This window comes from Sarcophilus harrisii, chromosome 3 (genome assembly GCF_902635505.1).
Source record: "Sarcophilus harrisii chromosome 3, mSarHar1.11, whole genome shotgun sequence".
Classification (NCBI taxonomy): Eukaryota; Metazoa; Chordata; class Mammalia; order Dasyuromorphia; family Dasyuridae; genus Sarcophilus; species Sarcophilus harrisii.
Window position 1 is genome coordinate 333,213,332 of NC_045428.1, and position 130,307 is coordinate 333,343,638.

General features: G+C 34.6%; 1 pseudogene; it reads left to right on the forward strand.

Moving 5' to 3' along the window:
* The first annotated feature begins 58,075 nt into the window (after positions 1–58,075).
* Positions 58,076–107,997, forward strand: LOC105750271 (annotated as a pseudogene).
* The last annotated feature ends 22,310 nt before the right edge of the window (positions 107,998–130,307 follow it).

The window sequence follows — 130,307 nt, forward strand, 5'->3', positions numbered from 1 at the left end:
AAACTGAAATATCTAGAAGACTTCACCATTTACTGGAAAACTCTCTTTGATTTGGACTTTGTTAAACAAAGCCTTCATGAATAAAGAAAACAATTTTAATGAAAAGATGTCTTTCCATTTTACACTTTGGTTAATGTAAATTTTCCAACATTGATAGAATAAAGTTATATTTGTTGCCAAATATTTTAAGGATTCTTAGATAATTCTAACACATACAAGGGATATAATGTGGAGGAGAGTTTCAAAGGCATCATTTAGTTTAACACAATAACAATTGTTTTATACTCAATAAAAGGAATACCAATAAAATCTTTTATTCTCTATACCTTTCAGTGAATGGGTGATTGTAGGAATATTTGATATAAAATATTATTTTAAAAGCCTTCCTGACCCTTTTATACATCTTCCTCATGGTTGTTTTTTATTAGTATGTAAATAGCTCTCTTATATATCTATTTTCAAATATACATATTTGTATAATGATTTTTCATGTCATGCAAATGATTTTTTATCATCATAAAATATCTAGAGTAAATTAACACTTACCATTCTTAACTTAAAAAAAAAAAAACTCTCAACACATCTTTTGATGTTGCACAGCAAATAAGTTGATGCTCAACTGGGAATACACAAATTGCCAACACTGTTGGTTATTCATGCTTGCAAATCAACAGAAAATAAAATATGTGTAAGAGTGGGTGTGAGAGGTTGGACTTAGGAACTGAAAGAAGTATATATTAAGAAGTGAGACTGATTTGATGAAAAACCTGAAATGAACTCTGAAGAAAATTGGCATGTAAAGATATACAAGCCAAGTTATTCACATTAAGAAAGCAGCTCATAACAGATTTATAGCAGTTTAAAAAAAAAAAAGATCTTCAAAGTAAGAACATTTCAAAGCAATCTGCTTAGTGTATTTTATAGCTAAGGGGCTTGACATCTGTAGACAGCCAAATGCCTGTAGGAAGCTAAGAAAAATATGTGAATTAGCAATACACAATCTACACTGATAAAATTTCTTGGAACAAATAATAATCATTATCAAAAGCAAAAGTTGCATGATGAAACCAAAGGTCAGTGAAGATTATTCACATATCATTTGCTCTGTTTATTTTATATATTTTCTTGCATTAATGAAGAAGTTATGTCCTTTATATTTTCTCCTTTTAGAATGTTGAAGACAAAAATGACAGATTTCAGCTTTTAAAATTATTGGGGACGATTTAGGCATCTGGAATTGATTAAGATATGTTCTTTTAAGAATAACAACTTATTGGTTAATGAAGTAAGAAAAGAACCTATGTGTTTTAAAATGTTTCTAGCAGCTCTTTTTGTGATGGCAAAGAACTGGAAATTGCAAGAATGCTCATTGATTGGGAATTGACTAAAGAAGCGGAGATCTATGTTTGCATTGGAATACTACTATGCTATAAGAAATAATGAGCCCACTTTTTTTTAGGGGAAAAAACATGGAAAGACTTGCACAAAATAATAAAAAATAAAATAACCATAAGAATATTGTATACAAGTAACAGCAATATTGTTTTAAGAAGAATTTTGAATGAATAAATTATTTTCCCCATTTTAAATACCAAATGAACTCTAAAGGACATATGAAGAAAGATACTATCTGAATGAAGAGAAATAACTGATAGTATGTATAGACTAATGTTATATACATGCATATACATACATATATATAAACATATATGCACATACATATACACATATCCATACATATATACATACACATAAACTTATTTATGTCTAATGGTAATCATCTCTAGGGCAGGGTATGAGAGGAAAGAAAAAAGGAATTTATATAATAATTGTGCTGTATATTTGAAAGGAATAATAGCAAGTTGTAATAGTAGATTTGCATGTACAACCATTTTTTATTTTAATATATTATGGTAATCCTTATTTTATAGTATCAATTATAAGTAAAATTTTAAAAAAATTGTTGAAGCATATCCTCAATTTTTTGAGATTTCTACTACCTGATAAACCAAAGATTGTTTCCCTTAAAGGAAAAAAAAAAGTAAGAAAAGTTGCCTTTTTTTAAAAAATCATTACTGACTTTGTAATCAGAAAACATGTGTTCCAGTTTTACCTTTGTGACTTATTATCTGTTTGATTGTGGACAAGTCAATGCTCTTTGTGCTTCTGCTTTATCATCTATAATATGAGGGTCTCAGCCTAGATTGTGTTTGATAACTCTTTCTGTTCTAAATCTACAGATCTGTCATTCTGTTTTCTCACATATTCTGAAAAAGACAGATCTATCACCAGTAGCAGAACTATTGATGCTTTGATACTCCTCTTGTCCCTCACAAATAACAATAAAGAAAAACAAATAAGGAAAACATAAATCTTTCTTTATTGTCTAGTCCAGGACTTAAACTTTTTCTACTTGTGACCCCTTTTTGTCCAAGAAATTTTTATGCCACTCTAGGCGTATGGGTATATAAAATAGGTATACAAATCAAACATTTACTGAAAATAAATCATATCTTCACATTCAATTATACAACTTCAAGTGGGGTCGTGACTCACAGTTTAAGCAACTAGTCTAATATCTTTCAGGACTTTAACAAAAATAGATATCATGTATATTATGTTGTAAAATTTGCAAAGCACTTTATATACATTATCCCATTTAAGTTGACATCAACCCTATGAGATCTATTGGGTAGGTATTATAATTATTTTCATGCCCCATTTTGCAGATACAGAAAATCAGGAATGGTTTGCCAGAGTCGCAGAGATAGTAAGATATCAGTAGCAATATCTGAACTCTAGTCTTCCTTAGTCCATGTTCTGTTATATTCATTATATCAGATAGCCTCTCAGAACTATGCTGCACCTTAAAAAAATTCCTTATTTCTGTCTTCGATACATTAAAAAAAAAGAATGTGTTCAGTGATTATTTTGCTATTCATTTAAATGGGCTTCTTTAGGTGGGGCCACCTTTCTTTTCCATTGGAAATCATTTCTGCCTTATTTTTTTATTATTCAGAATTTACTTGAGAGCCAAGTGTATATTCTAGTCCAATATCAACATCTATAAAATATAAAGCCATCGATTTGATACTATCCTTTCTCTGAACAATTTTTCATCTCTTTTACAAAATTTAATCTACAATCAGATTATCCTGGTTTTCTTTGTTTCTCTAAAAGGAAACATGAAAAATTATCACTTATCACTCATCCCCAATATTATTATTTATGCTACAGCAACCAATTCTTCCTAATTGATCATAATCAGGTCTAGGACAACTTTTCCTTTTGTTGCTTTTTCTAACTTCTGTAGAATGAAATTATCGTTCATATTCTGATGTGCTTCTCTGTGTGTGTGTGTGTGTGTGTGTGTGTGTGTGTTAAGTAAGAGAGAAGTTAATAGAAAGACATAGAGAGAGAGAGAGAGAAAGAAAGAGAGAGACAAATAGACAGACAGAGAGAATACAGATATTTTGCTAGTTGAACTCTAAAATATAGAGCTCTAAAATATAATTCTTTTTATTTTTCCATGATGTATTTTCCTAATTCTTCTATAGTTTACCAATATAATAAAACTGATCTTTTTTCCCCCTCTAGTGATCTCTGTTCAAACCATTTTTCTCTCTTTATGCCTCTGAATTCTTTACTCAATTATATATTATTAATATTTTACTCCACCTCAACCTATCCCTTTTATCTACTCTTTATCTAGGTCCTTCCAGAGCCAAATTTTAGTTAAGTTCTATCTTTCTGAATCTCAGTGTTATTTATGAGATCAAATTTGCATTCTTGAATTATGGTCTAGATGACATCTGAGAGTCCTCTCAACATTATGATTCTAATGTTACAATTTGTCACTAATCTCAAAGTGGTTCCCTCTATTTTTCTTCTTTCACTCCTTCTGAAACTTATTTTACCATTTTCTTTCCATAAATATATGCACATATAAAATTTGTATATGCATTAATATGTGCATAAATACATGCATAAAATATGCATGGCAGGCAGCAAACCAGTTAAACATGTTATTAATCTTATTTTTTAACTTTATAGTTATAAGGAAGATGTACTTTTGTATTCAACCTCCAAAAAAGTTCAACATTTGCCAAATATTTCTTATGAGAAAGATAAAGATAAAGAAAAATATGATTCATATAAACAAAAAAAGAATCAAAACAATTCAGTAAATTATGATCAATTATATAGACAGATCCCTCTGCAAGATACAAATTAGCTATTAGTTTCAAATGTAGGAAAATGAAAGAAAGAGAAGGAAGAAAGTAGTTACCCGGCTTTAAACAACTTTACTTCTGGCTTAAACATACAGAAAGCCCCACTTGTCAGAATGATGAGTACCCCCTTTTCTACTAGACTACTTCAGCAGTATCCACACTAACCATGAAATATTGGATTGATTGCATTTGCGGAAAATTCTGGGAAGATGGGCTAGAAGTAATGTTAATAAAGGCTGATGTTTACATAATCCTTTAGAGTTTACATAGAATTTTACATACCTTATTTCATTTTAACCCATAAATATTATATCCTCATTTTACAGATAGTGAAGTTTAGACTCAGTGAAATTCAGTGATTCACCTAAACTGATACTACTAGTAAGGAGCAAATATGAGGCTCAAATTGAGTTCTTCTGATTTCAAATCTAATGCTTTTCACACTATAATATAGCTAAAAATAGTTATTTATATGTTATTTTATGATTTTCTAAGTACTTTTCTTACAATCTCATGAAGTAGGGAATAGGAATACCACAGTATTTATTTGATAATGTTTGATGATGACTTTCTGAAAAGTGAAGTGATTTGGTGATGGTCATTCAGCTGGTGATCTATGACACGCACTCCTAGACCTTGTTTCTTTGAAGAACCAGGGTTGATCACTCTAGTTGTTATTTTAAAGACTAAAGTGCAAGTTTAGCACAGGACTGAGGGGAGAGACTTAGATTTTAGGCACCATAGGTACTTCTGACTCTACTTGTCATACTTCCAGATCTATGATTGATGAGGTGCTATAGTTCTGATTTATTACACTCTGATATATTATATTATGAATTATTGATCCCATGAAACTTTGGATTTTAAAAAAAAACTGATTGTGGAATTGTGAAAAACATGGTTTCAGATTCCAGTTCCTCTATTTTTTACCTGTGTGCAATAAGTAACTTTACCTATTCAGTTAGCACTGAACTTTTCAAAGACAAGTAATGAGTTGGGATTAGAAAATCTCTAATGTTCCTTTCAGTTTAAAGTTGAATAATCATTTATGGATTTAATTCTGTGAAATCTTTGTAGCTATATGTAATGAATTAGACAGCATTCTGTCAATCAGGAAAAAAACACTCTCTACAAATAGACATTTCTATTATCCTTAGTTAGAACCTATTATGAAAAAAAAAAAAGGTACTAGTGCCACTACCACAAAGAAGTAGCGTTGTTCTATTTGAGTGCCAGAATTCTAACAAAATCCAGCCTGTACACTATTTTGTGTCCTGTATAAGGTCTCATCACAGCAAAATTTCTACATGAATGCTTCATTATCCACTCATGTAGTGTGTGACTTGAAAGACATTGCAAAGACCCACTTCTTATACATACATATTCCTCAGGTACACTGCCTAAATTTCCAACCATTAGAACCAATCATTTCCAACCTCATTTTTTGAGGTTAAGGCACTATATTTAACTGTAGGAACTCATCTCTTAAACAAGGGAAGCATTTGTCCCCAAACTAGGGCAAAACACCCCACTTTGAAAATGAGATGAATGGAGAAAGAAAGGATATAACCAGAGATATCTCTAAAAGTTCTCACGAGTCACTTGGGTTGTCACTTTTAGTTGCCAAATTCAGTGAACTTTTCTCATTCTTTATTCCCTTTCATTGCAATTTTTGGCTCTTTTGATGACTCATTCCTGAGGCTCTTTTCTTTCTAGATTTTAGGGATACTGCTCTCTCCTGGTTCTCTTCCTATTTGTTTGACTGTTCCTTCATGGTCTGCTTGGCTGGGTGCTCCTACAGATCACTTCCTCTAATTGCATATGTCCTTCAGGGTCTTGTGTTTGGCCTTCTTCTCTTCTCTCTATATTCTACTTCACTTGGTAATTTCATCAACTCTTCTAGATTTAAATACATTCTCTATATTGATGATTCTCAAATCTACTTTTTCTGCCCCAATCTCTTTCTTTAAATTTAATCTTATATCTCTAACTTCCTTTCAGAAATCTCAAACTGGATATGTAGTAGGCATCTTAAAATTAATATGTCTAAAACGGAATTCATTATCTTTCTTCCTAAATCTTTCCCTACCCCTTAACTATTACTATAGAAAACAACATCATCCTCCCAGTCCATTTATCTTACAAACTAGGACTCATCCTGTTTCCTCACTATTTCTTACCCTCTTTCCTCTCTTTTATATACAAGGTATTGCTAAAGCTGGTCAATTTCATATTTGAAAAGTGTTTCCAAAATGAGTCCTTCTGCCCCTCAAAATTGTCATCATTCTAGGGCAGGCCCTCATCATTTTATCCCTTGATTACTGAAATATCCTGCTTCTGAGTCTGTCAGTCTCAAGTCTCTCTCTATTCCAATTCATATTCCATTAAATCACTTAAGTGATTTTCTTTAAATATAGGTTTGATCATGTCACTCTACCCACTCACTAAAATCTATTGACTCCTAGAGCAAATACAAAATACTCTTTGGCCTTCAAGGCCCTAATTAGATCTCTCCTATGTTTCCAGTTTTCTTACACCTTACTTTTCAAGATGTACACTTGATCTAGTGACACTGGCCTTCTGACTGGTCTATGAATAAAACACCTCATCCCTTGGCTCTGGGCATTATCTCTGGCTTTCCAGAATTTCCAGAAATACTATATCTCCTCTGTTCTTACTATTAACCTTATGGACTTCTTTAATTCGCAACACAGATCTCACTTTCTATAGGAAGTCTTTCTTAAGCCCTGTAAGTTCTAGTGCTTTTTCCTTTTTATTTATTTTCTATATAGCATGCTTTATATATTTATGTTTGAATCTTGTCTCTTCCATTCGATTGTAATATCTTAGAGGATGAGGGCTAGTTTTATTTATTGATGTGTTTGTTTATTTATTTTTGCCTTTTTGTGTATCCTTAGTCTTTAATCTAATATGTATTTAATAAAGGCTTATTGTTCGACTGACTGATCATTATATTAATCCCCACATCTCCTTGTTCCATGGGATGGGCCTCTGGACATATGTAAAACTAAATTGCAAATGTTGAAAAAATGAAGTGTTTCATATTGTGTAGATCATTTGACTTAAAGTGAAAAAGAATTAGATTTGAATTTATGGATCAATAGTATGATTTATAAAAGCATCATTTAATCTGCACTGCATATGATCTGGACTAAAAGAGCTGGTTCTCTGTTGTGCCACAGTTCTCTTTTAATGACCTGACCCAGTTTCCCTAATTGTTCTATTCAGTTACTCTGCCTCAGGTTACAACCATTCCCTCTTAATGTTTGGTAGGATAAAGGTCTTATATCTTAGAGCTTAGGCTATAATCATTCCCTCTTAATGTTTGATGGGATAAAGGTCTTTATCCATTTTAGATATTATTAGAATATCAGGAGCCTCTCTAGTACCTCCCATTATGTCATCCTTGGTGCCTCCCCCCTTAGATCATACCCATCCAGGTACCTGCCCCATTATGTCATTGTTTTTGTTAATCTTTAAAAAAAATCTTGTATCTGACATTCCCTGCTGGATTCTTGGAGACAATAGTCTCATTCAGCCCTGGGACCAAACCATGGATCCATTTGGTCCCAGTAAATCTCTTCCATTTAATAAATTATTAAATACTCTCTAATCTCTATCTTGCTCAGTTTCTCTGGCATTATATTTCATCAATGTGTTTCCCTAAAATAAGAGTTTAAAACCTCATGACGAAACCATGTATGATATATGCTAGCATTGGAGTCAGAACCTGAATTTAAATCTTGAGTCTTACATTTATTTATTATATGACTTGTGTAGAGTACTTAACATTTCTGGGGTATGTTTTTCTAACACTTTATAAAATGAGGGTTTGGATTTGACAACTTCTGAAGAAGTTCTTTCCAGGTTGATGTGATTGTTGTTCAGTTCTTTAGTCATATCTGGTTCTTCATGACCTCATGGATTATAATGTTCATAAGGTTTTCTTGGCAAAGATACTGAAGTGGTTTACCATTTCTTTCTTCAGTGGACTAAGACAAACAGAAATTGTGAATTGCCTGGTTTCACACACTTAGTAAATGCCTGAGACCAGATTTTAACTCAAGTCTTCCTGACTCTAGATCCACTGAGGCACTAAGGTGCATGTCTATGATGCTCTTTTGTGAACCATTTTTCGAACCCCAAAGTTTTTATACATGTTAGTTACTATTAGTATTATTTATATAATGCTAATGAGACAGTTTCAGAAAATGTGGGAAGAATTATATGAAGTGATAGAAAATAAATGACCCAAACTAGGTAAACATTGTATGTGGTAACAACAATATTATAAGGATGATTAATTGTGAAAAACTTACCTCCTTTGATTAAAACAATGATCCAAGACAATTAGTTTCAAAGGACTCATGAAGAAAAATGCTATGAGCTACCGGAGGGAGAAAACTGATGAATTCTGCAAGCAAATAGAAGCACATTTGTTTTTATCATTTTTATGTTTCTTGTTTTATATCCTTTCTAACATGACATTCCAATATGAAGCATATATTTTTATGACTTCAGGTGTATAATATATATAATATTGTTTGCCTTTTTAATGGGTAAGTGTAGGAAGGAAAAATAAATTGGAACTTTAAATAAATAAATAAAATCTATTATGTTTAAAATCATCTATGTTTAATATTGATATTATTTCATAGTCTCTGGTGCCTTTTAGTAAAATGTAGTTGCCCTAGAAACTAGGCATTGATCCATACTTAACGCCGTACACCAAGATAAGGTCAAAATGGGTTCATGACCTAGGCATAAAGAATGAAATTATTAATAAATTAGAGGAACACAGGATAGTTTACCTCTCAGACCTGTGGAAGGGGAAGGTCTTTATGACCAAAGCAGAACTAGAGATCATTACTGATCACAAAATAGAAAATTTCGATTATACCAAACTGAAAAGTTTTTGTACAAACAAAACTAATGCAGACAAGATTAGAAGGGAAGCAATAAACTGGGAAAATATTTTTACAGTCAAAGGTTCTGATAAAGGCCTCATTTCCAAAATATATAGAGAATTAACTCTAATTTATAAAAAATCAAGCCATTCTCCAATTGAAAAATGGTCAAAGGATATAAACAGACAATTCTCAGATGAAGAAATTGAAACTATTTCTAGTCATATGAAAAGATGCTCCAAGTCATTATTAATCAGAGAAATGCAAATTAAGACAACTCTAAGATACCACTACACACCTGTCAGATTGGCTAAGATGACAGGAAAAATAATGATGATTGTTGGAGGGGATGCGGGAAAACTGGGACATTGATGCATTGTTGGTGGAGTTGTGAACAGGTCCAACCATTTTGGAGAGTAGTTTGGAACTATGCTCAAAAAGTTATCAAACTGTGCATACCCTTTGATCCAGCAGTGTTACTACTGGGATTATATCCCAAAGAGATTATAAAGAAGGGAAAGGGACCTGTATGTGCACGAATGTTTGTAGCAGCCCTTTTTGTAGTGGCTAGAAACTGGAAACTGAATGGATGTCCATCAGTTGGAGAATGGCTGAATAAATTGTGGTATATGAAAATTATGGAATATTACTGTTCTGTAAGAAATGACCAACAGGATGATTTCAGAAAGGCCTGGAGAGACTTACACGAACTGATGCTGAGTGAAATGAGCAGGACCAGGAGATCATTATATACTTCAACAACAATACTAGATGATGACCAGTTCTGATGGATCAGGCCATCCTCAGCAACGAGATCAACCAAATCATTTCTAATGGAGCAGTAATGAACTGAGCTAGCTATGCCCAGAGAAAAATAACTCTGGGAGATGACTAAAACCATTACATTAAATTCCCAATCCCTATATTTATGCACACATGCATTTTTGATTTCCTTCACAAGCTAATTGTACAATAATTCAGAGTCTGATTCTTTTTGTACAGCAAAATAATGTTTTGGTCATGTATACTTATTGTGTATCTAAGTTATATTTTAATATATTTAACATCTACTGGTCATCCTGCCATCTAGGGGAGGGGGTGGGGGGGGGTAAGAGGTGAAAAATTGGAACAAGAGGTTTGGCAATTGTTAATGCTGTAAAGTTACCCATGTATAAATCCTGTAAATAAAAGGCTATTAAATAAAAAAAAAAAAAAAAAAAAAAAAAATGTAGTTGCCTTCCTTCTCTTTTTAAATTAGGTCTTTTTATGTTGTTGCTTTGTCTAAGACAAAACAAAAGCAGATTGCAGAATGTGTTAGAAACAGAACACAATGTTTTTGTTTGTTTACACTAAACACAGTTGAAATAGAGACACAGAGTTAAAATGTCATGGTGGAACAAAATTTATTATGCATTTGCTAAAGTAGCAAAGTCATATGATTTGTATGACTTCTCTTTCATGTTTATATTTTTGTAATTCTCTTGGGTCTTATATTTCAAAGTTAAATTTTACATTCATTTTGTGTCTTTTCATAAAAAAAAAAGTTTGAAAATCTTCTGTTTACTTAGATCCCTCTTCCCATCCCTAATGCATATACTCAGTTTTACTTACTTTACCTACTTACTAATACCTTATCAATTCAGTCTTGAATTTTAGCTGAAAGCCTATTCAAAATGCTGGAGTTCCAGGACTGGATTCCATGACTGTAGGATACAACCTGAAAAGGACAAAATGAAACTTTCTACAACCTTATAATACTCACATTCTTGTTTTTATGTTTTCTTTTTGGCTACAAGACTAAATAGGAAGATAGACCTTCTCAACTGGATTACTGCAATAATTGACCTTTGCGAATGAAGGACCTTCACTTGACATCACACTAAGAGAATGTTACTTATCATTTATAGATACAAAGGCCTGCTATACACTCAAATGATGAGGAAATTTAAAACCTATGTCCCAGAAGCAAGTCCCTGTCATATCTCAACTGGGTTACAATATTACAATTTAATATGAATGTAGAAGGCCTATTACAAAATCAACCCTAAAGATTAGGTAAAATCACTGATCATCTAAGGAATAAATGGTGATATATCTTTTTCTGATAAGAAAACCTTAGATTAATGTACTTGGATTTTAATGTTTTCCTTTTTCCTACCACTAGCCTTGCCTATTATTATCATGCAACTCATATTTATCTTACTGAAGGTCTGCAGAATATAAAATAACCTAGTTTAAACAGAGAGCTCTGAGCATAAAGTCTCACTATAGGAAATTGTCCATTAAAATAGACATCTAAATTCTAAACTTTAGGAGCTACAGGTTTTAATAGATCATTGAAAGTGAGAAGATGTACTCTAAAGTTGTAGTGAAATAACATTTTTAATTTAGGTTATTTGTTGATATATAAATATTGTGTTTGTGTAAATTTCTAAAGACATAAATGTAAATAAGCTCACCTAAGTATACAACTTCATGTTTAATTTAACTGAGCTGAGATTGTAACAATAAATTTAAACAGAACTTGATGAGAGTACTGTTTGCATTTGCCATGAAGCAGTTAGAATGAAATTAGAGATAAGGATCTTTCAGAAATATATTTGATAATGATGAATTGTGTATCAGAATTAGTATAGAATCCAGAACAAAATTACTTCAAGTTGTTGGTCATTATGTTTAGTGATTTTTGTTTCTTCCCTAAACAGGATTGAAAAAGCAACACATTTATGACTTTGAAAAATAAGTCATAAGTTCAAATCTAGGAGTCCTGTTTCTATTTATGGATTTAGTTTATTTTCTTTCTTTAGTTATTTCTTTTACATAATTTCTTTTCAGAGACAAAGTATAAGTCTTGCATGATTCATAGTTAGTAAGGTTTTACTTTTTATGAAATTTTATTTCTTTATTATATTTTGAGAATAGCCAACTAGATTTTTATGCTGTCTAATTAAATAGATATTAAATTGAAGAACTTGTTTGATTTTGAATTTATTTTATTTTTCTTATGCTTTTTACTTTTTATTTTTTTTGAAATACATTAGTTTATGATTCATATTTGAAAAAAATTTGAAAATGGAAAAACTTGTGGGATCGATTAAAAAAACAGTGAAGATAGCATGTCTTGCTTTCATTCAGTCTCTTAATTGTTTGGGATGCAGATGGAATTTTCTATCAAAATATGGGTTATTTGATACTGAATAAGAATAGTTTCAATGATCAGCACATTTGTTTATGTAAAAGTTGCTTAGTTCTGGTTTCCTGGTTTCTATAATCAGCTTGTTCAGCATTTTAATAGAACAATAATGTTTTATTACCTTTATATACCACAATTTGTTCAGCCATTTCCCCAATTGATTGGAATCCATTCCTTTTCCAATTCTTTGCTACTGCCCTCCTTCCCCCAAAAAAAAAAAAAAAGCTGCTACTAACATTTTTGCACATTTGGGTCCCTTTTTCCTTTATGATTTCTTGGGAAACAGACCCAACACTGGCATTAACTAACTCAAAGGGTATACAAGTTTGATAGCCCTTTGGGCATAATTCTAAATTGCTCTCAGAATCATTTCCCAACTCCAACAACAATGCATCAGTGTCCCAGTTATCTTTTCTTGTCATCTTAGTCAATATGAGAGGTGTGAGGTGGTACCTTATAGCTTATCAAATACTAGATTGCTATAGGCCTTCATTATTGTGTTGCCACTTATTTCAGAGTCAGTTCTAATGGTTTTGATGCCTGCTACTTTAGATAGAATTGCCATTTTTCTTTTTATTAGCTTGGCTACCCATTTTAAAATTCTTATTTTCCCAAATGCTTAGATCTGAGTTTATTAGTGTGAGAAATATTTTGTAATTGTGTCCATATAGTTCTTGGATTTATCCTGGAAGGTAGATCCCCAAGTATTTATTTTGTTTATGTTAATTTAATTTTATTCTATTTGTTGACACACATTGATTGTTGAATGGTGTTGGGAGAAAAAAATAGAGGAAAAGGGAAAACTCATGGAAGAAATAAAAAAATAAAACAGAAAAAAAGAAGTTAACATAGCAAGTATAGATTTACATTCAGTTAATTGTTTAAATATGTGGTAAAATTGTCTTCAGAATCCATCTGGCCATGGAGATGGGGAGTTCACTAATGACTTGTTTAATTTCCTTTTCTACAATGGGACTATTTAAGTTATTTATTTCTTCTTCTGTTAACTGGGGCAATTTATATTTTTGTGAATATTCAGCCATTTCCATTAAATTGCAAAACTTACTGCCATACATTTAAGCAAAATAATGCCTAATCATTGCTTTTGATTCTTTCTCGTTGGTAGTAATTTCACGCTTTCCATTTTTGATGCTGGTGATTTTGTTTCCTTCTTTTTTTTTTTCTGATCAAATTAACCAAATTTTTATCTATTTTGTTAGTGTTTTCATAAAACCAACTCTTAGTTTTCTTTATTAGTTGAATAGTTTTCTTACTTTCTTTTTTAATAATCTCTCCTCTGAGTTTCAGAATTTCTAATTTAATATTTAATTGAGGGTTTTTAATTTGTTCATTTTCTAGCTTTTTTAGCTGCATGTTTAATTCATTGATCTCCCCTTTCTCCATTTTATTCATGTAGCTGTTTAAATATATAATTTTTTTCCTAAGAACTTATTTAGCTACATCCCATAGGTTTCTGTATATTGTCTCATTATTATCATTCTTTCAAATGAAATTATTAATTGTTTCTGAGATTTGTTGCTTCACCCACTCATGCTTTACAATTTGATTATTTAATTTCTATTTGGTTATTTAGTCTATCTTTCCCTGTCCCTTTATTGAATATTTTTATTGCATTGTCTTCTGAAAAGGAAATATTTACTTTTTCTGCCTTTCTGCATTTGACTGAGATTTTTATGCCATATTATGTGGCCAATTTTTGTGTATGAGTTTTGTACTGCTAAGAAAAAAAGCACATTATTTTCTGTCCCTATTCAATTTTTCCAGAGGTCTAGCTTAGGTTTTCTAGGATCTTATTAACTTCTTTAGTTTATTTTTGCCTTATTTTGTGGTTGGATTTGACTGATTCTGACAAAGAAAGATTAAGGTTCCCAACTAGAATAGTTTTCTATTCCCAACTAGAAATAGTTTATTTCTTCCTGTAAGTGGCTTAAAAACTTTTCTAGAAATTTGCCTGTTCTACAACTTGGTACATACACTTTTAGTATCATTACTATTTTCTTATGTACAGTACCCTTTATCAAGCTGTACTTCCCTCCCTTATCTCTTCTAATAAGATTTATTTTTACTTTTTCTTTAACTGAGATAAGAACTACTACCCTAGCTTTTTTATTATATTTGAAGCATAATAAATTCTGCTCTAGCCTTTTATCTTTACTCTATATGTGTCTCTCTGTGTTAAATGTGTTTTTTATAAACAACATAGTGTAGAATTCAATTTCTAATCCATTCTTCTATCAATTTCCATTTTATGGGAGAGTTCATTCAACTCACATTCACAGTTATGATTACCAAATCTATATTTCCTTCTATCCTATTTTCTCTCCTGTATATAGTTTCATTCTGTTTCCTTACTTGTGTTATTTTAAACTGTCCTGCCCTCTACCTGTGCTTCTATCATCCTTCCCTTTCTCTTACCTTTTTTCTTGGTGTTTCTGCCTGTCCTCTATCCAGCTCCTTCCTTTTCTTTACTTATTCTTCTTCTACTTCTTTATAGGTTTAGATAAATCTCTGTACATAACAGAATGATTAACTTATTCCTTCTTAGAGCAAAAATGGATGAGATCAAGCTTCAGATTATGCTCATCCCCCTTCCTTTTTTCCCCTTGAGTGTAATAGGTCTTTTGTGTCTTTTCATATGATCTAATTTGTCCCATTATAACTCTATTCTTTCCTCTTCTTCCAAAACAAACCTTTTCCCACTCATTAATGTCTTTTTTTTTTTGATGTCATCATCTCAGATTCCATTCACAACCAGATACTTTGTCCATGAGGTGCCCTGATCTATCTACCACCTCAGTGACACATATAGTTCATGTTCCATAACATAGAAAAAAAAAAAAGATAATTGCATACAAAACATCAAATCTACTATGTTCAGCTTGCTATTTATTTATTTTTATTCTATTCAGTATATTGAGTGTTTAATTATCAAAATCCAACACCCATTCCTGTTAAAACCACAGGAATAAATAAAGTTTCCTTAAAATTATCAGCAGCATCTATTTAAAACCATAAACAAACACCCTATGTAATGGGGATAAACTAGAACCATTCTCAGTAAAACCAGAGGTGAAATAAGGTTACCCACAATCCCCATTACTATTCAATATTATATTAGATATGTTAGCTTTAGCAATAAGAAAAAAAATAAAGTAATTAGAATAGAAAATGAAGGAACCAAATTAGCACTTTTTGCAGATGACATGATTATATACTTAGAGAATCCTAGAGTATCAACTAAAAAACTTTTGGTAATAATTCACAGCTCTAACAAAATTGCAGGTTACAAAATAAATCCACACATATCATCAGCATTTCTATATGTTACCAACAAAGTCCAGCAGCAAAGGAAACAAAAATAAATTCCACTTAAAATAACTATAAATATTATCAAGTATTCAGAAGTCTACATGCCAAGACTAAGTAAGGAATTATGTGAACACAGTCACAAAACGCTTTCCACATGAATAAAATCAATCTAATAAATTGGAAGAATAATAAGTGCTAAATGGATAGTTCAAGCTAATATAACAATGACAATTCTACCTAAATTAATCTACTTCTTCAGTGTCATACCAATAAAACTGCCAAAAAATTATTTTACAGATATAGAAAAAATAATAACAAAGTTCATTTGGAAGAAAAAAAGATAAAAAATGTCAAAGGAATTAATGGAAAAATGCAGATGAAGGTGGTTTAGCTGTACCAGACCTAAAACGATATTCTAAAGCAGGGGTCATCAAAACCAAGAAATAGAATAGTCTATCAGTGGAATGTGTTATGTACACAAGACACAATAGTCAATAACAATAGTAATATAGTTTTGATAAACATAAAAACCCCAGCTTCTGGGATAAGAAATCACTATTTGACAAAAATTGCAGGGAAAATTGGAAATAGGTATGGCAGAACTAAGCATTGACCCATACCTAATACCCTATATGAAGATAAGTTCAAAATGAATTTATGATGTAGATATAAAGAGTCATACTATAAGCAAATTAGAACAAAGAATAGTTTACCTCTCAGATCTGTGGAGAAGGAAAAAATCTATGGCCATAGAAGAACTAGAGTACATTATAGAATGCAAAATGAATAATTTTAAGTATATTATGTTAAAAAGTTTTTGTTCAAGTAAAATCAGTGCAGGCCAGATGAGAAACAGGAAAGTGGGAATTTTTTTTTTTTTTAAATCCAAAGGTTCTGATAAAGGCCTAACTTCTAAAATATATGTATAGAATTAACTCAAATTCTTAAGAATACAAGATATTTTCCAATTGATAAATGATCAAAAATACGAACAGATAATTTTCATTTTCAGTCATATGAAAAAATGCTCTGAATCCCTATTGATTGGAGAGATGCAAATTGGAACTACTCTTAGGTAACACTACACATTTTTCAGATTGGTTAAGATGACAGGAAAGAATAATGATGAATGCTGAAAATGATGTGGGAAAACTGGGACACTAATATATTGTTGATTGAGTTGTGAATGAATTCAACCATTCTGGAGAGCAATATAGAACTATACCCAAAGGATATTCAAATTGTGCATACCCTTTAACCCAACAGTGTTTCTAATGGACCTGCATTCAATAGAAGACCATAAAAATATCATAAAAAAGGGAAAAGTACCCACATGGGCAAAAATGTTTATAGCATTCCTTTTTGTGGTGGCAAGGAACCAGAAACTGAATGACTGCCTATCAAGTGGAGAATGGCTGAATAAGTTATGTTATATAACTATTATGGAATATTATATTTCTATAAGAAATGATAAGCAGGATGATTTCAAAAAGGCCTGGAGAAACCTACATGAACTGATGTTAAGTAAAATGAGTAGGATCAAGAGAACCTTGCACACAGTAATAATTGTATGATTATATGATAATCAATTTTGATGGGTGTGGCACTCATCATCAGCAAGGTGATTCAAGCTAATTCCAATGGACTTGTGATGGAGAGAGCCATTCACACTTAGAGAAAGGACTGTGAAGATTGAGTACGGAACACAACATAGTATTTTCACAATTTTTTCGTTGTTTGCTTACTTTTTTTGTTTTTTTTTTTCTCATTTTCTTTCCTTTTGATCTGATTTTTCTTGTGGAGCATGATATCTGTGGAAATATGTATAGAAGAATTGTTGTTTAACATATTGTTTAACATGTATTGTATAACTTGCCATTTCAGGTTGGTTTGGGAGAAATAAAGGAGTAAAAAATTTGAAACATAAGGTTTTGCAAGAGTGAATGTTGAAAACTATGCATATATTTTGAAAATAAAAATGTTTAGAAATATTCAACATGGGAGAACAAAGAAAGTTTAATTATACTAAAAGGTATATACTTTAAATGTTGCTTTGTCATTGATTTTTTTAAACAAATCATTGATATATTTTGTTAATGGCATTTTATTTAATATTTGGCATCTATAATTGGTAGGGAAATTAGATCATAATTTTATTTTTAGGGTTATCTTTGTCACATTTTAAAATTAACAACAAATTTAAATGTATTATGTACAATTCAGTCTTTTCCCAAATTTATAAATAATCTATGCAATATAGCACTTAGTTCTCCTTGGAAGACTTGAAAGAGTTCTGCTCTAAACCCACTTAGGACATAAATTATTTTTACATAATGGTTATATGAAGATTCTTCTTATTCATTCCTACAAAATGAAGTCAATCAAAATTATGAATTTATTACTATATCACTTTGATTCATTTATATTTTGTAAATAATCACAACTTGACCCTAAATTACCTACTTTTTTGTACTTCTTATGTTATCTGTCTTCAATTCTGATCTTACTAATAAATGATTGTTATGGACCAGAACTGTGTACTTAAAACAAGGTTTCTTATAAGGTGCTAATTAATGGAAATGATGAGACAGTCGTTATCTAGTTTAGTCTGGTGATTAATAGTTCTCTAAGTTCAGTATGATTGATTTAATCTTACAACAAATAATGGTTTCCTAGTGATATAATGATTAGTTTATACTCAGTGTAGAGCATATAAGCTGGGACTCAGATACAGAGCCAGAGATGACAAGCAGACTGGAAGCAGGAGCTCAAGCTCTTGGAGCCAAGGAGAGGCAGATTCATTCCATCTTCATCAGCCTCATGGTGGCTGGCATGGTCTTTTGCACTTCTCCACTGAAACCAAGAGTCTGGAAGGCCACTAAGAAAGCTAGCTGGGCCCCAGGCAAGGAGGCAATAAAGAATTTGGACTTTGGACTTTGACACCTGGCTATTCTTGTGGTGATTACTTGGCTGAAATGAAGGCTGCTCCAGAGATCTCCAGAAAACCAAAGGAGAACACTGCATTTTTTGCGCTAGAACATTACAAATGTTTTGTTTCCTTCTTTTGATTAAATTGGTTAATTTCCTCTCAATTTTAATAGTCTTATTGTACTTTTAAAGTTAAATGGGAGCTATGTTTTTCTCACAAAAATTATGTTTTTGTTAAATATTTTTATTCTTGAATGCTATTTTTACCAGAGGTATTAGTAAATTAAATACATTTTAAAAGTCATTATTTCCAAGGGTATTTGTTAGTACAGTGGAAGAGACCCAGTTTTAAAAAAATTCAAGTTGAATGGATTTCCTTTGGTTGAAGATATCATGCCTCTTTAGATTGTATTATATTGTTTATATCAGGTCCAAGAACACCATATAGTATCCCAAAAGAAATATAAAGGCACTCCAAAGAATAACGAACCAACTATCCCACTAGGAATTTCTAAATGGATGGAAAATATCCATCTCCATGTTATGGCATGAAGTTGGATGATCCAACTATCGAATTTATCCATCAGAATGTATTTCTGGGACAGACAGTACAAATAAATTAAAAGGTGGGACAAAAATTAAGGGACGAGAGCATAGAAAACTGTTTTATCTTTGAGAAATTACAGAAATCTCTCTTGATCTTGAATTCTAAATTAAAGGTCTTTCTTTTTAATATCAATGTTGTTATAGGACTATAAGCAAAGATCACAATAGTCTCTAAAGAACTCTGGGAGATGACTAAAAACTATTACTTGAATTCCCAATCCCTATATTTATGCCCACCTGCATTTTTGATTTCCTTCACAAGCTAATTGTACAATATTCCAGAGTCTGATTCTTTTTGTACAGCAAAATAACGGTTTGGTCATGTATACTTATTGTGTATCTAATTTATATTTTAATATATTTAACATCTACTGGTTATCCTGCTATCTGGGGGAGGGGATGGGGGGTAAGAGGTGAAAAATTGGAACAAGAGGTTTGGCAATTGTTAATGCTGTAAAGTTACCCATGCATATAACCTGTAGATAAAAGGCTATTAAATAAAAAAAAAAAAATGTGTATCATATAAAGGAAATTAGAAAGGCACGTTCCAATTTGACTAGAAAACAATAAACGAGCAACTTCAAACAATTGGGATAATAAATATCATCAAAGAAATAAATAATGTAAAAAGGAAAGAAGCTGATTATGTGGTAGTGGTGAGAGATGACAGCTTGGCAGCTGAATTCTCTTCTGATATGCTTGCAATGTCAGAGGGAAAAAGAACAATTTTGCTGAACTTATTTGAATACATGGACAAGAACTGCATAACATATGTAGGTATAAATGTCTTGTGTCTTTCACCAAAGAGAAAGTCTGAATCAATGGGGTTACAGATTAGTTTAAGGGGGGCGGAGCCAAGATGGCGGAGAAGACACAGGCGACTTTCTAAGCTCTTCTCTTCCCCTCTTTATCAATATTATATCAAGCCTCAAAAATAGTCTTGACTGCTACAATTCGTAAAGATAAGAAGTAGAACAACTCACCAGCCGAAGAAAATCTGCAGTCTCGCCAAAAAAAGGTTGGTTCCGGGGCCAGGGGGGAGATCAGGGCAGACTGGGAGAGAAATTAGGTTCTGAGGAGAGCCTCAAACCGAAAGTGAAAGCATAGATCTCAGCAGAAGCTCGCAGCCCCAACCAGCAGTACGGGGCTTTTCCTTGGGGCAGTTGTGATCCTGCACGGCAGGAGGACACAGCCGGGTTAGTCTACAATCTGGGCAGTGGGGAGCTTGGCTTGGGGCCATAGAGCTTTTCCAGGGCCGATTTGCATCAGGCAGAGACGCTGGGCAGAGTTCAGGGTGGTCTTCGGTCAGCTACTAATACACACAGTCCCACAAGAGGCTCGGGCCTGGGGCAGTGACACTTTCACCCCTTAGTCTCTAGCCGAGGGCAATCCCTAACCCACACAGCCCAACTGGGCACTTCGATAGCTCCGCCAGTGCTGAATCCACTTCCTGTTGGGGGAAGGGAAAACTCTCACTCAGAGCACTCCCAGACCTTGGAGCCGGAAATCAGTTTACATCTCTCCCTGCTCTGCAGAGGAAGCTGGTAACCCCTTGCCTAGGAGGCCTACCCTAAAGGCTTTAAAACATGAATAAAAAGATGAAAAGAACGATCCACAGCTGCTGTGCAGAAAAAGAGCAGGTCAGCAAACATGAAGAGACCTCAAACAGCAAAAATGCATCAGACTGTCCTCCTTTACATGATGCTCTCATAGAAGAGACCATTAAAAGTCTCAAAAGAGAGTTAGAAGATAAATGGGGAAAGAAAAGAGAAGCCTTACAAGAGAGCAACAACTTCCTGAAATACGAATTAAAAAAGTTAAAAAATTCCCAGGAAGTTCAGGGAAACAAAATTGGTGAATTGGAAAAAATAAAGAACTCGCAAGAAAGTAGGATTTGCGAATTGGAAAAGACAAAGAACTCGCAAGAAAGTAGGAACTGTGAATTGGAAAAAGAAAATAATTCACTAAAAAAAAATTAGTGAAATGGAAAAAAAATTCCACAGCCAAAACAATACATTTAAAACTCAATTGGACATATACAGAAAGAAGTAAAAAGCTAAATGAAGAAAATAATTCTTTAAAAATTAGAACTGAAAAATAGAAACTAATGATTCATTGAGACAGCAAGAATCAGTCAAGCAAAAACAAAAATGACAAACTGAAAAACCATGAATTATCTACTTTGCAAAACGACAGACTTGGAAAATAGATCTAGGAGAGATAATCTGAGGATTATTGGACTTTCTGAAAACTATGATGAAAAAAAGAGCCTAGATACTATTTTACAAGAAATCATCAAAAAGAACTGCCCAGATGTAATAGAATCAGAAGGTAAAATAGGCATTGAAAGAATTCATCAAACACCTTCTGAAAGAAACCCTAAAATAAAAACCCCAAGGAGTATTGTGGCCAAATTTCAGAACTATCAGATTAAGGAAAAAATTTTACAAGCAGCAAAAAAAACATTTAAATAACGAGGTGCCACAATAAGGATCACCCAAGATCTGGCTGCCTCTACATTACAAGGGCCTGGAATATGATATTCCGAAAGGCACAAGAACTTGGGATGCAGCCAAGAATAAACTACCCAGCTAAGCTGAGCATTTTCTTCCAGGGAAGAAGATGGACATTTAATGAAACAAATGAATTCCATTTGTTTCTGAAGAAAAAACCAGAACTAAACAAAAAATTTGATCTCCAAGAATAGAACTCAAGAGATGCAGAAAAGATAAAAATAACTCTTGAGAATTGTATTTCTGTTGTGGATATACAAAAAGAATACATGTATAATTTGATTGTACTGATATAACATAAAAAGGGAAGTAGATATGGAAAAGGGATGATGGCAGAACAAGGTGGGAAGGAGGGATAAAAGAGGGAAACCACATCCCACAAAGAGGCTAAGGAAACTTATCATATCTGAGGGAATTTAGAGAGGGGAGGAACATTGGTGAATCTTACTGTCATCAGAATTGGCTCAAAGAAAAAATAATTGACATTTGTATTAGAGAAAATTCTCCTCGCCTCATTAAAAACAGGGAGAGGAAAAGGAAAAGAAAAGAGTAATAAGGGAAGGAAGGGGAAAGACTCAAAGGGGAGGGAGGGATTATAAAGAGGGTAAGCATCGTGATACAAGAGGGGTACATAAGTTTAAAAGGGGAAAGAGGGTTGGGGGAGGCAAGAATAAGTAAAGCACAATCTGGGGTTATTAGGATGGCAGGAAATACAGATTTAGTAATTCTAACCGTAAAAGTGAATGGGATGAACTCCCCCATAAAGAGGAGGCAGATAGCAGACTGGATCAAAAGTCAGAACCCTACAATATGTTGTTTACAAGAAACACATTTAAAGCAGGGAGATACATATAGAGTAAAGGTAAAAGGCTGGAGCAAAATCTATTATGCTTCAGGTGAAGTCAAAAAGCAGGGTAGCCATCCTTATCTCAGATCAAGCAAAAGTAAAATTGATCTAATTAAAAGAGATAAGGAAGGAAACTACATCCTGCTAAAGGGTAGCATAAACAACGAAGCAGTATCAATATTAAACATATATGCAACAAGTGGTATGGCATCCAACTTCCTAAAGGAGAAGTTAAGAGAGTTGCAAGAGGAAATAGACAACAAAACTGTAATAGTAGGAGATCTCAACCTTGCACTCTCAGAATTAGACAAATCAAACCACAACACAAATAAGAAAGAAATTAAAGAAGTAAATAGAATATTAGAAAAATTAGGTATGTTGGATCTTTGGAGAAAATTGAATGGAAATAGAAAGGAATATACTTTCTTCTCAGCAGTTCATGGAACCTATTCAAAAATTGACCATATATTAGGACATAAAGACCTCAAAATTAAATGCAAGAAAGCAGAAATAGTAAATGCTTTCTTTTCAGATCATGATGCAATAAAAACTACATTCAAAAAAAGTTAGGGGAAATAGACCAAAAAGTAATTGGAAACTAAACAATCTCATCTTAAAGAATGATTGGGTGAAGCAGCAAATTATAGATACAATTAATAATTTCACTCAAGATAATGACAATGATGAGACATCATACCAAAATTTGTGGGATGCAGCCAAAGCGGTAATAAGAGGGAATTTTATACCCTTAGAGGCTTACTTGAATAAAACAGGGAAAGAAAAGATTAATGAATTGGGCTTGCAACTAAAAAAACTAAAAAAAGACCAAATTAAAAACCCCCAATCAAATACTAAATTGGAAATTCTAAAATTAAAAGGAGAAATTAAAATATTGAAAGTAAAAAACTATTGAACTAATTAATAAAACTAAGAGTTGGTTCTATGAAAAAGCCAATAAAATAGATAAGCCTTTGGTAAATCTGATTAGAAAAGGAGAGAGGAAAATGAAATTAGTAGTCTTAAAATGAAAAGGGAGAACTTTCCACCAATGAAGAGGAAATTAGAGAAATAATAAGGAGTTATTTTGCTCAACGTTATGCCAATAAATTTGATAACCTAATGAAATGGATGACTACCTCCAAAATATAGACTTCCTAGACTAACAGAGGAGGAAGTAATTGCTTGAATAGTCCCATTCAGAAAAAGAAATAGAACAGGCAATTAAACAACTCCCTAAGAAAAAATCCCAGGACCAGATGGATTTAATGTGAATTTTACCAAACATTTAAAGAACAATTGGCCCCAATGCTATATAAATTATTTGATAAAATAGGGAATGAAGGAGTCCTACCAAATTCCTTCTATGACACAGACATGGTACTGATACCTAAACCAGGTAGGCTGAAACAGAGAAAGAAAATTATAGACCAATCTCCTAATGAATATTGATGCTAAAATCTTAAATAAGATATTAACAAAACGACTACAGAAAATCATCTCCAAGATAATACACTATGATCAAGTAGGATTTATACCAGGAATGCAGGGCTGGTTCAATATTAGGAAAACTATCAATATAATTGGCCATGTTAATAACAAAAACCATATGATCATCTCAATAGATGCAGAAAAAGCATTTGATAAAATCCAACATCCATTCCTATTAAAAACACTTGAGAGTATAGGAATAAATGGACTTTTCCTTAAAATAATCAGCAGCATCTATTTAAAACCATCAGTAAGCATCATATGTAATGGAGACAAACTGCAACCATTCCCAATGAGATCTGGAGTGAAACACGGTTGCCCACTATCACCGTTACTATTTAATATTGTATTAGAAACGCTAGCTTTAGCAATAAGAGCTGAGAAAGAGATTAAAGGAATAAGAATAGGCAATGAGGAAAGCCAAATTATCACTCTTTGCCGATGACATGATGGTATACTTAGAGAACCCCAGAGATTCTGCTAAAAAGTTATTAGAAATAATCCACAACTTTAGCAAAGTTGCTGGCTATAAAATAAACCCACATAAGTCATCAGCATTCTTATATATCACTAACAAAATCCAACAGTCAAAGTTACAAAGAGAAATTCCATTTAAAGTAACTACTGATAATATAAAATATTTAGGAATCTATCTGCCAAGGGAAAATCAGAAACTTTATGAGCAAAATTACAGACCACTTTTCACACAAATTAAGTCTGATCTAACCAATTGGAAAAATATTAAATGCTCTTGGATAGGGCGAGCAAATATAATAAAGATGACAATATTACCTAAACTAATCTATTTATTTAGCACTATACCAATCAGACTCCCAAAAACCTATTTTAATGACCTAGAAAAAATAACAAAATTCATATGGAAAACAAAAGGTCAAGAATTTCAAGGGAATTAATGAAAAAAATCAAATGAAGGTGGCTTAGCTGTTACCAGATCTAAAATTATATTATAGAGCAGCAGTTACCAAAACTATTTGGTATTGAGCTAGGAACAAATTAGTTGATCAGTGGAATAGATTAGGTTCAAGGGATAAAACAGTCAACAAATATAGCAACCTAGTCTTTGACAAACCCAAAGATCCCAGCTTTTGGGATAAGAACTCATTTTTGATAAAAATTGCTGGGAAAATTGGAAACTAATATGGCAGAAACTAGGCATTGATCCATACTTAACGCCGTACACCAAGATAAGGTCAAAATGGGTTCATGAACTAGGCATAAAGAATGAAATTATTAATAAATTAGAGGAACACAGGATAGTTTACCTCTCAGACCTGTGGAAGGGGAAGGTCTTTATGACCAAAGCAGAACTAGAGATCATTACTGATCACAAAATAGAAAATTTCGATTATACCAAACTGAAAAGTTTTGTACAAACAAAACTAATGCAGACAAGATTAGAAGGGAAGCAATAAACTGGGAAAATATTTTACAGTCAAAGGTTCTGATAAAGGCCTCATTTCCAAAATATATAGAGAATTAACTCTAATTTTTAAAAAATCAAGCCATTCTCCAATTGAAAAATTGTCAAAGGATATGAACAGACAATTCTCAGATGAAGAAATTGAAACTATTTCTACTCATATGAAAAGATGCTCCAAGTCATTATTAATCAGAGAAATGCAAATTAAGACAACTCTAAGATACCACTACACACCTGTCAGATTGGCTAAGATGACAGGAAAAAATAATGATGCTTGTTGGAGGGGATGCGGGAAAACTGGGACATTGATGCATTGTTGGTGGAGTTGTGAACGAATCCAACCATTTTGGAGAGTAGTTTGGAACTATGCTCAAAAAGTTATCAAACTGTGCATACCCTTTGATCCAGCAGTGTTACTACTGGGATTATATCCCAAACAGATTATAAAGAAGGGAAAGGGACCTGTATGTGCACGAATGTTTGTGGCGCCTCTTTGTAGTAGGCTAAAACTGGAAACTGAGTGGATGTCCATCAGTTGGAGAATGGCTGAATAAATTGTGGTATATGAATATTATGGAATATTACTGTTCTGTAAGAAATGACCAACAGGATAATTTCAGAAAGGCCTGGAGAGACTCACACGAACTGATGCTGAGTGAAGTGAGCAGGACCAGGAGATCATTATATACTTCAACAACAATACTATATGATGAACAGTTCTGATGGACCAGGCCATCTTCAGCAACGAGATCAACCAAATCATTTCCAATGGAGCAGTAATGAACTGAACCAACTATGCCCAGAAAAAGAACTCTGGGAGATGCCTAAAAACCATTACATTGAATTCCCAATCCCTATATTTATGCACACCTGCATTTTTGATTTCCTTCACAAGCTAATTGTACAATATTTCAGAGTCTGATTCTTTTTGTACAGAAAAATAACGTTTTGGTCATGTATACTTATTGTGTATCTAATTTATATTTCAATATATTTAACATCTACTGGTCATCCTGCCATCTAGGTGAGGGGGTGGGGGGGTAAGAAGTGAAAAATTGGAACAAGAGGTTTGGCAATTGTTAATGCTGTAAAGTTACCCATGCATATATCCTGTAAATAAAAGGCTATTAAATAAAAAAAAATTAGTTCAAGTATTGAAATATTGACAAACTAGACACAATCCCTATTTGAGGTACTAAGTAAAGGTCTACTGAATGATAAAAATCAATGGCCAGAAAAGGTCAGGAAAGATTATGATAGATGTTGTAACTATGCTTTAAAAGGAATAGGAGAAGGAAAAGGATGTATTTATACTAGAAAACAAAAGACAAGTGGTATATAATCATTGTCTTAAATGCTTAAAGTATTTTTTTTTCTGAAAGAAAGAAAGATCAAAATAATTCTGTTTCAATGTAACAAATGTGAATTGGGACAAATGGATCAAATTTTTAAGGTGATTTATTTAAGCTGAGAAGAAATTTATAAAAATCATAGCTATACAAAAAAAGTAACACATAATGTGTTACCTTATTAGAGTACAACCTGCTTTTGGTAGTTTTCAGACCAAGTTTGGAAGACTACTTGTAAATGATATTGGAAAACTTCAAGATGCATCTAATAGAGTTAGGGTGGATTATTTCTCAGAAGACTTTTAACCGTGATTGTATGGGGAAAAAATGCTAGCTATGATTTTGTGTTGCTACACAATATTTTTTTCCCATCAAAATTCTTATACACCACTGAATTAATCAATGATATGACAAATAGGCCTCAGGTCTTTTCAAAATCAACAGGATATATATATATATATATATATATATATATATATATATTCATATGATTTTCATTTAGGTTTGGTGGAGTTGTTTTGCATAAACAAAGCTTATGTGTTGAATGGGCAATTTCTATTTTCTAGTCCTCTGTAGATTTCCACAAAAATATATCCATCCCTATCAAACAGCTCCAATATGCCATTTAGTTATTCACTGATTAGTCACTTCCCCCAACAGCATGAGGAGAAGGGTATTGACATTTGATAATGACATTGATGGAGCTGAAACAAAGCGCAAATGAATGGGTGTTACAATATAAAAGGGTTTTCACATAGACCTATTTTATAAATATATAAATATCAGTTTTGAAAAAAAAAACATGTTGCCATAATTCAGGTAGAGCAAAAATAATGCTAGGCAACATTAAACTCCTTCAACAGGGTTAAAATATCATGCATTGAAAATTCAAAACTATAATGAATTTATTTTCCTGATTCTATTTTTTATTCACTTCAGACCAGAAATCAGATCCAGGTTTGAGAATAGACAATTTCAATTGGTAGCTTAGTTTGATTTTTGGGAATGATCAGCATAGAAGAGAATAGAAGAACAACAAATCTCTTTCCTCCAAAATCAGAAGAGATGAAGATACTTGCCTGCTTATATATTAATGGATAAGAAAGAGGTAGAGAACCTTCCCTTCTTCAATCATGAATTAGTTCTATAATGGAAAAGAAATATATTGTGTGTTTGGCTTCCCAGATTAATGAGTGGGATAGTAAGGAGACTAAGAGAATTAGAGAGAGATAAAAAGAGAGATAGAGAGAGAGATGCAAGTGTACATGCATACCCACATGCATATACACACACACATATACACACAAACACATACACACACACACATACATAGGTTACAATGAAATATATGTGTGGTTGTGCATGTGTGTATATACATATATATAAACCTACATATTTATACATATTCTATGCTACTATACATAGGCATACATGTATATATGTATACAAACAACTTTATGAGTGTAATCGATGATTTGCTTGCTAATTAAGCAGCTAATGTAGAGAGCACTGAAGAACAAGTACCAATATGGCTTTAGAGCAAGATTATAAGACAATTGAAAAATTACTTAACCTCTGCCTCAGTTTCTACAATTGGAACATAAGAATAATAATAACTCCTATTTCCCAATGTTGCTGTGTAGATTCACTGAGGTGCTATTTGTGAAGCACTTAGCATCATTAATAGGAGCTATATAAATGCCATGACAATCATCATCATCATCATCATCATCATCATCACAATAGTCATCTGTTTTTTATGTCTGATTGAAATGCATAATTAGTTATTTATTTTATATATTGGCAGGCATATATTCATATATATTTATACACATATAAATATAGGCATGAAACATATGTGTATACATACATTTATAACATTTAATCGGGATGATACATCAATAAAATAATTGCATATATCTCTAGATACATATACATATTTATATATACCCATACAAACATATATGTGAATATAAACACATGTAAATGCATGATTATAACAAGTATCACTTATATACAAAATTTTTCATATAAATGTTATACTGAATAAAGCACTATGATAAATGCTTTACAGCTTTTAAATTACCTCCTTATAACAACTTGGGAGGTTGTGGTATACACTTACAAATATATGTGTTTAAGATTTGTAAAGAATTGCTAATATGTAATATGTGTGTGCATTATATATATTCATGCAAATGCAGACTTGTCAAGACCTATGATTTCACTGGCATAGGAATCAAAGAAACTTTCAGCATGAGAATTACCTCCATCAATTGAGATGATTAATTCCTCTATAAATTATAATACTAGAAAGTTGTCTAGCAGCAATAAGGGATTAAAATAATAACACTCCTAGCTGATACCTATAGAATATTTTAAGGGGTGCAAAATGCTTGATATAACATATAATATTTATAGCAACTTTGTTAGAAAGTGCTATTATCATATATATGAAAATTAAGACTAAAAGAACTGAAATCACTTTTCCAAGGTCATATAGCTAGCAAGCTTCTGAAGCAGAATTCAAATTCAGATCTTGATTCCAAATTGGATGTTCTCTCTACTGAACCACGAAGATGCTTGTTCTTGTTCACAAACTAGTATTTATTGGCAAGAGAACTTGAATACATTTCTTTTAATGAAAGTTATCAAGATATTATGTCCAGCTTCTTAAACTGTGGATTGCAACACCCTATGGGGTCTTTTAACTGAATGTGGGGGTTGCAAAATTATGATTTATCCCTAGCAATTGTTTGATCTGTATACCCATTTTGTATCCCTATATTCCCAGAGTCTTGTAAAAATTTCCTAAGTGAAAACGAGTTGCAAATGGGAAAAGTTTAAGAAGTCTAGACTATGCCATGCTGCTTCTCAATTAAATAATTGTATATGATATATGCAGCTCCATATTACAAAAGTAAGTTATCAAGAATTTCACTTGCCATAAAATTATATAATTCATTTTTATTTCATGCTGATAAATTCTAGGGCTTAAAAATTGTCTATCTACAAACACAAACTTTGGGCATTTTATCCTGTTTTCAATGATTCATTTGAATTAGCATGAATCTCTGTATAGTAATTGAAAAGAGTCAATAAGTGTAAATATATTTGTGTCCCCAATATGTACCATATCCATGATTTTGGATAATGGCAAAATATCATCACAAATTCATATGTTATTACCTCATTCTCAAACAAACTCATATTTCAAACTTCCAAAGCATGAACTTTCAAAAATGCCCTCTACTGAATTGCCATAGATAAAAAAAAAAAAAGTTGTGAAGTTCACATTGTTTGTAATATAATCCATGGCATTTCCTAAAATCTTTAGTCACTTTCAAAGACTCAGTTGTAGAAAAACTTTGAATCATATAGAAGAAAGGATAATGACAAAATAAAAAGTACAATGTTTTCAATCCAAACAATTAATATGAATTTCACTTTGAGCCTGCTCGAAAATACAACCAAGCAGGCTTGAAGACTAGTTAGGATTAATTTTTTTAGTAAGACTAATCAAGATTCAGATGCTATTTGCCAACCTCTAGATAAAAAATCAGGTTCTGAAGAAGATTAATATTAACAAGGAATCACTGCCTAACATCTGTGAAATATGTAAAGCACTCCCTTTGGCTTAATGAAATAGGAGTGCATTGTTGAAATCACTTAATGAGGAAGGAATCGGAAAACCATTTGTTGGAATACAAAAACTCATGTACATAAATTGTACATTGGCATTTACATTGTAAAGAGAAAATATAGAGATCAAAATGAAGAGTATGTAAGAAGAAAGGAGTGAGTTCAGAAAATTTTGTCCCTTTTACCTAGTTAAAAATGTCTTCAGATGCTTGATAGAGTAATATGATGCAATAACAGGAAATGATTGGATACCTTTTACAATCCTCACAATGGCAGTTAAAAGATCATTAAGCAGAGTATTCATAATTTTTTTTGATATTTTCCCAGTAATTTCACTTTCTCATTTCATGAATTTTGGATGTGTGATCTCCAAAAAATGACTAAAACCTGTCGATGTTAGTTTGGTTGTTTTTAAAATGACAGGGTTGAAATAAGTTCTTCATGAGTTCTGTTGTTTCTAAATATGTGGTCTTATGTGATTTCTGCAAGATCACATAGCTAACAAGTAACATGTGATGGACTGGGGATGTAGGAAGTTTTGGACTGACTATTATTTGACTTATACTATACTGTCAATTTCTCTACTTCCATAAAAGTAGACTGCATGCAGTAGATATTTTTTCTTACAAGTTACATCTCAAAAAATGTGTGACTGCTTTATTATTTATACTCAAATTATTATGAAAAATTGAAGTGATGGAATGAAACATATGTGTATGAGAAAGATTAAAGAAAACTGGATGGTAGCATTGAAGGGGAAAACTGGAAATGTTAACTCTGAGAAATGCACGCTTTGCTAAGTTCTTAGAATGGGAGTTAGCATCCTATTACATATGGCTAAAGAAAGCAAAAACACTTGTAGATATTGAAGCTGTTCCTTTGCTACCATTTTGATAATCCAATGTCCTGCCTCCCTAACAGTAAATGACTCATTTTTATCCTGAATTTCTTTAGTCAGTTATGTACTGAATAGACTTTATTTTTTTAAATTTTGTTTATTAAAAAAGAAAGAAAAGGAAAACAAAAAAATAAATAAAAAAGAACAGAACATTGTAATTTGCCCAGAAGGACAACAGGTAGATTTCAAAATATATAACAATATATTTCTTAGTTTAAGAAATGATGTATAATAATAGAAAAATTGTAGAAAAATTGAGTATCCATCTTTTATTTGCTTCATTGTAGGTAGTTCTTTTGTTTCCTGCTGTGTATCTATTTTACTTAATTCTTTTCCCCCCTTTCATCTACCCCAACTCCCCAAAGCAGGCTATAGTTAAGCACAGTCATAGTCCATGCATATAGATATACACATATACACACCCACATGCACATGCACACACAAAAATAGACATTCATACCCTTCCACAGAACCATATACTTATACATATATCTATATATACCCATACATAAAGTAATATGCATACATATCTACATATACTCAGATATGCACATATATATATATATATGTACATACATGTATATACACAAGCATTAACCCATATATAAACATGCATCTAAATCAATAGTAGTAAGGCTGATTACATAATGTAGACGTCTCTCTTGCTTGAATTTTTAAGTTTGACTTTGCTAAGATCAACGATTACTAACCATACTTTTTTTTTCTAATAAATTCAATGCTTGATCATTGTTGTGATGTTTCTGTATCTTCTTATCTATCCCTGCTAACTCTTCTATTTTAATTCTGCTCTATAATTTGCCTCGTTATTAATTAACCTCACTCCACCAATGGATCCCTCCTTTGTCTTCTTCCCCAACTCTTTTCTTCCCCCTCCACTTAACCCTCTAGCCTTATTTCTTTATAGATTTTAGAGGGTGCTAAACCCTTGGTGGTATATCTGTAGTGTTGTCCATTTAATCCATTCCCATTGTGAGTAGCTTTTCAGAACTAGGAGCCTACCTCCCCTTCTAATGTCTCTTCTAATCTTCCTCTGTACTTTATTTGCATAAATCTTTCTTTTGAATTAATCAGTTACTAATGTCAATTTTAAACATGTAGAATATATGACCACATAAAGAAACATAAGCAATTTATCCATGTTAAGTAAATTTTCTATTGTTTGGGTTTGCTTGAGTACTGAAAATAAGAAAGTCTGTTGAATGTCCTTTTTCTTTTATCCAATATTATGCATAATTTTATGGATTTTGACATTTTGGGCTTCAGAACTAGTTGTTTTGATTGCCAGTATATGTGATTCTAGGACATATGGTCTTTTATTGTGACTGCTACTAAGTCCTACATAATTATAATTGTAGCTCTAGCATATTTGAATAGGTTTTTTTTCTTGTTTTTGAAAAATTTATTTTTTGATCCAAATGTTTCAGAATTTGGCAATAGTGTTCATGTGTGTTTTCTATAAAGGATGTCTTAAAAAATTTATTTTTTGATCCAAATGTTTCAGAATTTGGCAATAGTGTTCATGTGTGTTTTCTATAAAGGATGTCTTTGAGGTAGTGATCAGTGGATTTTTCCTATTTCTATTTTCCCCTCAGGTTCTATCATGATAGGATAATTTTCTTGTATTATTTGTTTCATTATTGGATAAAAGTTTTATTTTTTGGTCACAGCTGTCAAGTAGTCTAATTATTCTTATATTTTCTTTTCTGGATCTATTCTCCAGATCTGTTGGTTTTCTTATTTCACTTTCTGTTCTATTTTTTCTCATTCTTTATATTATGTTTTGTTATTTCTTCATCTTTTATGGCTTCACTGGTCCCCCCTTGTCCAATTCTAATTTTCAAAGTCATTTTCATATTTAAGACTCTGTATCTCCTTTTCTAGTGGATAACTTCATTGATGGAAAGTATATCCTTTTCACTTTTAATACTAACAATTTCATTTTCTTTTTTTTTCTTTTTCTAATTAAATTAACCAAATGTTTATTCTGATTTTTTTTTCATAAACTCAATTCTTAGTTTTGTTTATTTGGTCAATGGTTTTGTTACTTTCAATTTTGTTAATCTCTTTTATTTTTAGAATTTTAAATTTGGTATTTAATTAGGAGTTTATAATTTGTTCTTCTTCTAGCTTTTTTAGTTGTATTGGTACTGGCATTCCTAATCAGCCAGGGTTCCATCAATCCTCTAGACTCACACTCCTACTGTCTGGTAGGAGAAAGTTTCTGTGATTCTGACTGAGGTGCAAACAAACCCAGCTATTCCCCACTACCCCTTGGTGCATCTGGGGAGCTAAAATGATTGTGTTTGCACTTCACACTGGTTAATACTAAGCTTAAGGTCTTTCTTCAGATCTTCTTGAGTTGTAACAGGAGACCTGCTAGTCTGCTCTGTCTTCTTAATTTTCTACCAGTCTAGCTCATTCTGAGATATGAATATGTTCTGTTTGTGGGAAGAAATCTAGGGAGCTTAAATTTTATTGACCTACTCTAACATCTTCCCAGAATCCTCTCTTGACAAGCCTTTATTAAGTGATATCATGTGCCAAGAAATGTGCTAAAATGTAAAATACAAAGAAATTGAAAAACATGATCCCTACCCTCAATATCCTGCCATTAGGGAGAAGAAGACCCAAGATGGCAGAGAAGGCACACAGACTTTCTAAGCTCCTCTCATAAACTCATGACTAATTATTAAATTAAGCCTCAAAAATAGCACTTGACTGGCAAAACCCACAAGGATTAGAAGTACAACAACTCACCAGCCAAAGGTAATCTGGAAGATTGCCAGGAAAAGTTTGTCCTGAAGGGAGGGAATAGACCAGAGCAGGCAGGAAAGTAGGAAAGGCTAGCAAATAGAGTTGATGGGAATGGGGTGGCCTCTGAGGTTAGAAAATCACAGAGGCGACTCTGGCATAGCTGCTCTGCCTTGATTACAAAGCAGTAAACCAGCAAAGAAATTAAAGCCAAAGGCAGAAAGTACCCTAAAAAATGCCAGAACCCAACAGGATCTGGCTGCACCCACCCAAAACCTGAAGTGAGGGACCCAGCACAGCCTATAACACAGCTCTGCAGCCACATTCCACAGTTACAAGCTTACTCACGGGGCAGTTATGAACCTTCATGGTAGGGGGGCACAGCCTGGGGCAGCCTCTAATCTGCACAGTGGGGGGCTCAGCCTGGGGCAACGAAACTTCCTCAGGGGGACTGTGCTTCTGGGGCAGAAACCTGGTTGGCACTGGCCCAATCTATGGAACTACCCAATGAAGAACCCGGTTGTGCGTATTAGCAACTGCCCTGAGGCTAGATGCTGAGCAGTGAAAGTGTCAGTACCCCAGGCCAAAGCCCACTGGGAGCTGTGGGTATTAGCAGTTGACCAGCAAGTAGTCCTGCACAGACCAGAAGAGTCTCTGCCCCAGTAGCAGGTGTCGGGGGAGGGGGTGGAACTTTCTCCCAGAGCACTCCCGTACCTCTCTGACCTTTTCAACCATTTAGACCTATTCCTGCTTTGCAGAGGAAGCTAGTGACTTCCTTCCTCTGAAGACAGAAATCTAAAGGCTTTAAAAAATGAGTAAAAAAATCAAAAGGACTACTGATAGCTTCTATACAGAAAGAGAGCAGGTTTGAAACCCTGAGGAGACTAATAGCAAACATTGTCTCCAGACAATACCCCAAAGGGGAATGTTATCTAGCCCCCATCACATAACACTCTCCTAGAAGAGAGCATTAAAAGTCTTAAAAGAGAGTTAGAAGAAAAATGGGGAAAGGAAAAAGAAGCTATGCAAGAAAGTAACAACCAAATGTAATGTGAATTGGAAAAGGTAAAAATTCATAGGAAGTGCAGGAAAACAGAATCTGTGAATTAGAAAAGATAAAAAAAAATCCCAAGAAAGTAGGATTTGTGAATTGGAAAAGATAAAGAGTTCCCAAGAAAGAAGGATTTGTGAATTGGAAAAAGAAAATAACTCATTAAAAAAAATTAGTGAAATGGAAAAAAATTCCATAGAGCAAAAAAAAAAAAAACTCATTTAAAAATTCAATTGAACATATACAAAATGAAGTAAAAAAACTAATGGAGAAAATAACTCATTAAAAGTCAGAAATGAATAAATAGAAACCAATGATTAATTGAGACATCAGGAATCAGTCAAGTAAAAACCAAAAAAAACAAAAAAAAAACGATAAATTGGAAAAAAACATGAAATATCCACTTGGAAAAAGGAAAGACCTTGAAAATAGATCTAGGAGAGATAATCTGAGGATTATTGGACTTCCCAAAATTTATGATGAAAAAAAGAGCCTAGATACTATTTTACAGGAAATCATCAAAGAGAACTGTCCAGATGTAATAGAATCAGAAGGTAAAATAGGTATTGAAAGAATTCATCAAATACCTTCTGAAAAAGTCCCTAAAATAAAAATTCCAAGGAATATTGTGGCCAAACTTCAGAACTATCAGATTAAGGAAAAAATATTACAAGCAGCCAGAAAAAAACATGTCAAATACTAAGGTGGCACAATAAGGATCACCCAAGAGCTGGCTGCCTCCACATTAAAGGATCAAAGGGCCTGGAATGTGATATTCCCAAAAGGCAAAAGAACTTGGAATGCAGCCAAGAATAAACTACACAGCCAAGCTGAGCATTTTCCAGGGAAGAAGATGGACATTTGCTGAAACAGATGATTTCCATTTGTTTCTAAGGAAAAAAAAAAGCAGCACTAAACAAAAAATTTGATCTCCAAACACAGGACTCAAGAGAAGCAGAAAAAGTCAAAGGAACTCTTGAGAACTGTATTTCTGTTGTGGATATACATACAAACTACCTGAATAATTTGATTTTATTGATATGACATAAAAAAGGGAAGTAGAACTAGAAAGGGGATAGTGTCTAAAAGGGAAAAGGGGGATAAAAAGAGGGGAACTACATCCCATGAAGAGGCAAAGGAAACCTATCATATCTGAAGGAATTTAGAGAGGAGGAGGAACATTGTGTGAATCTTACTCTCATCAGATTTGGCTCAAAGAGAAAATAATTGACATTTGTTTTACAAAGAATCTTCTCTCACCTCATTAGAAAAGGGGAGAGGAAAAAGGAAAAGGAAAAGAGTAATAAGGGAAGGGAACAAGAAAGGGGAAGAGATTCAAAGGGGAGAGGGAGGGATCCTAAAGAGGGTGAGTGGTGTGATACAAATGGGGCACATAAGTTTAAAACTGTGAAAGAGGGTTGGGGGAGCTAAGAAAAAGAAAAGCATAATTGGGAGAAAATAATATGACAGAAAATACAGAATTAGCAATTTTAACTGTAAATGTGAATGGGATGAACTCCCCCATAAAGCAGAGGCGGATAGCAGACTGGATCAAAAGTCAGAACCCTACAATATGTTGTTTACAGGAAACACATTTAAAGCAGGGAGATACATACAGAGTAAAGGTAAAAGGCTGGTGCAGAATCTATTATGCTTAATGTAAAGCCAAAAAAGCAGGGGTAGCCATCCATATCTCATATCAAGCAAAAGCAAATATTGTTCTAATTAAAAGAGATAAGAAAGGAAATTATATCTTGCTAAAGGTTAGCATAGACAATGCAGCAATATCAATACTAAACATATATGCACCAAGTGGTATAGCATTTAATTTCCTAAAGGAGAAGTTAAGAGAGTTGTAAGAAGAAATGGAAAACAAAACTTTAATAGTGGGAGATCTCAACCTTGTACTCTCAGACTTAGATAAATCAAACCACAAAACAAACAAGAAAGACATTAAAGAGGTAAATAGAATATTAGGAAAATTAGGTTTGATAGATCTTTGGGGAAAACTGAATGGAGACATAAAGCAATATACTTTTTTCTCAGCAGTTGATGGAACCTATACAAAAATTGGCCATATATTAAGACATAAAGACCTCAAATTTAAATGCAGGAAGGCAGAAATAGGAAATGCTTTCTTTTCAGATCACAATGCAATAAAAACTACATTCAACAAAAAAGTTGGGGGAGAGAGCAAAAAGTAATTGGAAACTAAATAATCTCATCTTAAAGAATGATTAGGTGAAACAGCAAATTATAGACACAATTAATAATTTCACTCAAGATAATGGCGATGATGAGACATCATACCAAAATTTGTGGAATGTAGCCAAAATAATAATAAGGGGAAATTTTATATCCTTAGAGGCTTACTTGAATAAAATATAGAAAGAGAATATCAATAATTTGGGCTTCCAACTTAAAAAGCTAAAAAAACCAACAAATTAAAACCCCTCAATGAAATACTAAACTTGAAATTCTAAAATTAAAAGGAGAAATTAATAATATTGAAAGGAAAAAATCTATTGAACTAATAAATAAAACTAAGAGTTGGTTTTATTGGTTTCACCAATAAAATTGATAAACCTTTGGTAAATCTGATTAGAAAAGGAGAGAGAGAAAATCAAATTAGTAGTCTTAAAAATGAAAAGTGGAACTTTCCACCAATGAAGAGGAAATTAAAGAAATAATGAGTTACTTTGCCTAACTTTATGCCAATAAATTTGATAACCTAAGGGAAATGGATGACTACCTCAAAAATATAGGCTCCCCAGATTAACAGAGGAGGAAGTAAATTGCTTAAATAGTTCCATTTCAGAAAAAAAAAATCGAACAAGCTATTAATCCACTCCTTAAGAAAAAATCCTCAGGACCAGATGGATTTACATGTGAATTCTACCAAACATTTAAGGAATAATTACCCCCAATGCTATATAAACTATTTGGAAAAAATAGGGAAAGAAGGAGTCCTACCAAATCCCTTTTATGACACAGACATGGTACTGATACCTAGACCAGGTAGATTGAAAACAGAGAAAGAAAATTATAGACCAATCTCCCTAATGAATATTGATGCTAAAATCTTAAATGAGATATCAGAAAGACTACAGAAAATCATCCTGAGGATAATACACCATGATCAAGTAGGATTTATACTAGGAATGCAGGGCTAGTTGAATATTAGGAAAACTATTAGTATAATTGACCAAATTAATAATCATATTAACAAAAACCATATAATCATCTCAATAGATGAAGAAAAAGCATTTGATAAAATCCAACATCCATTCCTATTAAAAACACTTGAGAGTATAGGAATAAATGGACTTTTCCTGAAAATAATCAGTAGCATCTATTTAAAACCATAATTAAGCATCATATGTAATGGGAACAAACTGCAACCATTCCCAGTAAGATCAGGAGTGAAACAAGGTTGAAAACTATAACCATTACTATTCAATATTGTATTAGAAATGCTAGCTTTGGCAATAGGAGTTGAGAAAGAGATTAAAGGAATTGGAGTAGGCAATGAGGAAATGAAATAATCACTCTTTGCTGATGATATGACGGTATACTTAGAGAACCCCAGAGATTCTACTAAAAATTTATTAGAAATAATCCGCACATTTAACAAAGTTGCAGGATACAAAAGAAACCCACATAAGTCATCAGCATTCTTATATATCACTAACAAAATCCAACAGTCAGAGTTACAAAGTGAAATTCCATTTAAAGTAACTACTGATAGTATAAAATATTTAAGAATCTCTCTGCCAAGGGAAAATTAGAAACTTTATGAGCAAAACCATAAAACACTTTCCACACAAATTAAATCTCATCTAATCAACTGGAAAAATATTAAATGCTCTTGGATAGGGCGAGCAAATATAATAAAGATGACACTACTACCTAAACTAATCTATTTATTTAGTGCTATGTCAATCAGACTCCCAAAAAACTATTTTAATGACCTAGAAAAAATAACAACAAAGTTCATATGAAAAAACAAAAGGTCAAGAATTTCAAGGGAATTAATGAAAAAAAAATCAAATGATGGTGGCTTAGCTGTACCAGATCTAAAATTATATTATAAAGCAGCAGTTACCAAAACCATTTGATATTGGCTAAGAAATAGACCAATTGATCAATGGAATAAGTTAGGTTCAAAGGACTAAGCAGCCAATACCTTTAAAAATCTAGTGTTTGCCAAACCCAAAGACCCCAGTTTTGGGGATAAGAACTCACTATTTGACGAAAAATGCTGGGAAAACTGGAAATTAGTATGGCAAAAACTAGGCATTGACCCACACTTAACATTGTACATCAAGATAAGGTCAATATGGGTTCATGACCTATGCATAAAGAATGAGATTATAAATAAATTGGAAGAGCATAGGATAGTTTACCTCTCAGACCTATGGAAGAGGAAGGAATTTATGACCAAAGAAAATCTAGAGATCATTATTGATCACAAAATAGAAAACTTTGATTATTTCAAATTGAAAACTTTTTATACAAACAAAACTAATGCAGACAAAATTAGAAGGGAAGCAATAAACTGGGAAAATATTTTTATAGTCAAAGGTTCTGATAAAGGCCTCATTTCCAAAATATATAGAGAATTAACTCTAATTTATAAGAAATCAAGGCATTCTCCAATTGATAAATGGTCAAAGGATATGAACAGACAATTCTTAGACCAAGAAATTGAAACTATTTCTAGCCATATGAAAAGATACTCCAAGTCATTATTAATCAGAGAAATGCAAATTAAAACAACTCTGAGATACCACTACATACCTTTCAGATTGGCTAGAATCACAGGGAAAGAATGGCGGAATGTTGGAGGGCATATGTGAAAACAGGGACACTAATATATTGTTGGTGGAATTGTGAATACATCCAAACATTCCAGAGAGTGATTTAGAACTATGCTCAAAAAGTCATCAAACTGTGCTTATCCTTTGATCCAGAAGTGTTTATGCTAGGCTTATATCCCAAAAAAAACTTAAAGAAGGGAAACAGACCTGTATGTGCAAGAATATTTGCAGCAGATCTCTTTGTAGTGGCCAGAAACTGGAAACTGAGTGGATGCTCATTAATTGGAGAATGGCTGAATATATTTTGGTATATGAATATTATGGAATATTATTGTTCGGTAAGAAATAACCAGCAGGATGATTTCAGAAAGGCCTGGAGAGATTTACATGAACTGATGCTGAATCAAATGAGCAGGACCAGGAGATCATTATATACTTTAACAACAATACTATATGATGATCAATTTTGATGGTCATGGCCATCTCCAGCAATGAGATAAACCAAATCAATTCCAATAGAGACATAATAAATTGAGCCAGCTGTACGCAGTGAAAGAGCTCTGGGAGATGACTATGAAACATTACATAGAATTTCCAAACCCTCTATTTTTGTCTGCCTGCATTTTTGATTTCCTTCACAGGCTAATAGTACACTATTTCAAAGTCCAATTCTTTTTGTACAGCAAAATAACTGTTTGGACATGTATACTTATATTGTATTTAATTTATACTTTAACATATTTAACATGTATTGGTCAACTTGCCATCGGGGGAAAGAAGGGAAAAATAGGAACCAAAGGTTTGTCAATTGTCAATGCTGTAAAATTACCCATGCATTCAACTTGTAAATAAAAAGCTATTTAAAAAAATGTCTATGAGATGGAATGGGTCATACCCTAGGCCTCAGTTTTAGGAAGTCATGTGATTCCTATTTTCAGAAGGTAGGCAGAAAAGGTCAGACTCTAGGTCTAAGCTTCAGGAAGTTGTGTCCCACAAGAAGTAGATAGCGTCAATGGTTACTTCCTTTTTAGTCCATCCAATGAACCCAAGTCTTTTGTTATTTAACCAATTCATTATTTGCAGGTCCCCAGGCCAGGCACAATTCAGGGAGATAGGAGCTGAAACATTCTCTGCTCAGTTTTTGTATTTAACGTCTCCTTGCAAGGACTGAATAAATGCTTCCTGTTTGTATCTGAAAAAAAAAATCCTCCCATTATGATAGAGAAATGAAGAGGCAAATTACTTTTCTGACATATACTTACCGATACATGTATATATCACATCATGTCAATGCATCTTACTATGTATTTGATGGAAGATAATTTTGAAAGGAAGACATAATCTAGAGGGAAGAAGAAAGCCCTCCTAAAGAAAGAGGTTAACCCTATTTTTATCCCCTAACTTTTCCCTTACTCAAGCTTAAAAGGAAAATGTACAAATTATTTTTCTGTGTTGCTTCCTTCAGTTAGCTGTTGAGACAATCATTTGCACCATGAACAGATAGAGAGATGTGAATGACACTGCTTTCCAATGATATCTCAAGTAATAATTTTCCCCTCAGAAAAAAATATCTTTCTCTCTTCAGGTCATTGATAGTATGAGATAAGAAAGAAGATATTGTAGTTTTGTTTTAAGTACATGTTCAAAATAATGAAGTGTTTAACAATGGGTATTAAATGATAAATTATGTAAAGTTAGGTAAAGTGTAAGAAAAATAGAAAAAATATTAAGAATCAGATTATAAAGTGTTTTAAAAACCAAGCAAGAGATTTTATTTTTGATAATTAAGGTAATACAGAGGCACTGGAGTTTCTTGATAGGAGTAGTCAGATTTAATTTGACAGCTGATTAAAGTATTATTAGGAATGGGAAAGACTTGACCAGGGATCAATCTGAGGGCTATAGTAATCATTGTTCTTGTTTTGTCCTTCAAAAAGAACCATGATATCAAGGAGGTGATAACATGACATGCAAGTGAATTGAATTGGAGGGAGGGAGAGCTGTGCAAGGTCACCTACCTCATTTCCCTCTCCAAAGTCATCTGGGTGCAATGACAAGACATAGATCAGAATGACTAGAAATAGCCCTGGATGCAATGGGATTATTTGCCCTTTTTAAGCTAAAATATTCAACAAGAGACAGTTTGACTAAGGCAGGTGTGAGGGGGAAGGATCTGAAGTAAGAAAATGTCAATGTGAAAGAATGCCATTCAAAAGAAAAGTTGTTTAGATAATTGTAATGGGTTGAGGACAGGGAAAATAGTAGTCAAAGTTATCATAAGTTGTGAGTCTGAATGACTGTTTACTTATTTCCACCCAGGACTGCAATCCATGGGCAAAGCAACAGAGTCCTGCCTTAAAACTAGCACAGAGACCCCTGTAATCTCCTTTTAACCAACTGTTTGACCCCCTCCCCACCCCCTGCCTTTCAGTCTATAGACTAAGAGCTCTGGAAGCTGCTGCTGCTGATGATTCAGTGGCTCCCAAAGCCTACCTACTTTGTTGGGTCTGTGCATACACAGTCTGCATAGGACTATTCTCCATTCTCTCCCTGCTGCAACAGCACTTTCTTGTTGACCTTCTAAGTTTTATTTGGCATCTGTGGCCTGAGATGCTTGGAAAATGCCAATGGTGCCATGGATTCAGTCACCCTCTGCCTATTTTGTGTTTGCTGGAATCTGGCTTGTGCTGATGGCAAAACCTGAATTTCAAATCTAGCCCTATACACTATGCGTGTGACCCTAGGCAAGTCAATCTTCACTTGCCTCTTATTTATGAAATGGATATAATAATGGTAATTACCTTTCAGGATTTTTGTGAATCTTAATTTAAATCACTTGTTACAGTGTTATGGACAGTTACACTGCTATTAAGTATCTAAAACAGGATTTGAATCGGGTTTTTATGATTCTGACTCCATTGGTATTGTTTTTCAGTCATTCAATCTTGTCCAATTTTTTGTGATCCCAGATTAATCATCCATGGTGTTTTCTTAGCAAGACTATAAAAGTTGCTTGCCAATTCATTTTCCAGTTTTATATAGGTAATGAGTTGCTCAGAGTCGCATAGTAAATAGCTGAAGTAAGATTTGAACTCTGATCTTTCTGTTCTTTCTAATTTCAAGTCTAATGCTCTTTTCACTGTGTCAATATGTCCCATATGCAGGTGCTACTATTGTTTAGTATTTTTCAGTCATGTCTGAATCTTCATAACTCCGTTTGTTTTATTATTTTTAAAATAATGAAATGTGTTCTCCAAATCATTATATAGATGAGGAAACTGAAATAAGCAGTTTTAAGTGATTTGTTCAGGTTCAAATAACTATTAAGTGTTTGAAGTAAGATTTGAACTCATTTTCTCGACTTCAGGCCCAGCACTCTATCCATTGTGCCACAAATTTGCCCTTATATGTATGTATATCTATGTATGTACATGTGTGTGTATGTTTGTGTTTGTGTGATTTTTAACAAATCTATTAAAAGTTTCAGAAAGTCACCCTGGATTTATGGTATCATTTAGGTATATGACCTTCTTTTTATTCTGCAAAGAAATCTGGGTTACCTGGATTTACAATTACCCATCTCATATATAAATAATGGAGTTTTTCTTACATTTTAAGTGAAATTATTCTGGCATTTGCACTTTTACTTCAGTGACCTCAAATGATGCCAATAAATCATATAAGCCTAGGACTTTACAGTTGGGAACATATTTTATTTCCATTATCTCCTTTGAGCAAATAAATCCATTATTCAAAGGGCCTAACTTAAGGATCACTTTTATGTTGGGAGAAAATATTTCTTCAATTTGAACTAAGCCCTAAGCCTAGTTACATCTTTTCAATATTTTGTAATCAAATCATTAGAGATGCATTATTTAAAATGTGATTTGGAAAGCACTTTGCAATATTGAGGAACTACATAAATCCTAGTTATAATTATATACTTATTACTATTATACCATAAATGATTCCATTATTTCCAGTTTCCAAAGGAATATGCCCTCTATGTGATAGTTTATGCTTTTTGCTCTGTTAGCAAGTTTTCAAAACTAAAATTAAAAATAAAAATTCCAAAATGTAGACTGATTTTCAGAGTTACAAATCCAAAGCTCTCTTCTTGGAGACAGGCAAAGCATAACCTGAAATATCTATATACTTGGGAATGTTGAATTGACTTGAACAGTTGTTTGGCAACCCACCCATCACATCCTAAATTATCACTTCATTTTAGAAGTTAAGAGTTGATCTTTCCAAATGCTTGGGTTAATACCAGGCCATCTCTACATTAAGAAGAATGGGGAGGTTGGCATGACAACTGAGTGGAAAGTATAGGCAGCAAAATTGACTCAGCAAAACAGATACTTCTGAGATTTTTTAAAGCTACCTAAGGTTAGAGAAAATTGTTTTCCACAAAAATATCATTCTAAATTGATCTATTTTTCTAAACCTGTGGGCCAGCCCACCTCAATACATGGACAGTTTTACTTCATATTGGAAAAGCACTTAACGAGTGAAAATATGTCTTAACAGGGCAGGTACTTTATGAGTCTAATTTATGTTTAACTTTTTATGTTTAAAAGGAACATGGCTCCTTTTTTGGAATGAAAATATCAGAAAAATAAATGCTAACCAGTCCAAAATTGGAAGAAATCAAAGAATGATGATTCTAAATACTTACTGCATTGGTGTCTAGAACTAAACTGGAGAAACTAAGTCACAGACCAGAGTTAGAATATTAGGCAAGTGAGGTAAGGTCAGAAGATGGCTCAAGGATATAAAGAGACAATGAAAAGAGGTTAAGAAAGTTACAAAGAACAGACTTCAACTCTTTTACAATTATGCCTTCTTAGGCTAGCTCTTCCTATATCTAGATCAACATGATGCCACCATCTGGTCAAATAATGCTAAAAACAGTCCATAATTCAGATGTTAGATCATAGATTTTGATAGCTGAAAGTGAAATGAGAGATCAAATTCTACCTTTTCATTTCACACACACTAAAACAGAGCCCCAAGAAATGAAAAGTCTACTTTTATATAACTGTTAGTAGCAGTTTTGAAACTACAAACCAGGTTCTTAAGCAGCTGACAAATAGTTAGTCATTAAGAATCCTTATCCATACTTTGCACCTAAAGTCCTTGAGACAGCTGTTTCATTTTTGTCCTCTATAAAAATGAAAGGCTTGGATTATGTGATATACTTATTTCAACTCTAAATTTGTCTAATTTTACAAATCTCAGTCTTTCCTCAACACTGTAGAAATAAAATTTTTATATGTTCCCAAATATCAGAATGTTTGCCCTCAAGACAATCATCTAATATTTTTATTCCATGCACCTGAGGTTCTTCTGTGGGCTTCTTAGGCTACTCTGTCCTGGTTGCAAGCAGGTGTTAGCAGATTTAATATAAAAGGCAAATTGTAAACCAATGAGCATGCCAGACTTAGATGTCATTATCCAGCACTGAAAATCAACTTTTCTCACCTCACAGGGAAGTGGGAGGTAAAGGGGGGAAAAGGGGAAGAGGCTGTAAAGGGGGAGGATTATTTGACAGAGGTGGTCATCAAAAAGCAAAATACTGGTGAAGAGAGAAGGAGGAAAGGAAAGAGAAAAGCATAACATAGGGTAAATAAGATAGCAGGAAATGCAGAATTAGTTATTTTACCTGTATGAATGAGGTAACCTCTCCCACAAAACAGAAGTGTATAGCAAATTGGATTAAAAGCCAGAATCTTACAATATGTTGTTTACAAGAAACACATTTAAAGCATAGTGAAATATACAGAGCGAAGGTAAAGGGCTGGAGCAGAATCTATTATGGTTTATGTGAAGTTATAAAAAAGTGGGGGTAGCAATCCTTATCTCAGATCACATAAAAGCAAAGATAGATCTAATCAAAAGAGATAAGGAAGGAAACCATATTTTACTTCATAAATAATGAAGCAGTATCAATATTAAACATATATGCACCAAGTAGCATAGCATCCAAATTCCTAGAGAAGTTGAGAGATGCAAGAAGAAATAGACAACAAAACTATACTAGTGGGGGATCTCAAACTTGCTCTCTCAGAACTAGATAAATTGAACCACAAGTTTCTCTGTGTAAACAAATATGTCTGATATACTCTCAGAGCCAAATCTGATGAGAGTAAGATTCAGGCAATGCTCATTGCCCTCCCTTCTTTTTCTCAATTATAATAGTTGGTTTTTTTTTCTTTTTGGGGTTTTGCCTCTTTGTGAGATGTGATTTCCCTTATTTTACCTCCTTTTTCCTCTTTTTTTTTTCCAGTATGATCCTCTTTCCACTTCTAGGCTCTTTTTCATATTACTCAATAAAAAGGTTTATAAAGAAACTTTAAAATATATTATGTTAAATTTTGACAAAAGAAAATGTGCTTCCTACTATCTAAATGTGAACATTCAACATATCAACCTGCTGTGTTATTGTGCTCTTTTTTATTTGATCAGAGATCCACAACAATATTGAGTTATATCCTAGATCACAAAGTACAAAATAGAATGTATAAAGTACAGACTGCATTGAATAGGCGAGCCAAACTCAGCCATAGTGAACCTCATCTCTTTTATAGGCTTCACTGAGATGATATTGTAAATTTTCCTCTGTAACTACTCACTGGAGTCATATTTCCAGGTGGCATTTATGAAGTAAAAGGTATTCATGGCCGTTAGAATATGTATGAATGATAATCATTCTGCTATCTATACACAATAGATTATTTGCACTAAGAGAGTAATCAAAGTGATACTACATTTAGAGAATAATGGCAACTCAGAACATCATGACATTAAACTGCATAAGCGAAATAGGAAAATACACGTAGAGTTGCGCAAGTCTGATAAGATCATACCAGGAGTTAGCTACTTAACTACAGCATTATATAATGGCTGTCATCTAAGGAGTAATTCGTCTGAGGGTCTGATTTAGGAAAGCAAAAGTTGTATATATACCTTAGGGCAAGATTTGTCCATGGTAAGAAAGTTCTTCTGCCTTGCATTCCACCTGTAAGAATTCTATTTTAGTGTTGAGAACAAAATAAAAATATATTTTATATGCCATTTTCATTTTTCAGAAAGATACAAAAATTCATCTTTCTGTCTGGTGAAGCTTGAAAAGGACTTATCTCATATACTAAAGTATAAGATACATGTGTAATCACCAAAACCTGTATGTGCTAAAGAAGATAATTCAATAGCACCCAACTAGAATGTTATATGATATGATATAGATGAAGACATTGACAATTTTGACACTGCCTACTAAGTTTTGATAGTTAGGTCATAAATATAATGGTGAATTCAGGGACTGCATCTAGAATAAAAACATATGCTTTTGGTATCAAATTGGCTGCTATTCTGTGGCTTTGAACTTTTCTTTTTTTTCTTTCTATTTTTTTTTGTTTTATTCTAAACTTAAGAAATAAACAAGCATTCCACAAGAATAGGAAAAAAAAGATGATTGCACATGAAACTGAAAATCTATTATATACAATTTGCTATTCCTTTTAACTATATGTATCATTAGCTTTTTAATGTTTTTTCCCTTTTTTTTCTTCTTTGCTCACCCTGGAGATAGCTATCATTAGACACAAATATATATATATATATATATTATATATCTTATAATTATTCTATATGTATTATATATTCTATATACACTATATAGTCTATATGTACTATATATATTCTATATGTAAAATTATTATATATGTATATCAGTTCTTTCTCTGAATGTAGATATGTTCTTCATATGTCCTTTTTAGTAAATTTGGGTATTAATAATGCTCAATGACTTACTTGCTCAAACTTGTTTTTAAACAATATTGCTATTTCTGAATACAATGCTCTCTTTGGGCTTTGATCTTTGCTCTAATTAAAATCCAGTTTAGTCAGTCAATCAGGATGCAAAATCACAGGACAGCAGATATTGATAACCATGTTTATTTCAGAAGCTAAGACAAACTAGTCACACTAAGGAAAGACAGCTTTAGAATTCTACAAGGGGTCTAAAAGAAAGCTATAATATAACTAAAGAAATTTTGAGGGTCCAACAAAAAAGAAGAGACTTCTAACAAAATAGCTGCAAGTTGCCTCTTCAATATATGCACTTTTTAAGACTGAGCATGCATTCCCTTGAATTCTGTACATAGTTTTATAAGTCTATCCAAGTGTGAAGGTAAAAAGAACTTTGTATCAACAGTTTTTAATATGTTATCTTAGTAAAATACCCATATATGACAACTTATTAAATTTAGCCAATGAATTGGCCTTAACTGATCATTGTAAAGAAGGATACCCTGGTGGAATATTCAACTCTAAGTACGAAGATGTTTTCAACCTTGTAGAATTATTCCCAGACCCAAGAGAGAAGATGTAATAGCCAAGTTCTTGGGCCTAGACTCTTGATGTTATTAGGGAGAATTTGGGAGAATAAACTCAGAATCATTGCTACAGGGTAAAGTTTAGAGTCAATTGAGCTATTCAATAAATTATTCCCCACCATACTTAAAATAAGGAATAAGATGATCTGATAATTTTGTCAGATAAGAAAAATCAATGAACAAGAGGCTCAAAATAGACACACAAAACACCTGGATATTTCTATTTAATAAATCAAGTTTTTAGACTTGTAATAAGCCTTTGATCAATTTTGAAGCTTTTCAAAGTCATGGGATGAAAAGGAATTTTATTACATAGGGAATATATTGATATTGAGGATTGAAACTTGATAATGTTCTGTAGATGGCTTATATAATAATTTCAACCAATTAAAAGTCCATGAAGTCAGGCTTCTGGAAGTTTATAATTAAAGCATTTGAATCAAGCCTCTAAAGAGAGATTACATGGATGAGATAGGAGAAAAGCCTCAGTGTTTTTCTTTGTCTCAACTGCAGGAAGACATTGTGATCTCCAAAAGGTATAGGGAATTTTGGACTTCTCATAAAAATCCAAAACAGCTACATTGGTACTCTAGGGCAGATTGGGGAAGATGAGAAAAAGTAAATTTAAAGTTCAACAGATAGCCCATTTGTAAAGGAACATGGTATATTAAGTAAAGATCTTAAGATGTCCTGCATATTTTCAGTTAACTTTCAGTTATCCTCTTTTCTATATGAAAATTCATTTGTGACATCTCCATTATTTTAATTAGTTTTTTATAGCCCCATTTATCCAATTGTGAAAAGGTATCTCAAGTATGTTTATAATGTGACCTTTTATATCTACAAATTTATTCATTTGGAACTTTTATATAAAGCAATATATGTCCTCATTTGTAACTTAATAAAGTGTATGATGTAAAATTTTGGTCAAAGCCTAGTTCCCCCTTAACTGATTTTCAATTTTTCCAGTAGTTGTTGATGAGTAGTGAATACATGCATAGCTGTTGGTGTCATTGGATTTATTGAACCCATTAAATTGGATTTAGTGAACTTCTGTATCTCATGATTATTTTATACTTAATTTGATCCATTTGGTTAACTTTTTAATTTTTTTTTAAATTCAGTACCCAATATTTTTGATAATAACTGTTGTAATGGGCTGAAGCTCTTGAGTCATTGCACCGAGGTCCCAAGCACATGAGGCTAAATAGCAATTGGACAATACTCTATTAATATATCCCAGTCTGTAATACAGGTAGACAATGTGTAACTTACTACCCAGGAGAAGTAGGAGCATCAGGTTTACTGATACAGACTCCTAAAAAGCAATCTGGTGATAGTCGCCCAGATTCTGACTCCAAGCCACAAAATCCAGGAATATACTGGACAGCAGCTGTAACAGCTGACCCACCTAAGCTCACAATCTATATAAATGGCCCAGCATTGGAAGGATTGGTAGGCACAGGTACAGATTGTACAGTCATTAGAGGTGCCAACTGGCCCAGTCACTGGCCAGAGATTAAAGCAGACATCTACATGTCTGGTGTAGGAGGATCAATAGCAGCTGAAGTTAGTGCTCCCCTATGAGACGGACTTTTGAAGGCAAAACAGGAGTTTATACTCCTTCTATAGTTGAACAAATCCTCATCAATCTGTAGGGAAGAGATGTTTTACAACAATTAGGGTTAAAAATCAGTAGTTCAGTTCTTTAGGCAGGGCTTCTGTTGAAGGCCAGACAGCACTTTTACCTGTTCCTATCCAACAGAAAACTGATACACTAGTGTGGATAGAACAGTGACCCTTAGATAGCCATAAAATGCAGGCCTTATTAGATATAATACATGAGCAACTTGACCAAGGACACTTACAACCTTGACTAAGTCCTTGTAATTCCCCAGTATTTGTTATAAAAAAGAAATCTGGAAAATGGAGGATGTTGACTGATTTAAGAAAGGTAAATGAACAGATGGACACTATGGGAACTCTTCATCCTGGATTTCCATCTCCTACTCAATTGCCTAGAAAATGGCCTCTTTGGGTTATAGTCATTAATCATTGTTTCTATTCTATCCCTCTGGATAAGAAGAATACAAAAAGATTTGCCTTTTCAGTGCCCAGCATTAACTTAACTGAGCCTTATAAAAAGTATGAATGGACAGTTTTGCCACAGGGAATGAAACACAGACCTACTGTGTGTCAAATGTGTGTTGCTGCTTTACTCAGTAAGAAAAGCATTTCCAAAGGTAATGTTATTACATTATATGGATGATATATTGGGATGTGCACCTGAGGAACAAATGTTAGAAGCATGTCTACAAAAGATCATAGAAACACTAAGGAATTACAAATTGTACATAGCTCCAGAAAAAATTCAAAGACATGCTCCTTTTTAATATTTAGGATATGAAGTATGCCCTAAGGTGCTTACAGGACAAAAACTGTCCTTAAGAACAGAGAAGCTAAACACCTTAAATGATTTTCAGAAAATGATAAGAGATATCCAATGGATGCAACCAGTGTTAGGCTTAACTACCTATCAATTGCAACCATTATATGATATTTTAAGGGGAGACAGTGCTTTAAATTCACCACGCCATCTTACAAAAGAAGCTCAAGCGGCCCTGAGAGAAGCTGAACTGGCTTTATCCAATGTGGTCGAAAGAATCACTCAAAAACCCTTGGAAATATCAGTTTTTGCTACACAAGAGGCACCCACAGCAGTCCTTCATCAAGGAGACAGTGTGATAGAGTCGGTGAACCTCCCGGCACAACTAGAACAAAACCTTACTCCTTACCCAGTGCTTGTGGCTAGAATTTTATTAAAGGCCATTAAGCGAGCAGTACAATTATCTGGGAAAAGACCTGACAAGATATACACCTTTTATACTAATATGCAAATTAATGTGTGTTGTGAGACCATCTCAGAGTGGCAAATTTTATTAGCCATGGCTGCAAATTTTTTACATGGGTCTCCATTAAAGATAACTAGACTATTACATAATTGGCGATGGGTTCTTGAAGAAAAGGCTTCTAAAGTTTCTCTTAAAGGACCAACTATCTTTACAGATGCATCCAAACATATTTTTTGCTCTGTATAGTCTCATGACTTAACTATAAAGAGAGTAGTCAGAACTCCTTTTCAGTCCACTCAGCAGAATGAATTGTATGCAATCATTCTGGTTCTTATTTATTATCCAGGAGATATAAATATATATATATATCTGATTCGGCCTATTCAGTAGGTATGGTACAAAGAATTTCCACAACCCAAATAAAATTTGTAGCCTCTAATATATATCTGCTCTTTAAGAAACTTCAAGAGCAAGTGATAAAGCATCCAGGTAAGATTTATATTTTGCATGTCCACTCTCATAGTGAACTTCCAGGTCCTATTTTTGATGGTAATTCAAAGGCAGATAGCCTTCCAACTATATTGGTCAATACTCCTTTATTCCAAGAAGCCCAGGCAACTCATTCTAAATATCATCAGGCTGCTCGAGCTTTACGTTTACAATTTGGAATAACAAGAGAGGAAGCTAGGAGCATAATAAAAGCCTGTATGGCTTGCCTTCCTTTCCACGTTCCTACACTGCCTCCAGGGAAGAACCCTCATGATTTGAGACCCAATGAAATCTGTCAAATAGATATGACCCATTATAATCTTTTGGTCACCTGTCTTTTATCTACATTGTTGTAGACACCTTTTCAGGATTCACTTTTTCAATACCAGCAGCAAAAGAGACAGCCCGAGTGGTCACTGAGTTCCTTATTCAAGTATTTGCAATTATGGGTCTGCCACACGCCATAAAAACAGATAATGGACTTGCATATACTTCTAAACATTTTGCATACTTTTGTGCACAGTATAAGATTTTACACACCACTGGCATACCTTTTAATCCTCAAGGACAGGCAATAGTAGAGAGGAGAAACAGAGACATTAAGATGCTCCTCCAAAAACAAAAAAAAGGGGGAGCCACAGGTAACTCTAGAGAACTTCTAAATCTAGCCCTTTATACTATTAACTTCTTGATTTTTGACAAAGATGCACTGGCTCCAGCAGACAGCTTTTATAACCCACTGCAAGGGCAGTGTCCAGTGCAAGTGGCTTCACTATGTTTAGATAATTGCCAGGTGATGTAGAGAGACCCAGAAAGTGGTGAATGGAAGGGACCAGACAGGTTAATTTCTTGGGGGAGAGGGTTTGCTTGTATCTCTACAGGTGGAGAAGGAATTAGATGGGTGCCAATGAGCCATATTCTCCTTGTCCATCACAGAGAGACAGAGCAGACCTTTGAAACGAAGGAGAAGACCCAAGACATATCAGGTGATTAAGTTGCTGATTGTGCTCACCCCTGAAAGAGCATGGCATTTATGCGTTTGACTCATGGACATCGAAAATTGTTGGACTTAAAAACCCTCAGGAATCATTGGATTCTCTGAGACATAAGATTGCTGTAAAACTTGAAAACCCTCAGGAATCATTGGATTCTCTGAGACATAAGACTGTTGTAGGACTTGAAAGCTCTCAGGAATTACAGGATTTTCTGAGAAATGATAAGACTGCTGTAGGACTTCAAAATCTGCTGGAATCATTGAATTCCCTAACACATAAAAGGACTGTTGCAGGACTTCAAAAACTTGGGGGGAATCATTATATTCCCTGACATGTGAAGCATTGGACAATAGATTGGTTTTGTACTATCTCTTGACTGATGAAGAAGGCGTATGTGTAACTGTTGTTTACATACCCTCCTTCTAGGAGTTCTGGAAATCTTTTACAACAGCATGTTGATTTATATTGTTTGTTATACCACTACTTGCGTGTACAATTCATGTTTGTTACACCACACCGAGCCTGCACTGATTGTGGGGAGAGTCATCACTAATAGCCTCTGCATTATTGCTATGTGCTTGTGTAATATCTTCCATGCTGATGGGTTTGTACATACCTGTTTCTAATAAGACCCGTCAGCCCAGAAACCCACTAGCAATCTCCACTTCCCTTTGGTGCTTTTCATCTCCCTTCCTGAGATGTCAGGGAGGGCATGATGATCTCCTTTTCAGGGCTTTCATCTACGTCCCTGAGAAGTCAGGAATGGCATGACTACCTGTGTTCCAAAACAAAAGAAAGCAGGAGATGAAAGGGCTGAAGCTCTTGAGTCATTGCACTGAGGTCCCAAGCACATGAGGCTAAATTTAGTGTACTATCTTCCCACTTTAAAAAAAAATCATTATTCTTCTTGAGATTCTTGACCTTTTTTTCCTCAAGATGAATTTTAATTTTTTTGTTTAATTCTATAATAGAACTTTTTGGCAGTTTGTTTTAACACTTTATAAATTAATTTCAGTAGTATTGACAATATTTTTATTTTATCATGACCTAAACATGAACAATTGATATCTCCATTATCATTGAATGCTCCTTCACTTCTTTGAAGAATATTTTCATATTTGTTTTCTCATAATGTTTATATTTCATATACTTATATGTGTGCTTGTAAGCAGATAACTTTTGCAGGATTTTTTTTTCTTTTTCATTCTGTAATTATTTCAAATGGAACTTATTATTCTGTCTTTTGTTAAGTTTTGTTAGAGATATATTCTGAATATTTTGATAGTCTTACAATATTTATTCTGTTATTAGTATATCATGTTGTATTTAGGTTATTACTAATATTGAACTGTTTCTATATTATTAATGTATAATTCAACTTGGTCCTATTGAATTTTTTATATTTTATAAGTCTCTTAAAAGATATTCATTAATTTTGAATAAAATATATTGCTCTATATTTTGTTTCTATCGTATTTCTCCTCAAAATGCATTAATACAATGTTTTTGTCAGAGCAGTGATCTGGTAGAATGTAAAAAAAAATAATAATTTTTACTAACTTATGCAATCTTGAAATTAGTTTTGAAGTGTTTGTGAAATTTCAACTATAAAAATCCATTTAATTCTTCCCATCCCAAACCCACTTTCACTACATAAATCTTCGGGTGATGCTTTATGGACTTACAATTTAATTTATCTACTATTTTATTTTAAACAAATATAATGTTTTCTATTGATTCATCTGCTTCATTTAAGTTATTCATTTTGTTAGCCTATGATTGCCTTAACCCCTATTTCTACAGGGTTTTTTTTTATTTCATCATCATCTGTTTTACAATATCTTTTGTATTTTTAATTGTTTAAATTTAATTTTTGTCTTTTAATTAAATTAAAACTATTTTCCAATTACTTTAAAATAACATTTACTATTATTTTTAACAACTTATTTTTGCTTTCTTTAACTAGTTTCTTGTGTTCCAAATTTCTGTTTTGTGGAGTTTTTAAATTTTTAAAAAATTTTCTAGCATTTCTTTTGTTGTCTATTCAATATATTCTTTTATCCTTTGTTGATATATGGGTTTAGAAATATGCAGCAATATTTTAATTCCAATAATTTTAATGCTATTTCATTGCTTCAATTTTTCTCATTAAATTATATTATTCTGGGCGGAGCCAAGATGGCGGAGAAGACACACGCGTCTTTCTAAGCTCTTCTCTTACCCTCTTTATCAATATTATATCGAGCCTCAAAATAGTCTTGACTGCTACAATTCGTAAAGATAAGAAGTAGAACAACTCACCAGCCGAAAAAAATCTGCAGTCTCGCAAAAAAGGTTGGTTCCGGGGCCAGGGGGAGATCGGCGAGACTGGGAGAGAAATTAGGTTCGAGGAGTCTCAAACCGAGGGTGAAGGCACTGAATCTCAGCACAAGCTGCTTAGCCCCAACCCGATAAGGGCTTTTCCTTAGGGCAGTTGTGATCCTGCACGGCAGGAGGAGCTTGCCAGGTTAGCCTTTTCAATCTGCGCAGGAGGGAACTTGTGCTTGGGGCCATAGAGCTTTTCAGGGCCGATTTGCATCAGGCAGAGACACTGGGCAGAGTTTGTGGCGGTCTGCGTCAGCTGCTAATATGTCACAGTCCCACAAGAGGCTCCGGCCTGGGGCGGTGATCACTCTTTCACCCCTTAGTCTCTAACCATTAGGGCAATCGATAATCCACTCTAGTCTTCCTACAAGCAGTTTGATCACTTCGCCAGTGTTGAATCCACTTCCCTGTTGGTGGAAGGAAAACCTCACCAGAGCACTCCCATACCTCAGAGCCGGAAATCAGTTTACATCTTTCCCTGCTCTGCAGAGGAAGCTAGTAACCCCTTGCCTAGGAGACCTACCCTTTAAAGAGCTTTAAAACATGAATAAAAGATGAAAAGAACAATCGACAGCTTCTATGCATGAAAAGAGCAATCTACAAACCTGAATGAGACCTCAAACAGCAAAATTTATGCATCAGACTGATCCTCACTTACATAATGACTCTCATAGAAGAGACCATTTAAAAGTCTCACACAAACGTTAATAATGATAAATGGGATAAGGAAAATTACTCTATTAAAGAGCAACAACATTCCTGAAATACAATCTGAAAAAGTTAAAAATTCTCAGGAAGTGCATTTGGAAATTCAAAATTGGTAATTTTGAATTTAAATAAAAACTTCACAAAAAGTAGGATCCGTGAATTGAAAAACAATGAACTCAAAAATAAATCGTAATTTGAAAAATTTAAATAATTACATTCTATAAATATAAATTAGTAAATGGTAAAAAAATTCACAAGACCAAAACAACACATTCAAATAACTCAATTGGACATATATCAGAAAAGTAAAAAAGCTATTGAAAATAATAATATCTTTAAAAATTAGAACTGAAACAAATGTAGAAACTAACGAATTCATTAAGTTTACAGCATAAATCATCAAGCAAAACAAAAATAGCACAAACTGAAAAAAAACCACGAATTATCTACTCAAAACAAACTTGAAAATAGCAATCTAGAAGAATAATCTGCAGGATATTGGGACTTTCTGAAAACATGAGAAAAAAGCAGATACTATTTTACAAGAAATCATCAAAAGAAACTGACCAAATGAAAGAATCAGAAGGAATAATCAGGCATTGAAAAAATTCATCAGAACACCTATCTAGAAGAAACAGCCTAAAAATAAGCATCCCAAGAACTTGGCAAATTTCAGAACTATCAGAATTAAGGAAAAATTTACAAGCAGCCAAAAAAACTTCACTTTAAATACCAGTCCACAACAAAGGATCACCCAAGATCTGGCATCCTCTACATTAAAGAAAGAAAGGCCTGAATCCAGATATTCGAAAGCACAAAACTGAGAAATACAGCCAAAAAACTACCACTAAGACAATTTTCTTCCAGCAGAAGAAGAGCCAAGCTCTAATATGCAAACAAAGCAATCCATTTGTTTCTGAAAAAAACCAGAACTAAACAAAAATTGATCTCCAAAAAAGAACTCAAGAATTAGCAAAAAAGGTAAAAATAACTCATTGAAAGAACTGTATTTCTTTAGAATATACAAAAAAAAAACCAATATAATTTGCCCATTATACGCATATAACATAAAAAGCAATAGATAGAAAAGGAATGATGGCAAGAACAAAAGTGGGAAGGAGGGATAAAAAGGAAACCACATCACCACATAAAAGGCTAAGAAACTATCATATCGAGAATTTAGAGAGAGGGAGAACATTGTGAAACTCTACTCCATCAGAAATTAGCTCAAAAAAAAAAATAACCATTTAGTTTTAAGAAAATTCTCTCACCTCATTAAAAAGGGAAGAAAAGGAAATAGAAAAAATAAGAAAAAGAAGGAAAACTTCAAAGGGAGAGGATTATAAAAAGATAATATCTGCATACAAAAAGGCTACAACTACAAATTTAAAAGGGAAAGAGAGGGGAGAAAAAAATAACACAATCTAAGGATATATAGATGGCAGAAATACAATTTAGAATTCTAACTGACACATTACAATGAATAAAACTCCCCATAAAAAGAGAATAGCAAAACTGAATCAAAAAGTCAGAACCCCTACACATATGTTTTTACAAAAAACATATTCAAGCAGGGAATACATAAAGTAAAATAAAAGACTGAGCAAAATCTATGCTCCAGGAAATCAAAAAGCGTGCCATCCTATCTTCAATCAAACAAAAGTAAAAATTGATCTCAATACAAAAGATAAGAAGGAACTACATCCTCTAAAGGCAGCAAAAACAACGAAGCAACACATATAAAGCATAAAACCTGCCACCAAGTGATGGCACTCAACTTCCTAAGGAGAAGTTAAAGAGTTGCAAGAAGACATACACAACAAAAACTTAAAGAGAGAATCTCAACCTTGCACTCTCAAGTAAACAAGTCAAACCACAAAAAAAAAGCAAAGAAATTAAAAAGAAAATATAGAAAAATAGCTATATTGACAATCTTTGAGAAAATTGAAAGCAGAGAATAGAAAAACTATACTTCTTCTCAGCATTCATGAAACCTATTCAAAATTCAATATGACATACCAAGACTAAAATTAAACCTCAAAAAGCAGAAAGAACATGACTTTCTTTTCAGAATCATAAACTAAAACTACATTCAACAAAAAGTTAGGGAAAAGCAAAATTGGCCAAACTAAACAATCTCATTAAAAAGCCATTAGGTAGCAGCAAATATAAGATACAATTAAACATTTCACTAAATAATACAATGATAACATCCATCCCAAAATTCGGGATGCAGCCAAAGCGTAATAATGAGGAATTATATCCTAAGGTACTTACATAAACAGAGAAAGAAAGATTAATAATGGGCTTAACTAAAAAAACTAAAAAGACCAAATAAAACCCCAATCAAAACACTAAATTAGGAATTCCAAAATTAAAAGAGAATATAAAAATTGAAAGAAAAAACTATTGAACAATTATAAAATCAAAGTCTTTACTAGACAAAAAAGCCAATCAAAATAGATACAGCCTTTGCTTCAAATCTGATAAAAAAGAGGAACAAAGAAATTAGATCTTAAAATGAAAAGAGAACTTTCCACCAAGAAGAGGAATAGAAAATAATAAGGAAGTTATTTTGCTCAACTTTACACATCAAATTTGATAGCACCTAAAGATGAAAGCAGACTAACCTCCAAGAATACAGACTTCCCAGACTAAACAGAAGAAAAGTAAATTCTTGAATATCCCATTTCAAGAAAAAAAATAGAACAGGACAATTAAACAACTCCCCTAAAAAAATTCCCAGGACCAAATAGGATTTACAATGTAATTTTACCAAACATTTAAAAACAATTGGCTCCCAATGCATATAAAATTATTTGCATAAAATAGGGAATGAAGAGTCCTACCAATATTCCTTCTATAGACATAAACATGAGACATACCTAAACCAGATCAGCTGAAAACAGAGAAAGAAACATTATAGACCATCTCCCTAATGACAATTGAGCCTCAAAATCTCCAAAAGATATTAGCAAAAATACTAGAAAATCATCTCAAATAAACACTATGATCAATAGATTTATACCAGGAATGCAGGCCTGTTCAACACTTCAGAAAGCTACAATACTATTGGCCATGTCGAATAACCAAACTTAATGCCAAAACCATATCACTCAATAGATGCAACACACAAGCATATGATAAGAATCCAACATCCATTCCTCAACTAAAAACACTGAGTAAGGAATAAACACTTTTCCTTCAAAAAATCAGCACATCATTTAAAACCATCAGCTCACATCATATGAATGGAGCAAAACCAACCATTCCCACAAAAATCACCCTGGAGTGAAACAAGAGATTGCCCACTATCACCGTACATTTATATTGTATTCAAAACCTAGCTATAGCAAAAGAGCTGAGAAAATAAAGACAATAAAATAGCAATGAGGAAGCCAAATTAATCAATCTTTGCCGATGACAATGGTATACTTAGAAACCCCGAGATTCTACTAAAAAAGTTATTAGAAAAATCCATCAACTTTACAAAAGTTGCTGGTTATAAAAACAAACCCACATAAGTCATCAGCATTCTTACATCACTAACAAAATCCAAAAGTCAGAAGTTACAAAGAGAAATTCCATTTAAAGTAACTACTGATAATAAAAATATTTACGAATCTCTGCAGAAAATCAGAATATGAGCAATACCACCTTTTCACACAAATTAATCTATCTAACTAAGTAGGAAAATATAAATGCCTTGATAGCGAGCAAATTATAAGATCAATATACCTAAACTAATCTATTATTTAGCCTATCATCAACTCCCAAAACTATTTTAAACCTAGAAAAATAACAACAATTCATATGGAAAACAAAGATCAAGAATTTCAGAATATAAAAAATCAAATGATGTGTTAATTTACCAGATCTAAACTATACTATAGGCAGCAGTTTACAAACTATTTGGTATGCTAAGAAAATTAATTATCAGTGAATAGATTAGTTCAAGGATAAAAGATCAGACATACTAAACCTAGTCTTGAACAACAAAGATCCCACTTTTGGGATGAACTACTTTTGATAAAAATTGCTTTGAAAATGAAACTAATATGGCAGAAACTAGGCATTGATCCATACTTAACGCCGTACACCAAGATAAGGTCAAAATGGGTTCATGACCTAGGCATAAAGAATGAATTATTAATAAATTAGAGAACATAGGATAGTTTACCTCTCAGACCTGTGGAAGGGAAGGTTTTATGACAAAGCAGAACTGAGATCATTACTGATGACAAAATAGAAAATTTCGATTATACCAAACTGAAAAATTTTTGATAAACAAAACTAATCAGACAGATTAGAAGGAAGCAATAAACTGGGAAAATATTTTACAGTCAAAGGTTCTGATAAAGGCCTCATTTCCAAATATATATGAAATTAACTCTAATTTATAAAAATCAAGCCATTCTCAATTGAAAAATGGTCAAAGGATATGAACAGACAATTCTCAGATGAAGAAATTGAAACTATTTCTAGTCATATGAAAGATGCTCCAAGTCATTATTAATCAGAAAATGCAAATTAAGACAACTCTAAGATACCTACTACACCTGTCAGATTGGCTAAGATGACAGGAAAATAATGATGATTGTTGGAGGATGTGGGAAAACTGGACATTGATTCATTGTTGGTGAGTGTGAACAGATCCAACCATTTTGGAAAGTAGTTTGAACTATGCTCAAAAGTTATCAAACTGTGCATACCCTTTGATCACAGTGTTACTACTGGATTATATCCCAAAAGATTATAAAAAGAAAGGGACCTTATGTGCACGAATGTTTGTGGCAGCCCTTTTGTAGTGGCTAGGAAACTGGAAACTGAATGGATGTCCATCAGTTGGAGAATGCTGAATAAATTGTGGTATATAAAATTATGGAATATTACTGTTCTGTAGAAATGACCAACAGGATGATTTCAGAAAGGCCTGGAGACTTACATACTGATGCTAAGTGAAATGAGCAGGACCAGGAGATCATTATATACTTCAACAACAATACTAGATGATGACCAGTCTGATGGATCAGGCCATCCTCAGCAACGAGATCAACCAAATCATTTCTAATGGAGCAGTAATGAACTGAACTAGCTATACCAGAAAAAAACTCTTGGAGATGACTAAAAACATTACATTGAATTCCCAGTCCCTATATTTATGCACACCTGCATCTTTGATTTCCTTCACAAGCTAATTGTACATAATTCAGAGTCTGATTCTTTTGTACAGCAAAATAATTTTAGTCATTATACTTATTGTGTATCTAAGTTATATTTTAATATATTTAACATCTACTGTCATCCTGCCATTTAGGGAGGGTGGGGGTTAAGAGGTGAAAAATTGGAACAAGAGGTTTGGCAATTGTTAATGCTGTAAAGTTACCCATGTATATATCCTGTAAATTAAAGGCTATTAAATTAAAAAAAAAATTAAAAAAAAATAAATTATGTTATTCTCCCAATTTGCTCTTTTATCTACTGTCTTTATCATTATTCTTGCTTCAATTTAAGTTTAAATCATTCAAATTTTCATCAGCATTTATGATTACATATAAAATTGCCAATAAAGTACATTATAAAGTGTACTTACACTTTGGTAAATAAAGGATATGTTTAATATATCTGCTTTTCTGTTTATGTACTTCTTATCCCATCAGACATAAAATTTTTAAAACTGTCAAAGCTGAAATATATATATATATATATATATATTATACATATTATTTCCATTGAATAATTTCCAGACATGTCATATATAACTTTTTTAAAATTATAATTACGTGCTTACCTTATTGCTTATTCTTATTTTTAGATATGATCAAAAGGCATGGATGGGTTTAACCTTCAGAGGACCATAGGTATGGTCAGGTGCCCAGGAATGAATTCAACTATTTCAGGAACTAAGACATGAGTTAAATATTTAAAAGGCAGATATCCTGGCTCTTGATATAAAATCTGGACACCAACCAATGTGTATAAATAGACTTTGGGTCATGAAAAGATCAACTCCTTCAAGGAGATTTTCAAAAGATTTCGGTGTACAATTCCATGGTCCCTTCCTAACCTAGTGCCTTGTTGAAAGGTTCTTCTCTTCCCTCCTTTGAAAGTTAACCAAGGGCTGTTTGATTAGGCTCTGGGTTTTATCAAGTTTGGAAAACTACTCATTTGTTTTACTTGTATTCAACTTAATTATCCTATTTAGATAATTAAGTTCCATTGAGCTCCTTAACTATTTTAGTTTTTAAAATCCATCTCTCCCTGTGATTTGATTAACTTTACTTTTAAGTATTTCAATGTTATAGTACTAGTTAATGTATATTATATGTTGATATTACTTTATTAGCTATGCTGCCTTTAAGCACAATATATATAGTTTCTCTGCTTGTCACATTTAACCATGTTCATTTCGTGTTTGCTTTGATTAAGACCATGGCTATTATCCCTGCTTTTGTAAATTGACAAAAAGAAATTCTGCTTCAGCCTTACATTTTTATTATGCATAAAAGTTTGTTTTTCAACTGGTTTTTTATGAAGAATATATTATTGAATTTTACTTTGTAACCAATTCTGCTGCCACTCTTCCATTTTATAGATATTTATTTTTATCCTTAGGAACATGTCTCACTTAATTTATTTTGGGTTTTAGGGACAATATTGAGACTAGGAATGATATTAATGTATAGAATAATAAATAATTGGAGTTAGCATTGTAAATCATCTCATTTTACTGATTGAGATGGTTGCAGCGCAGAGAGTGATAAAATTTGAGTAATCTCACATACATGATAAATGGGTAAACTAGAATTTGAATTTAGGTGTCTGAACTCAAAAGGCCATATTCTTTTTTTAATGGTAGCTGTTTCTGGCCTAGTAAGGATTATAAATGCAGATTTCTTTCTTCAAATAAAAGGTGCTTACATTTAAATTCTCCAATTCAGTTTCCTTTGTCATTGTGCTTAGAATGATGAAATAAATACATGAAAAAGAACACTGAATTTTATATATTCACCATGCAGAATGATTTCTTCATGTTAAATTGTCTTTGTGCATTATACATATTTTTATACACTTATATGAGTATGTATATATACATCTAATCTTTGCATATTTGAACAACTCTCCAAATGCATGTGTATGTATAGATTTATACATTGATAGGTAGATCAGCCTCTCTGGTGCCAAATGCTCCATTTTCACTTACAAAATGATTTGTAAGTTGATCTGGGGTTCCCAAAGTATGGCTAGCTACTCTTAATCTCAGACTTTAGATGTAGATAATTCTGAGAATCTATTTTTCTAATTCTGTAATTTCTGAGCCTCCACCAATGTGCTCTCCAAGAGTAATTTCTACTTGAATTAGTTTTAGGGAAAAATTTACTGAAAAGTTATAGCAAAAATAGTTGGCACAGTATCTGTATACAGCATTTGAGTTCAATGCTCATTCAAGGCTGAACTGATTCTCCATCTTTGGTGATCTCATAGTGGACTTTTACTTATGGGGTGAAATGTGGAATGGAGAAATGGAGTAATTAGAATATATGTGAACATATATGAATATATATGCATATTATTGAGATGGATTATTTCATATTTGGTGAAGACACCAAAAGTATGCCCAAAGTGAGGGTTCCCTTCATTCAATGTTTGCTTTTCCCCCTATACAGTTACCATATAAGTTACATAAAATTCTAAAAAAAAATTAGTTCGTACAAAAATCCCCTTTAAATTGAGAGAGAACCTCCCCTCATTACATTCAAAATGTGTACATACATAAGAAAACACTACACATCACATAGTATTATCTCAGAAATCTTGGAAATAAGGATCCTTTTCTTTTAAAAGAAAAGAAGTTTTTCCCAAGTCAATATTGCTTATAACTCTCTTTTGGACTGTTAGCCTTAGTGGACTCTGAAAATTCATGTCTTTGTTAATTGTGTCACCAATATTTCTTCAGGGAGGGGCATCATAAATAGGTCCCCTATCTGAAGCTGTAATCCTTAGGATTATTATCACTTCTTATTTATTTTTCCTGAATGTTTATCTCTTCCAGTTGCATATGTTATCATTGTCACTTGCTTGACTTCTTTTCTATCATTTAACTCCAAGCAATGATGGGATATCTAATGGACTTCTCTATCTCTCAAATTCACAAGTTACCTGTGCACTGTGATGTCCATTCACAACAAAATAAAAGAAGAAAACCAAAAAGGAGGCCACCCATCCCAGAAATAGGCTTTTATAGGCAGGAAATGACTTGATGAAATTTAATTTTCCTTTACAACTTGGCATTTGGGAGACAACTAAGCATAGCTTTCCTTCTTCAAGGGCAAAAGGGAGAAAGAAAAGAAGAAGAAGAACAAAAAGAAAAAGAAGAAGAAGAAGAAAAGATATAGTTTTTGTCATCATTTAATAAGTCATAAAATATATTAGACAAAAACGATATTTTCACAAAGGAATCTGTTTTATTGAAAGTAGTTAGATACTAACTTGTTTAGCACAATTATAATGATTTTTTTTGGAAATAGTATAAGAATATATCATAATTACTTTTTAAAAATATATAAAAAGCAGAATCAGAATTGGAGTTTCTTTTTCATTATTTGGTGAATATTTTATTTAATGTAGGAATTATTTAAGAAAGCATTTTAAGGAAAAATATAAAAATTACCACTTGTATGAGATAAACATTAGAATATATGTCAATATATTTTTGCTAGAAAATATATTACAAAGCTTTGTTTTCCAAATATAATAAATGAACAGGATAAGCCAAGCAAATTAAAAATTCTAGCAGATTTTTAATCTTCAAAGCCAGTTTAAGAGACCAACAGGCAACAGGCAACATACACTTTAGATATAAAAAGTTACCCAAAATGACACCTTAACTAAAAATTAAAGCTAGTTCTGGGTGTTAAGTCATGAAACATATGCCACTATCTTGAAGCATCATTTGATTTTACAAAAAAAATTATGTAACTTCCTTTTCCAAATTTTAAATTTTTTAGCACTTATCAAAATTGTTCTGTACTAGTTATAAAAATATCAGGCACATAACACAACCAATGAGCAATCTGAAATTCAGATCCTCAAGACACCTTTCATTAAGATATTTATAGAACTTTTTAAACATTATCTTCAGTGATTTAGTATAATGCATTATGCCTAGAAATCTAATCATCTAAGTGGGCATTGACCTCTTATCTTAACATGTTGGCATTGTTGCATATCCAATGTCTTAAAAAAAAAAGAACACATTCTTTTTGTTGTAGTAGTGATGCTTTTATAAAGTATGGTGATCAATTACCTCTCTGAATGTTTTAATCTAAATTATCTAAAATTATACTTCCTTTGAAATTATATTAGGTAATGCAGATGATATCTATAGTATATGCACTACACATGAAGTTTAAAGAATAGAATCTATACCGAATGCACAAAACTATGAAGATCAAAACATATAGCAGAAGGTAAGGGAGAAGGAATCAAGATAGTGGAGAGAAAGTATTGTTATACCTGAAACCCAAATCCTCTGGAAACTTTTAAATAATTCCATAAAACAGTTAAAGACAACTTAGAAAATTGGCAGGAAAGGTCTATCATACCAAGGTCAGGATGGAGCATAATGCAGCACAGGCTGTATGAGGGTAGTCTGAGCCCCAAGAAAAGATCTTGGTATCCACTGAGTCTGCTGCACCAGTAGTTCTTTCAGAACGTTCAGCTCAGAGTTAGTAAAGAGGCCAAAAAACTTATCAGAAAGATATTACAGTGCTGTCTTTAATTGATTCAGGGGCAGGATTCTGTTGCTTTGCTCATATTCAGATTTGGTTTCCATCCTGGGTGGCAGTTTCAGGAAGTTGCAGGAATAAGAGAATCATGAACACTTATGCACTAGTGGAGCAGGAATACTCCTCACAGTTCTGGGGCAGAAAGATTGTGGGTAATTGTTCACAGAATACAACACAAGCCAGGAGAAACATAAATACCTCTCCTTAGATCGTACCACCTTGGCTGAAAACTTACACATGTCTAGAAGTTTCTCTGAAAAGAGCTACACAAAAACCCTGAATATTAGAGTGCACACTTCACTCTTGAAGCAGAGTCCTACTTTAATAAAGAGATAAAACTCAAGAAATATACTGCAAGCAAGAAACAACAGAAAAAAAAGTTCTGAGTGTTGAAAATGACTAATATGATGAGAAAGATCAAAGCATACAATCAGAAAAAAAGATAACAAAGGTAACCTACATACAAAGACGCCAAAACTAACAAAAATTATTTCAGTATTTTCAGGAGCCTGGAGCTTTTGGTTTGGAATACTAAGTCAGAAGGGTGAGCTATCCCCAGGCACTATCCCCAGGAAATCCACCATTAGAGTTGCTTATAGTAGTACTTCTATTTTTTTAAAAAAACATGAATAGGCAAAGAATAAAAAGTCCAACCATAGAAACTTATTATGGTAATAAGGAAGACTGGAAATCATTGGTAGGACAGTGAAATTTTAAGAAATTCTTTTACCCCAAAGAGTAATGTTAAAAGCTCCCTTCCCAGAAAGAATTTATAAAAAAACTCAAAAAAGATTTGAAAAATCAAATTTGAGAGATTGAGGGAAAAATAAAAATAAATAAAAAACACCAAAGACATAGAATAAGATTATGAAAAAAAAGTTAACAGATTAGAAAAGAAGATGCAGAGTCTTAAAGAAAAAGACAATTGTTTGAAAATTAGAATTGGAAAAGAGGAGGCCAGAAGGTTAGAAAGGTTAGAAAGGAAGGTTAGAAAACACCAAGAAATAACAAAACAGATTATAATGTTTGAAAAAATAAAAGAATATGAAATATATTTTAATTGGTTTTTTTATTAAAAATTTTTATTCACAAAGCATGTGCATGGGTAATTTTTTAAACATTGACCCCTGTATAACCTCTTGCCACAAATTCTCCCCTTCTTATCACCATCCTCTCCCCCACCTGGCAAGCAGCCAATATGCCAAAATACATGCCAGATCCATTATGTATATACATATTCACACAGCTATCTGGTTGCACAAGAAAAATCAAATCAAGAAGGAAGAAAAACAAAAAGTGAAAAACAAAGTGCAAACAAATAATAACAGAGAGAGTGAGAATGCTGTTCCTTTTGTTCTACCCTCTGTTCCCATGGTTCTCTCTCTGGGTGTAAATGGTTCTCTTCATCACTGCAAAAGTAGAACTGATTTGAATCACGTCAGTGTTGAAGAGAGCCATGTCCTTCAGAGCTGATCATATAGTCTTGTTGCCATGTGTAATGATCTCCTGGTTCTGCACATTTCTTTTTGCATCAGTTCATGTAGGTCTCTCCAAGCCTTTCTGAAACCATCCTGCTGGTCCTTTCTTACAGAACAATAGTATTCCATAGTATTCATGTACCATAATTTATTCAGCCATTCTCAAATTGATGGACATTCATTCACTTTCCAGTTTCCTGGCACTATAAAGAGGGCTGCCATAAACATTTTTGCACATGTGGATCCCTTTTCCTCTTTTAAGATCTGTTTGGGATATATTCCCAGTAGAAACACTGCTGGATCAAAGGGTATGCACAGTTTGATAATGTTTGGAGCATAGTTTCAAACTGCTCTCCCGAATGGTTAGATCTGTTCACAGTTCCACCAGCAAAGTATCAGTGTACCAGTTTTGCCACATCCCCTTCCACAATCATTATTATCTTTTTTCTGTCATCTTAGCCAATCTGGCAGGTGTACAGTGATATCTCAGAGTTGTCTTAATTTGCATTTCTCTGATCAATAGTGATTTGGAGTACTTTTTCATGTGGCTACAAATAGTTTCAATTTCTTCATCTGAAAATTGTCTGTTTGTATCCTTTGACCATTTATCAATTGGAGAATGGCTTGAACTATTATAAATTTGAATCAATTCTCTATACATTTTAGAAATGAGGCCTTTATCAGAATGTTTGACTGTAAAAATGTTTTCTCAGTTTATTGCTTCCCTTCTAATCTTGTCTACATTAGTTTTGTTTATACAAGAACTGTTAAATAATATAATCAAAATTATATATTTTATGATCAATAATGATCTCTAGTTATTCTTTGGTCACAAATTCCTTCTGCCTCCACAAATCTGAGAGATAAACTATTCTATGTTCTTGTAATTTGCTTATAATATCTAGATCATGAATCCATTTTAACTTTATCTTGATATCCAGTGTTAGGTGTGTGTCTACTTTCTACTCTGTGCCTACTTTCTGCCATCATTTTTGTCAAATAGTGAAATTTTATACAAAAAGATGGGGCTTTTCGGTTTGTCAAATACTAGATTGTTATAGTCATTGCTATTTTGTTCTGTGAGCCTAACCTATTCCACTGATCAACTAGTCTATTTCTTAGCCAGGACCAAATGGTTTTGATGACCACTGCTTTATAATATAGTTTTAGATCTGCTAAAACTAGCTCACATTCATTTGCTTTTTCTGTTTATTCATCCCTTCAAAATTCTTGATGTTTTGTTCTTCCAAATGAATTTTGTTGTTATTTTTTTCTAGTTCAGTAAAATAAGTTTTTGGGAGTTTAATTGGTATAGCACTAAATAAATAGATTAATTTAGGTAGTATTGTCATGTTTATTATATTTGCTTGACTTATGCATGAACACTTGATATTTTTCCAGTTGCGTAGACCTGACTTTATTTGTATAAAAAGTGTTTTGTAGTTTTGCTTATATAATTCCTGACTTTTTCTTGACAGATAAATTCCCAAATATTTTATATTATCAACAGTTATTTTAAATGGAATTTCTCTTTGCATCTCTTGCTGTTGAATTTTGTTAATGATGTATAAGAATGCTGATGATTTATGTGTATTTATTTTGTATCCTACAACTTTGCTAAAGTTGTAGATTGTTTCTAATCACTTTTCAATTGATTATCTAGGGTTCTCTATGCCATCATATCATCTGCAAGAGTGATGATTTGATTTCCTCATTACCTATTCTAATTCCTTTAATTTATTGTTTCTTCTTTTATTGCCAAGGATAAGCAATTCTAGCAACTTTGTTTCTCCCCTGATCTTACTGGGAATTATTCTAGTTTATCCTCATTTCATATGATGCTTACTGATGGTTTTAAATAGAGGCTACTGACTATTTTAAGGAAAAGTTCATTTATTCCTATACTTTCTAATAATAAGAATGGGTGTTGGATTTTATCAAATGTTTTTTTTTTCTGCATCTATTGAGATAATGATGTGTTTTTGGTAATTTGGCTACTGATATGGTCAATTATGCTAATAGTTTTCCTAATATTGAACCAGTCCTGTGTTACTGGTTTAAATCCAACTTGGTCGTGGTATATTATCCTGGGGATGATTATCTGTAATTCCTTTGCTAATATTTTGTTTAAGATTTTTGCATCAATATTCCTTAGGGAGATTGGTCTAAAATTTCTTTCTCTGTTTTCTTTTTTTTTTTTTTATTGATACTACTTTATTTTATTTTTTATTATATATTTTGTTTACAAGATATATGCATGGGTAATTTTTCAGCATTGATAACTGCAAAACCTTTTGTTCCAACTTTTCCCTCCTTCCCCAACCCCTTCCCCAGATGGCAGACTGACCAATACATGTTAAATATAGTTAAAGTATAAGTTAAATACAATATATGTATGCATGTCAAGCAGTCATTTTGCTGCATAAAAAGAGTTGGACTTTGAAATACTGCACAATTAGTCTGTGAAGGAAATTGAAAATGCAGGTGAGCAAAAATAGAGGATTAGAATTCTATGTAGGGGTTCATAGTCATCTACCAGAGTTCTTTCGCTGAGTGTAGTTGGTTGAGTTCATTACTGCTGTATCGGAACTGATTTGGTTCATCTCATTGTTGAAGAGGGCTACTTCCATCAGAATTGATTATCATGTTGTATTGTTATTGAAATATATAATGATCTTCTGGTCCTGCTCATTTCACTCAGCATCAGTTCATGTAAGATTCTCAGGCCTTTCTGAAATCATCCTGCTGGTCATTTCTTACAAAACAATAATATTCCATAATATTCATATACCACAATTTATTCAGCCATTCTCAATTGATAGGCATCCACTTAGTTTACAGTTTCTGGCCACTAAAAGAGGATGCCACAAACATTCTTGAACATACAGGTCCCTTTCCTTCTTTAAAATCTCTTTGGGATATAAGCCCAGTAGTAACACTGCTGGATCAAAAGGTATGCACAGTTTGATAAGTTTTTGAGCATAGTTCAATCGTTCTCCAGAATGGTTGGATATATTCACAATTCCACCAAAAATGTATCAGTGTCCCTATTTTCGCACATCTCCTCCAACCTTCCGCATTCTCTTTCCCTGCCATTCTAGCCAATCTGACAGGTGTGTAGTGGTATCTTAGAGTTGTCTTAATTTACATTTCTCTAATTAATAATGATGTGGAGCATCTTTTGATATGGCTAGAAATAGTTTCAATTTCTTCATCTGAGAATTGTCTGTTCATATCCTTTGACCATTTATCAGTTGGAGAATGGCTTGATTTCTTATAAATTAGAGTCAATTCTTTATATATTTTGGAAATGAGGCCTTTATCAGAGCCTTTGACTGTAAAAATGTTTTCCCAGTTTATTGCTTCCCTTCTAATCTTGTCTGCATTAGTGTTTTTGTACAAAAACTTTTCAATTTGATATAATCAAAATGTTCTATTTTGTGATCAATAATGATCTCTAGTTCTTCTTTGGTCATAAATTCCTTCCTCTTCCATAGGTCTGGGAGGTAAACTATCCTATGTTCTTCTAATTTATTTATAATCTCATTCTTTATGTCTAGGTCATGAACCCATATTGACCTTATCTTGGTGTACGATGTTAAGTGTGGGTCAATGCCTAGTTTCTGCCATACTAATTTCCAATTTTCCCAGCAATTTTTGTCAAACAGTGAGTTCTTATCCCAAAAGCTAGGGTCTTTGGGTTTTTCAAACACTACATTATTAGAGTTATTGACTGTTTGATCCTTTGAACTTAACCTATTCCATTGATCGACTAGTCTATTTCTTAGCCAATACCAAATGGTTTTGGTAACTGCTACATTATAATATAATTTAAGATGTGGTACAGCTAGTCCACCTTCATTTGATTTTTTTTTTCATTAATTCCCTTGAAATTCTTGACCTTTTGTTTTTCCATATGAACTTTGTTGTTGGGTTTTTTTCTAGGTTATTAAAATAGTTTTTGGAAATCTGATTGGGATAGTGCTAAATAAATAGATTAGTTTAGGTAGTATTGTCATATTTATTATGTTTGCTCACCCTATCCAAGACCATTTTATATTCTTCAAATTGGTTAGATCTGACTTTATTTGTGTGGAAAGTGTTTTGTAGTTTCTGATTTTCCCTTGGCAGATTGATTCCTAAATATTGTATGCTATTAGTATTTATTTTAAATAGAATTTCTCTTTGTAATTCTATGGGATTTTGTTAGTGATATATAAGAATGCTGATGGCTTATATGGGTTTATTTTGTATCCTGCAACTTTGCTAAAGGTGTGGATTATTTCTAACAGCTTTTTAATAGAATCTCCGGGGTTCTCTAAAAATACCATCATATCATCAGCAAAGAGTGATAGTTTGGTTTCCTCATTACCTACTCTAATTCCTTTAATTTGTTTCTCAACTCTTACTGACAAAGCTATCATTTCTAATACAATATTGAATAATAATGGTGATAGTGGGCAACCTTTTTGCACTCCTGATCTTATTGGGAATGGTTCCAGTTTATCCCCATTGCATATGATGCTTACTGATGGTTTTAAACAGATGCTACTGATTATTTTAAGGAAAAGACCATTTATTCCTATACTCTCAAATCTTTTTAATAGGAATGGACGTTGGATTTTGTCAAATGCTTTTTCTGCATCTATTGAGATGATCATAGGGTTTTTGTTAATTTGGTTATAAATGTGGTGAATTATACTAATAGTTTTCCTAACATTGAACCAGCCCTACATTCTAGTATAAATCCACTTGGTCATCGTGTATTATCCTGGGCATGATTTTCTGTAGTCTTTTTACTAAAATCTCATTTAAGATTTTAGCATCAATATTCATTAGGCAGATTGGTGTATAATTTTCTTTCTCTGTTTTCAACCTGCCTGGTTTAGGTATCAGTACCATGTCGGTGTCATAAAAGGAATTTGTTAGGACTCCTTCATTCACTATTTTTTCAAATAGTTTATATACCATTGGGGCTAATTGTTCTTTAAATGTTTGATAGAATTCACTTGTAAATCCATCTGGTCCTGGGGATTTTTTCTTAGGGAATTGATTAATAGCTTGTTCTATTTCTTTTTTTCTGAAATGGGACTATGTAAGCAATTTACTTCCTCCTCTGTTAATCTGGGAAGCCTATATTTTTTGAAGTAGTCATCCATTTCAGTTAGGTTATCAAATTTATTAGCATAAAGTTGGGCAAAGTAACTCATTATTTCTTTAATTTCCTCTTCATTGATGGAAAGCTTTCACTTTTCATTTTTAAGACTACTAATTTGATTTTCTTCTTTCTTTTTCTAATCAGATTTACCAAAGGTTTATCTATTTCATTGTTTTTCTTTTCATAAAAGAAACTCTTCATTATATTTATTAATTGAATATTTTTTTACTTTCAATATTATTAATTCCTCCTTTTAATTTTAGAATTTCAAGTCTAGTATTTGATTGGGGGTTTTTAATTTGTTCTTTTTCTAGCTTTTTAAGTTGCAAGCCCAATTTGTTTATATAGTATTGGAGTTAATTGTTCTTTAATGTTTGGTAGATTTCCAATGTAAATTCATCTGGTCCTGGGGATATTTTCTTAGGGAGTTGATTTGTAGCTTGTTCTATTTCTTTTTCTAAAATGGGAGTATTTAAGGAATTTATTTCCTCTTCTGTTAATCTGGGCAATCAATATTTTGTAGGTATTAGTCCATTTCACTTAGTTGTCAAATTTATTGGCATCAAGTTAGGCAAGTAATGCCTGATTATTGCTGTAGATTCCTCTTCATTAGAGGATAGTTCTCCCATGTCATTTTTGAGACTAACAATTTGCTTTCCTTCTTTCTTTTTCTAATCTAACTAAAATTGTATCGATTTTTTGTTTTCATAAAACCAACTTTTTATTTATTAATTCAATAGTTTTTTAGTTTCAATTTTATTGATCTCTTCTTTTATTTTAAATTTCAAGTTTGGTATTTGATTGGGGGTATTTAATTTTTTTTTATTTTTTTCTAGCTTTTTTAATTGCAAGCCCAATTTATTGATTTTCTCTTTCTCTATTTTATGCAGGTATATCTCTAAAGATATAAAATTTCTTCTTATTACTGTTTTGGCTGCATCTCACTAATTTTGGTATATTATCTCATTATTGTCATTCACTTGGATAAAATTATTGATTTCATCTATGACTTGCTATTTCACCCATTCCCTCTTTAAGATGGAATTATTTAGTTTGCAATTTCTTTTTGGTCTATTTTTCCCTGGCCTGTTATTGAATGTAACTTTTATTGCATCATGATCTGAGAAACATGCATTTACTATTTCTGCCTTTCTGCATTTGATTACATCTTTAAGTCTTAATATGGTCAGTTTGTGTGTGTGTGTGTGTGTGTGTGTGTGTGTGTGTGTAGGTTCCATGAACTGCTGAGAAGAAAGTGTACTCCTTCCTTTCTTCATTCAATTTTCTCAAAAGATCTATAATATTTATTTTTTCTAGTATTCTATGTACCTTTTTAGCTTTGTTCTTATATATTTTCTGGTTTGATTTATATAGTTTTGAAAGAGCAAGTTTGAGATCTCTCACTATTATAGTTTTGCTGTCTATTTCTTTTTGCAACTCTCTTAACTTCTCCTTTACGAATTTAGATGCTACAACAGTTGGCGCATATATTTTTATATTGATATTGCTTCATTATCTATGATACCCTTTAGCAAGACATAGTTTCCTTCCTTATCTCCTTTAATCAGAACAATTTTTGTTTTTACTTGACCTGAGATGAGAATGGCTACCCCTGCTTTTTTTTTTTTTTCTTCATTTGAAGTGTAATAGATTCGACTCCAGCCTTTGACCTTTACTCTGTATGTATCAGTGTGCTTTAAATGTGTTTCTTGTAAACAACATATTGTAGGATTCTGGCTTTAAATCCAGTCTGCTATCTGCTTACGTTTTATGGGAGAGTTCACCCTATTCACATTTATAGTTAAAACTACTAATTCTGTATTTCCTGCCATATTAACCCCAAATTATCCTTTTCACTTTCCTTTTCCCCTTTCCCTTCTCCCCAGTATTTTACTTAGGAACACTACTTGCCTCAAGCAGTCCTCCTCCTTTAGAGAACCTCTCCCTTTCTTATACCTTTCCCCTATTTCTCTTTTCCCTTCTATTTAGCCTACCCTTTCCCTTTTCCCCTTTCCCCTACCACTTTTCTATAATATGAGAGATGTTTCTTGGTGAAAGCAAATATATCTAATATTCTTTCTTTGGGCCAAATCTAAAGAGAGTATAATTCACACAATAGTTGTGACCCTCCCTTCTTTCCCTCATTATAATGTTTTCTTTGCCGCTTCCTCAGATGTAACTTCCCTCATTTTGCCTTCACTTTCCCCCTTTTTTTCTCTTACAATCCCCTTTCCATCTCTAGTCTCTTTTTTATGACAGTAAAATCAGATTGTACATGTATTCTCAAGATATATCAATACAATATATACAGTTCTCAAGAGTTTTTTTTTTATTTTTTACCTTTTTATGCTTCTCTTGAGTTCTGTATTTGAAGGTCAATTTTTTTTTTGTTTAGCTCTGGTCTTTTCATAAAAAATGCATGGTATTCACCAGTTTTGTTTAATGTCCACCTTCTTCCCTGAAAGAAAATGCTCAGTTTAACAGGGTACTTTTTTTTTTGGCTGCTTTCCAAGATCTTTTGCCTTTTGAAATATCAGATTCCATGCCCTTTGATGCTTTAAGGTGGAAGCTGTTAGGTCCTGAGTAACCCTTATTGTGGCTCCTCAGTATTTGAACTATTTCTTTCTGGCTGCTTGTAACATATTTTCCTTGGTCCAATACTTCTCAAATTTAGCCACAATATTCCTTGGAGTTTTAATTTTGGGGTCTCTTTGAAGAGGCATTCAGGGAATTCTTTCAATGGTCATTTTACCTTCTGTTTCTATGCTATCCGGGCAGTTCTCGTGCTGATTTCCTCAAATATAGTGTCCAGGCTCTTTTTTTCATTATGTATTTCGGGGAGTCCAATAATACCTTTTGTGTTTATGTTGGATGTTTTACAACTTCTCTGCTGATTTACTGGTTTGCAATCATGTCAGAGGATGATACTGCTGTAGATTCCTCCCCATAGATTCTCCTGGTTATGGAGTCCACACCACCCTGGGACTGTGTGTTGCCTGCACTTAGTGTCTGTGTTTGGCCTGCTTGCATTTGGCCTACTTTCTTCCATGCCTGATTGAAACAGATATTTTCTGAAGAACTTCAAAATTATCACCTGCTGGTAATTTGTTACATTCCCAATATCTGTGGGTTCTGCCAGTCCAGAACTAATTCAGAGGCTGGATTTGGTAATTAGTGTCAGGGCTATGTGAGAAGGTCAGAAAGAATGTGTGTTCTCTTAGCCATCTTGCCTCCTTCCCATTGAACAGAAACATTGTAGAAAAACCTGAAAAGATTTATATGAAATAATTCTGAGTGAAGCAAGCAGAACCACAAAAACATAATACATAATAACAAGATTGTGTGATCATCAACTATGATAGAATTGATTCTTTTCAGCAACCCAGTGGAGCAAGGCTATCCCAATAAACTTTGGATATTCTGAGAACATCACCATAGACTTCACAAGACTTTGGCCAAAATTGTTTTTCAGGAGGAATAGTTTAAGGACTCCCTCCATCCTGAGTAAATGACCTCTTCTAGTTCTAAAAATATATGGTTCTGTTATCCCTTTGCCTAGCTGAAATAGGATGATCATTACAACAAAGTTATGGATTGAATTTTACAAAAGAAAGACTCTTTCCTCAGTCACTTATGACAAGTCTAACTATACATTGCTCTCCAACACTTGTCCTTAATCACAAACTAGAATAAGTGTGATAAAAAGGATGATTAGAGATGCTGTCATATGAGGGACAGTCTTAACCTAGATTAAGAAATAGCCATGTTTGAATTCTGCCTTTGATATTTAGCAAGCAAATTAACCTTTCAAAAATCATATTCTTCATCTATAAAATGGGAATAAAATTTACACCTGTCTCCCAGGATTCCTATGAGAATTACAAGACAAGATGTGCTTTATAAGTTCAGAAATATTAAAGGAAAATATTTTTGAAAACTAAAAATATTTTTGAAAAATAAATGTTAGCTTATTATTGTAATCCACTCTGCTATATTGATTGATTCCCTTTTTAATTAATGAGTTTATGCTCACATATTTTCTTTTTGAAAATTTCTTGGGAATAGAAATTGTTTAATTCTTTAATTTGCATTCCCAGCACCTAGCACAGTTTTTTTAGTTTTAAATATTTAATTATTTTATGCAGATATATATGTGTGTGTGTGTGTGCATGTGCGCGCACAATGTTTATATTGATAGACAGATGATAAACATATATCACAAGATAGATATCTATTTAATTTCACAGAACAAAGAGACAGAGAAAGACTTTCAAAAATGTACTCATTAAATATAAATTTAATTTTAAAAATTGATCTTTCTTTTTTTAATTTTTATTTTTATTGTTTTTTATTATAGTAACTTTTTATTGACAGAAATCATGCCAGGGTAATTTTTTTACAACATTATCCCTTGCACTCACTTCTGTTCTGATTTTTCCCTCCCACCCTCCACCCCCTCTCCTAGATGGCAAGCAGTCCTATATATGTTGAATATGTCCTGGTATATCCTAGATACAATGTATGTGTGCAGATCCAAACAGTTTTCTTGTTGCACAGGGAGAATTGAATTCAGAAGGTAAAAATAACCCAGGAAGAAAAACAAAAATGCAAACAGTTTACATTCATTTCCCAGTGTTTTTTCTTTGGGTGTAGCTGCTTCTGTCCATCATTGATCAATTGAAACTGAATTAGGTCTCTTTTTCAAAGAAATCCACTTCCATCAGATTACATCTTCATACAGTATTGTTGTTGACGTATATAATGATCTCTTGGTTCTGCTCATTTCACTTAACATCAGTTCATAATTCTCTCCAAGCCTCTCTGTATTCATCCTGCTGGTCATTTCTTATAGAACAATAATATTCCATAACATTCATATACCACAATTTACCCAACCATGTGAAGATCGTGTATTTTTAAATCAGCAGGAGTCAGGAATTCAGGTTAGGGGAAAATCATCAGTCTTTATTCTCAGTGAAGAAGGATCGCAGGTGGAAGAGAATCGGCGATAGCAATGTGTGCAGCTGAGTCAAGAAGCTAGCTAGACCAGCAGCCACACAACCAGCAGCTAGGAGTATGGACCCCAGGCCCAATCTCTCCCAGCTTCTCTTCCTGTCTCTCTCTGCCTCCACCCACCCAAATCGTCATTTCCTATACAATACATCAGGACTTGCAAGGAGAGTGGGCAGGGACCATTCTTGATCCAATCATGTATATTAATAGAGTATAGCCCAATTACTATTTAGCCTCACGTACTTGGGACCTCAGTGCATCAACTCAAACCTCAGCCCATTACACAACCATTCTCCAATTGATGGGCATCCACTCAGTTTCCAGCTTCTAGCCACTACAAACAGGGCTGCCACAAACATTTTGGGACAAATTGGTCCCTTTCCCTTCTTTAGTATCTCTTTGGGGTATAAGCCCAGTAGAAACACTGCTGGATCAAAGGGTATGCACAGTTTGATAACTTTTTGGGCATAACTCCAGATTGCTCTCCAGAATGGTTGGATTCGTTCACAGCTCCACCAACAATGTATCAGTGTCCCAGTTTTCCGCATCCCCTCCAACAATCATCATTATTTTTTCCTGTCATCTTAGCCAATCTGACAGGTGTGTAGTGGTATCTCAGAGTTTTCTTAATTTGAATTTCTCTGATTAATAATGATTTGGAACACTCTTTCATATGAGTGGTAATAATTTCAATTTCATCGTCTGAAAATTGTCTGTTCATATCCTTTGACCATTTATCAATTGGAGAATGGCTTGGTTTCTTATAAATTAGAGTCAATTCTCTATATATTTTGGAAATGAGGCCTTTATCACAACCTTTAACTATGAAGATGTTTTCCCAGTTTGTTGCTTCCCTTCTAATCTTGTTTACATTAGTTTTGTTTGTACAGAAGCTTTTTAATTTGATGTAATCAAAATTTTCTATTTTGTGATCAATAATGGTCTCTAGTTCATCTTTAGTCACAAATTTCTTCCTCCTCCACAAGTCTGAGAGATAAACTATCCTATGTTCCTCCAATTTGTTTATAATCTTGCTCTTTATGTCTAAATCATGGACCCATTTTGATCTTATCTTGGTATACGGTGTTAAGTGTGGGTCCATGCCTAATTTCTGCCATACTAATTTCCAGTTATCCCAGCAATAAAAATTGACCTTTCAATGATTATTTCTCAATGCAATTAGTCGGCACAAGGCATGGTGAAGTAGACTTGCCGTCAGAAGATTTGATTTTATGAAGAGAGCCTCAGAAGAGTTCGGCTGTGTGACACTGAGCAATTCATTTAACTTCTGTTTCCCTCAATATTCTCAACTCTAAAATAAGGGTAAAAAAACCTACCTCCCATAATTGTTGAAAGAATCAAATGAAATATTTATAAAGCATGTTACACAGTGACTAGCACATAGTCAGTTTTTAAAAATGCTTTTTCCCTTGTATTTTTCACATCCTCACTAGTAAGCAGTTAATATGATAGCCAAATGAAAGTAAATCATTTCTGTTATCCTACACTATATATTTTGTATGAAATAATACATATCATAAGTAGATGAAATAATATAGCAATTTTTATGCCATAGGGAAAATATTTAGGAATTTAAATTATGATAATCTACTGGAAATATATTATGTTCTCAGTGGCAACTTTTCTAAGTTTAAAACTTAATTTAATTTTTTTGATGGAGACACATTTAAAAAGACTATATAAACACAATTGGATTTGGTACAATGGTCCCATAAGAAAAAGAAGTAAACATTTAGAAAATGATAATCATTGAAAGATATTTGTTCCATGTTATCAGGCCTTTTTTGTTTTAGATCATTAAGAACTCTTAAGATAGGAGTCTGTGTAGTTTAGGAAGAATACCATTGCACATGCGGTTAAGAGATTTGCATACAAATTTTAGCTGTGTCCCCAATTTGACCTTGGGAAAAGTCCTTATATTAAAAGACCAATCTTAGTTAACTCAACTGCATTAATGAAGAGACTTAACTACATGAAATAAGGATACTCAGTTTTAAAAATCCAGGATCTTGGCAAACATAATTGACTTCCTGAATATGTTTGGGTATGCATCATATATTAATGCCAAATGGTGTTGTGAGCCAATCAGAATGAAGTAGGATTAATACCTCATTTAGTAGCATGATTTTGTAGACAGGCTAAAGTATTCACTAGGAATTAAGCTTCATTCAGCCAATATAATAATGATAGAGTGGATGTGAGTCTTCACAGCAGTATTTATTCCTTAAGTTCTTAAAATCATAGAATGATAGATTTACAATTGGAAGTTACTTTCAGTACTATCAAAATTCAAATTCCTTATTTTACAGATTAAGAGAAATTAAATTACTTGCCTAAGAATACAGAACAAATAAATCCCTGACAAGGTATTTGAACCCAACGATTGTTGACATTTAGGACAGCTAGGTGATGCAGTGAATAGACTGTGAAGTCTAAAGTTAAAAAGATTACTCTTTCCAAAATCTAACTTAACCTCACACATTTACTAGCTGTGTGGTTGTACACAAGTCAATTAACCTTGGTTGCCTAATTTCCTCAGCTGTAAAGTGAGCTGAAGAAGAAAAAGCCAAAACACTCTAGTATCTTTGCCAAAACAGTGGGGTCATGAATAGTTTGACACATATAAAATGACTGAATAACTATAGAGGGCTGAAACTATTGAGTTGATGCACTAAGGTCAGGACTGCCGAGCACTTGAGGCTAACTACAGATTGGACAATACTCTATGGGCATATGCTTGGAAAATGGTCCTTCCCACTATCCTGTGCTGACTCAATGATTGGTGTATACAGAGGATTGTAGGAAGGACTAGAGGGTGGAGTAAGACTAGCCAGGGTCACTTGTTGCGATAGACAAGGAGAAGGTGGTCACAGAAATTCTACTTCCAACCTGTTCAATCCTGCGTCTAAAGACCAAGAATAAAGACTAAGGACTTTTGCTGACTCTGGCTGATTCTGGGGTGTCTAGGGTGCTAGCATGGGTTGTCACAAATAACAATAAAATACTTCACATTTAGTCCAATGCTCTGTAATCTTGTGAAGTTCTCATTCATGTTATTCCATTTTCTATTGAAATAACATACATTCTTTCTAGTCATGAATACCCTTGGTATTATCTTTTACAACACTTCTGGGGCACAAGTCATTAGAGACAATATGCTGGAATTTACTTATTCCTATTACAAATCTTTCTATTTTTCTTTGGTTAACTCAAAATACTGACACTTCTGAGATTCTGCAGTTTCATAGGTCATACTCAGATAATTTCATCAAGAAATTATTGCTGTTATAAAAATAAGCTTTTGTGCAGGAAAGATTAGCATCATTGAAAACATTGAGCACCTTTTAAAACTGGCCTACTCTAATCTCTCTATTTTAGCTTCATTTAGTTCGGTGCCCAACTCACTACTCAGTTATACTGATGGTCCAAAGTATTCATTGATAATATAAGTGTGTATATGAAAATATATGTGTGTATATATTTGTTTGTATGTACAAATGTATGTGTATTTATGCTCATATATATATGTATATGAACAAAATTATTATATGATATCTAAACAATATTCATTCTTAATTCAGCTGTTTATTTTTTTTCTAGATTTTTAGCAAGTTACCATGCCTTTCATTGTGAAGACTTGGTAATGCTTTGAGAACTACAGTATTTAACAAAGTGGCATCTAGAAATAAGCACATGTAGAGAACTTTTTGATCTTTAGGAAATTCCCCTTCTCCTAGGATTTGGTGTGAGATATAGCACATGACATTAGGGAATATATCAGGCAAATTGATACTCAAAATTTATTAACCAAAAGGATCTTGTTTATTCTCTCTTTCATTGAATTCTTATGCAATCATAGTCAGAACCTGTATCAGAGTCAATTATTAAGTACCTGTTATATGACAAGTACTGAAGATAAAAGGAAAGGATATGAGACTGCTCTTGTCTTCATAGAGTTCACATTCTAATGGGAGTGACAATATATCAAAAGAAAAAATCTGAACATTGATATGTATAAGGTCATAAAGCACAAAGATATTATAAAGTCCTCTAGGCAAGGCAGAAGATAATGAGGTGGATACATTAGAGACCCTTCTTTAATGATGGAGGATACTTTAGGAGTTTTCCCATATCTATCCTTTTTAACCAAAGAAGGAAGACCCTGAAGGGCACAGAGAATTAAGGAATGTGTGAGATTCAGAGGAAATTCCATCTTGAAGAATAAATAGTTTCTGGAAATCATGAAGTCCAAGAGATGAGACACAAAAAAAAATAAGAAAGTGACTGCCATGAGCATCCTTGTCAAATGAAGGGTCTCACCTTTTAAATCCATCAGTAATCAATACAACGGGTCTAACATTCTCTACCTTTCTCAGTCAACAGTATAGCTCTGTGTGTCTGTTTTGTCTTGGAAAAAATGGCAAAAGCCTGTCTTTGTCCTTTTTATGTTTTCATGTCAATTTTGATAGTAATTCTATTTGTAATCTTTTTTTTCTATTTTATTTTTATTTCTATTTTCTATCCTTTCTTTGGGATATCTTGAAATTGATCCCAAAATAACTTTGATATTATCACCACTAGTACATATTTTCTTCTGGATATATTTGTTCAAGTACAAATGCTGTCTAATTTTATCTCTTATTTGTAAGATATAACATATATTTATTTTTATTTAGCATTTTATTTTACCCAATTACATGCAAAAACAATTTAACATTCATTGATAAAACTTTGAGTACTCAATTCTCTCCCTTCCTCTTTCTGAACCCACTTCATTGGGAAGGCAAGCAATTTGATCAGTTATACATATATAGTTATATAAAACATATTTCCATATTAGTCATATTATGAAAGAAAGCATAGATCAAAAAAGAAATCTCCCCCCCCCAAAAAAAATAAGGAAGGTAATTTTCATTATAATTATTCAGAGTTGTCTTGGATCATTCTATTGCTAAGGATGCTTAAATCATTCACAGCTGATCATCTAACAATATTGCTGTTAATTTGTTCACAGTACATTTCACTTTGCATCATCTCAAGAAAGTGTTTCCAGGTTTTTCTTAGAGCATTGTGCTCATAATTTCTTATATGACAATAATACTTTATCACAAATATATACCACAATTTGTTCACCCATTCTCCAATTGATGGTTGATGTACATCCCCTCAATTTCCAATTCCATGTCACCAAAAAAGAGCTGCTATAAATATTTTTTGTAGATCTAGGTCCTTTTCCTTCTTTTAATCTCTTTCAGGAAACAAACCTAGTAGTAATATTTCTAGGTCAAAGGGTATGTGTGCTTTTATAGATTTTTTTGGATAAAGGCTTCATCTCTTTCTCTTCAAATTAGATATGAAGATTGTAGAATCAAAATATCTTGAATTCCCATGCACAAAATTGAGGATTAATTGTATTAGAAATATTAGTATTACTGTTCTACTTCATGTCAGTTTATTTTCTACTGAAACATAATAGGAACTCTATAAATGTTAATTAACTTGCTGATAGTCTATTCATATATAATATTTTGAAGTGACCACATTTACCCGATTCTTTTGTCACCTTCTAGGTTCTTTTTATTTTTTTTTTTAATCACTAAGTCTTTGTGATGTTGTATAATGCACTATTGCTTGAAGTCTTTCATCTTTATCCTCTGTAATGTTTTATAAATTAGATTTTACTCTAAACAGATGTTTTTTCCTTAAGCTGCCACCAATCAACAAGCATTTATTAACCACCATTTAAAGGGCAGACATTATGCTAGTTGGAAGAAATACAAATAGTATAATTTCTTTTCACTCTATGAGGATATCAAGACTTTATTGGTTAAGGCAATTTCTAGGCTCAATGTCCTCGTGTCTGGAGCTTTAAATTGATTAAACTTCACTAAGAAAGTCATAAGCAATGTGAATGTCTTCCCTTTTTAGGACCTATTTTTCAGAGTCCAAAACTTATTTCAAAAGGTTGAATTGGAGATCTTGTAGCTACCTAAAGTATTTTTCTTATATTTACCTATTTTAAAACATCATCTGAATGGCATAACCAAAAAATGAAATTGACTTTTTGAAAACAGACATAACTGGTTACTAATCTGGATGTCTAAAGAGCATTGATTGACTAGAGAAAAAATCAAAATCAAGACCAAATTAAAAGGATTCATATTCTAAGAGCCTCTACTAGGCCCTCAGTAAAATGATTATTGCTAAAAAAAAAAAAAAAAAAAGCCCCTTCTGGTATGATGTAGTTTCATTTCAATATAGGCTTGTTTACATGTATTTCTGACAATATGTAAAATGTTCATGCCTAACCTGACTTCCCACCAAATATACGTCATTTTTCAATTGGAAAGAAATGTAAGAGGGCAAGTGAATCAAGCTCATTGAATTATTTAATTTTATAAATAATGCACATATTTACCAATAAATTAACTTGCCCATTGGACAAGTTAATTTTCTTTTCATTTTTAATTAAAATTTTAAAAAGAATAATATCTGCACACTTTTAATAAATGACTTGACATTTAATATGCATTTAGGTATGTCCCTGCTTCTTACTAATATATTATGAATGCTAAAGACAATATTTCTATCTTCATATTAAAGTTAATTTATAGTTGATTTTAGCAGTAAATTTTATGTTTCAAAATCCATCACTCCATAAAATGTTTATTTTTAGAATATTAACTATCCCTGTCTATGGAATGTAATTTCATTGTTTCAGGTTTAAGTTTATAAATGCCCTATTCTGATCTCTTGTTTAAGCATTGGTAGTGAGTCTGGTATTTCATAGGCTCTGTTAATAAAACACAGAATATATTAAGTTTAACTGTTAGAAAAAAATTAGTACTGACTCATCAAAGGTCTATATGAATGTCACACAAAGATGAAACTCTGGATAATTTGATTATCAGGTTAGATCAGGTAAAGGGTTTTTTTTTTTTAATTTTGTTTGTAAGCACTGAAATTCATGAAGCCCATATAACAAAACACAAAAAGATTAATAACTATTCTGGTGGAGTGGTTATCAAACAAGATGAAAGGAAGTATTGTTGAAATACAAATACTAGAGAAGAATGATTCTTAATGTGTTTTTGTTTTATAGTTTAACAATTATAGGCAAGGCCTGTGTTAATATATGTTTAACATCTGACTTTGACAAAAAAAATAAGTCTGCAGAAAACACTTTTGAGTTTGATCTGTTTTTTATCTCTTACTTTCTTGAGTTCACACAATTAAGAAAACAATTGCAATTCCTAATTTGAATTAATTTCTCAAGTATAAATGATTATGCTGCAAATCTAACAATTTGCTCTTGAAAGCTGCTACACTTGGATGCAACATAATCTGACATATAATTAATTTTTTTCACAAATCTATGTATTTATCTTATTTTTAACTTTATAATGAGAATGAGTCCATAAGGTTCAGTCAACTGCCAAAGCAATTTATGATATAAAAAAAGATAACAATTAGTTTAAATTAAGAGACATCATTTCCTTTGTAATCCATCTTTTACCATAATGCATATTCCATATAGCAGGTTCTCAGTAATCACTTGCTGGTTGATATAAATTAATGCATAATTCACAAAATTACATAATAATATTTTAGAAAAATATGTATAGACTAAAAGTATTTGATTATCATTAATATATGCAACTCATAACATATCAAGAGAGAAAAATATAGGATATTTTAGCATAATAAAATGATGATACCAATGGCTATGAATAAGGGAGAATAGGTCAAATTATCTCACTACATACTACTGTATTTTTGTCATTCTGTCCATGCTATTTCCTTTGTTGCATATACTGAACATAAAGAGTAGACACACACACAAAAATGAAACTTAAAAAGGGCTAAATGTAGTCTTACATTTTGGTGAAAAATATCAATTTTGCAATGAGACTTGACTTAGCATAAGTTCACATTAAAATGATCTTTAGACTTTGATTAATATCATGCCCAATGTCTTAGTAATAGTGTGAGGATTATTGTAATTTTAGTTTGAAGGAATACAGTTATAGAGATCAGATCATTCAAAGACATATCTGTACTTGGTGCTATTTAGTCCATATTTTTGAATGATCCTTTTCCATTCCTGATAGAATATTAACAAAATAGATTGTGGTATGAAAACAATTGTAAATAGAGCTAGAAATTTTAAAAAATTGGACATATACAACATAATGAGAAACCATGGGATGAAAAAAAATTCTGAATGTCTAGTCAGAAGCAGGGGGCAAAGAACTAAGACTTAAGGTTATAAAATATCTATAATTAATTCAGACTAGTTAGCAAAACAAATAGTAGATTTTTAAAGGAAGTGTTCCTTCAAAGGATAACAAGGATCAGTTGTTGAAAATTATAAGAAGGTATAAGAGAGATTAGTGTTCATCATAAGAAGGATAATTACAGTTACCTGATAGTTGGTTTTTTAGGTCACAAGCTTATATATCCTCAGAAAAGTTGAAGCAACAGAGATATGACAATTTATCAGAGATGTAAAGAGTAGATTCCTGCCTTATGACAGGGTTAAAATAACTGTTTAATTAAACATGAAAAGAAGACCTTTGTATTATTTTTTCAGCCATATTCAACTCTTCATAATACAACTTGGGGTTTTCTTGGCAAAGATACTGGAATGGTTTTCCATTTACTTCTTCAGTTCATTTTATAGATGAAGAAGCTGAGGCAAACAAAATTAAGTTACTAACCCATGGTTAGTAGGTCTCTGAAGCCAGATTTGAACTGAAGAAGGGAATCCTTGAGGCACAGCATTCTTTCTACTGCTTTACTTGGCTATCCTTCTAACTTAAAGATTCTTCAATTTCATACCTTGAATGAGAAATCTGATTTTTAAGAAGTGAAATCAAATATGATAGTTCTGTATTAATATATCACTCTTCTTATAGATCTATTGTCATTGCTGTCATTATCATAACCATAAACTTCATGTGCTCTCCTGTTTATACCAAAATGACTCTACTGATACTAGTAGAAGATCATGCTTTTGAATTATTTTCCTAGTTCTAGAAGTGTATGAACATAGTCCATACTTTCTTTACTGGTTCATTTTGTGGCTATTAGTACAGTTTTCATGACAAAGGGGCAGGATTAGGGGTTTAAATTTACTATGTAACAAACTGAAGCTAATTTGGTCTCAAAGGAATAAAAGTCATGACTTTTTCTTTATTATCACTTTGTTATATTCAATTGAGCTAACCAATCACTGGTATCATGAAAGTTTCCTAATGAAGACAACTTCTTGTGTAACATGAACTTCTTCATTTCCACCACTTAGCTGCATTAAAATTAAAAAAACTTAAATAAAATTCCAGTAATATTTACTCATATGTTTATGCATTCTTTAATATCTCAATAATGAGAAAAATGCTTCACTAAAGTAGAATGAATAGCATTTTCAAATGCATCTATATATAATAATATTTTTGTTCATTTTATATCTCTAACTTCATGTCTATATAAGAATTAATTATCCAGCAAAATTAAACATTATCTTTCAGGAAAAACTATGGACATTCAATGGAATAGGGGATTTTCATTTATTTTTGATGAAAACACCAGAAATGAACAAAAATTTTGATCTTCAAATACAAAACTCAAGAGAAGCATAAAAAGATAAAAAGCAAAGAAAAGCTATATTTTATAAAGGTTAAAATGTTTACATCCTAATATGGAAAGATGACATGTTTAACTCTTCAGAACTATATATTTGGTAGGGGTACACTTAGAGCTTATAAGTATAATTTGACTTTATAGTGATGATATAAAAACAGAACTACAGATGGAGAAATGATTGTACAGTAAGAAAAAGGAAGATGAGGTAAAATAGGGTAAATTATATCACATGATGAGGTTAAAAAATACGTAGTACAGTTGAGGGAAAGAAAGGACAGGGATGAGCATTGTGTGAAACTTAATCTCATCAGATTTGATTCAAAGAGAGAATATAAAACATATTAGTTCAATATAGAAATATCTCTTCCCACAAGGAAGTAGGAAGAGGAAGGGGAAATTAATAGAAGGGAGAAAAGAAGTAAAAGTAGAAAGAAATAAGAAAGGAGGAGGGGGTGTAAAAGGAGACAGTAGATTGAGGAAAGTGGTGTTCAGAAGCCAAACAGTGTTGAAGAGGGAAAGGGGGAAAGGAAAAAGACAAATATAACTTGAGGAAAACAAGGTGGCGGGAAATATAGAGTTAGTAAATTTTACTGTGAATGGGAATGGGATGAACTTTCCCATAAAATGGAAGCATATAGCAGACTGGATTAAAAGCTAGAATTTTACAATATTTTGTTTACAAGAAACACATTTAAAGCAGAGTGATGCATACAGAGTAAAGGTAAAAGGCTGCAGTAAAATACAATATGTTTTAGCTGAAGCAAAAAAAAAAAAAAAAAAAAAACAGAGGTAGTGGACCTGATCTCAGATAAAGTAAAAACAAAAATAGATGTAATTAAAAGAGATAAGTAAGGAAACTGCATCTTGCTAAAGGATACTATAGCTAATGCAGTAACAACAAGGCTAAACATTTATGTACTAAGTGGTATAACATTCAAGTTCCTAGAGGAGGAGTTTCAAGAGCTGCTTGAAGAAATAGACAGGAAAACAATACTAGTGAGGGTTAACAGAGCTAAGTAAATCAAACAACAAAATTAATTTTAAAAAAAGTTGTTAAGGAGATAAATAGAATTTAAGAAAAGTCAGATATGGTAGACATTTGGAGAAAAATTGAATGGAGAATGAAATGAATATACTTTTTCTTGGTGGTTCATGGAATCTACACAAAAACTGACCATGTATTAGAGCATAAAAGCCTCAATGCATAATCAAATATTAGACTTAGCAGGTATACTCCACTACAAACTTCATTAGAGGTTATCATTTCACTTAGAGTTTTCCTCAATACAATCATTTAGTAGTAAACTATAATGCATTAAAGTTCTTTTTAGCATATTTTCATTTCTGCTTTCTTAATCCTTTTGCTTCTGTGTGTTCCTTCTCTGCATGCCTGCTACTTTTCCTCAGCCTACCCACCAAAGAATTCTGCAAAAGCCTACCTTCCCCATGTAGTGCTCAATTGTGACATATATTATAATTCCTAAGTTTCATTTTGTGCTTTCAGTTTTCAAAAATAGTTTATTCAACATTACAATAAATGAATGAACTCATCTTTAAATACCTGCCAGCAGAGGGTAAAAATCACTCGTACTCATGTAGTCTGAGTGTGAGTAAAATTCACTGGCAATATTGAACTATTTCGATTATTTCTCTCCTCTGTAGATTACAATTTCTGCCTCTGAAATGTTAAATAATATAAACATATGAAAGATAAGAATGATTTGGAGCATACATTTTTGCTGTTGTTCATCACTAATTCTTGAAGACAACTAATGATAACACTAAAATTATATCTTGATTTTGTTCATTAATTTTATTTAAATGAGGCACAGTTTCACAAGTCATCAACCTCAATATCTCCTCAAGAATCATTAGAGCCTAGTGGTAAAGCAAAATTCAAGACAACTGGAAATGTCCTAAGATGCAGTCAGTGACTTTGGCCTTTTTAAGCCAATGTCTTTCTCAGGTCTCAGTTTGTCTGAGGTTAAGTCCACTCAATAATTAAGGGCTAAGAATTGAAATGAAATAGATGGTCTAAATTATTGTCACAAAATAATTAGGCTAGAAGGGGAAGCTTCTCAGAGTTTCTGGGTAGAATAGAAAAATAATTGCAATTTGCCTTCAATCTTGTCATCAAAATCCCAAGAAGGAGTAAGAGAGTCTTGAGCTATTCATTGAAAGACAGAATGATTTGGGTTTAAAGGTATAGTAAAGTAGTTACATTTGAACCACAATGAGTTTTTCAAAGTCTCGTTTTTTTCAGAGGTATATTTCAAGAAAAAGAATGAAAACTATGCAATACAAAGAGCTTTTTGCCACAACTATTTGAAAAATAAAGAAGGCAAAATAAATAGGAAATCTAAAGTAATCTACCCCTCAAACCCCAAGAAATTTTACAAGATATAAACAGCTGAAAATTATATTACTTTGGACAGAGCACCCCCATATGAAGGCATGATTCCCCACTTGTGGACAGAGGAAGCACATGTGATGAAGCATAAATAAGGAGAGGGAAGATAAAAAGGAAGAGAAGGAAGAAGAGTAGGAAGAAAAGAAAAGAAAAAAGAAAGAAAGAAAGAAAGAAAGAAAGAAAGATTCTTGTGAAGTCCATTTTCCTCTTTTTAAAAACTATTTCTAGTTCATATTCACACTTATACTTCAAACTGGGGAAGGAAGGAAGGAAGGAAGGAAGGAAGGAAGGAAGGAAGGAAGGAAAGAAAGAAAGAAAGGGAGGGAAGGAGAGAGGGATGGAGAAAAAAACAAAGAAGAAAGAAAGAGAAGGAGGGAGGGAGAGAGGGAGGAATAGAGGAAAGGAGAAAAAAGAAAGAAAAAGAAAGGGAGAGAGGGGGAAAGAGAGGGATGGAGAAAGAAAGAAAAAAAGAAAGAAAGAAAGAAAGGGAAGGAGGGAGGGAGAGAGGAGGAAGAGAAGGAAGGAGAAAGAAAGAAAGAAAGAAAGAAAGAAAGAAAGAAAGAAAGAAAGAAAGAAAGAAAGAAGAAAGGAAGGAAGGAAGGAAGGAAGGAACAGAGAAAGAAGAAAAGGAACACATAAAAAATGAAAGAAGAAATCATAGTATTGCCCAGTTTGAAATATAAGTGTGAATAGGAACTAGAAATAGTTTTTAAAAAAGAGGAAAATGAACTTCACAAGAATCATTCACATTTGTTGTCAGGAAATTTGTGGCTAAATGTAAATTTGGAAAACTACAAGTTAATAAAAAAAGTTACTAAATATATAAAGTTATGATAAAATGCATGTAAGTATTAAAACACTTTAAAATGAAGAAATCAAAAATTAGGAGAATTATGTAGAACATATGAGAAAGTACTATAATGCTGGTGATAATAGAAAATAGGAAAAGATAGTAAGAGTCAACATGAATTCAATAAAGAATAATTCATGTCAAATTAATCTTACTTATTTCTTTGAGAACTTAATTTTATGAATATGATGTCTTTGAGGTACAGCATCAAATGTAAGCACCAAATTTGGAGGTTTGGTCATGTGAAGAATTCATAATGGCCATTCTGTTTGCCAAAAAGTAGGTTGATTTAGGAGAAAAAGTTACAGACAAATTGAAGGGATACAATAGACAACTAGAATGATAAATATGAAATAGATTCGGGAGAGCAATAGGATTTCTTAGGAAAGAAGTTGGAAGAATCTATTAAAGGAATATGCCTGGATTTGAGAGTACTCTATTGGCTGGAAGGCTAAATTCATAGAGGGTTTTAGCACTCTAAAAGAGTTGTTATCTAAAAGAATGAGAAAGACACTATGAAGCATGTTGAAGGGAGTGAGGAGAATGACTCCAGGAGGCAGAAAATTATGGTGGGTTAACCCCAAAAGGTATTCAGCAAATAGAGTGAGGTCCATAGGAAGATTTATAGGAGAAATTTCATCTCCAGGATTTGACATAACTTGGATTTCTGACTGACACATCAAGTTGGTCACCTAAGTTCTCCACAGAGAGTGAGACTATAAGGTTAAAATTTCCCCTGAATGCCTTTCTTGCTTGCCTCAGGGAGTAATTTTATTAGCTTCAAGGTGTCTCTGCCAACGCCCGTGAGTCAGGACTTCATCAAATAGATCAAAGTAAAGCTTTAGACATAGAAAACCAGGAGTACAGGTGGAGCCAAGATGGCGGAGAAGGCACATGTGACTTTCTAAGCTCTTCTCTTACCCTCTTTATCAATATTATATCGAGCCTCAAAAATAGTCTTAACTGCTACAATTCATAAAGATAAGAAGTATAACAACTCACCAGCAAAAGAAAATCTGCAGTCTCGCCAAAAAAGGCTTGTTCCCTGGGTGAGGGGGGAGATCAGTGTAGATTGGGAGAGAAATTAGTTTCCAAGGAGAGCCTCAAACTGGAAGTGAGAGCACAGATCGCAGCACAAGCTCACAGCTCCAACCTACAATACTGGGCTTTTCCTTGGGGGCAGTTGCCAATTAGCATGGCAGGAGGGCACAGACCCAGGTTAGCCTCTAATCTGCGCAGTTGGGGGCTTGGCTTGGGGCCATAGAGCTTTCACATGGCCAATTTGCATTGGGCAGAGACTTCCAGGCAGAATTCCAGTAGAATCAGCTATCTATGGTCAGCGGCTAATACCCACATCCCCACAAGAGGCTCTGGCCTGGGGTAGTGACATTTTCACCCCTTAGTCTCTAGCCTAGGGCAGTTGCTAACGCACACAGCCCAACTGGGCATTTCCATAGCTCTACCACTACTGAATCCACCTCCAGTTGGGGAAAGGGAAAACTCTCACTCAGAGAACTCCCATACCTCGGAGACAGAAGCCGGTTTACATCTCTCCCTGCTCTGCAGAAGAAGCTGATAACCCCTTGCCTAGGAGGCATACCCTAAAGACTTTAAAACATGAATTTAAAAAATGAAAAGAATGATTGACACCTTCTATGCAGAAAAAGAGCAGTTCAGCAAACCTGAAGAAACTAATAGCAAACAACCACCAGACAATACCCCAAAGGGGAATCTCACCTGTCCCCTTTTACATGAAGCTCTCATAGAAGAGACCATTAAAAGTCTCAAAAGAGAGTTAGAAGATAAATGGGGAAAGGAAAGAGAAGCTTTACAAGAGAGCAACAACTTCCTGAAATATGAATCGAAAAGATAAAAAAATTCCCAGGAAGTGCAGGGAAACAAAATTTGTAAAATGGAAAAAGTAAAAAAATTTCAGGAAAGTAAGATTGGTGAATTGGAAAAAATAAAGAACTCACAAGAAAGTAGGGTCTATGAATTGGAAAAATAAAATAATTCACAAAAAATTAGTGAAATGGAAAAATTCCATAAAGCAAAACAATTCATTTAAAACTCAATTGACATATACAGAAAGAAATTAAAAAAGCTAATGAAGAAAATAATTCTTTAAAAATTAGAACTGAACAAATAGAAACTAATGATTCATTGAGACAGCAAGAATCAGTCAAGCAAAACCAAAAAAATGACAAACTGGAAAAAACTATGAATTATCTACTTGCAAAATGACAGACTTGGAAAATAGATGTAGGAGAGATAATCTGAGGATTATTGACTTCCAAAATTATGATAAAAAGAGCCAGATACTATTTTACAAGAAATCATCAAAGAGAACTGCCTCAGATCTAACAGAATCAGAAGGTAAAATAGGCATTGAAAGAATTCATCAAACACCTTCTGAAAAAGACCCTAAAATAAACGCCCAAGGAATATTGTGCCAAATTTCAGAATTATCAGATTAAGGAAAAATTTTACAAGCAGCCAGATTAAAAAAAAAATTTAAATACCGTGGTGCACAATAAGGATCACCCAAGATCTGACTGCTCCACATTGAAGGATTGAAGGGCCTGAATCTGATATTCCAAAAGGCAAAAGAACTTGATTGCAGCCAAGAATAAACTACGCAGCTAAGCTGAGCATTTTCTTCCAGGGAAGAAGATGGACATTTAATGAAACAAATGAATTTCTTTGTTTCTAAGGAAAACCAGAATTAAAAAAATTGATCTCTAACCATAGGAATCAAGAGATGCAGAAAAGGTAAAAAGAACTCTTGAGAATTATATTTCTGTTGTGGATATACAAAAAGACTACATGGATAATTTGATTTTACTGATATAACATAAAAAAGGAAGCAGATATGGAAAAGGAATGATGGCAGAATAAGGTGGGAAGGGGGGATAAAAAGAGGGAAACCACATCCCACAAAGTGGCAAAGGAAACTTATCATCATCCGAGGGAATTTAAGAGGGGGAAGAACATTGTGTGAATCTTACCTCACCAGAGTTGGCAAGAGAAAATAATTGACATATCTGTTTTAGAGAAAATTCTCTCTTGCCTCATTAAAAAGGGGAAGAGGAAAAAGGAAAAGAAAAAGAGTAATAAGGGAATAAAGTGGAAAAGATTCAAAGGGGGGAGGGAGGGATTCTAAAGAGAGTGAGCCTCATGATACAAGTGCCGTACATAAATTTAAAAAGGGGAAAGAGGGTCAGGGGGCAAGAAAAAGTAAAGCACAATCTGGGGATATTAGGATGGCAGGAAACAGAATTAGTCATTTTAACTGTAAATGTGAATGGATCAACCTCCCATAAAGAGGAGGCAGATAGCAGACTGGATCAAAGTCAGAACCTACAATATGTTGTTTCCAGGAAACACATTTAAAGCAGGGAGATACATACAGAATAAAGGTAAAAGGCTGGAGCAAAATCTATTATGCTTCAGGTGAAGTCAAAAAGCAGGGGTAGCCATCCTTATCTCAGAACAAGCAAAAGCAAAAATTGATTTAATTAAAAGAGATAAGGAAAGAAACTTGCTAAAGGGTAGCATAGGCAACAAAGCAATATCAATACTAAACATATATGCACCAAGTGGTATAGCATCCAAGTTCCTAAAGGAGAAGTTAAGAGAGTTGCAAGAAGAATTAGACAACAAAATTATAATAGTGGGAGATCTCAACCTTGCACTCTCAGAATTAGACAAATCAAAGCATTAGATCATTAAAACCATTAAATCAAAAATTAGAGAAATAATAAGGAGTTATTTTGCCCAACTTTATGCCAATAAATTTGTTAACCTAAGTGAAATGGATGACTACCTCCAAAAAATATAGACTTCCCAGACTAACAGAGGAGGAAGTAAATTACTTGAATAGTCCCATTTCAGAAAAAGAAATAGAACAGGCTATTAATCAACTCCCTAAGAAAAAATCCCCAGGACCAGATGGATTTACATGTGAATTCTACCAAACATTTAAAGAACAATTGGTCCCAATGTTATATAAATTATTTGATAAAATAGGGAATGAAGGAGTCCTACCAAATTCCTTTTATGACACAGACATGGTACTGATACTTAAACCAGGTAGGTTGAAAACAGAGAAAGAAAATTATAGACAAATCTCCCTAATGAATATTGATGCTAAAATCTTAAATAAGATATTAGCAAAAAGACTACAGAAAATCATCCCCAGGATAATACACTATGATCAAGTAGGATTTATACCAGGAATGTAGGGCTGGTTAATATTAGGAAAACTATCAATATAATTGGCCATGTTAATAACCAAATTAACAAAAACCATATGATCATCTCAATAGATGCAGAAAAAGCATTTGATAAAATCCAACATCCATTCCTATTAAAAACACTTGAGAGTATAGGAATAAATGGACTTTTTCTTAAAATAATCATCAGCATCTATTTAAAACCATCAGTAAGCATCATATGTAATGGGGACAAACTGCAACCATTCCCAATAAGATCAGGAGCGAAACAAGGTTGCCCACTATCACTGTTACTATTTAATATTGTATTAGAAATGCTAGCTTTGGCAATAAGAACTGAGAGATTAAAGGAATAAGAATAGGCAACAAGGAAACTAAATTATCACTCTTTGCTGATGATATGATGGTATACTTAGAGAACCCCAGAGATTCTACTAAAAAGTTATTAGAAATAATCCACAACTTTAGCAAAGTTGCTAGTTATAAAATAAACCCACATAAGTCATCAGCATTCTTATATATCACTAACAAAATCCAACAGTCATAGTTACAAAGAGAAATTCCATTTAAAGTAACTACTGATAGTATAAAATATTTAGGAATCTATCTGCCAAGGCAAAATCAGAAACTTTATGAGCAAAATTACAAACCATTTTTCACACAAATTAAGTCTGATCTAAGCAATTGGAAAAATATTAAATGCTCTTGGATCGGGCGAGCAAATATAATAAAGATGACAATACTACCCAAACTAGTCTCTTTGTTTAGCGCTATACCAATCAGACTCCCAAAAACCTATTTTAATGAGCCAGAAAAATAATAACAAAATTCATATGGAAAAACAAAAGGTCAAGAATTTCAAGGAATTAATGAAAAAAAATAATAAAGTGAAACTGGCCTAGCTGTACGAGATCTAAAATTATATTATAGAGCAGCAGTTACCAAAACCATTTGGTATTGGCTAAGGAACAGATTAGTTGATCAGTGGAATAGATTAGGTTCAAGGGGCAAAACAGTCAATATCTATAGCAACCTAGTGTTTGATAAACCCAAAGACACCAGCTTTTGGGATAAGAACTTACTCTTTGACAAAAATTGCTGGGAAAATTGGAAACTAATATGGCAGAAACTAGGCATTGATCCACAGTTAACACCATACACCAATATAAGGTTAAAATGGGTTCATGCCTAGGCATAAAAAATGAGATTATAAATAAATTAGAGGAATACAGGATAGTTTACCTCTCAGACCTGTGGAAGGGGAAGGAATTTATGACCAAAGAAGAGCTAGAGATCATTACTGATCACAAAATAAAAAATTTCGACTCTATCACACTGAAAAGTTTTTGTACAAACAAAACTAATGCAGACAAGATTAGAAGGGAAGCAATAAACTGGGAAAACATTTTTACAGTCAAAGGTTCTGATAAAGGCCTCATTTAGAAATATATAGAGAATTGACTCCAATTTATAAAAAATCAAGCCATTCTCCAATTGATAAATGGTTAAACGATATGAACAGACAATTCTCATATGAAGAAATTGAAACTATTTCTAACCATATGAAAAGATGCTCCAAGTCATTATTAATCAGAGAAATGCAAATTAAGACAACTCTGAGATACCACTACACACCTGTCAGATTGGCTGGAATGACAGGGAAAGATAATGCATAATGTTGGAGGGGATGTAAGAAAACAGGGACACTAATACATTGTTGGTGGAACTGTGAATACATCCAACCAGCAAGAGAGAGAGAATTTAAATTTAATTTAAAATAATTATAAATAATGTAAAATACTTGGGAGTCTACTGCAGAGGGCTGAAACTATTGAGTCGATGCACCGAGATCAGGACTGTTGAACATGTGAGGCTAACTACTGATTGGACAATACTCTATTGGCATATGCTTGGAAAATGGTCCTTTCCAAATTTCCTGTGCTGGCTCAATGATTGGTGTATACAGAGGATTGCAGGAGGGACTAGGGGTTGGAGTAAGACTGATCAGAGTCACATTTTGGCGGTAGACGAGGGAGAAGGCAGTTGTAAAGATTCTGCTTCCATCCTGTTCAATCCTGCATCTAAAGACAAAGAATAAAGACTAAGGATGTTTGCTTATCCTGACTCTGGCTGATTCTGGGGTGTCCTGAGTGTTAGCGCGGTCATCACAATCTACCTGTAAGACAAATCCAGAAACTATATGAACCCAATTATAAAAAAATCTTTATACAAATCAAGTAAGATCTAAATAAATGAAAAATATAATTTGCTTGTGAGAAGACCAAAACCAATATAAAAGAAATCACAATTTATTAATCAAACTATCACAAATTATTTTACAGAGTTTAGAAAACAGGCAGTTTTCAAATGAAATCAAAACTTATTTTAGACATATGAAGAAGTCTAAATCACTTTTGATTAGAGAAATGCAATATAAAACAACTCTGAGGTACAACTTTGTCCCTATCAGGTGGTTAATATGACAAAAAAGGAAAGTGATAAACGTTGGAGAGGATAAAGGGAAACTGGGCAGCTAATACAATGTTGATAGAGTTGTGAACTAATCCATTCATTCTGAAGAGAAATTTGGAACTATGCCAAAAAGGGTCAATCAATCTGCAGATGATGACATTTGAAGAAGCAATACTAGATGATATCTGTATCCCAAAGAGATCATAACAAGGGGAAAACACCTAAATGTGCAAAAAATATTTATAATAATCATTTTTCTTGGGAGCAAAATATTGGAAATTGGGAGGCTGCCCATCATTTGGGGAGTGACTTAACCAGGTATGGTATGAAAATGTAAGGGCATATTTTTGTGCAATGGAAAATGATGTACAAGCAGATTTTAAGAAAACTTGAAAAAGATTTGTATGAATTGATACAAAGTGAACTGAGCAAAAAATATTGTGCATAGTATCAGCAATATTGTGTGTTAAGTCTGAATGACAGTTCTCAGCAACACAATGATCCGTAAGTACAGACTTATATAGGAACATGCTATCAATAACCAGATAAAAAAACTGATTGACTCTGAATGAAGAATGAAGCATTTTTTTTCATTTTATTCTTTTTTTGTGTGTTTTCTTTTTTCCTTTTGATCTGTTTCTTCTCTCACAACGATGACTAATATGCAAATGTTTTACATGATAGCACATGAATAATCTATATGAAATTGCCTACCATTTTCAGAAGAGAGGAAAGAAGAGAAAAAAAATTGAAACTCAAAATATCATAAAAATTAATGCTAAAAATTAACTTGACACGTAATTGAGGAAAAATAAAATACTATAAAATAGAATAAAGATGAAAAATTTTGAAAAGCAATAAGAAGGATTAGGTAGATAGTTGTGGAGATTAATCAGTAGCATCAACCATCTTTATGTAGGTTCTGTCACTCATTACCTTCGAGAAACTTTTTTTGTAATATAATTTTTTTTTAATAAAAGAGATCATGGAAATTTGCATAATTCCCTCCAAAAGTAAGATAATGCTTTTTCAATCCTAAGAAAAACTAGGGGTAAGCATAGGTCATAACAGGAGAAATTATTTTCTAAACTTCCTAGAAAAATTTCCTTCTAGTTTATCTCTTTTTTCTCAAAGGTATCCCTCAATAGTTGGTTGGATTAAGTGATAATAGCTAATATTTATACTCTATTATAAAACTTCATTTTTTAAAATTTTTTTAAATTTCCCCAGTTGCATGTAAACATTTCTTTCTTTTTTTTTTTTTTAAATTTTGGATTCCAAATTTCCCCTTATCTCCTTCTCTCCCACAACCTGGAGATGGTAAACTATTTGATATAGTTTATCCATACACAATAATGTGAAACATTATTTCCATATTAGTCACATTCTGAAAAAAAAACAATAAAAATTAAAAAGTGAAAAACAATATACTTTGATCTGCACTCAAACATAAGAATTCTGTATCTGGAGCTAGATAACATTTTTCTTCTTTATAAATCCTTTATTGTCTTGGATCATTGTATTGTTGAGAATAGTTAAGTCATTCTCAGTTGCCTATATTATGATTTTGCTGTTACAATGTTCTGCTTCTTCTCGTGTCATTTTGCATCAGTTTGTGTCTTTCCATTTGTTTAGAAACCATCCTCTTCATCATTTCTTATAACAAAGTAGTATTCCATTACAATGATATACCACAGCTTACTCCACACAGCTGTGGGCATTATCTCAGTTTCCAATTCTTTTCAACTATAAAAAGAGCAGCTATAGGTATTTTTTGTACATGAACGTCCTTTCATTCCCTTTTCCCTCTTCTCTTTGATATATAAACCTAGTAATAATATTGATGTTCCAAGTATATACAAAGTTTTATCACCCTTTAAGCATAATAACATGTTTTGCAAAATAATTTATCCATGTCATTTCCTTTGATTCCAACAGTAAACCAAAAAATAGATAGTATTATTATCCCCCCTTTTAAAAGATGATGTGAAACAAAGGCTGACCTGACTTTCTCAGGTAGGATTTGAACTTATATTTTCTAGACTCCAAATGCACTTTATCCATTATATCACTTGGCTATTATTCTGTAATGTTCCTTCCTAATCAAACAGTCTATTGTTTAATTGATATTTAATAGAAAACACACTGGTATTGCCATTGTGTACCATAAATAATGACTTCAAATGATATTTTTCAGCAGGTAATGTTTTCACATTTCTTGTGTTTATGATACATATTTTTCCTGATTTAATGTTAACGTTTTATGGTTTGATACCAGTTTATATAGATGATAAATAAATGATAGACAAGCAGAGAGAGAGATAGTGAAATGATGGATGGAGGGACTAATGGAAAGATAAGAAAGAAAGTGATGCTGGGAAGAAGGAAGAAGAAATGAACATTGTATATACTCTATTCCAGGCATTGTAGAGAAAATTACAGGCAACAGAAATTGAGTTGCTACCTTCAATGACCTTAAATTCTAATGGAGTACTATAAAGTATAACTAGACAGGAAGGTACTAAACCAAAAAGGAAATGTCAAGAAAATAAGAAATGAATTTGGGCATAAATGAATATAGCCACACTGTTTTATGAAATGGTACTCCATTTCAAATCTGCTATAGTTACCATATAATATTTACTGAAGAAATCTTTTTTGATGAATTGATTTTATTTTTATCATTCTTGATCATTCATTTTTTATTGTATCTCATTCTCAAAGAGGACCAAAATGAGATCATTGTGTTGCAGTTAATGTGCAGTGTGTCCAACTGTGACAAATCATATTAATGCAACTTCAAAGACTCTACCATATTGTGAGGGATGTAGAAGACCCTTACCCAAAATGACTACTCAGAGATCACTCAGTAGAAGGCAGAAAAGTTGTTTATTGAAAACCTCCGGAGGATGAGCCGTCCCATTGCGAGATAAGAAAGAGAAAGCTTGCAGTAGGAGGGCTAAAGAAGTAGTAAAGATACATAGCTTTTATACAAGAAAGTATATTCAATCTTAAACTGACTGCTTAAGAGATGTGTGGATGAAGGGAAAGCACTTCAGGCCCAGGGATTGAACGTGGAAAGTCATGGAGTCTCAAATGGAATGTTATCCATTCCATATAAAATAGAAAAACAGGAAGTAGACCAATGCCATAGATCCTGTAGTATATGGAAAAGTAAAGTGTGAGCTAAAAAAACTGAAAAATTTGAATTTATGAAAAGGGTTTTTTTTGAACAAATGGAGAATTTTAAATTTAATCATAGAAAAACATTTGAGGGTATTTTGTAGACTTTATCAGTGAGAGAGGATTTATTGCAGTGGGGAAACACTTAATGTATAGGCTCTTTCTCCCTCCCCTGCCCTATGGTGGCCCAGAGCCTGGTACCAGTCGGTGCCTAACTAGTGTTCCTTCTGCTCGCAGACTGCCTCCTGGGTGTGGATCTTCTTTAAAATATAAGGTCAAGGAAGAAGAAATGAACATTGGTATATCTTGGAGTTTCAGGCATTGTGAGAAATTCAGTTAAAGGAATTGAGTTGCTACCTTCAATGACCTACAGATCCTAATGGGTACTAAAAGTATAACTAGACGGTTATGGTACTAAACAAAGGAAATGTCTAGAAAATAAGAAATGAATTTGAGAGCTCAATAATATACTACACTTGTTTCTAAGAATTGGTATCCATTTCCAAATCTGCTATTGCTCACCATACAATACGTGGAAGAAGATCTTTTTGCATGAATTGAGTTGGTATTTTGATGCTTCTGATCATTCATTGTTATTGTATCTATTCCAAGAGAGACCACAATGAATCATTGTGTGCAGTGAATGAATGCTAGTTGTGCCTCAAGGCTGTGACAAATCCTATTAATGAACTTAAAGACTCCTACCAATGTTGGATGTAGCAGACCTCCCAAAGACTACTAGAGATCCCTTCGTTAGAGCAAGTTGTTTATTGAAAACCTCGGAGGATGAGCTCTCCCTTCGAGATAAGAAGAGAAAGCTTGCATGAGGTGTAAAGTAAGTAAGATACATAGCTTTTATACCAAGAAGTATATTCAATCTAAACGACTGCTTAAGCAGATGTGGATGAAGTGGAAAGCTCTTCAGGCCCAGGGATTGAAGGTGGAAACATGAGTCTCAAATGGAATGTATCCATTCCATATAAATAGAAAACAGGAATATTCCAATGCCATTAGACCTGTAGTATATGGAAAGGTAAAGTGAGCTAAAAAAAACTGAAATTATGAGGATGTTATAAAGAAAGGGCTTTTTTGACACAGTGAAATTTTAAATTTAATCTTAGATACATTTGAGGGTATTTTGTAGACTTTATCAACTCGAGCAGGTTTTTGCAGTGGGAAACACTTCAGTAAGGTTTCTCTTCTCGCCCTCCCTGCCTAGTGGCTCCTTAGGACTCGGTCAGCCCCATCGGTGCCTAACTAGTGTTCCCTTCTGTTGAGACTGGTCCGGGTGTGGTGATCTTCTTTAAAAAATAATGGTTCTGGGAACAGGTTTCTTGCGGAGGCTTTTCTGGAGGAGCCTTAGTTTCCGTTAAGGTAATAATCAGTCCCAAATGCGCCAGGTTTAAAGTTCAGATCTTTATTGTGTCCTCAATAAGCCTGGCAGCTTCTTAGAGCCTCTCTTCTCCTTGGTTCTAGGACCTTGCAGCTATCTTTGCCCTCATTCGTTCGTTTCCAGCCAACCATAAGGTGGAAGATGAATGGATCTCTGTCCCTTCCTTGGGGCTTGGCTCAGGTATTCTGGAAGCCTTTCAGTTGACCAGCTGAGTCTCAGTGGAAGTGCCGGACCCAGCACGATAGTCTGTGAGATGAGGATCTGGTCTGTGCCTCAGGATGGCTAGTTCCCTGAACTGACTGATGCTCCCCTCTCAATGTTTCTCAGCCACTCTCACCGAGCCTCTGTCCACTTCCTAGATGTCCGATCTCCCAAGGTTGACTCTCCCTCCGAGGGAGGGATTAAGGGGGAATTCAGATTCTCATACAAACCCTGAAATACTCAGACTGTCCAACACCAACGAGCTAAATACTTGGCCTTACTTACCCTAGGTGTTAAACAATCCATTTCAATCCAATCTTGAGTTAACACTTAAGGTTCTAATATTTCCACTTGAGTTATCACCTTGTTTCAGTTGAGTTAATAGCTAGGGATGCGCCATATCATAAAGGGCAAACTTAGAGCAGGCCAGGCTCTATTTCACTGCTCTTGATCCTTTCGAGAAATTGGTTTGAAGATAACTCCAGTCTTTTGAGAGACGCCATCCAGTGAGTTCTTTCCCTACCGAGGCTTCCCTGGGAACGTTGCAGGTTCAGCATCCATTTCGATTTGGTAGCCCTGCTTTTGGACAGGTGGTGTGGCTCAAGGCAGAACAGACTTGCCCAAACTTCGGGACCAGTCTCTCAGGACTATGCTAGGATTCCCAGCCAACTCCGGTATCGGGCCTCACTCTGTGCCGGCCCTCCAGGCTCCTGTCTTCACCGCGGCTTCCGGACCCCCCAGTACATCTGCCCCCAGCAATGCGGGATTCAGTTTCAAGACGCCCACCAATAACGGAGCTTTCCCCAACACCCCGAGCTTTGGGCACGGTAGCGGGAAAGCATCCGGTTTGAGCCCATCTGAGTTCAGCTTTAAGCTTCCTGAAAACGCAAGCTTCAGTCCAATCTTTGGAGCAGAATTGGAACCAGAGAAGACCCAGAGCCAGATCTCCGGGCTCTTTTCACCGTCTCCCACCCAGTTAGTGGTGGGCTGAGCTCTGGTCCCCTTCACGTTTTCTCTGGGTTCAAGCAGCTCAGGCACCAACCCAAGTTTTACTTTCTCCAAAGCAGCTAGCAACTCTTCAACTTTTGCCTCTTCAAGTCAGAATGTGGAGGAGGAAAAGAGGGGCCCTAAACCAACATTTGGGAATTCCGGGAGCAGCTTCCCGAGCTTCCCATTACCAGGCTCTGTAGGGGAGCCCTTTTCTATGAGCAAAGCAGTGGGCAAGCTGGGAAGGGATGATGCTAGCGGCCAGGGAGGGTTGCTATCTGGGCAAGCGAAAGGGCTGAAAAAGAAGGAAGACCACGACCTGTCACTCAGGAGACGAGACTACGACGTTGTAGATGATGTGGAGCTCTTGTCACGGAAGATCATCCTCAAAGAAGCGCCCTCCCCGCCTGGCTCGGCCGCGGGGTGGCGGCTTGTTTGGGCGGACGCTGCAGGACAAGCTGAGGAGCAACAAAGAAGGCGGCCGCCTGGGAAGCAAAGAAATAAAAAAGGAAGTGGGGAGTTTAGAATCCAGTGAGACGGATCACGGCGCTGCAGCGGGAGCAACCTCGGCCATGTTGTCCATCCTCCGGCTGAAGGAGGAAGAAATGGATGGCAAAAGTGGCCAGGAAGTGTCTGCCCACAGGGTTACCCCTTCCCGCCGAGGGAAGAAGGAGAGGGTGGATAGCTCTAGCAGCCTGTCACCCAGCAAGCTCACCGCCATTCAGTGCAAGAACATCCCCAACTACGTCAACAACAGGGCGATCCTGAAGGATTACTTTGGTCGATTTGGGAAGGTGCAGCGCATCTCTCCCCGGCGCAACCGAAAACTCGCCATCGTGTACTTCTCAGACCACGCGCTGCTGCCCTGGCTCGGAAGAAAGGGAAAGGCTTGCATAAACGCGCACTCACCTTCTGGCACAAGAAAAATAAAGTCCCAGCAAGAAGGACTTTTCCCAAAGGAGAAAAATCAAGTGAGGGGGAAGCTAGTCAGAGCTGTGAAGACTCGCCTTCCAGCGCTCCCGCTGCACAAACCCTCTTGAGACCTGCCACTGGCGCTGGCAGCAGCCTTCTGAGTAAAGTTCTCCAATTAAAAATCGAGCCACTAAGTCTCTGCAGTTTGAGGGGGAGCCCTTTGATTCTTGGCCTGAGATCCCGAGCTCAGACAACCTGGGACTGTCAGCAACCACCTTGAGCACCTTGATGGGCACTGTGGCCGAGACGTCGGAGGACAAGTACCGCCTCCTTGACCAGAGGGATAAGATCCTGAGACAAGCTCGCGTCAAGAGAACGGATCTGGACAAAGCGAAAGCTTTTGTCGGGACGTGCCCAGACATGTGTCCCGAGAAAGAGCGGTACATGAGAGAGACCACGAACCAGCTGAGCTCTTTCGAAGTGATCCCTGGTACCAATCAGGTAGACCACGCGGTGGCAATAAAGGAATACAGCCGCTCCTCAGCTGACCAGGAGGAGCCTCTGCCTCATGAGCTGCGTCCCCCGGGGGTGCTCAGCATGACCATGGACTACCTCGTCACTCAGATCATGGACCAGAGGGAAGGGAGGTCGCGCGACTGGTACGACTTTGTGTGGAACAGGACCCGGGAATAAGGAAGGACATCACCCAGCAGGACCTCTGTGACCCCCTCACGGTGTCGCTGATCGAGAAGTGCACCGCTTCCACATCCACTGTGCGACTCGATGTGTGAGGGCCCATGTGCTCATTCGACGCCAAGATCAACATGAGAATTTGACCAAGTGCCTGCAGAGCCTTAAGGAGATGTACCAGGACCTGGCCAACAAGGGCGTCCTCTGTGCCAGTGAAGCGGAATTCCGAGGCTACAATGTTCTGCTCAATCTCCACAAGGGCGACATCCTAAGAGAGGTCAGCAGTTCCGCCTGATGTCCGAAACTCCCTGAGGTGAAATTTGCAGTCCAGGCTTTGCAGCCCTGAACAGCAACAACTTTGCCAGGTTTTTCAAGGTGGTGCGGTCTGCCTCCTACCTGAATGCCTGCCTCCTGCACTGCTACTTCAATCAGATCCGTAAAGATGCATTGCGGGCTCTCAACGTGGCGTATACAGCGACTCAGAGATCCACAGAGCTTTCCTTGGATAAGCTGGTGCCTATGTTACTGTTCAGAGATGCCGAGGAAGCGACTGACTTCTTGAGTTACTGTGGCCTCAGTGTGTCTGATGGCTGTGTCAAGCTTAATCGGTCCGCCTTCTTGAAACCCGAGGGCTTATCTAAGGCAAAGAAGTGCACTTTTATCACAGAGAAGCTCACTGTCTCCGTTGAGAGGTGGTGAATGGGGGCCGTTACCCCCGTCCCTCCTCACATCCCGGTGTGTAGCTTCAACACGATAGAACAAATACGTGGGGAGAGTGCAGTCCCTGAGTCTGCTCTGAGTGGACAGAAACCCAGTGTGGAGAGTGGAGGAGGGGAAGATGGAAGAAGCCAGCCCTGGGACGAAGTGCTGGCGCTCGTGTTCCTACCGCAGCCCTGCTCTCCCTCCTCAGCCGTTGCTGACCCAGACCGCCGGGCTGCCGCCAGTCCTAGTGGCTCCTGCGCCTGTACTGCAATTGCAGCCCGTCATCTCTGTTCCAGCCGTCGGGCAGCCCGAGCTGCCTCCTCCCAAGCCTTGCCCTAGCTACACTGACACGGACATCATGGGGGTCATTGAAGACCTTATCCAGGACGTCCTCAGAAGCTACTGTGAAGAAGTCGGCCGGGCCGGAGCTGCCTACACTGCTGCAGCCTTGGGGGTTTCCGAAATGGCCACGGAGGAGGTCTTGGTCCCAGCCACAGTGGACATGTTGAGGCAGATCGCTGCTGACGAAGAGAACAAAGAAAGAGCAAGAATTAAAGAAGAACAGAAAAGAGTTGAAGAACCAAGACGGAGGGGGGAGAGAGAGCGCCTGGTAGCCCCTCTGAGCCAGGTGCCGGCGACCGAGCTGATGGATGTACAAGAAACCTCTTCCCAGGAGCTGAAGAGCGCCATGGAGACCGAGAGGAGGGCCCGCGTGGCCCGCTCTTCTGAAGATGTCTGCGATGATCTCATGGACCTGTTCTTGGCTGAGGAGATTTTTCAGAGTGCCCGAGAGACCCTGCAGGAACTTCAGTGCTTCTGTAAATACTTGCAGCAGTGGAGGGAAGCCGCTGCAAGCCGGAAAAGACTCAAGAGAAAGAGGAGAGCATTCCCCGCGGCCCCTTGCTGTGTGGACCTCAGTAACAGATTGCAGGCCTTGTCCCCCAGTGCTGAGTGTCCCATTGCTAAAGAGAACCTGGCCAAAGGAGTCCTGAATCTGGGGCACGCAGGAAAACTGGGGGTCTCCTGCACCAGGTTGCAGTGGATGAGAAACAAGACGATCCATCAAATGAAGGTTCAATATTTCTACCAGCAATTACTCAGTGCAGCTGCGTGGACCCCTCTGGATCTGCCAGCCCTTATTGCCGAGAATTACCCTGGGGAGCGGGAACAGGTGTTCTGGAAGCTGGTGTTGGTGCTGCCGACAGTGAAGAGCCCGCCTCCAGCCATTCCAGCAGGATTCTAGCGAACTGGCTGAAGGTCAAGTTCATGGGTTACGAAGATTTACAAAGGGGCCCGTCAGCTTCAGGGATCCAGACGCTGACCCAGCTGAATGCCTGTAGCACCAAAGGGAATCGAACAGTCCGGGTCAACGTGTGCATTAAGGTGGCCCATGGCCTGTTGAGCGATTCGGCCCTTGAGGCTACAAAGACGCAGAAGGACCTTCTGGGCACCAGCGGCCTTCTCTTCCTGCTGCCCGCCCCGGGCAAGAGTGACATGGTGGCAGAAGAGGACACGTACTGGCTCTCAGCCATGCTCCAACTCAAACAGTTGCTGCAGGCGAAGCCCTTCCACCCGCCGGTGCCCTGGTGGTTCTTGTACCCGGCCAGGAGGGCCAGCGTGAGGGACGTGGAGGAAGGTCTGATGCTTCAGGACTTGGTTTCATCCCAGCTTATCTCGGATTACATCGTAGTGGAGATCCCAGGTGCCGTCAACGACCTCCAAGGCACCAACAGGGTGTCCCAGACCGTCAAGTGGCTGGTGTCTCGCTGCCCCAGCTCTCTGGAGCTCTGCTGCCAGACCCTGCCCCAGTACATCGAGGACGGCATCAGCCGCGAGTTCAGCGACCGCTTCTTCTACGACCGGAAGGAGCGCGATGTGCCGGCCTGGCCTCGCAGGAGCCTGGGCGCCATCATTGAACTCTTCAATGGTGTGCTGCAGTTCCTGGCGGACGTGGCCTCCTCTGAGCAACTCGGCCACCTGTCCTGGCCCATCACGGAGTTCGCCGAGCCAGCGGCAACAAGGTGCTTCCTCACCTGCAGTGGAACGGCCCGGCCACCTGGCCTGGCTGAAGGAAGTCATTCTCTCCTTCCAGCTGCCCCACCTGGACCTCCCCTGGGCGCTCGTGGCGTCTCTGTGCAATATGATCTCCCAGTACATCTCCCAGATCCCGAGCTGTTGCCAGACACAGCCCATCCTGCAGTCACAGGTGGAGAACCTCCTGAGTCGGACCTACAGCAATGGAGGAACAAAGACCCGTGGGCCTTGGGGAGACTGGACCCTGTGTCGAGGAGATTCCGTGGGATGACCTCATCGCTCTGTGCATTAACCACAAGCTGCGGGATTGGAAGCCTCCCAGACTGCCTGTCACATCAGAGGCTCTGAGCGAAGATGGTCAGATCTGTGTCTACTTTTTCAAGACCCACTTAAAAAGCTACGAGGTCCCCAGGTCCTGGGAACACGCCAGGCTGCAGACACAGAAGGAGATCCAGCGGCACAGCCATGGAGGTTTGGGCATAAAGCCTTTGCTCTCCGCCAAGAGCCTCTCCTCGGCGTGGTTCCACGTTCCCTACGGCGGGGCTGAGGACCCCAGAGACCGCCACCAGGCGCGTGCCCGACGGCAAGGAGCTGGCCCGCACCGCCTCGAGAGGAACTGCTCCCGGGCGCTGTCCGCCACACTTCAGCGGGAGAAGGAGGAGAGCAGGAGGTTCGAAGATCAGCTAGCTCATTGGCTGGCCGGAGACCGCAAGCAGGGGCCGGACTCGAGCACCCTCCCCATCTACCTTCCTCAAGCTCTCTTATCCACGCCTCAGACTCTGCAGCCCTTCCTCCGAGTGTCAGCAACCAGCAGCCACCAGGAACAGAAGGCCACTGAGTGGCAGCGGCCAGCCCCAGCCACAGTCTTGTCTCTGAACGACAAGCTGAGACGCTTAGAAAGCCTGATTCAGCTCACTCGAGAGGAGGACCTCGTCTGTGAGCGGCACCTCTCCACTTTGTTGGACATGGTGGACATTTGACAAGCCTGGCAGCTGGGAGGGGGACCTGTGGGGAGCCGGCACTAATCTACAGGTGATAAGGCCATAAGGCCATAAAGGGGATAAGGCCACATTCCAAAGTCTGCCCTAACTTTGAATAGGCAGATATTTAGGTATCTCCTAATCACATCCTGGAGCTTCCTATATGACCAAAGAAACCTGATCAGCTCATCCTTGGACGGGAAACCAATATTTTGTGTAGGACCCCCACTCTGTACTAAATTTATGCAACCTTGCTTCCTTTCCTACTGCTATTTAAACGGGGCAAAGAGCTGTTTATCAAACAACCTCTTTGTAGCGGGCTCCATGGGATCCTCCCTTATATTCTTCCCTTACTTGGGCCCTTAAAGGGCTTTCTCTTACTTTTGTCATTTGTCCCTGGGCCTTCCTGAAAAATCTGTTCCTTTGTAAAATCCCAAGTCGATAGTGCACTGGCCAAACCCATTCACGTACACTAGCACCGCCTTGACACAGGTGATGACCTACCTGATGCTCATATGAGCAAAATAAATTTTCAACAAACATCGAGACCTGGTTAGCCAATGATGGGTAAGATTCCTCAAGGACTAGCCAACCTAAGCCAGGAAGAGACGTTTCTGTACAACCTTCCTATGATGGGTAAGGCTTCTCCCCATAGGAACAACCTAAGCCAGGCACAGGTCGGGAAGTAAAAAATTCTATAATTGATTCTTTTTATATAAATACAAAAAGGGGGACCTGTGGGGAGCCGGCACTAATCTACAGGTGATAAGCCATAAGGCCATACAAGTGATAAGGCCACATTCCAAAGTCTGCCCTAACCTTGAATAGACATATATTGAGGCATCTCCTAAACACATCCTGGAGCTTCCTATATGACCAAAGACACCTGATCAGCTCATCCTTGGGCGGGAAACCAATCCTTTGTCTGGGACCCCCACTCTGTACTAAGTTTACGCAACCTTGCTTCCTTTCCTACTGCTATTTAAACGGGGCAAAGAGCGGTTTATCAAGCAACCTCCTTGGAGCGGGCTCCATGGGATCCTCCCTTATATTCTTCCCTTACTTGGGCCCTTAATGGGCTACCTCTTAGTTTTGTCTTTTGGACCCTGGGCCTTCCAGGAAAATCAGTTCCTTTGTAAAATCCCAAGTAGATAATGCACTGGCCAAACCCATTCAGGTACACTATCACTGCCTTGAGACTGGTGATGACCCACCCGATGCTCATATGAGCAACATAAATGTTCGACAAACATCGAGACCTGGTTAGCCAATAACCGGTAAGCTTCCTCAAGGACTAGCCAACCTAAGCCAGGAAGAGACGTTTCTGTACATCCTTCCTATTATGGGTAAGGCTTCTCCCCATAGGAACAACCTAAGCCAGGCACAGGTCGTGAAGTAAAAAATTCTATATTTGCTTCTTTTTATATAAATACAAAAACGGGGACCTGTGGGGAGCCGGCGATAATCTACAGGTGATAAGGCCATAAGGCAATACAGGTGATAAGGCCACATTCCAAAGTCTGCCCTAACCTTGAATAGGCAGATATTTAGGTATCTCCTAATCACATCCTGTAGCTACCTAAATGACCAAGTAACCTGATCAGCTCATCCTTCAGCAGGAAACCAATCCTTTGTGTAGGGCCCCCACTCTGAACTAAGTTTACCCAACCTTGTTCCTTTCCTACTGCTATATAAACGGGGCAAAGAGCTGTTTATCAAACAGCCTCTTGGACTGAGCCTCATGGGATCCTCCCTTTTATTCCTCCATTACTTGGGCCCTTAATGGGGCTTTCTTAGTTTTGTCTTTTGACCCTGGGCCTTCCAGAAAATCAGTTCCTTTGTAAAATCCCAAGGAGATAATGCACTGGCCAAACCCATTCAGGTACCTATCACCGCCTTGAGACTGGTGATGACCCCTTGATGCTCATATAAGCAACATAAATTTTCGACAAACATCGAGACCTGGTTAGCCAATGAGGCTAAGATTCCTCAAGGACTAAGGGCAACCTAAGCCAGGAAGAGACATTTCTGTACATCCTTCCTATGACGGGTAAGGCTTCTCGCCATAGGAACAACCTAAGCTCAGACACAGGTCGGGAAGTAAAAATTTTATATTTGATTCTTTTTATATAAATATAAAAGGGGACATGTGGACCAGCACTAATCTAGAAGTGATAAGGCCATAAGGCTGTACAAGGGATAAGGCCATTCCAAAGTCTGCCCTAACTTTGAATAGACAGATATTTAGGCATCTCCTAATCCATCCTGGAGCTTCCTATATGACCAAAGACATCCTGATCAGCTCATCCTTCGATGGAAACCAATCCTTTGTCTAGGACCTCACTCTGTACTAATTTTATGCAACCATGTTCCTTTTCCTACTGCATATTTAAACTGTTGCAAGAGCTGTATATCAAATCAACCTCTTTGGAGGTGCTCCATGGGATCCCTCCTATATTCTTCTACTTACTTGGGCCCTTATTAGCTGGCTTTCTCTGAGTTTTGTTTTTGGACCCTGGGCATTCTGGAAAATCAGTTCTTTTAAAATCCCAAGTAGATAATGCACTGGCCAAACCCATTCAGGTATACTAGCACTGCCTTTGAGACTGGTGAGGACCCCCCGATCATCATATGAGCAACATAAATTTTCGACAAACATCGAGACCTGGTTAGCCATTGACAGGTAAGATTCCTCAAGGACTAGCCAAGCTAAGCCAGGAAGAGACGTTTCTGTACATCCTTCCTATGATGGGTAAGGCTTCTCCCCATAGGAACAACCTAAGCCAGGCACAGGTCGGGAAGTAAAAATTCTATATTTGAATCTTTTTATATAAATACAAAACGGGACCTGTGGGAGACGGCACTAATCTACAGGTGATAAAGCCATAGGCTATACAGGGGTAAGCCACATTCAAAGACTGCCTAACCTTGAATAGGCATATATTTAGCCATCTCTAATCACATCCTGGAGCTTCCTATTTGGCCAAAGAAACCTGATCAGCTCATCCTTGGGGGGGGAACCAATCCTTTGTCTAGGACCCCCACTCTGTACTAATTTTATGCAACCTTGCTTCCTTTCCTACTGCTATTTAAACGGGGCAAAGAGCTGTTTATCAAACAACCTCTTTGGAGGGGGCTCCATGGGATCCTCCCTTATATTCTTCCCTTACTTGGGCCCTTAATGGGCTTTCTCTTTGTTTTGTCTTTTGGACCCTGGGCCTTCCGGAAAATCAGTTCCTTTGTAAAATCCCAAGTCGATAGTGCACTGGTCAAACCCATTAGCGTACACTACCACCGCCTTGAGAGTGGTGATGACCTCCCTGATACTCATATGAGCAAAAATAAATTTTCAACAAACATCTCGCCCTGGTTAGCCAAATGACAGGTAAGATTCCTCATGGACTAGCCAACCTAATCAGGTAGAAGTTTCTGTACATCCTTCCTATGACGGGTAAGGCTTCTCCCCATAGGAACAACCTAAGCCAGGCACAGGTCGGGAAGTAAAAAATTCTATATTTGCTTCTTTTTATATAAATCAAAAAACGGGGACCTGTGGGGAGCCGGCACTAATCTACAGGTGATAAGGCCATAAGGCTGTACATGGGATAAGGCCACATTCCAAAGACTGCCCTAACCTTGAATAGGCAGATATTTAGGTATCTCCTAATCACATCCTCGAGCTTCCTATATGACCAAATACACCTGATCAGCTCATCCTTGGACGGGAAACCAATCCTTTGTCTAGGACCCCCACTCTGTACTAATTTTATGCAACCTTGCTTAATTTCCTACTGCTATTTAAAGGGCGCAAAGAGGAAAGAGTGTGAGGAACGCCCTTAATTAACTGTTTATTGCTGTTGACTGCCTTGATAATAATAATTTCTAAAAGCAAATTTCTCAACCAAATATTAACAAATGTGCAGTCAATAGTATATATTAATTGCTTAATATCTCACTCTCATAAATGACATCTACAGTTTTAATAAAGGTTTTTTAAAGAAACTATGAACTTCAGGGTATAAATTTCAGACATTATGGCAGGCCAATTCCTTAGTGTTCTGAAAATCACATCATAGAAAAAGATGGATGCTAACTTATATAGATGAGCGACTTTATTATTTTAATGTCATTCTTGTCTTTGTTGTTGTTAATAGTATCTTATTTTGTACCTTAACACAAGAAAACTTTAGCATGCATCTTTTGAGTATTTTGAATCCAATCCCCAATTTCTTCTATCCCTCCATTCTCTTTTGAAGAAGACAGGCAGTTTGATATAGTTTATACATGTGGTATATAAAACATATTTTCAAATTAGTAACAAATATGAAAGAAGAAACAGAAAAAATAAAACATAAGAAAGAATAAAGATGTGAAAAATGCTTCAGTCTGTATTCAGAGTCCATCAATTCTTTATCTGACTATGGATAGCATTTTCCTTCATGAGTGTTTTGTTCTTGTAGTGGATCATTAGATCTTGGATGCTTAGATGAGCTGCATCAGTCAGAGTTGATCATTAAAAATCTGCCTCTTCATCATTTCTTATTGTAAAATAGTAGTCCATTGCATCCTTATATCACAACTAGTTTAGCAACTCTCCAAATGATGGACATCCTCTCAATTTGCAATATTTTATCACCATAAAAAGGGTTGTCATAAATATTTTTGCACGTTTCGCCCATTTTTATAATCTCTATGGGATATAGACTTTATAGTGATATTGTTGCATAAAAAATGTATAGTTTTGTTGCCATAGTTCCAAATTGCTCTCCAGAATGCTTGAATTAGTTCACAACTGCACTAACAATCCCAACTTTCCCCCATCCTCTCTTTATTGTCATGTCAATCTGATAGTTGGAGGGGGTTTCTCAAAGTTGTTTAAATTTGCCTTTCTGTAATTTAAAAAAAATAAAATATTTCAAGAACTTCATATACGCATAAAAAGCTTTGATTTTTTTCATCTGAAATCTGTCTCTTCATTTCCTTTGACGATACATCTATTCAGAAATGGCTCGGATTTTAATAAATTTGGTATTCTATATATTGAGGACAGGTTTCTATTTTTCTTTATAATTTTGCCTATGATAGTTTTGTTCACACTGAAGCTTTTAGATTTAATATAATATTCTTTTTTTTCTGTTTTGCATTTCATAATGCTCTCTATCTTTCATTTGATGATGAACTTTTCATTTTCCCATGGGTTCAACCAACAGATTATTTCTTACTCTTCTGATTTGTTTATTGTGTCCACTTTCATATCTAAATAATGTACCCATTTCAACTTTATCTTAGAATACAGTGTGAGATGTTGGTGTATTTTATTATTTTCTTGTTTTCTCAGAAATTTTTCTAAGTTTTTTATCCCAAAAGCTAGTTTAAGGGTTTATGTAACACTAAGTTACTTATGTCATTGGCCACTGTGTCTTATGCACCAAATTTATTCCACTGTTCCACCACTGTATTTCTTAGGAAGTAGCAGATAGTTTTGATGGTTAGTGTTTTATAAAATACTTAGATATCTGGTATCACTAGGCTATCTTCCTTTATATTTTCCCCATTAATTCCCTTGCTATTCTTGACCTATTGTTCTTCCATATGAATGTTGGTATTATTTTTTTCCATCCCTATAAAATATTCTTTTGGTGATTTGTTGGGTATGACAATGAATAAGTAAATTACTTTCAGCAAAACTGTCAATTTAATTATATTGGATTGGCCTACTGTTAGAAAATGATATTTTTCAAATTTAGATCTTATTTTATATGAAAAGTATTTTATTATCATGTTCATATAGTTCCTGGGTTTCTCTTAGTAGTTAGACCCCCAAATATTTTATATTGTCTGCAGTTATTTTAAATGAAATTCCTTTCTATTTCTTGCTGCTAGGCTTTCTTAGTCATAAAAAATAAATACAGATTTTATGGGTTTCTTTTGTAATTATAGTTTTCCTGTGTAAGGATTTAAACAATTTAGCTCTGTTGAAACCCTTACATTTTCTTTTCCTCTTTTTTTTCTGTTTATGTTTCTCTTGGGTCTTGATATCAAAGGTCAAAATTTGGTTTAATTCTGATCTTCTTATAAAAGTTTGAAATCCTTCTATTTCATTGAATGATCTTTTTTTTTCTTTGATGTACTGTGCTTAATTTTGCCAGGTAGGCAATCTTTGGCTCTAGTTTGTAGTTCTAGCTTTTTTTTTTTTGTCTTTTAGAATATTGTGTCCCATGACTTCTGCTCTAGTAATGTTGCAACTGTCAGATCCTATGTAATTCTGATTGTGACTCTGCAGCATTTGGATTACTTTTTCTGGTCACTTTAGTACTTTTCCCTTAACTTATTAGTTCTGAAATGTGGCTATTATCTTCTTTGGAGTCTTTGTTTTATCTTTTCTTTTCTGAGGTTATCAGTGGATTCTTTCAATATCCATTTTGCCCTCTGGACATCAGAAGAGTTTTCCTTGATAAATTTTTTGGAACAGATCTTACCAATTGGAAAAATATTAAGTGCTATTGGATAAGTTGAGCAAATATAATAAAGATGACAATACTACCTAGACAAATCCATTTATTTAGTGCTATACCAAACAGACTCTAAAAAAAAGCACCTATTTTAATGACCTAGAAAAAATAGCAACAAAATTCATATGGAAGAAGAAAGGGTCAAGACGTTCAAAGGAACAATGAAAAAAAAAATCAAATGAAGGTGGAATAGCTGTACCACATCTAAAACTATATTATAAAGCATCAGTCACCAAAACCCTTTGGTATTGGCTAAGGAATAAATCAGTTAATCAGTAGAATAGTTTAGGTTCACAGGACAAAATAGTCAATAACTTTAATAATCTAGTGTTTGATAAGGCCAAAGACCCCAGCTTTTGGAATAATAATTCACTGTTTGACAAAATCTGCTGGGAAAATCAGAAATTAGTATGTCAGAAACTAGACATTGACCCATACTTAGCACCGTACACCAAGATAAGGTCAAAATGGGTTCATGATCTAGGCATAAAGAATGAGATTATAAATAAATTAGAAGAATATCAGACAGTTTTGCTCTGTGACCTGTGTTGGGGGAAGGAATTTGTGACCAAAGAAGAACTAGAGATCATTATTGATCACAAAATAGAAAACTTTGATCAAATTTTAAAAAAATGTACAAAAAAACTAATGTAGACAAGATTAGAAGGGAAGCAATAAACTGGGAAAACATTTTTTACAATCAAAGGTTCTTATAAAGGCCTCATTTCTAAATCTAATTTATAAGAAATCAAGCCATTTTCATATTGATAAATGGTCAAAGGATATGAACAGACAATTTTCTGATGAAGAAATAAAAACTATTTCTAGCCATATGAAAAGATGCTCCAAATCATTATTAATCAGAGAAATGCAAATTAAGACAACTCTGAGATGCCACTACACACCTGTCATATTGGCTAGGATGACAGGAAAATATAACACTGAAGTTAGAGGGATGTGGAAAACTGGAGACACTGATGCATTGTTGGTGGAATTGTGAATGAATCCAACCATTCTGGAGAAAATTTTGGAACTATGCTCAAAAAGTTATCAAACTGTACAAAGCCTTTGATCCAGCAGTCTTACTTCTGGGCTTATATCCCAAAGATATCTTAAAAGAAGGGAAAGGAATCTCTATGTGCAAAAATGTTTGTGGCAACCCTTTTTGTAGTGACTAGAAACTAGAAATTGAATGTATGCCCATCAATTGGAGAATGGCTGAATAAGTTGTGGTATATAAATGTTATGGAATACTATTTTTCTGTAAGAAATGATGAGCAGGATGATTTCAGAAAGGCCTGGAGATACTCACATGAACTGAAGTGATATGAAGCAGGACCAGGAGGTCATTTTATACTTCAACAACAATACTATATGATGATCAATTCTGATGGACATGGTTCTCTTCAACAATGACATGAACCAAATGAGTTCCATTTGTTCAATAATGAAGAGAACCAGCTACATGCAGCGAAACTATGGGAAATGAGTTTGAACCACAACATAGCATTTCCATTCCCTCTGTTTTTGTCCACTTGCATTTTTTATTTCCTTCTCAGGTTATTTTTACCTTATGTCTTAGTCTGATTTTTCTTGTGTAGCAAAATAACTGTATGAATATGTAAATATATTGTATTTAACATATGCTTTAACATATTTAACATGTATGGGTCTACCTGCCATCTAGAAGACGGGGTAGGGGAATGAGGGGAAAAGTTGGAAAAGAAGATATTTTTCAAGCCTCAGTGCCGAAAAATTACCCATGCATATAGCTTATAAATAAAAAGCTATAATAAAAATATTTTTGCAAGATGTTTGCCCAGGTTTTCCCTGTGATTATGACTTTCAGATAGTCCAATTACTCTGATATCATCTCTCCTTGCTCTATTATCCAGATTAGTTGTTTTTTTCCCTGAGGTATTTTACATTTTTTCCATTTTCCTTCACTCTTTTGAATTTGTTTCATTGATTCTTGATATTTTATAGAATCATCACCTTCCATTTGCCCAACTAACTTTTAAGGATTCCCCCCCCCCCCAATTAGCTTTTCCATTTTCTTTTCCATTTGGCCAATTACAAATTTTAAGGCATTGTTTTCTTCAGTGGATTGAGATATCTCCTTTTCTATATTACCAATTCTACTTGTTAAGCAATTTTCTAAGCTATTGATATTTTCTTTCATTATTCTCTTGCTTCATTCTCATATATTTTCCTGTTTTTTTCTTCCATTTCTCCTCTATGGTATTTCCTTTCCTTTTTTTTTTTTTTTGAACTCTTCCATGAGTTTTTTCTGTGACAGACCACTTTCTGTTTTTCTTTGGGGTTGCTATTCATAGTTGTTTTGACATTGTTTTCTTCTTCTAAATTTATATCTTGATCTTCCCTATCGTCATAATAACTTTCTGTGGTAAGATTCTTTTTTGTTGTGTTTTCCTGATCTCTCTATCTTTTCCTCTCTTCCTTCCTTCCTTTTTTATTTTCTTCCTTCCTGCCTTCTTCCCTGCTTATCTCCCACTTTCCCTCCCTCCATTTCCCTGCTCCATGCCCTCCTCTCCACTTTTCCCTCTCCCTCTCTCTTTCCTTCTCTCTTCTCCTATTCCCTCTCCTTTTCCCTTCCTTTTCCTCTTCTGTTCCTCTCCTTTTTCCTCTTTCTCTCTGTCTCTCTCCCTTTTCCCTTTCTTTTAAATTTGAGCTCTACTCCCCAGGTAGAAGGAGTACTGTCTCAGGCTTCTTGTGCCAATGGCTACAGTTCACAGCTCTTTGGTATTTCACTGATGTTGCTCTGAGGGCTTGTGGGGAAACCACTTTGTGGCTGGTGCTACCAAAGGCTTTTAGAGTATGGAAGTTTACCTGCTGTTAACCTGAGGTTCTAATGCTAGTGTCTGGCATGTGCTGAGACCAGGTAGGATGTTTATGTGTTTTCCCAGTGCTAAATTAAAATATGAGTTGGTTTGGCTGCCAGAGGATTCCTAATTGCCCAGGGACATGCTGAGGCTCCTGGAAGTTTGACTTCTGAAGGATGCCTAACTGAGGCTACTTGAAACAAGTAGCGATTCCTAGAATACTAGGTGATTCCTGGAGCATGGGGTAGCCAGAAGTAGAGTCTACAGGCTCCCCTGGTTTTCTCAAGCATGAAGGGGATCTGGTGTTCAGGCTTTCCGTTGAATTGCTGAAGTGAGTTCCTGCTAACTCAATTTGAAGCTTCCTATCTTAGAGTCATTCTTCTACCCCCCCCACCCTCTTACTAAAGTGAGAGGGATCCCTCCTGCCAATCTTTCAAGTTTTCTGGGCTAAAAGATTGTTTCCACCTGTCTCTTTACTGGTTCTACCACTTAGGAACCTGATTGGGGCAATATTTTATGGTTGCTTATAGGTGAACATGGAGAGTTATTATGGAATTAACTTTACTGCACCAGTTGGCTTCCAGAAATTGATCTAAGCTGAGGCACTTAAAACGTTGATCCACATATTGCTTCTATGTAAATAGTTGCAAACAGGAGGCATGGCTGGGCAAGAGGTAGCAAGATGCTTATGATGTAAAAATGGATAATTGGCTGCTTTTCTTTTCTTTTATATTTTCCTGAGTAAGCATAATAATTGTATAACTCCTCATATAACCCGGTTGATGGTGGTAAGGAGGTTATAATTAGTTACTGCCTAGTTGAGCTGTAGTCATAGTAGGAGGCAGAGGAAGAAGTAAGCTCAATAACTTTGAGTGTGTATGATAGTCACATTTTTCTTTTGTCTATTATCTTAGAATCACAAAATATTAGGGCCAAAAAAGACTTACATAATTAAGTTATAATGAATAATTGTTTTTAGGGTTTATTTTTTTTGGTTATGTTTCCTTTGGGAAGTACACTGATGAGAGATAAAATACTGAAGCTTGAAACCATATGATTTTTCATAGAAATCTTTTATTGCTATGTTTCAAATGGATTTTACAAAACATATTAAATACTACTTTTTGGGAATATACTGTTATAAAGAATTGTGAATACAACAAGTACAATACTGGGATTATTACAGGTGTTCTTTTCTCATGGAGTTTACATCCTAATAGAGGATAATATAAGTACATAAAATGGTTATAATAGAGAGTTTATGTTAATAATAAATGAGAGGTTCTATAAAAAATTTGTGGAATGAAAGATTATATTCATAGGTGTCTGGAAGATATCAAGACATACTTTATTGAGGAAATGGAATTTGAAGGGAGCTACATTAACTGCAGGAGATCTGGACATGAAACTCCTTGTAGGCTTAAATAATGAGTAAAAATAGAGTAAACAAAGAGATAAATTGAAATAAATATAAAATTTGGGGATTAAAATTATCTGATTATCTGGAAATACAGAAAATATTAATAGAAAGAATAGGAAATATATCTAGAATTATCCATTAAGCCCATGTTGGAAATGTTCTTGAAAGTTCATAATTTATACTTCATTAAGTAATCAATGGGGAACCAGTAACAGTTTATCAATAGAGATGTAACATGATAATTCTGTTATAGGAAGAAAAGAAGAAATGTGAAAAATGGATTTGAAACTTGATAGACTGAGAAGAGAAAGACCAGTTAGTTAGCAATCCCAGTAGCCCAGGTGAGAAAGATAATAACTGAAACCAATCTTGTGACAATGTGAGTAAAACGAAGAGGGAGGCGGAGCCAAGATGGCCGAGAAGGCACACTTGACTTTCTAAGCTCTTCTCTTACCCTCTTTATCAATATTATATCCAGCCTCAAAAATAGTCTTGATTGCTACAATTCATAAAGATAAGAAGTATAACAATTCACCAGCAGAAGAAAATCTGCAGTCTCACCAAAAAAAAGGTTTGTTCTGGGGCCAGGAGGGAGATCAGTGTAGACTGGGAGAGAAATTAGTTTCCAAGGAGAGCCTCAAACCGGAAGTGAGAGCACAGATTGCAGCACAAGCTCACAGCCCCAACCCACAGTACAGGACTTTCCTTTGGGGGAGTTGCTAACCTGCACGGCAGGAGGGCACAGCCCAGGTTTGCCTCTAATCTGCGAAGTGGGGGGCTTGGCTTGGGGCCATAGAGCTTTCACAGGGCTGATTTGCATCGGGCAGAGACATGGGGCAGAGAATTCCGGGCAGACTTCCAGTAGAATCCACTATCTAAGATCAGCTGCTAATACCCACAGCACTACAAGAGGCTCTGGCCTGGGGTAGTGACATTTTCACCTCTTAGTCTCTAGCCTTAGGGTAGTCGCTAACCCACACAATGCAACTGGGCACTTCGATAGCTTGGCCAGTGCTGAATCCATCTCCAGTTGGCAGAAGGGAAAACTCTCACTCTGAGCACTCCCATACCTTGGAGCCAGAAGCCAGTTTACATCTCTCCCTGCTCTGCAGAGGAAGCTGGTAACCCCCTTGCCTAGGAGGCATGCCCTAAAGGCTTTAAAATATGAATAAAAAAATGAAAAGAACGATTTATACCTTCTATGCAGAAAAAGAGCAGGTCAGCAAACCTGAAGAGACTAATAGCAAACAGGCACCATACAATACCCCAAAGGGGAATCTCACCTGTCCCCCTTTACATGATGCTCTCATGGAAGAGACCATTAAAAGTCTCAAAAGAGAGTTAGAAGATAAATGGGGAAAAGAAAGAGAAGCTTTACAAGAGAGCAACAACTTCCTGAAATATGAATTGGAAAAGATAAAAAATTCCCAGGAAGTGCAGGGAAACAAAATTTGTGAAATGGAAAAAGTAAAAAAATCTCAGGAAAGTAAGATTGGTGAATTGGAAAAAATAAAGAATTCACTAGAATGTAGGATTTGTGAATTGGAAAAGACAAAGAAGTCACAAGAAAGTAGGATCTGTGAATTGGAAAAAGAAAAAAATTCACTAAAAAAAATTAGTGAAATGGAAAAAAATTCCATAGAGCAAAACAATCCATTGGACATATACAGAAAGAAATAAAAAAGTTAATGAAGAAAATAATTCGTTAAAAATTAGAACTGAACAAATAGAAACTAATGATTCATTGAGACAGCAAGAATCAGTCAAGCAAAACCAAAAAAATTACAAACTGGAAAAAACCATGAATTATCTACTTGCAAAAACGACAGACTTGGAAAATAGATCTAGGAGAGATAATCTGAGGATTATTGGGCTTTCCAAAAATTATGATGAAAAAAAGAGTCTAGATAGTATTTTACAAGAAATCATCAAAGAGAACTGCCAAGATATAATAGAATCAGAAGTTAAAATAGGCATTGAAAGAATTCATCAAACACCTTCTGAAAAAGACCATAAAATAAAAACCCCAAGGAATATTGTAGCCAAATTTCAGAACTATCAGATTAAGGAAAAAAATTTACAAGCAGCCAGAAAAAAACAATTTAAATACCGTGGTGCCACAATAAGGATCACCCAAGATCTGGCTGCCTCCACATTGAAGGATCAAAGAGCCTGGAATCTGATATTCCAAAAGCCAAAAGAACTTGGATTGCAGCCAAGAATAAACTACCCAGCTAAGTGGGGTGCATAAATTTAAAACAGGGGAAAGAGGGTTGGGGGAGGCAAGAAAGAAAGAATAATGACATGATGGATAAGTCAGAATTGAAATTTAATGTAATGTGGAATGAGATGAACTCTTCCATAAAGAGGAGGCAAATAGCAGACTGGAACAAAAGTTAGAACCCTACAATATGTTGTTTACAGGAAACACATTTAAAGCAGGGAGATACATGCAGAATAAAGGTAAAAGGCTGGAGCAAAATCCATTATGCTTCAGGTGAAGTAAAAAAAACAGGGGTAGCCATCCTTATCTCAGATCAAACAAAAGCAAAATTGATCTAATTAAAAGAAATAAGGAAGGAAACTACATCTTGCTAAAGGGAGCATAGACAACGAAGCAATATCAATACTAAACATATATACACCAAGTGGTATAGTATCCAACTTCCTAAAGGAGAAATTAAGAGAGTTGCAAGAAAAATTAGACAACAAAACTGTAATAGTGGGAGATCTCAACCTTGCACTCTCAGAATTAAACAAATCAAACCACAAAACAAAAAAGAAAGAAATTAAAGAGATAAATAAAATATTAGAAAAATTAGGTATGTCTTTGGAGAAAATTGAATGGATAAAGAAAGGAATATACTTTCTTCTCAGCAGTTCATGGAATCTATTCAAAACTTGACCATATATTAGGACATAAAGACCTCAAAATTAAATGCAAGAAGGCAGAAATAGTAAATGCTTTCTTTTCAGATCATGATGCAATAAAAACTACATTCAACAAAAAGTTAGGGGTAAATAGGCCAAAAAGTAATTGGAAACTAAACAATCTCATCTTAAAGAATGATTGGATGAAACAGCAAATTATAGATACAATTAATAATTTCACTCAAGATAATGACAACTATGAGATGTCATATCAAAATTTTTGTGATGCAGCCAAAGTGGTAATAAGAGGAAATTTTATATCCTTAGAGGCTTACTTGAATAAAACAGAGAAAGAAAAGATTAATGAATTGGGCTTGCAACTAAAAAAACTAAAAAAAAAGACCAAATTAAAAACCCCCAATCAAATGCTGAATTTGAAATTCTAAAATTAAAAAGAGAAATTAATAATATTGAAAGTAAAAAAACTATTAATAATAAAAACAAAAGTTGTTTCTATGAAAAGCCAATAAAATGGATGTTTGGTAAATCTGATTAGAAAAAGGAGGGAGGAAAATGAAATTAGTAGTCTTAAAAATGAAAAGGGAGAAATTTCCACCAATGAAGAGGAAATTAGAGAAATAATGAGTTATTTTGCCCAACTTTATGCCAATAAATTTGATAACCTAAGTGAAATGGATGACTACTTCCAAAAATATAGACTTTCCAGACTAATAGAGGAGGAAGTAAATTGCTTGAATAGTCCCATTTCAGAAAAGGAAATAGAACAGGCTATTAATCAACTCCCTAAGAAAAAATCCCCAGGACCAGATGGATTTACATGTGAATTCTACCAAACATTTAAAGAACAATTTATCCCAATGTTATATAAAGTATTTGATAAAATAGGAATTGAAGGAGTCCTACCAAATTCCTCTTATGACAAAGACATGGTACTGATACCTAAAGCAGGTAGGTTGAAAACAGAGAAAGAAAATTATAAACCAATCTCCCATCGATATTGATCAAAATCTTAAATAAGATATTGCAAAAAGACTACAGAAAATCATCCCAGGATAATACACTATGATCAAGTAGGATTTATACCAGGAATGCATGGCTGGTTCAATATTAGGAAAACTATCAATATAATTGGCCATATTAATAACCAAATTAACAAAAATCTTATGATCATCTCAATAGATGCAGAAAAAGCATTTGATAAAATCCAACATCCAATCCTATTAAAAACACTTAAGAGTATAGGAATAAATGGACTTTTCCTTAAAATAATCAGCAGCAACTATTTAAAACCATCAGTAAGCATCATATGTAATGGGGACAAACTGCAACCATTCCCAATCAGATCAGGAGTGAAACAAGGTTGCCCACTATCACTGTTACTATTTAATATTGTATTAGAAATGCTAGCTTGGGCAATAAGAACTGAGAAAGAGATTAAAGGAATAAGAATAGGCAATGAGGAAACCAAATTATCACTCTTTGTCAATTTACATGATGGTATATTTAGAGAACCCCAGAGATTCTACTAAAAGTTATTAGAAATAATCCACAACTCAAAGTTGTGGTTATAAAATAAACCCATAAGTCATTAGCATTCTTATATATCACTAACAAAATCCAACAGTCAGAGTTCAAAGAGAAATTCCATTTAAAGTAACTACTGATAGTATAAAATATTTAGGAATCTATTTGCCAAGGGAAAATCAGAAACTTTGTGAACAAAATATAAAACCACTTTTCACACAAATTAAGACTGATCTAACCAATTGGAAAAATATTAAATGCTCTTGGATAGGGTGAGCAAATATAATAAAGATGACAATACTACCTAAAGTAATTTATTTATTTAGCGCTATACCAATCAGATTCCCAAAAAACTATTTTAATGACCTAGAAATAATAACAACAAAATTCATATGGGAAAACAAAAGGTCAAGAATTTCAAGGGAATTAATGGAAAAAAAATCAAGTGAAGGTGGCTTAGCTGTACCAGATCTAAAATTATATTATAGAGCAGTGGTTACAAAACCATTTGGTATTGGCTAAGGAACAGATTAGTTGATCAGTGGAATAGGTTAGGTTCAAGGGACAAAACAGTCAACATCTATAGCAACCTAGTGTTTGACAAACCCAAAGACCCCAGCTTTTGGGATAAGAACTTACTGTTTGATAAAAATTGCTGGGAAAATTGTAAACTAATATGGTAGAAACTAGGCATTGATCCACACTTAACACCATACACCAAGATAAGGTCAGAATGGGTTCATGACCTAGGCATAAAGGATGAGATTATAAATAAATTAGAGGAACACAGGATAGTTTACCTCTCAGACCTGTGGAAGGGGAAGGAATTTATGACCAAAGAAGAACTTGAGATCATTAGTGATCACAAAATAGAAAATTTGACTATATCAAACTGAAAAGTTTTTGTACAAATAAAAACTAATGCAGACAAGGTTAGAAGGGAAGAATAAACTTGGAAAAACATTTTACAGTTAAAGGTTCTGATAAGGCCCATTTCCTAAATATATAGAGAATTAACTCTAATTTATAAAAAATCAATCCGTTCTCCAATTGATAAATGGTCAAATTATATCAACAGACAATTCCCAGATGAAGAAATTGAAACTATTTCTAATCACATGAAAAGAGGCTCCAAGTCATTATTAATTAGAGAAATGCAAATTAAGACAACTCTGAGATACCACTACACACCTGTCAGATTGGCTAGAATGACAGGGAAAGATAATGTGGAATGTTTGAGAGGATGTGGGAAAACAGTGACACTAATACATTGTTGGTGGAACTGTGAATACATCCAACCATTCTGGAGAGCAATTTGGAATTATCCTCAAAAAGTTACCAAACTGTGCATACCCTTTGATCCAGCAATGTTACTACTGGGCTTATATCCCAAAGAGATCATAAAGAAGGGAAAGGGACCTGTATGTGCACGAATGTTTGTGGCAGCCCTTTTTGTAGTGGCTAGAAACTGGAAACTGAGTGAATGCCCATCACTTGGAGAATGGCTGAATAAATTGTGGTATATGAATATTATGGATTATTATTGTTGTGTTAGAAATGACCAACAGGATGATTTCAGCAAGGCTTGGAAAGATTTACGTGAACTAATGCTGAGTGAAACGAGCAGGGCCAAGAGATCATTATATACTTCAACAATAATACTAGATGATGACCAGTTGTGATGGACCTGGCCATCCTCAGCAATGAGATCAACCAAATAATTTCCAATGGAGCAGTAATGAACTGCACCAGCTACGCCCAGAGAAAGAAGTCTGGGAGATGACTAAAAACCATTACATTGAATTCCCAATCCCTATATTTTTGCCCCCCTGCATTTTTTATTTCCTTTATAAGCTAATTGTACAATATTACAGAGTCTGATTCTATTTGTACAGCAAAATAATGGTTTGGTCATGAATAAAGAAAAAATGAAATGACCAACAGGATGATTTCAGAAAGGCCTGGAGAGACTTACACGAACTGATGCTAAGTGAAATGAGCAGGGCCAAGAGATCATTATATACCTCAACAACAATAGTATATGATGACCAGTTCTGATGGACCTCGCCATCCTCAGCAATGAGATCAACCAAATCATTTCCACTGGAGCAGTAATGAACTGAACTAGCTATGCTCAGCGAAAGAACTCTGGGAGATGACTAAAAACCATTACATTGAATTCCCAATCCCTATATTTATGCCCACCTGCATTTTTGATTAAATTCACAAGCTAATTGTACAATTTTTCAGAGTCTGATTCTTTTTGTACAGCAAAATAATGGTCTGGTCATGTAAAAAAATTAAGAGGGAGAGATGAAAGAGAGGATCATAAAATCATAAATCAAGACCTAGAAGAGACTTCAGAGGTCCCCTAAGTTTACAGATGAGGAAACTGTATCATAGGGTTGCTATTAATTGCCTAAGTTCATACCCATTTTAAGCATCATAGGCAGAATTTGGATTTTGGTTCTTGTACTTTCAAACCAGATTTGTTTTCTGCTGAATTGAAGATATTGAAATGATAGGGGTTAATTAAATATTAATTGATATGAATTGAATTGTGGGATAGTAGTCAAATACAGTCATGGAATCTGAAACAGTGGAAGAATGGTGTTGCTATTCTTTGATCTATTATAATTTTGGACATAAGAGTTGAAACAATATCCTCTACTTACAGATGTACAGATATAATGTTAGGTAGCATTTCTACATTGAGGATCTGATAATTATTTGATTTACACAGTTAACTTTTATCAAAAATGGCATAGAATGTATGTTAAGTTTATTTGACTTGCAATCCAACTAAAGTTTTAGCTGGAAGGTTCCTGATATTTTATTAAATTAGGAATTTCTGCCCTTCCCTGACTTTATTCTCTCTTAATCTCAGTAACTACTTATATCACAAACAGAATTTTCCATGAAAAAGCACAAAAAGTGAAACTTATTTCATTTTTCACCATTCTTTTTCTTCTGACTTCAGTTATTTCTCTTTCTGATGTCAATGCTGACTCAATCTCTCTTCATGGACTCTTTTCTTTCTCTCTTATATCCAACCTTTGATCTGTTAAGAGAATAATAAATTTCAAACTAGAAAAATTATTCAAATGTTATTCTGTCTATGGAGTCTTTCTTTAACTAGTTTCTCTATTATCCCATAATTCTCAAATATATTTTTTCTTGTTAGGGTAGGATCATGAAATCTTAGAAGTATGGGAGTCTTAGGGATAAGTTTTATGCAATGTCCTCTTTTGCTGAATGAACAAACTGAAGTCCAGAGAGTTTAAGTGATATGTTGTTACACAGGTAACAAGAAAGTAGAAGCAAAAATTGATTATAGGTTGTTTGGGTCTAAAACAGTTATTGTAAAAAAAAAATGTTGTAATACTATTTACTATGTAAAATATGTTGTAATACTATTTTTTTTAAAAAAAATTATAGACATGAATATAGAAAAATATGAAAAATTACATAAATATGTGCAGAAGGAAGTAAGAAATTACAGGAAAACAATGTGTAAAATGAATTGGCTTTGGACCACCTCTTAGCTGCTGAAGGAAGTATGTGTTTAGTTGTGAATTAATAGTTATTTTCTGCACCTTCCTTCTGGGACTCATGGAAGTCTTTTATAGTATCTTGTTTATTCATATTGTTTGTTATATTACTACTTGCTTGTGTGAAACCTCCTATGCTGATAGATTTAAACACTGATGTATACCTGCTTCAAATAAAACAAAAAAAAAGGGGGGAGACATGTAGAGGGTCACCGATAGTGAAGGTAAGGTATAAGATCCTTCAGCTCCCCAGCTCTGCTAAGGGCTTTTGGATTTCCTGAGAAGTCAGGGGGCTGTGACAAGCTCTGTAGTAGTTGAAGCACAGTGATACCAAGTGGAAAAGAGTCAGCTACATACAATGCCAGGTTGTTTATGTGGTCTCACATGTACAGTATATTAGTGTATGCTCAGTGTATAAGGGTATTAAGTTATATAAGGGCAAGAGACTTTGGAATAAATGGACTCCATATTTTGACCATCCATGTGAGTCTCACCTCATTATTCCTCCACTAAGGCCAAGGACTCAGGCTAGTCCTGAGATACTCTAGAGAGCTAGTCCAGATGATATATTTTGGCATTACAGTGTGGGGACTCCAGAAAACATAGTTTGGCACCCCCACTTTGGGTCTCTAGAAAGCTTACAACCTCATATACTACAACATGTTTAGCTATTCCCCAGTTGATTGAAATACCCTCAATTTCCAAATTTTTTTTTTGCCTCCACAAAGAGAGCTACTATAAATATTTTTAAAGTGTAGAAATTTCTCTGTGATACAAACCAAATACTCTCTTGCTGTGTCAGAGGATAAGCACAATTTGATTGTTGTTTGTACATAGTTACAAATTGCTTTCTAGAATGATTGGATCAGTTCAGAACTCCACCAATATTAGTGTCACAATTTTTCCACATCCCCTCCAGCATGTAAAAATTTCCTTTTCCATCATATTAGCCAGTCTGATAGATCTGAAATGCTACCCCAGAATTCTTTTAATTCTCATTTCTCTAACAAAAAGTGATTCAGAGCATTTTTTTTCAAATGAATATAGTTTTAATTTCTTCACCTGAAAACTGCCTGTGTATGTCCTTTGATATCCATTGGAGAATGGCATGTTCTTATAAATTTGTCTTAGTTCTTTATATATTTGAGAAAGGATTGCTTATTAGAGACACTTGGAAAAATTGTTTAAAGGAAGTTATTTTTAAAGAGTCACCATGGTATATTTGAGAATGTCAATAACTTAATTTGCTTTTTTTTTTGACAGCAAAACTAAACTAGATTTGGAGGATATGAAAGAGTCATTTAATACAGCAAAAAGGAAAGTGTAGTTAGTTTGGCATGACCTCTCCTCAGTAAGATCATTGCCTTTTTTCAAACCTCTTTCCTTAGACATATATTTCCTAATCACTTCTTGAATGATTCATACTAGAATTTCTCAGGAGTCAAGTCAAATTGACTTGTTTATAATTTATAGATTCTGTTCCTTTCCATTTTTTTAATGGGAACCTTTCCAGATTTTAAAGTTGTGACAAATTTGGCAATATTTCTCTCTCTTTCCATGAGCTTTCTCATATGCAAGTTCTTTGAGTACCTTAGGTTAAAATACTACTCAACCAAGTCACAGGACTTAAAACAAGTAAATAGATAACTCTTACTAACTTCATACTTGTCTTGGGAATTAGCCCCCTTTTAAATAATGTCCTGTTTTTAAAGGGTAAAGATCATGTATCTTTATGGAAAAAGCAAAAAAAAACAAAAAGTAACTTTTCTCTTTTGCTGGTTGTCTTTATATCATGCACCTCAAGTAGGTGTAGGATACACATCATTAGATTTCTAAAAGGTAATAGAAATAAGCTTGTTCAGTAACTGACAAAGTCAAGGAGAACAAAAGCATTTATATATTGAGCATATCTTGGTGCAATTTAAAAAACACTAAATTTGACATATTAAGCAGGAGAGAACAAAGATTAAACTTTGTATATGAAGGCTAAAATTCAAATGATGAAGTAAAAAAAAAAACTGGAGCCTTAAAGATTCAGATCTAATTAACTTCTAAGTAAGATTTTTTTTTCTAAGAAATAATTGAGGTTTGCAATTCATTTTTTTTTATCAGGAAAATAATTAGGCAAATAAGAATTATTTTTATTTTTAAATAATTTTGTGATATTTATGTCAACACAGAGATGATAATTTCAAATATCTTCCTCTAGATGAGAGAAATACTTAATCAGGAGTGATCACACATTTTTAGGCCACATGACTTCTCATCAATTATAACACAACAATTATTTTTAACTTACAAGATTGATTTTTTTTCCTTAAGTTGTTTACTTCAGCTATTAAAATGCCTAATCTACCTACTCTCAGGTAGGTACTCTCTTCTCACTTTTTCCTTCCTTTCTTCTTTCCTTCCTTTCTTTCTTTCTCTATCTTTCTTTCTTTCTTTCTTTCTTCCTTCCTCTCTTCCTCCCTCCCTCTCTCTCTCTTTCTTTCTTTCAATAATAGCTTTTTATTATCAAAATATATGCAATTATAGTTTTTAACATTCACTTTTGCAAAGGTTTGTGTTTCAATTTTTTCCTTCCTTCTGCTCAACCTTTCCCCTAGACAGCACGCAATTCAATATATGTTGATTATGTACAGTTCTTATATACAGGTTTCTACTTTTATCATGCTGCAAAAAAATCAGATAAAAGAAAAAATGAGAAAGAAAACAAAAAGTAAGCAAACAACAATGAAATAAATGAAAATGCTATGTTGTGATTCACAATCAATGTCAACAGGTATCTTTCTGGATGCAGATGGCTCTCTTTATCACAAGTCTATTGGAATTGGCCTGAATCACCTTATTATTGAAAAGAAGCAAGTCCATCACAGTTGATCATCCAATGCAAAACATTTTCACCTTTTTTCTTCTCTTTTTTCTTGTGTTTTTTTTCTTTGTTCTTATTTTTTTCTTTCAACATGACTCCTATGCAAATATGTGAAAAATGAATGTACATGTATATCCTAAAAATTAAATTAAAAAGGACATCATTCATATTATTACCCCATTTCTACCTATCTTAAATTCTTATGGCAATGGGCAAGTGATGAATAAGCAGGTAAGGAGATCCTGGGAACTGTAGTCACAACTTTGCACATAGATGACCCAGGCCATAGTGTCATAGTCTCACTGGAAGCAGCAGTGGGATTCAGCAATCTCCTAAATAGAAGTCTGAGCAGCCTTTTAGTGATCCCACTGCTTACTTCCTGGAGGGAAATGGTTAGAAAAAGCACCCTAAAAATTGTCTGCTTATCTAACCGTGGACTGATTATTGTGACCTGTGTGGACCCCATCCTGTGGTCCAGACATGTACACATATAAAAAAGTAACATGAAATGTCCAAAAACTTATACATTGTTCAAAATCCAGTAGACCTGAAAGATGAACAACTCTTATTGTCCCCTGAGTAAAATAAGCCTGAAAAATAAAGACCAGTTTATTGAAGTTGAAGACAACATAATGGCCACATGCAAGAAAATGCCATACCACCATCATCAGTAACTTTGCTCCCACCATGATACAC